We start from the raw sequence: 143,246 nt of genomic DNA on the forward strand, positions 1-143,246 counted from the left end.
GGGGCGGATACTGCCAGTTCTGTTCTACCGAGAGTCTTGCCCTGGTGACCTTGAGTAAGTAGTTATTCAACTGGTTGCTTTAAATACCATTTTCCTTCAATTTATTTTTATGTGGAAATGTGCGACTCTATTACAGAAATGTTCTTTGTTTCATGCAACATCCATAAAAAAAGTTTCTTTTAGATCAAAACAGGGCCTCACTTATTAGAAATGGGAGGATGTCAGAGAGGTTATTTGCAGTAATATTAACGAGCTGCTGCTGGGTTACAATATTGGAAATGCATGCCACTATCCCTGAATCCCTCTGGCCAAAGAGGACATGAAAGAAGTGAAACTGGATCATTAATTCATAGCTGTTCCAGGCAGGACCCTCCAAAATGTTTGGGCCAGGGCCCCCCAAATCCTTAAGATGTCCCTGAGTGATTTTGGTCATAAACATCAAAACTGAAATTGGGTGGTAACTGGCTTCTCGTGTCCAATAGAGATGTAATTGTTTTTTTTTTTAAGCAAAGGTTTGACCACTTTTTTTCTTCTTTTTGTCCTCCAGTCACGCGAAAAGGTATCAGTCTCAAAAAAATAGTTTAAACTAAAAGTTCTGCCGGGCACCAATCTGTTCTCAATAGCATGCATCACCCTCAAGGGACAAATATCTGGAGATTCAGATTTAGTCGACATCAATATCTTGTGAATTTTTGAAGATTAGGGATAGTGTCAACAATAGGGCCTGTGTAATCACAGGCAGAGGTAACAATCCTTTTCTAGAGGCCTACTTCCATACAGTGTTTGAACTTTGTTAGTAAAATACAGCAGCTGACTTGAAGAGTTTTGGAGACTGGATGGATTCTTTGGTTAAACAGGCAGGATAGGCAATTAGTCTAACCATCTTGACTTGTGCACGAAGACAGTTAGGAAATACCTAAATTATTCCTCCATAATAAGTGCATTTTTTCAGATGAATGTGACTTTTATCCACTTTGAGCAAAGCTCTAAAGGCTGCCAACCTTCTGTGGTTTAATTAAGTGCTGCTTCCTTTCAGCCTGCTGCAAAGCAAGACTTTCACCTCTAAGGTCTGCTGAAAACCAGGCATGGGAAAGCTTCCTTGCGGGCTTTTGATTAGATGGTTTAGGTCCTATGCCTGGGAGGGCACCAGAAAAACATTTATTAACAAGCATTTGCAATGTAATAGATCCCGCATTTATGAGACTTTGAGTTATTGGCGATGTACATGTCAATAGCTTAAATTCTCCCAAATGCAAGACCTATTGAATTGCGAATACTGTTTAGTGCAAGCACGCCATTGGGCACTTGGAAACAAACAGAGGCCACACACCTTTTTTTAGACTAGCCTCATCTAAAGAAAGGGGCGAGGCCTCTATTAAGTGCAAGTGTGGCATGGGGCTCTTGGAAACAACCCACCCAAAAAATATTTGTAAAGCAATAGGTGTCGCATTTGCGAAAGTTTAAGCTATTGTCGTTTACAATGCCAATAGCTCAAACTCTCCTAAATGCGAGACCTATGGCATTCCAAAGAGCCAGCCGCCATTGTCCCAGCTCCTTGGAAAGCAAAAGCAGGCTGAATGTTGCTACAAAGCACGTCGTGCCTGCAGTAATACAAAACTCACTAAAGAAATCGTGCTTACAGGTTAAATAACACAGATAGTGCAACAGAAGTAAAAGGGACAGTCCTTGTGGGAGGTTACAAATGAAGAAAAGGCGGTACTAAGGAGGAACTAACAAGCCGATTACCGAATCAGAAGCCAGCATTTACAAAGGACAAAGACACAAGCCAATGAAAAATATGGGCGGAGTTTCAAGTGCATACTCTAATACAGCATGCTTCGCAGAGCAGCACATGCGCTGCCCAGACTCGACCTAAAATGTGAGGATAAGAATTTTGTACCTGAAAGGTCAAATGACCCATTCCAGCACTCCTTAAATTGCACTGTGGCTTCATCTTTCCTAAGCCTATGGAACGGTCAAAAAGGAAGTTAAATGCAGTGAGCTAATTGGTTTCATTATGCCCAATATCTGACTTGTAAAAGATCTTTTTTAGAATGGTCAGTCCAACTGATGTGGCTTATGATGTTAAGCTGAAGTGTCGTATAGGAGCTAAGAAATAAGATCTAAAATATCCCTTACTGAATTCCCCATTTTATAAAGGCCTATGTTTCCTGAAGTCTCAAATGTGTTGGTGTATGGTGCGTTATATCACAAGCTAAAATTGTCTAGATCCATCACTTGAGAGTTCCTAATGACTAGTACCTTTGACACGTTTCCCCAAAAAATTAAAAGTGGAGTTAGACAGTCTGTAAACATACAAGTTGCATACCCAATAATAGGGGACGTCCCCACAGGCACAACTGGGCCCCAAAAGGGGTTGTGAGTTTGTAATCTTCGTATAAATGTCAATACTCAAATCTTAGCTCACTTCTTCATATTTATTTTCTTCATATGAATTAGTTCCTTTTGTGATTTCATACACAATATTCTTTTCAAGTAGTTAATACATTCTCCTCTTGCTCCAATGCATTTCGGGTATGAAACCCTTCTTCAGGGAACAACAAGCTGTGAAATAATATGAATATGTCTTACTACATGAGGCGACACTGTGTTAAACTAAATCTAATGGTGAGAAGTGGAAGATAACATATGGTGCTGTATATCGTGATTGCTTAGGGTTTTTTTAAGAAAAAAGGTGAGGTTAATTCGCGGCTATCTAACCGGTGTCGCGATAACATTTAAAATCATGAGCAGCTAATGGCAGTGAGGTTAGTTGGTGGCGATTAGATCATTTAAATTGTCCTACACATGGTAAAAGCCGTATTGCATTGCACTTAGGAAAGTGGAATAACCCCTGTTGATATCGTTTTAAGCGTAGCCGCATTACTACCGCGAGACTATATCGTGGCTGCAAACGCATTATTATTAAATGTGGTAGGACAGTTAGTGTGATGGGTTGGAAAACGACCTCCATTTTAATCATGATGTGCGTTGTCCGGTGAAGCTAAAAACGGCGGCTTCTGTCGGTTTAAACTTCCGTAAATCATTGAACGACCAAACATGCAATAACTCTATCTGGTTAGGATAATTTACTTACGGGAGTGATCGCGCCTCAGCGTGCTCCGTTTAAATGGTACTCCATCGGTTCGTGGTTGTGTGTGTCCCGTTCGGTGAAGGTTAATAAAGTGCCGTGCAGAGTATGAACAGTAACGACAGACTAGGCTGCTGGCTTCACGGCCGCCATATTGAAATGGGGTATTAAAAGGTGCATTGAAATATCTTCTCCTGTATGTGCTCTAAAACGACATGCTCTTATATACATTCAATGTGTTTACACAATATGCCAGCGGTGGGATAACAAAAATAAAAAAGGTTCAACAAAAGGTAAATCCGAACACCAACTAAAAACTGAAAGATCCCGGATACTATCTTCGTTATCTCCATTCATGGTGTGGTACATCTGTAATAGTAACCTAAACATAGATTGCATCTAAAAAAACAGTGTTTAAACCCCTGTCCCACAATAAAGTTAAGATTATCTGATTGCGTGGATCTCCCAAAGGCTGCTATAGAAAACAGATCTATACAATAAGAATACTCTAGATAGGAAGTGTATTCCATCCTATCATTCATCTCAAATGGTTTCATGTCTTTTTATCCAATAATTCTCTCTTTGTAAGAGGTATTTATTATTGTCTCTTCCCTCCTCTTTGTTGATGACTTCCAAAATTAGAAATTTGAGTTGGCTGATGTTATGCTGCATTTCATTAAAATGGCTGGCTACTGTGGATTTCAAATTTTTGTTCCGTATAGTTAGATTTGTCTTCGTTCAGTCTTGTTTTGATCTTGCGTTCTGTCTTGCCAACATATCCTTGGCCACATGGGCATTTTAATAGGTATACCACATTTGTGGTGTCGCATGTCGCAGTTACTCGTAACTTAATGTTGTTGCCTTTACGTGGGCGAGTTATGATATGTCCTTTGATGGCATTATTGTGAGAAAGTGGGTTTCCATTGTTGATGTGCTCTGGGGCCCTGCTAATCAGGAGCCCAGGGCCTGTGTTCCTTGCCCAAAACACAACCTAATTGACAGCTCTGGCCACAGGTGGAGGGGTGCCGCGGTTGGCTGCTGGCGCACACGTCTGGGATTCTCTCACCAGGGCACTGCTGGTGCTGTGATTGCAGCACAAGAGGCCGGTCTCCATGCATGGGCAGCAGTGTCAGCAGGGAGGCACGCTCCTCTCTTGCTGAAGTTTCCCCTTCTCCTGTCGAGATGGATGGCATTGGCGGCTGGTTTGTGTAGCTTATTGGTGCTTCTCAGGTAGAGGCTTAATATAGTGTGGGCCCCATCACCCTCTCATGTGCCAGGGCGCCTTCGACATCAGCAGCCATCCTGTCACATTGAGCACAATGAGGTGTGTCTGCCTCTAGGAGGCTTCGACGTCACGCTCGCTCCTGGCTGGATGGCAAGTACCACATGCGTCTCAGCCAATACAGATGCTGCTCCAGCAGCGCCAGGATTGGCTTGAGCAGTGATACTTGCCGCTCATTAGGAGTCCAGGGGCTGCGGCATAGAACAACCCTTGCTCTTCTAATGAGCAGACTAGAGCGCATGTTCCGGCTGGTCCCAATTTTCTTAGCCCTAAACAGAACATGCACACTCTTGCTGTGTGCTCCTCCGACCACCTGACGAATGACATCACTTGCACTGAACTTCTGCTGCCCTGCCCCCTTCTGAGCCGACTGCCTCGCGCGGGCCTGGCCCAGTGGCCAGCTGGCACGTCTGGCATTGACTAAGTGAATGTCAATGTGATTGTGAGTGACTGTGCGCGCGCAACGCTTGTTTTGAGTAGTGGGGCAATGCCCAAGCGCCCTAATGGATGCACCGCCACTGAGTAGGGGTTGTATCCAGTGGGTCCATGATATAAAGTAAATCATCAGCAACCAGTAATATTTTGTGAGATGCCTATCCAAAATCCATCTGTTTTCTCTCTTTGTGACTATATATGACTTGTACTAAGAATTCTATTGACATGACAAAAAACAAATGTGACATCAGACACCCTTGTCATCAGTAGCGTCTCCTCCGTTAAGACGGAGAAGTGTCACCCCACTGCCTTCAAGCAGTGAAAGAAATAAAAAAAAAAAAATGATAAGTAATTTAATTTTTCCCTCCTGCTGCGGAAGCTTGCGTGAGGGGGTGGGGCTAAAGAGTAGGGGAGGAGTGCTACAACTCTCATAAGTTGCAACAAAAAGAGGTACCTCTCTGACTATGGATCAAAAAAGTCTTTTAACAACAGAGGTTACTTTTATTAACTCTGCATCTATTCAATTGATGCACTTTATTTCCTTGTAGATTTATATATTTTTCCCATTTCTTGAATTAGAACATACACCTCAAGTTGATTGTATCAATTTTTACTCATATGCCATACCCTTTTGGCTCTATCAAACATTTTCTATTTAAAAATATCAGTGAAAAAGCACATTAACACATTTACATGTCAAACAAAACAATGACTGCATTGTTGGGGACATGACTAAGACGTAAACAAGTCAACAGATTTAGCAAAAAACCTAATTAATACGTTCTAAGATGGACACATTAGACATTACATATGTTACAAACACATCAACATGGACATTTATGGACTTTGATAGATCTTATATGTCCTACTATGCTTTTGTATTTCGGGGCCTATTTACTTTGTCTCCACGATACTTCTTTATTGTGTGGTCCTAGTGAGGTCAGATCGTAAATATAGAACTCCTCAGATCGTAAATATAGAACTCCTTGTCTATGCCAATTTAATAGAGCTTAGACTGTCCATTATTTAACGCAATGTTTCAAAATGATTGCTTTTGGCCTCAAGAAAGTGATGCCGGGGAGGAGCCTAGCGCGCAACCAAGATGGCCGCGTAGGTGCGAGGCTCCCGAGGACCTCCGCGACCTCCTACATATATCCTGACAATATCCTGTCCTAGATGAGGGGACTGTGTTGGTGAGCCCGAGCTGAGGTGGCACCCGCTTTCCGCTTCCAAATTGGACCTCGGACTCCGGCGGTAGCACCGATTGAGATTTGCGGCCTTCTCCACGCCGGACCCCGGATTGGAGTTGTGGGGTGATCCGGAGGCAAAGTCAACAACAGCGGCGGGCTGGGCGCGGCGGCTCGCGTACCCCGCACTTTCACTTTCGCTTTTGCACCCTCCTTGCTGTCTCGGCGAGGTTGGGTCGCGGGGCACTGTGAGGTGGTGTGGCCCCGTCGGGGTGCCTTGCCGGCCTGCCGGCTGTGACTTGCCCCGCGGCCCTGTGGTGAGCCCCCCCCGGATCCCGTGAATCGGCCTGCCCGCCCTTTACGACGTGCCTGGCACGGCCGTGGGACTGGAACCATGTCCACCAAGCAAGATGGAGATCGGGCAAAGGTGAAATCGACCCGACGTGGCGCAGTCCACCAGTCTAACAGCATGGACCGCTATACCCTCCAGAAGGGATCTCCCGAGGTGCCGCGTAGGTCCCCTGAGGGCCCGACTGATACTCCTGCTCTGCCCGCGGATCTGACCCTGCGGGACGTGATGGGCGCTATCGCTGAGATGAAGCCCTCGGTGGACCAGCGTTTTGATACACTGGCGCAGAAAATTTACTCGGTCCTCGTGGATGTTGGCCTGGTAAGGGCCGATCTATCCAAGACTAATGACCGGGTCGATTCTTTGGCCCACACCACATCGGGCCTCTCGACGGATGTGGCAGCCCTCCAAAAGGAGGTGCGCCGGCTTGGCCATGCGAGCGCGCTGATGGATCGTCGCCTGGAGGATTCTGAGGGTCGGGCCCGGAGGAACAATGTCCGTATTCTCGGGGTGCCTGAGGGACGTGAGGAGGCGGCGGCGGATCTATTCGTGGAGGACTTAATTCTCACCCACCTCCAGCCCCGGGGACTGAGTAAATTCTTCGCGGTGGAGCGGGCCCACAGGGTTCCCGGGGGAAGGCCCAAGGCCGGAGCCCCCCCGAGGCCTCTCATCGCCCGGATTTTCAACTTTCGGGACAGAGACGCTATCCTGCAATCCTCCAGACTACAGGGGCCGGTCAGACTCGACAATATGGATATAAATTTTTATCCTGACTTCACCCCAGCGGTCCAAAAGCAGAGACTAAGCTTTCTCGGAGTCAAACGTCGTCTACGGGACCTAAATCTCAAGTACGCTATGCTTTTCCCGGCTGAGCTGCGGGTGGAGTTGGATGGCCGCACGCACTTTTTTGATCGTCCCGAAGCAGCCGGGGACTGGCTCGATACCTTGCCTGGGGATCGGGGGGGTGGGGGGGGAGCGGTGGGGGGAGAGGGCCCGCGGGATCAGGACTGAGGGACTAATATTATGCCTCGCTCTGGACAAAATTGATGTCACTTTTGACTGTTCGCCTGTTCGAGTAAGTCTCCTCCTGTGGAGGTCGTGTGGGGTCTCTTGGGGGTTCTCCCTCCTCCTCTGGGGGTCTAGTTAGTTTCACCATCTATGGGGCGACAGGCACACTGCACTTTGGGGGGGCTGTTTGGGCTCATGCAGGGGTGCAGGGAGGGGGGAGTTCTGTTGGGGTGGGGGAGTTGGGGTGGGGTGTTGTTCGTTTTTACCACAAGGCAAACCCTTTTCTGTATTGTTTTTACGGTGCTCTCCGGGGGACGACTGATGGCTTCTGTGTGTGATGGGGGGTAGGGATTTGACTTTGTTGTCTTGGAACGTTAATGGACTGGGGGATAGGATCAAACGAGGTGTGGTCCTGCAGTATTTGAAACGAATCTCACCCGATGTAGTCTTCCTGCAGGAGACACACCTTATTGGAAACTCTTTTTGTGCCATGAATCGGCGTGGCTATCGTTTGGTGGCCCACTCGGGCTTCACGTCGGGCTCACGGGGTGTGGGCATTATGGTGAAGAACTCGCTCCCGTTGGAAATTGATGAGGTGCGCCATGATGATAGGGGACGCTATGCTGTTTTAGTGGGGAGAATGGAAGGCAAAGTAGTGGTCTTTGTATCGGTATACGTCCCACCGGGGCTACAGGCGACCACTTTTGCAGACCTGGGGCGCCTCCTCCTGGGCCTTCCGGGGGGACTCCTAGTGGTTGGGGGGGACTTCAATGCGGTGGTTTCTGGGACTCTGGATCGTAACCCCCCTAGGGACCTCCCCCGGGCCCAGGCGTGGCTATCTGGCCTCTTGGATACACTGGGATTGGTGGACTGCTGGCGCTTAAAAATCCCACGCAGCAGCAGTACACTTTCCACTCGGGGGCCCATGGTAGCCTCTCACGGCTTGATCATGTCCTTGTCCCGGCGGCCTATGCTGGGAGTGTGGGGGAGGTGCGCCATCTGGCGCGGGGTATCTCAGATCATTCCCCGCTCCTGTTCCATTTTGATGTCCTTCCGAGGGGTGAGGGCAGGGTGGTTCCCATCAATGCCTGGTACCTGCGCGACCCCACCATTCGCGCTGCGGTGATTAAATCCTTGCAGCGATACTTTGATGAGAATGTGGGGTCCGTCCCTTCGGCTATCTCCTTGTGGGAAGCCTTCAAGACAGTTCTCAGAGGAGAGGCCCTGTCCCTTATTTCCCATGCCCGGAGGCGCGAGCGGGAGGAGGTTACCCGGGTGGAGGCCGAAATTGCTGAATTGGAGGGGGATTTAGAGGGCGGAGTGACGGATGCTGCACTGCATGTCCTACAACTTAAGCAGGCGGCCTACAGGGCCCTCGTTACGGAGGCGGCCAGGGGCCTCAGTAGGGAGCAACAGGGGCGACTGTATGATAACTGATAGCGTGGTTGGATAAAAAGGAGAGAGTGAATCGTGTGGTCCCTCTGATTGAGAGAACGGATGGTGTGAGTGTCACCGAGCCAGAAGAAATTGTCTCCTGTTTCGCGGATTATTTCCGCGAGGTGTATTCTCCGGTCTCTCCTTGCGCGGAGGAGGACTCCCATTCCCTGCTTAGGGATATCGCGCTGCCCTCCCTCCCGGAGGAGGACAGGGTGTCGCTGGATGCCGCTCCTACATCCGACGAAATTGCCCTCGCCATACGTTCGGTTGCCTCTGGCAAGGCCATGGGCCCGAATGGGATCCCTATCGAGTTATATAAGTTGCGACCAGATGTACTGGCACCCCACCTCCGCGCGATGTTCCTGGCGGCCCACTCGCTGGGCTCCCTCCCACCGGACCAGCGTCTGGCTACTATCGTGGTGATCCACAAGGAGGGGAGGCCTGGGGACCGGGTCACATCCTATCGGCCTATCTCGCTCTTGAATGCGGAGCCCAAAATTCTCGCCAAGGTGCTGGCCAATCGGCTGGTCGGCGTGGTGGGCGACTTGGTCCACCAAGACCAGTCCGGCTTTATCCCCCATCGCAACACGGCCCTTAATCTGCGGCGCTTGCACGGGGTGCTCGCACGTGTTCCATTCGTGCGGGAGCCGGCCATTTTGGCGTCCTTAGACGCCACTATGGCGTTTGACACGCTTGAGTGGCCATACATTTGGGCGATGCTGGCGAAGTTTGGATTCGGCCCGGGCTTCATCAGTTGGGTCAAATTGTTGTATTCGGGCCCATTGGCGCAGGTGGTGGTGAATGGAAGAGTTTCGGCCCCATTCGAGCTGGGCCGGGGCACGCGACAGGGCTGCCCCTTGTCGCCGCTCCTGTTTGCGCTGGCCTTGGAGCCCCTGGCGGAGTGGCTGCGGTGGCACCCCTCCATCCGTGGTCTCCGTTGGACCCCCGAGTATGAGGACCATGTGTCCCTATACGCTGACGACATCCTTTTGTACCTAGCCTCCCCACGTAAGTCACTCATAGTCCTGGTTGATGTTTTACGTTCATTCGGCCGGAACTCAGGCCTTGTCATCAACTGGGCTAAATCATGCGTGTATGTGCTCTCTGGGGAGGCTCCTGTCCTTCCGCGGGGTTGTCCGATTCAGATTGCCTCTCAGGGGTTTCGATACCTGGGTGTCTACATTACTCTGGACCCAGAGGCCCGCTACGAGCGGAACTTGCTTCCCCCTCTCCAGCGCTTGAAGGAGGACGTCGTGCGCTGGCGGCGCCTGCCGCTTTCGCCGCTCGGCCGGGCGGCGTTGTTTAAGATGATGTCGTTGCCACGTTTCTTATACGCTCTCCAGAACACTATGGACCCAGTCCCGGCGCGCTACTTCCGTGAGGTGGAGAGTTTACAGCGCCGCCTGTTCTGGGACGGGAGGCCGCGCATTGCCCTGGCGAAGTTGACGCTCCCATGGTATGACGGGGGGATTGCCCTCCCGGATATTAAACGGTATTACTGGGCCTCCCAGCTGGCTGCAATTAACCATGGCCTCTATGGGCCAGCCTTGAACCCGGCATTTGAGATGGACAAGATGCTACTGCCCGGTGGCGACTACAATCGAGCGCTCTACTCTGGCGCGCCCGACGCTCGCTTGACGGGACCTACGCGTGTCATGGTCAGAGTATGGCATGCGGCTAATGCAGCTATGGGGTGGAAGGACCGTTTGACCCGGGCGTCACCGCTGTATGCGTCTGAGAAGTTGGGCTCTCTCTGGACCTCGAAGGGCTTCGAGAAATGGGACATGATAGGCATCAGTAAAGTGGGGGATCTCTGGTCGAGGGGAGGATTTAACACATTCGAGATGCTGCAGACGGAGTTTCAGTTGCAGGGCAGTGAATACTTTCGATACCTGCAGATCCGTCATGCACTGGGCTCCGTCTTCCCAGACGTCGCCTCCATCCCGGAGTCTTCCCCCCTGGAGGATAGAGTGCTAGATGGCCACGTCCCAGACAGTACGATCTCCCTTATTTATAAAAAACTGATTAATGATCGATCGGGCTTGCTGACTGGCCTTCGCGAGGCTTGGGTTGCCGACGGTTTGGAATTGGACGATGAGGACTGGATCTCCGCGGTGGCCTCTCCGAAGGAGGTGGCTATACCGGCTCGCCTTCGCTTCGTCCAGCTCAAGATACTCCACCGGGTCTACATGACGGGGCCAAGGCTTCAGCGTATGGGCTATACTGAGGATGGATTGTGTAAGCGTGGTTGTGGTGCCGTGGCGACCTTCCTGCATATTTTATGGGAATGCCCGAAGGTGGAGCGATTCTGGCGCGGTGCGCACGAGGTCCTGCGAGTGGTTACGCGTGTTGCGCTGCTGCCGGAAGCGAGGAGATGCCTGTTGAATGTGTGGGAACCAACTGACTACTCGGCTCCGCAAACGTGGTGGGTGACTCTGGGATATATGATTGCTAAGCGTGATATTGCGCAACTGTGGGGATCCCAAAACCCCCCGGCGGTGTCGGCCTGGAAAGAGCACATGGACTGGTGCATGTTTCGAGAAAAGGTGGTGTATGTGGCGAGGGGTAAGCCTGGGACATGGGTGAAAGTGTGGGGCCCCTGGAACGCCTACCGTGGGAGTATTTGCGCGCCACCGTTGCTGCCTGCTGCCTCACCAGCCCCGTCCCCTTAGCTGACTCCTTCCCCTAGCCCCGGGCACAGGGTTCCCCCAGTCCTCGCTTTGTTTCCCTTCCCCTCCTTGGACTCCTCTGATAGTTGGGGTTCCCCATTGGGGAGCACGTGCTGCTACGTTCGACTGTGGGTAGCCTTGTGGGTGTTGTTTTCTTGTTGTTTGTATAAAATGAAACCGTACTGTGGGGTATTATGGCTGTGGCCCATGATGTTGATAACTCCTGCTTATGCTCCTTTGTAACGCCAAGTGTTCTATGAACGTATGCCATATGTTTCTGCCATTCCTAGCGGCCGGCCGGAAGGTTGTGGGCCCATATTTGTATATTCTTGAGATTTGTAATAAACGGTTTAAAAAAAAAACAAAAAAAAAAAAAAAAAAAAAAAGTGATGCCGACTCGTTTCAACCTTCGTGGTGGGACCATGGGGTATTTTGATGGAAGGTCTTCATCAGGGTGAGGAAAACTTTTGTAGGACACTGCAATTACATAATGCAGGACATGGGGAGGTTATTAGCCATCAACTAATGGGAAAAATATATAAAATTACAAGGAAATAAAGTACATCAATTGAATAGATTTGGAGTTAATACAAGTAACCTCTGTTGTTAAAAGACTTTTTTGATCCATGGTCAGAGAGGTGCCTCTTTATGTTGCAATTTATTGTAGATTCCAGCCTGTCCAGTCCTGAATTGAATCACTCCCCTATATGAAACTTACAACTCTCATAAGTGCCCAATGACTGTTTGGTCGGCCCTCTCGGGCCGCCCAAGCAGTCATGCGCACTTTCCCTGTTCTCCATATAGGCTGCATTACAGCCTGCATGGAAACATGCCCACCACTCCAGCCCGTAGCTGAGCGCCTTATCACAGCGTTCAGACCAATCACAACGCTGGATTGCAGCATTGTGATTGGCTGCAGGGAGAGTGGGAGCCCTGGTGTTTCCTGCTTCTCGCAAGAAGCCAGGAAGAGGACGCAGGAGAGGCAGTGGCTGCCATCCAGCCGGCCGGGAGGTACGCGATTTTTTATTTAAATGATCGCCCTGCCCCACTGCTGCTTCTAGATAGCAGCAGCGACTGCTTTTCGTGTGCCTGGCTTAAACTCTACCTCTTCCAAAAGGATGTTGTTTATACCTATTCTGGATATTGGCTTAATATTTGGACTCATGGCCATAAATATCCAATCTTCTCCCAACTGACCCTGTCAAAAGCCTTTCATGCATCAAGAGCCAACAGGGTTCAAATGGGCCTTTTTTTTTTGCTTTTTCAATTAGAAGAGTAGTTCTACGTATATTATCAAAGGTTTGGCACTCCCTTAGAAAGCCTGATTGGTCTCCTTGTATTACGTGGGGGAGACCTACTGTAAGTCTATGTTAATATCCACATATATAGCTTATGAGTTCCATTCAATAAGGGAATAGGCCTATTTGAGTATGATGTGAATCTTTTCCCAGGCTTCAGTAGTTCTATTACTTCAGCCTCATAAATAGTTTTGGGGACATGTCACTAATATTCCTGGTATACTGTTAATGGTAGGGAGGGCAGAGACATCTTGAAAACCTTCGCAGTAAATCTACCAAGTGTCAGGGCCTTCCTAGACTTTAATTTTTTTATGGCTTCCTTTACTTCTTTCTGTGATGTAGTCTGGAGAACACCTACGTTAACCATCATCAAAGAAGCATACAAATGTAAAATCAAAGTAATAAGACAATAAGAGATGTGAAAAATTGATTGTCAGGTCCTATTGATTTCCAACTACAATACAAAGCCTATTCCTATGTTATTTTCACACAGGTTGTGTTCCAATCTTCATCCATGAGCGCGAGTAGTATTGTGTTTACAATGTAAAGTATACATGTTTCAGTCCATGTGGTCCTAGACTAGTAGTATCACTTTACAGCAAAGTATTGATTTGGAAAATGTCAAATGCAGCTGTAGTAATCATAAATACAGATGAATTCACCAGATTGATACAACAGAAAGGTGTTTCTTCGACTTTGACTTTTCCAGGCTAATTTACGCCGGTAGGAGTATATGATGAGTAACCATAGGTTCCCGTCCTTGCAATGTAAAATGGTGTATACTAGAAAGTAGGGTGTGGATAGTAAGGTGATAATGTTTCAGATGGGTATAGCGAAATGTCATAATTGTCATGGAGAGACTTTTATTCCCTAGTCAAATGATACGAATAAGTGATTGTTTACTGACCGTAGCAGGGGGAGCAAATGCAATTTCTCTTCTATCAGGGCTACTTCAGCTGTCATTGTGAGGAGGTCTAAATGTGACAAAGTGTCTAGGGGTTTTTGCAATTCTGGGTCTTGAGTGTATAGTGACACAAAGAAGGCCATAAAGACTTCCCTTTTTTCCACTCACCAAAGATAAGCTGCATGGAGTCTCTTAATGACAAGATATTATTTCTGTTTTGCTTCCAGAGCCTGTGCTTTATTTCTATATTCATAAGATCTATGATGTAGAGCCAGTAGGGCCTTTTCTGATTTATTAATTAGTAGTGTATAGTTGACCTCTTATTTCTATTTCCTAGCACAGATCAGTTAATCACCTGTTAGTGGCTGGTCTCTGCGTTTTTAAAGTCAGAATCCTGAACCAAATTAAGTCACAATGTATGTATTTTATCGGCTGATGCCAAGGCGACTAGCTTCCCCCTGCCCACCACTTTCAAGTGTTCCCCTCGTTATGTTTGGGGTGTCCTTTGTACTCAAATAGTCCTTAATTGTTGGAATGTTTCTTTCCTGTTGGCAGTATCTTAGTGTGAGCCTACCTAGTCTCCATTCGCTGTCTCTTGGTGCACAGGTCAGGGGTGCATGGTCTGATATGGATAAAACCCCCATGTTGCATCCCCCAGTTGTCAGTAGCCCTCCTGAGATCAATAGAAGCTCTATTTGATTGCCTGATGAGCGTGAGAAAAGTAGGTGTAATCTTTCCCTCCTGGGTGTATTCCCTGCCACCCGACACAACGTATTAGTCAGTCCTAAGTCTTGGATGGGTTCCACTATGTCTAGGGACATACCGAGGCTTGTCAATATCTCACTCGTGGTCACGTTTTATTAGCCCTTGTTACCTGATTAAAGTTGCCCCCTGGTATTTCGCCCCTTTAGAGAAACCTTAAAGTTTTCTTACAACCGCCCCTGTGAACACATCTTGGCCTTGATTTACACTACTGTCCCTACTTGCCTGTAAGGGTCTCTAGAATATTGCACCTAGTAAGTAAGATCACCGCTCATTTAGCTTTCTTTGAGGCTGGTGGATGTTGTATCTGCGTTCTGCAATGCACAAGTTACTACTTGTGTAACGATATATATGTAAGAGACATTAGCTAGTGATAGATTCCTTATCTTAGAATATCCCCAGGCATCAGACTGGATCTGGAAAGTTTTTGTAGCAGTACCCCTGCGGGTCAGTGGGTGGCATTGTGCGGCTCCGTAAGCGCCGAGATGACGTCACGGAGACTACTTAGGCGCCACCCATGCGCGCTGACGTCAGTTCTGTACACAACTTTCCACGCCAGGAACGCAGAGCCATGCAAGAAACTGACCACTGGTGCCATGAAACTAGGGCCCTAAAAAGGGGGATAACCTTAACCCTAGAAATCAGTTTGCAGAACGGGGAGGATGGGTGGGGTGGTATGGAGTCTATCACTAACTAATGTCTCTTACAGATATATCGTTACACAAGTAGTAACTTGTGCATCTGAAAGAGACACGTCAGTGATAGATTCCTTACCTTAGAATAGATACTCCAGCAAAACCAACCCTGGTGGTGGGTCTGCGAATAGATTAAACCAGAAAGTCACGGAGAACAGAATGGCCAAAGAAGCCGTCTCTCCGGACCGGACTGTCAAGGCAGTAATGCTTGTGCAGTGAGGCCCACATAGCTACCTGACAAATGTCCTGCAAGGGGACGCCGCGTCCCAAGGCAGTAGTGGCTGCAGTTGCCCTGGTAGAATGGGCACGCAGCCCCACAGGAGGCTCCTTCTTAGCAAAGGAATAAACATGCTTTGATACACAGAACGACCCACCGAGAGATGGTCCGTTTGTGCACAGTCTGACCTTTTTTGGCACCCATGTAGCCAACAAAGAGCTGGTTATCCACCCGGAACTGCTGTGTACGCTTCAGATAGAATGCGAGTGCACATTTTGGGTCCAGACGGTGGAGCCTCTCTTCCTCCCTCGAAGGATACGGAGGCGGAAAGAAGGTAGGCAAAGTGATGGTCTGCCCGATGTGGAAGGGCGTAACCACCTTTGACAAAAAAGAAGGACGGGTCCTTAACACCACCTTGTCCGGATGAACAGAAAGGAAAGGAGGATCTGAAAGAAACACGTTAATTAGATTCCTCACCTTAGAATATCCCCAGGCGTCAGACTGGATCCGGAAGATTTTTCGTCAGCAATACCCCTTGCGCGTCGCTAGGCGTCGTCTGCGGCTCCGCGTCCGTCGTCGGCGTCGTTCGCCGGAATGACGTCGTCGGAGTACTTAGACGCCGCCCTCGCGCGCTGACGTCAGTTCTTCTTTTTTCCACGCCAGTAAGCGCAGATCCGGGAGAGCTACCCCTTTAGTCATGTTTTGACTAACTTTTTTCGATCCTTTTTGATCTTGTCTCGACTCCGGTGCCGGTAGGATGCCTGGTTTTAAAGCCTGTGCTGACTGCAACCGCTTGATGTCGGTTACGGACCATCACCACCGGTGCCTTTACTGCTTGGGCCTCGACCACGACGCGGAGTCGTGTTCGGACTGCAAGGCCCTGACCTCGAAGGCTAGACGGGAGCGGTCCCGTAAGCTTCTCGAGCTTCGCCACTCGGCTCCGCGCCCCTCTCGATCCCGGTCCAGGAGGAGGTCCAAGGATCGGTCTCGGAGCCGCAGCAGACGTCATCATCGATCGTCTGGCTCCAAGTCTTCGGGTAAGTCGAAGCACTCCAAGAAGTCCAAGAGGCGACACCGCTCTTCGGACGCCGGTCGCGCGACTCGGCCGAGGGTCAGGGTGGTTCCACCCCCGCGGCTCCAGCGGAGCCGCAGGCGCCGCGCAAGTCCCCATACCCGCCGGTCCCTGTGACTGACGCGACACCGGCAGAAGTCAGTGCCTTCCTCTCGGCCATGAGGAAACTGGCTCCGCCGTCGACGCCCGCTGGCGCGCCTTCGGGCCAGCGGGCCTCGACGCTGCAAGTGCCCGAGGGACCCGTTCCCGAGTACCCGCCGACGCCGGTCGACCTCGTCACGCCTCCTCCGCCGGCGTCGACACCGGTACCACCTCCGACGCCGGCTCCGCTCGGTGTCGAGCCCCAGTTCAGCCCCGCTCCGGGCCCGGCGCCGTTACGGCGTCGATGGACGCCGCGTTCGGCGCCGCTGGAGACACATTATGTCTATCGCCCGGCTCCGATCCTTCCTCCTGCATACCAGGAATCGGATGATGGGGGCGAATGGGAGGGATCCGAGGATCCTATGGCCGTTCAGGCTCAACTGTCACAGGACTGGGCAGATGAACTGGGGGAGGCCAGAGGTCTGGATACCTCTCCAGACACTGGATTCATCTCTCCTCCGACTGTGGCTTCAGAGGAGGGTGCTGCTTTCTCTGTGGTGCTGCGCAAGGCGGCCGCAGCCCTTGGGCTCGAGCTACCTGCCGTGGCTGTGAGGACTAACCTCCTCACTGAGGTGCTTCAGTCTGCAGCAAGCTCTACTGAGCCTCTGCTGCCATTCAATGAGGCCCTCACTGACGTTCTGCAGGGCACCTGGTCCAAGCCCTCCACAGTTCCTCCTGTGGACAGGAACGTAGCCAGGCACCACCGCCCTGCTCCGGGCGACCCCAGTTTTCTGTCCCAACACCCTACCCCCGAGAGCCTGGTTATCCAGGCCTCTACCTCCCAATCCTCCTTATCGACCGCTCCACCGGACCGGGATTCCAAGAGACTGGAACAGTTCGGCAAAAAGCTGTTCTCCTCCCTTAGTTTGGGCCTACGGTCTTTGAACACCGCCTGTCTCTTGGACCGTTATTCCCACTCTCTGTGGGATACGGTGGAGGACGTGCTGCCCCTGTGTCCGGAGGAGGTCCAGACACAACTTACCCAGGCTCTGACCGATGGGAGGGATGCAGCGTGACATGCTATCCGATGTGGGCTTGACACTACGGACTCGCTGGGTAGGGCGATTTCTACCTCAGTGGCGCTTAGACGTCACGCCTGGCTGCGGTCCACGTCCTTTTCGGGCGATGTCCAGAGCACCCTCATGGACATGCCCTTTGATGGCACTCGCCTTTTCGGCTAGAAAGCGGACAGTGCGCTGAATCGCTTTAAGGACTCCCGGGCTACGGCCAAGTCCTTGGGCCTCTCGGCCCCGCAGTCGCAAACTTCCGCCTTTCGCCCCTTTCGTGGCCAAGGAAGGGGTGCCTCCTCACATACGCCTAGCCGCCAGCCGCAGAACCAACCTGCGCGCGGTCGCGGACGTGGTTTCCGCCGAGGCGGTTCTGGAGGACGACGCGGTCAGCCCACATCCACCCCGGCAGCATCCGCCTCAGAGCCTTCCTAGTCCGAGCTTTCAGGCCCATTCCACGCCAGTGGGCGGCAGAGTTCGCCATCACCTGCTCCACTGGCGGTCCATCACATCGGACAGGTGGGTGCTGCAAATCGTCCGAAGGGGCTACTCCCTCCCCTTCGAGACGACCCCTCCAGCCATGCCACCGCAGCACCACCGCATCTCGGGGGATCATTTGAATCTTCTCCACGAGGGAGTTTCGGCCCTCTTGGCCAAGGGGGCCGTCGAGCGCGTTCCGAGCCCAGAAGTAGGTTGTGGTTGTTATTCCCACTACTTTCTGGTTCCCAAGAAGGGCAAAGGGGGCCTACGCCCTATCTTGGACCTCCGGAACGTCAATGCCTTCCTCCGGAAGGAAAGGTTCAAGATGTTAACTTTGGCTCAGGTTCTAGCTGCCCTAGACCCTGGAGACTGGATGGTAGCGTTGGACTTGCAGGACGCATATTTCCACATCCCCGTCCTGCCGGCCCACCGGCGTTACCTGCGGTTCACGGTGGGTCAAGAGCACTTTGTTTACCGTGCTCCCCTTCGGCCTCACTAGTGCCCCTCGGGTGTTCACGAAAGTGATGGCGGTGGTCGCAGCTCATCTGCGCAGATCAGGGGTTCCAGTCTTCCCCTATCTCGACGACTGGTTGTTGAAGGCGGGCTCGCCCCAGGCAGTCGTCCCCCACCACCAGACTATGGCGGATCTCCTGCGTTTGCTGGGATTTTCCATAAACGTGCCGAAGTCACACCTGAGTCCCTCTCAGAAGCTCCTCTTCATCGGAGCGGTTCTCGATTCGGCGCAGTTCCGGGTCTATCCGCCGGAACAGCGGGTCCGGGATATTCAGGCCCTGATTCCCATCTTTCGGCCTCTATCCTGGGTTTCGGTCAGACTAGTGTTGCGGCTTCTGGGGCTGATGGCCTCCTGCATCCTACTAGTGCATCACGCCAGGTGGCGCATGCGGGCTCTGCAGTGGGACCTGAAGTTTCAGTGGGCCCAGCATCACGGCAACCTGTCCGACCATGTCTTGATCTCGGAGGGCACTGCACAGCAGTTGCAGTGGTGGCTCACGGACCGCGATTGGGTCAAGGGCAAGAGCCTCTCCCTTCCCCAACCGGAGCATGTCGTAGTGACGGATGCGTCCCTCCTGGGATGGGGTGGCCATATGGGAGAGGCGGAGATCAGAGGCCTCTGGTCTCCGGCGGAGTCTCGTCTCCACATCAACCTGTTGGAGCTGAGAGCGATCCGACTTGCACTGAAAGCCTTCCTTCCCTCTGTCAGGGGAAGTGTCGTGCAGGTGTTCACGGACAACACCACCGCCATGTGGTATTGCAACAAACAGGGCGGGGTGGGGTCGTGGACCCTTTGTCAGGAGGCTCTGCGCCTCTGGACGTGGCTGGAACACCAGGGCGTCACCCTAGTGGTTCAACATCTGGCGGGCTCTCTGAACGCCAGAGCAGACAAACTCAGCCGCCGGTGCATGATGGATCACGAATGGCGTCTGAACTCCGAAGTGGCGCAAGGTCTCTTTCAGCAGTGGGGAGAGCCTTGGTTAGATCTATTCGCCACCGAAGAGAACGCGCAATGTCAGCAGTTCTGCGCGTTGGAATTTCCAAGGCGGCACTCGCTCGGCGACGCTTTTCGTCACGAGTGGAGTTGCGGTCTGTTGTACGCCTTTCCGCCTATACCACTTCTGCCCAGAGTGCTGAAGTAGATCAGGCACGACCGGGCCCGAGTCATCTTGGTGGCTCCGGATTGGGCACGAAGGTACTGGTATCCCGAGCTACTCAGTATGTTGACCGATCCTCCGATACGTCTGCCCCTTCGGGAGGATCTTCTGTCGCAGCAGCAGGGGACGGTCCTCCACCCGAACCTGTCCAGCCTCCACCTCCATGCGTGGAGATTGAGCGGCGGCAGTTGTTGCCATTTGACTTGCCTCCTGAAGTCTGTGATATCATTCTGGCAGCCAGGCGTCCCTCCACAAAGACGGTATACGCCTGCCGGTGGAACAAATTTGTGGCATGGTGCACAGCAAAGGCTGTGGATCCCCTTTCCGCCCCTCTTTCTGAGGTTCTACTGTTTCTTCTTTCTTTGGCCCGGCAGGGCTCTGCCCTGGGCACCTTGAAAGGTTATCTTGCTGCCCTCTCTGCCTTCTTGCGGCTTCCTGATCAGCCTTCTCTTTTCAAGTCCCCTGTAGTTACACGCTTTCTAAAAGGCATTACTCACACGTTCCCTCCTGTCCCTTTTGTAATGCCTCAGTGGGACTTGAATCTTGTTCTCACATTTCTAATGTGCGCTCCCTTTGAGCCTCTTCATAATTGTCCTCTTCGTCTGCTGACGCTTAAGACTGCTTTTCTGGTAGCCATCACCTCGGCTAGACGGGTGAATGAGCTCCAGGCTTTATCTTCAAAGCCTCCTTTTCTCTCTGTTCATCCGGACAAGGTTGTCCTTCGGCCTCGTCCCTCCTTTCTTCCGAAAGTGGTGACTCCATTTCATCTTGGGCAGTCTGTCACCTTGCCCACCTTCTTTCCGCCTCCACATCCTTCCAAAGAGGAAGAGAGGCTCCACCGTCTGGACCCAAAACGTGCGCTCTCCTTTTATCTGGACCGCACAAAGCAGTTCCGGGTGGACGACCAACTTTTCGTTGGATACGTGGGTGCTAAGAAGGGGAAAGATGTGCACAAACGGACCATCTCTCGGTGGGTCGTTTTGTGCATCAAAATTTGTTACTCCTTGGCAAAAAAGGACCCTCCTGTTGGGCTGCGCGCCCATTCTACTCGGGCCACGGCGGCTACCACTGCTTTGGGACGGGGTGTCCCTTTGCAGGACATCTGTCAGGCGGCAACGTGGGCTTCGCTACACACGTTTGCCAGGCATTATTGCCTTGACAGCCAAGTCCGGAGGGATGGCTTCTTTGGCCGTTCTGTCCTCCAGGACTTTCTGGTGTGATCTTGGTTCGCAGACCCACCACCGGGGATGGTATTGCTTGGGTATTTATTCTAAGGTGAGGAATCTAACTAACGTGTTCCTTTCAGATGAACAAGTTACTTACCTTCGGTAACGATGTATCTGTAAGAAACATTAGTTAGTTAGATTCCTCACCGACCCACCCATCCTCCCCGTTCTGCGAACTGACATCTAGGGTTAAGGTTATCCTTTTCAGGCCCCTAGATTTTATTTTTGGCACCAGTGTCGGTCTTTGCATGGCTCTGCGTTCCTGGCACGGAAAGCTATGTACAAGAACTGACGTCAGCGCGCGAGGGCGGCGTCTAAGTACTCCGACGACGTCATTCCGGCGCACGACGCCGACGACGGACGCGGAGCCGCAGACTATGCCTAGCGACGCGCAAGGGGTATTGCTGACGAAAAATCTTCCGGATCCAGTCTGACGCCTGGGGATATTCTAAGGTGAGGAATCTAACTAACTAATGTTTCTTACAGATACATCGTTACCGAAGGTAAGTAACTTGTTCTTTGGAAGAAAGAGCCTGGAGCTCACCACTCTTCTGGCAGAGGTGATAGCGACCAGGAAAGCCATCTTAAGAGTAAGAAGACGCAGATGACAGGTATGAAGGGGCTCAAAAGGAGCTCACATCAGAGAGGTCAAAACGAGATTCAACTCCCATTGAGGCATGATGAACGGCACGGGAGGAAACGTGTGCGTAATGCCTCTCAGGAAATGGTTAACAACCGGGGACTTAAAGAGAGAAGGCTGATCTGGAAGCCTCAAAACGGCAGAGATGGCCGAAAGATAACTTTTGATAGTGCCCAAAACGGAGCCCTGCTGGGCCAAAGAAAGAAAGAACAGAAGAACTTCAGAAAGAGGGGCAGAAAGGGGATCCACAGCCTTTGCTGTGTACAAAGCCACAAACTCGTTCCACCTGCAGGCGTATACCGTTTTAGTGGAGGGATGCTGCCAGAATGACATCAAAGACTTCTGGAGGAAGATCGAAAGCTGTCAACTGTCGCTGCTCAATCTCCACCCATGGAGGTGGAGACTGGACAGGTTCGGGTGGAGGACCGTCCCCTGCTGCTGCGACAGAAGATCCTCCCGAAGAGGCAGACGGATCGGGGGATCGATCGCCATGCTGAGTAGCTCGGGATACCAGTATCTTTTTGCCCAATCCGGAGCCACAAGGATGACTTGGGCTCGGTCGCGCCGAATCTTCTTCAGCACTCGCGGCAGAAGTGGTATAGGCAGAAAGGCGTACAATAGACCGTAGCTCCACTCGCGACGAAAAGCGTCGCCGAGCGAGTGCCACCTTGGAAATTCCAACGGGCAGAACTGATGACACTGGGCGTTCTCTTCGGTGGTGAATAGATCTAACCAAGGCCCTCCCCACTGCAGAAAGAGACCTTGCACCACGTTCTAGTTCAGACGCCATTCGTGATCTATCAAGCACCAGCGGCTGAGTTCGTCCGCCCTGGCGTTCAGGGAACCTGTCAGGTGTTGAACCACCAAGGTAATGCCTTGATGTTCCAGCCATGTCCATAGGCACAGAGCCTCCTGACATAGGGCCCAGGACCCCACCCCGCCCTGTTGGTTGCAATACCACATGGCGGCGGTGGTGTCCGTGAACACCGGCACCACACTTCCCCTGACAGAGGGAAGGAGTGCCTTCGGTGCAAGTCGGATCGCATGCAGCTCCAAAAAGTTGATATTGAGCCGGGACTCAGCCGGAGATCAGAGGCCTCTGATCTCCGCCTCTCCCAAGTGGCCTCCCCATCCCAGGAGGGACGCATCCGTCACCACTGTGTGCTCCGGTTGGGGAAGGGAGAGGGATCTGCCATTGACCCAACCGCGATTCGTGAGCCACCACACAATTGTCGTGCAGTGCCCTTCGAGATCTGGACTTGATCGGACAGGTTGCCCCGATGTTGCGCCCACTGGAACTTAAGGTCCCACTGCAGAGCCTGCATATGCCATCTGGCATGTGTCACCAGCAGGATGCAGGAGGCCATCATGCCCAGAAGCTGGAGGGTCATCCTGACTGAACCCCGGGACAGAGGCTGAAAGATCGGAATCATAGCCTGAATATCCCGGACTCGCTGCCCAGGAGGATAAACCCGAAACAGAGTCGAATCCAGAACTGCTCCGATGAAGGGGAGCTTCTGAGAGGGACTCAGGTGCGACTTCGGCACGTTGATGGAGAACCCCAGCAAATGCAGGAGGTCGGCCATAGTCTGAAGGTGGCTGACGACTGCCTGGGGTGAGCCCGCCTTTAACAACCAGTCGTCTAGGTAAGGTAAGACTGACACCCCTGACCTGTGCAGATGCGCTGCGACCACCGCCATCACTTTCGTAAACACCCAAGGGGCGCGCGCTGCTAAGGCCGAAGGAGAGCACGGCAAACTGAAAATGCTCCTGACCTACTGGAACCGCAGGTAACACAGTTGCCGGCAGGACGGGGATGTGAAAATATGCGTCCTGCAAGTCCAACGCTACCATCCAGTCTCCAGGGCCGAGGGCAGCCAAGACCTGAGCCAGAGTCAGCATTTTGAACTTCTCCTTCCGGCGGTTGACATTCCGGAGGTCCAAGATGGGACGCAGACCCCCTTTTCCTTCTTGGGGATCAGAAAGTAGTGGGAATAACAACCACTCCCTACTTCTGGCCCCGGAACGCCGCACTCAATGGCCCCCTTGGCCAAGAGGACCGCAACTTCCTGCTGGAGAGTCGCCAAGTGTTCCCCCGACATGCGGTGTTTCCGAGGTGGCATGGCTGGAGGGGTGGACTGAAAGGGAAGGGAGTAACCCTTGCGGATGATCTGCAACACCCACTTGTCCGATGAGATAGCAAGCCAGTGGGGGAGGTGATGGTGAATCCTGCCACCCACTGGCGTGGGGTGCTCCACAAAGCTCGGATTAGGAAGGTTTGGAGGTAGAAGCAGCCGGGACAGATGTGGACTCCCCCATGCTGATTCCCAGGGCCGCCCCTGTGGAAGCCGCTTCTGCGGCCGCGCTGAGGCTGGTTCTGCACAGGCTTGCTGAAGGAACGCGTCTGGGCTCCCCTGCCTTGGTCACGAAAGGAACGAAAACCAGGAGTGGCTGGGCTCTTCGTGGAAAGACCCAAGGACTTGGCCGTGGCCCGCGAGTCCTTAAAACGCTCCAGTGCACTGTCGGCCTTATCACCAGACAGGCAGATGCCATCAAAGGGCATGTCCATGAGCGAGCTCTGGACGTCGGGCGAGAACCCAGTAGATCGCAACCAGGCATGGCGACGCAGCGCCACAGTCATAGAAATCACCCTGCCAAACCCCGGGTCAAAAGAGACATCGAAGTCGCCGGCGTCCTCCAGATCGTCCACCCAGTCCTGCTCGGAGTCACACTGACGGGCAAGAGGGTCCTCGGACCCCTCCTAGTCATCCTCCACCTCCATTGCAGGAGGAACCAGCCGCGGCGGTATAGCCGGGACAAACCGTGTCGGAAACAGCGCCGTTCCGGGGTCGGGTCGGTGCCGTCTCCCAATGCGGATCCCAGGCAGGAACAAAATGGTCCTGGAACCGGGGCAAGGGCGGAACGAACGGCACCCACTGCGGCGCCGAAGGGGCCAGAGCCAGCAGTGCCGGACCTCGTGGTGCCGGGGCTGGAGCCAATGGCATAGGGTCCTGTGGCACCGAAGCTGGATCCGCCGGCAGTGCCGACGGCCCAACAGGTTCTGGACACGGGACCGACGGCAGGAGCCCAAGGCCTAAAAAGGCAGTCGATAGTGGCAAGAAATTCTTGCACCTGTTCGGGAGTCGCCGACAGACCCGGGTAGGCCGCGGGACTCCCAGGCTCGAAAGGAGCCGCAGGGGCAGAACCCCTGTCCCCCTCGTCCGCATCCGAGGACCGACGGGGGGACGTCGGAGAGCGAACACGCTTCTTTGACTTCTTTTTATGTCGTCGCTTACCGGAATTCAAGGGCAAAGACTTGGAGCCCGAGGAGCGACGACCGCAGCCCCGCAAGCTTTGCCGGGAACGGTTCCTGGACCTGGAGCGGCGTTGGGACGAGTGCCGGACCTCCAGCAGTTTCCGGCACTGCTCCCTCAAGGCCTTCGGGGCCATGGCCCGACAGTCCCGGGAGTCATGGTCGGTCTCCAAGCCCCACAAGACTTAAATCCAGGCATCCCTATGTGCACCAGGAGAAAAAAGGGGAGACAAAAGTCTCAGCAGAGTATTCAAAAAGTGACTAAGGTACGTGCTTTATCCGGATCTGCGCTTGCTGGCGCGGGAAAAGAAAGAACTGACATCAGCGCGCATGGGTGGCGCCTAAGTAGTCTCCGTGACGTCATCTCGGTGCTTACGACACCAGCGATGGACGCGGAGCCGCACAACGCCACCTACTGACGCACAGGGGTACTGCTACAAAAACTTTCCGGGGATATTCTAAGGTAAGGAATCTATCACTAACGTGTCTCTTTCAGCTATTCGGATTTAAATGTGCTTGTGTCATCGTGTTTAAGATGGATTTCCTGTAGGATAACTACTTCCGCCTTTCTCTTACTGCTTATTGTAAAAACGTTCACACTTTATAGGTGAATTTAGGCCTCTGACAATATATGTTAACTCCTTAATCCCCATCTGTTGTGTTGCCCTTCAATCCCCACCTGTTGTGTTACCCTTCAACTCTCTCCTCCTGTGACATGACAAGGTACATATGTGCTTCCCCCATAGGTTTCCAAAATGCCCCCACTCCTCTACTCCAATATCCCAACCCTCAACTGGACCTATAAGGGTAACTACAATTAGCAGTAATTGAATGACCTTAAGTCTTCCTGCGTCACTGAGTTCACCGGTTTTGTGTACTGTCCAATATCTTAATTTCGCCATGCCTGTAAATGCGGATCTTTGCAGCTTTATGTTTTATCATTTTCTTTTTTTGTTTTTAGTTTGCCGGTTCCCGACGTCCCAGACCTTATTTTCCCGTCCCTTGAGAGTTCAGTCTTACCTGCCTTGTGTGTAAGGTCTGGCTTTAGTGTGTGCTGGAGTTTACCGTTAAAATTGTATTTCAGTCATTTGGGCGGCGCCCCTGTGATGTTCCTTGGTGTTTGCCGCCTTTGAGGCTATTTTGCCGGGGTTGGATCCACTTCTGCGTCATGTGCGTTTTCACAAGGTGTCTCTGTTATCAGTCAGGGCTTATAATTGTACCTTCTGGGCTATTAAAATTGTGTTTTCCAGGATTTGTGGATCACACATTCTTTTGACCTGAAAGAGGAACACTTGGCTGCTACATCTCACTACCTCTGGTGTATTTAGACTGGGTTTGGGCCCACCATGTGACTCGTTCTATGACTTTGGTTTCGCCCTCTTTAAGGAGCAGTATTTTTGTAAAGATTGTGTCCAAGTAGTCAATACTATCCTGTTGGATAGGGCCCTTCTGAGGGGATTTCCCTAAAACACTTTGGGGCATATTTATATCAAAATGTCGAAGTGCGCAGCTGCATCAACTTTGGCAGCGCTGTGCTCAGACATTACCAAAATGCAGGGATGCACCGTATTTACAACAATACGGCGCACTACTGTCCTTTCCCTAGCGCTTAAATTAGCTGCCTAGTGCCAATGCACGCTGCCTTGCACCATAGTGCAAGGGTGCCTATTTTGCAGGGAATGATTGATTATGTGCAGGAAGGTGTCCCTTCCTCCACATAAACAACCCATAATGGAGATTTGTTACTTCTATGTGGTCTTAGAAGTGGCAAATCATCATTATTGAATGATTGTTGATGTGCAAGCAGGGACACCTTACTGCAAATGGACAATCATAAATGGTGTTTCGTCTCTTTCTATGTGTGCAGCACACCTACAAAAAGCAAAAACGAGAAGAAATAAAAGTATTTCTTCTCATTTCGCTATTAGTTTTTGGCACAACCTCAGATTTACACATCCTTCTAAATATGGAGCAATGCCAAAAAACAATGGGTGTTGCAGTGGAATGCCCACAGCAAGACCTATTGCACGCCCCTTTCACACTAAGTGATGCATGTAAAGGGCTGTATTTACAAGGCGGTTAAGCCACAAACAGTGGCTTAATGCCGCTTTGTAAATATGGAGAAGTGCATAGCGACAGCAGAACGTTGCTAAAAGTGACATTCTGGTGGCGCTATACCCTTGTAGATATACCCCGTTTTTTTTCTCCCCCTAGTTTTTGCTGATTCTCTTTTCGTGGCCTTAGAGCTCTGGGTGCAATGTGAAAGCGGCACGCCCATCCTACCCATGCTAGGAAGGGGTGCTTACTTGGCTGGTTTAGGTGTTGTTCCTGTGAGTGCCCTGTACACATTCCCAGGGCAGGTACTGCACTGGCTGATGGTGGGACGCAGTACTGATTGTGCCACACACCAGAACAGCCTTTCAAACATGTATCGACCCTTCCATTGCAGGCTGGTGAGTGCGCATTTGCACTTATGCTCAGGTTGGCATTTCTAAACCAGTAACCAATGCTGAGTAGGCCGTTCACTACCCCTAGGGTAAGACCTGAGGGGTGGAGTAAGTGGTAGTGAAAGGCAGGACAGGTACACATGGGTGTTCCCTGCCCAGGCAGTGAAGAACCCCCATGTGGGTTTTCCCTACCTAGGAGGTCGGCTCTTCCCAGGGGACAACACTGGGGTTTTGCTGATTGTCTTTTAGCGGCCTTAGGACTCTGGGCACTATCCCACTGTAAATGCAGTGTGAAAGTGCGCGCAACCTTCCTACACACATTAGGAAGTGGTGCTTACCTGATGTTTTGAAACATGCATCAAGCTTGCCATTGCAGGCCTGTCTGTGTACTTAGGACTGGCCTGTGTTTTAGAAAGGCCAACCGGAGTTTCAGGAGACTAACATGGGGGAATGGTTGAAATTACTTCAAGCTGCAATAGTGGTTTACAGTGGAGCAGCCTTATAATGTTTTCCATCAATCGATTCACAATGACAAACCCTCTCCTGTGGTAAAGAGGGATTTGTCATTAATAGCTTAGAAATGTCACTTCTAGAAAGTGGCCATTTCTCTGCTCTCAAACTCTTTGCATGCGTTTTAGTTTGACACCAGTCCACTCTGGAGGCTGGGGGATAACATCTGTGCATTCTCCAGAAACAGCTATAAATATACGAATGCAACTGGAATGACAGACCTCTGCCATTTGAGGGCCTTGCTGGATAGATTGGAGGAAGAGGTTTTGACACTTGGCCTTTGGGAGCCAGATCTTGGCCCCACTAAAGAATAAGATCTGCATTCCACGGCCTCATGGCAGACAGGACTGAAATTTAGGGGAGACATCTGTGGTTCAAAGAGAAACCATCTGAACAACCCCCAACTTCAAAGGAACACTACAGTATAATTACTGGTGCCATACTTCCGCAGGGTAGAGATGCACTTGTGGGGACGTGGGACCACAGATCCTGAAACTGCATGGTGGACACTGCCAGAGGAATCTGTTGTGCACAAGGAGGATTACTGCCATCCTTTCTGAATAGTGGCTGGCCTGGGCTGAATACCCTGGTCCCAGGAATATCAAAGACTCCCGCGAGGGACCCACACCATCTACCTGTGACACATTGAGAGCGGCACTCTCTTAAGTGCCCACAGCATCTGCTGGTTCCCAACTGGTGGTGCGGTAAACTAAGTATTGTGCTTGGAGACCGGATTAAGGTAGCGGCCGGTATCAGGGCAAAGTTGCTTGGAGGGGGAGAACCGTGGATGTACAACAAAATAAAAAAAATAAAAAATAGCTTACCTACATTCTGTAGTGCTAGAGGCACTCTTGTGGCCTGGCACCCTGTGATGACCTCTGACTACCATTATTTTAACTGACTTTGGTACCCTAGCCCTAATGTACGATGTCCTGCATATGCCTGTTTCTCTTAAAAGTTTATTTCTTGTAATCTTGCAATCTTTCAGTAGGAGCTGCCGCGGAGTAAGACTGCCTTGCCAAGAACAGAACGTGTGGGATGTGCATTTGATAGCACGATAGGGAGAGAGAGGTGTGGGATGTACTTTTTGGTCTTGAAGTGCAGTGTTGTGAGCGGTGGTGCACACATGTGCTCGGTGTTGTACATTAAGATATGAAATATGTGATTCTATAGGACATTGAGAGATGAAGTATGTGATGCTATAGGCAGTGGTGCAGAAATGTGCATTGTGTTGTGCGTTGGTAGAATTATGAAGTTCTTACTATTGGCTTTGACATGGCCTCAAGTCATCTTGCTTTCTGACTCTGCTTTGCTTGAGCTCTATCTGCGTGCGCAGCAGCGCTGGCAAGTTGTTTGGGTTAATCACATTCAAGGTCTTTCTGTTTTTGTGAGAGACTGTTTATGTACCCTGGAATGCTTTGTGAGCTGGAAGATGCGAGAATGTAAAGGTAACGGGAGAACTCCTTCCTGCCATGGGAGTGCTTGCTTGGAACCTGGCCAGTTCTGGTAAGATTCCTTTGGCGCGGGGGAGGTCTCTCCCAAACCTTCTTGTGGGTTTTGTGATTATAAAGCAGAGGGTTGTTGACTTGGAAACCGGGAGTTTGGAATCCGAACGGGGACAGACGCATCTACTTCGGAGTGTGGACCCTGGTTGCTGAGGCTCTTAACCACAGCTGTTTAACTTCCCCAGTCAGGAGTAGGCTGAGATGCTGTGTTTGCACCAGGTGAAGTATTGAGTTTTGGTTAGTGCCATTGTGATGTTCGGCCAGTGGCTTTGATCATTTGAGGTGTTTTCTTTGTGATGTGTGAGTGAGTTGAGGTGCACATCCAAAGTAATAATTTGATGTATATATAGCTTTCTGATCTCTTGCAGGACGTCCCAGTATATTTGCTTGCGTCTTATCTCATATTATTTGCTGCTTGTTTATTAATCAGTATTATTCATGGATTTAGATTATTGCTTGCATATAAACATATATATCTCTACACATATTTTAAAGTTGTGCATTTGGCATCTGGGAACACCTTTGTTAGAATAAGGCTTGGGATTTTATTTTACACAATGCTCTCTAAGCGCGAGAGTCCTTGCATTTTGTAAAATAAAACCCTTTCTAAAGGTGCTGTGTTGTCTCCTGCTTCGCCTTGTGGGTTTGAGCTACCACGTGGAAGATTCTGTATTATCTGAGGGGCGCAAGCAAGACACATCCACGCTCCAATCTGGATCTGTGCACTGCAGGCATTAGCTCCGAGAATCCCCTGCGGCCAATCCTTACACTGCATGAAAGCAGCATCAGGATTGGCCTGAGCGCCGCCAATTTGCGCTCCCAGATGGACTGGAAGCCTCTGTCTGCTCTCTCCAACTCAGCAATGCAGCTGGGGTTGGAAAGAGTTTCAGTGTACATGCCGGTTTGGCCACCGGGACTGCCGGCCAAACCATCATGCACACTGATTACAGTGCAAAACACTACTTCACTAGCCTGTCATCTCTGTCCCTGCCCCCAAGCATCAGCTCTGAAAGGCAAAATAAAACACTAATAAACAAGTGTATATTAACCTTTTTAATTTTTGATTTTTTTGGGCTGCTTGCAGGGGGGGGGGCAACTCTCCTCCATCATAGCGGAGGAGCTGCCACTGCCAGATTACCTTGTGCGGAGCTCTGAAAGTACTGCCCGCATCTAAGGAGTGTGGCCCCTTTCATCATGGGGCCTCAACTCACACAAATCGTTTTGTTGGTGGGGAGTGTATTCACCGGTTGCAGGACCCTTCCTGGCCTGCTTCGTCGATCGTGCTGCATCTCTCTCGTGTGATACATTGATTGCATGCTTGTTGCGTGCAGTGTCCGATTCACAGGTTGCGACCCTTGGAGGTGAGGGTGTATCCATAGTAGTGCCTCATTCTACGCCATGCAGCACTGCTGAACATGTACCTGTGTGGAACTGGAATTGTCTGGTGTGACCAGTATCAATGCGCACTAGACGTACCTCATTTCCAACGAGGTAAGGTTTTAGCAACTCTTCATTGTGTGTGACCGGAACTGTCTGGTGTGACTCTTATCAATGTGCACCAGACATGGTGTCTTATTTTCAGGAATGTGCAGAGGATTGGACTCGTGTTCCATGATGCCTGGATTGTCTCTGTGCTACTTTGATCGATGTGTGCCTGACAGGGTGCCTCCGTCTTCCAAAATGCTCACCTGCATCATCCTCCATTCATCGATTGTTCGTTTTGTGCCCTCAGTGCTGTGGACCAACTGCCCTCTCCTCAACCTGCCCAACAAATTTGTGTTGCCAGGTAGCATTGCCCGGACCGGGCCTGGGTGGTGAGAATAATTGACTGGGCTAAGGAACGCTTCCAAGAGCAATCGGAAGCGGGTCAAGAGAGTGCGTGCCCCCCGTGCTTCGCAGAACCGAGCTGCTGCTGGAAGGCACAGTCTGAAATGCTTTGATTGAATGACGTTCACCCTCAGCCCACTGCTGGTCCACAAACTGTGGGTGAACTTCCAGAGTAGTGGCCAAACCTCCATTTGTCAACTGTCACCTAATTGTACAAGTTACTTACCTTCGGTAACGATGTATCTGATAGAGACGATTCTAGCCGCAGATTCCTTAACGTAGAATTATCCCCAGGCGTGAGACTGGATCCGGATTTTTTTTTGCCACAGCACCTCTGCGCGCTGGGGGTCTGCACCACTTGACTCTGCCCTGACGTTGTCCGCGGACGTGACGTCAGCGAGGTCACATAAGTCACACCCCGGCACGCTGACGTCTGTTTTCTTCTGAGAACTTTTCCGCGCCACAACGCGGAGCCATCACAAACAAAACTGTGAGAGTATGGGAACAGTGTGCGAAAAAAGCAGTGAAGCGAATGGCGAAGAACAGCACCATGAGGGACAGTGTCAAGCATTGTGGTACTGAAAGTCATGGAAGGGAAAGAGCAGAGCACCGCTCTGAGAAGCAACCCTGCAAAGCGGAGGCTATATCCTCCCTGGAGACAGAAAGACATTTGAAAAAAGTCAGGGCAGATGACAGAAAGTCTGCAACCACAATCTATAACAGTGAAGGGCAACAAGTCCGGAACAGATGAGTAACGACAAATCACCCCATGACAACACCATCAAGGAGTGTCGTATCCCCTGTAAAGAGCTAAGGGCTAAGGCACAGTCAAGAGATCCCAACCCAGAGGACTGCAAAGGAGTCAGAAACCCCAAACAATGAAAAAAGGGAGAAGATTATGAGTAGGCCCCACACTGGAATAACCAGGGTGTAGGGATGCAGACGTACACATGAACCTACCGTCCAATTACCAGGAAAGAAGGAATGGGACGAATAAACAGAACAAAGCATCCTGCCAGGGAGGAAGTGAAAGAGGGCACCCGCAGAAGACAAAGCCACCCGGAGGGAGGCGAGTGCAGAAGACCAAGCTGTAGGGTCCTCGCAGAACGGGGAGGAAGGGCGGGCCATGAAGGAATCTGCGGCTAGAATCGTTTCTACCAGATACTTCATTACCGAAGGTAAGTAACTTGTACATCTGATAAAGACTAGTAGCCGCAGATTCCTTAACGTAGAATAGAAACCCTAGCCGTACCCAGAGGGGAGAAGGGTCTGCGAGAGAACCTCACCAGCTTGGAAGAACACAGGGCCCCAACAGGGGATGTGTCATGGGGACAGAAAGGACGGCCCAGCCCCCACCAAGCAAAAGTAAGCAAGAACAAGGAGAAGGGAAGGCCAGTATACCACAAGCCTTCCTGAGGGGCAAAGGGCGTCCGCCAGAAAACCCGGAGGGACGGATGGCACCAAGCGAGTACCAAGGGAAGAAAAGAACCACCCGCAAAATCCAAGGAGAAGAGGTGGAACGGAGGCAGAGCCTGCCTCAGGAGAACACACACAGCGAAGGGGACAGCTGAACGGGTATCAGCCCCGAGGCAGGGGACAAGGCAGGAACAGGCTCACAGCCGATAGGCGCATATGGAGAAGGAAGACACAGTCGCGCAAAGCTCCAGCAAAGCTAGGGACAGGGGCACACGCCGAGGCCCACGGAGGTGGACCATATCTACCAGTCGTGCGCAGCAGGCAGCTGGCAAATACTATAAAGTAGTGTGCCCAGAACAAGCTGAGTGTAGGAGAGTAGGGTCTGTTTTCTATGTTCACCCCCACTTTTTGCTTTTGCTCCACTGGTTTTCAACTTAGATGTGGCTGTGGGCCTGCTAACCAGACCCACAGCCCGGCTGTTTTCTCTCTAAATTCACACTATGTACTTTAGGTACATAGCCCAATTGATAAGGATCACCTTATTGGCCCCTGTACAGTGTACCCTAGGTACCCAGGGCATAGGTGTACCCTAGGCCTCCCAGGGGCTGCAGCATGAATTATGCCACCCCTGGCCTCACAATTAGACACAACTGGCTGATCACTCAGCTGGGGCAGGGTCGTGTAATCACCCCTTGCTTAGATATAGTATACCTATATCTACCCTCACAATAGACACATGTGTACCTATCAGTCACTCATATGGCAGGCCTTAACAATCCTGGAGGCAGAGTGCTTGGTAACATGTGAGATGGTGCTCTAGCATGAGCTGAGCCTGTCTGCAGCTTTCGGAACCATGTCCTTATAGCTGTTCTAGGATATAGCCTACCATATACTCTTAAGTGCCTTATAATCTTAAACGGTTATGGTAACTATGGTTTGGCTTTATCGAAACATGTCGTGTAAGGTGTCTAACACTTTGGAATAATACCCCCATACCTTTTCTGGGGATGAGGATATTATTCCTCCCTTCTAGAGGGAGAAGACATGTTAAACCCTACTTAGTTAACCAGAGCCCCAGCATCACAAAATGGATGCTGCTGCCACAGACACAAGTCTGACCTCCTGCTGCTGGGAGTCCTTCTAGCGAGGGAGGCTTGGACAATAGGTTTCCTGCCTTGGGAGGTGCTAGCACCACCCCAGACAGGCCTTAGTGTATTGGGGCAGGGAGGGTTGAATGAAACGAGACACTGCCTGGGGCACACAAGGTGTCCTATGCATAGTCCAGTTCAAACCGGTGCTGGGGCACTCCAGCCCCAGTCCTGGCGTGAAACTGGACAAAGGGAAGAGGGTGTAACCACCCCTCTTCCTGGTCCCACCCATAGGAGGGACCTAGCAGGTAAACCAGCCCCCCAGATTAGTACAAGAGTGGGAGCTGGGTCCTTAGGACTTTAGATTATCCTGAAACCTGCAACTTGAACAGACACTCTGGACCTTCGACATTCGACGACAAGAAGACTGAAGAATCTCCCTTGTGGCCAAGGAGTGGCCACCCTGTGCAAACAGGCACCATCAAGCGACCGGCCGTTTGCTTTGCCCACGTTCTACGTGGAACCGACTGGAGAGCCTGACCAGCGCCGAGACTTCCAGACTTCTCCGACCCTGATCCACATCCACAGCCCAGCTGAGATCCGTGGAGGCGACGAGAGACGTGGGACCGGCTACCTGGGAAAATTGGCTACTAGCTTCCAGCGCAGCTTCTGAGGCACCCCCGAAGTTGTGCTCTGGCGATTGAGAAGCCCCGACCCCGAGCACCATCTGCACCGAAGATCAGGCCCCCACACTCCACGAGTTCTGCGTGGGGCCCTTCTGCATTTTCCCGCTCGATGCGTCTGTCCGGTTGCTGGCCCGTTGGCTAGTGACCTCTGCGACGACGAACCTGTAACTTTTCACCGCTGGTTTGGCTCCTCCAGACTGGCCCTTGCTTCCCTGCAAAAGAGAAGCACCCCAGACCTTCCTGGTCTGCAACAGAAGCAAGTCCTCAATCCTGCGTGGGTTACGCTTGCCAAGGCTTGTTGAGTCCTAACTCGATATCGACGCCGCCGACAGCAAGAGCCTTCGTGGGACAGCTCGCCTCCTGGTCCTGGTCGTCCTCGACGTCTCCTGGTACCCGTGGCTGCTGTGACAAGCTTCACCTCTTCACCTGCATCTTCACGACATCGCCTGGTTCCTTCCCGGCTCCTGGCTGGTGACCTAGACTCTGTCCCCTCTGCTTGCAGGTCTCCTTCTTCCTGATTCCAAGCTTGGGATCCACCGGACACTCTTCACTGACTGCCTGTCAGCATCTTTCTTCAGGCATCCATAGGAGTCGACTACGAAACCCGACACAAATTCACACCTGTGCACGCGCAGCCCGTGGGCTAGGTAAACTGAGTACTCCGGTGCTCACATGGGTATTGACTATCCTAGGGTCTAGTTTCCAAGTCTCTAACTCCTAGCTACTTCCGAAGTGTCCTAAAACTCTTTAATTCTAAATACTTCATTTCTATCGACTTTTACGCATTACGCGTGAGTGGTTCCACTCTGCACGTGAATCCCGTGGACCTCCTACTTCCTAACTCCTGGTAGTATAGTGTAGCCCCAGCGATTCCCTAGGCCTAGGCCTATCCTGTGTCCGTGACAGTGGTTCTTATACCACTTACTTAGTATACGGTTTGCGTGGCCCCTAGGGCCTAACTGTATTACTTACCTGTGTAACTTATGTATGTTTGAATAAGATTGTGTTGTACTTGCCTCGAATCTCATAAAGAGTGCTGAGGGTGTTTTGACTTAGAATAAATACATTCTATTTTTATATATCTGTTGTGGTGTCCTTTCATTTGATATTCAAGGCATTACAAATGGTATAACAGCTGGCTTCACATGCCATTCAGAGTTTAGCCTAAGACTGCTCTTGTCCATGCTACCACTAGGATAGCTGGTCTATAAGGTTGACTTTACAACCAATCACCATAAGGGTTGTTTGGACTGATACAAGGTGTACACTAGAATTAGTGACATCATATATCAGGCCAACTTCTCACACTGAGCGCAAGACGAAAACATAGGCAAGGGAACCCCAGAACAAGCCCCAGAGAAGGACCGTCCCAGTGGTACAACCCGGCCCACGAAGTGAAGTGGAACCAGCCAGAAGATAAAGAGAAGAACCCCCGAAGAAAAAAACGGGGGGGGGGGGGGGGGGGGGTGGGAACGACCCCCGGGCAGCAAGAAATATGGTGTACAGACCTAAAGCCGTCATCCAGAACACAGGAGAACACCAGGAATATCCTAGCCCCGCTGGAGCACAAGGCAGAGGGCCAGGCTGAGACGTCGGATAATAAGGTTGAAACACCAAGACGGCATGACAAAAGTCGGTCTGACGATCCAGAGGCTGAAGAGGGAAGGCAAAACGCACAGAAGCAGATATCCTGCAGGAACAAAGGGCAAATGTACGACAGACAAGCCCTGTAGAAGACGGATAGAAACACCATCGGATACTGAGCAGGACAGATCCTGGAGCAACGCAAGCTGCACTAAGGCAGAAGAAGAAAAGAGACCGCACCAAGTGGTATACAGTGATGCCAGGAAACGTGAGAAACCCGAGAAGGTATCCACACCCGCCCACCTTAGGACAGAGCAATACTATAACCCACAAGTACCCCAACTAGGGTATGACACAACCCAAAACAAAGCAGGGCAACACCTCTTAGAGAAACCCGCAGCAGAGGTCAAGAACATAAAAGACCTGTAGGTATCACCATAAGCGACTTACCAATCAGTCAAAAAATACACAGATGGTCCAACCTGAGGGTTCACTAACAGCCAAAAATCACACACCACAAAAGTTGAAGAGCTGTACCAGCAGCCAAAAGTACAGAGGGGCCAACGTAAGGACAGACATTCCAAGCCACACACAGCACACAGACGGGCCAACCGAAACACTAGGCCCAAAGAGAAAGGTGGGATAAACGCCTCCCATAAGACACCCGAGGACCGACAAGCCGAAGCTTATGGAGGGGGAGGAGGACGGAGCCCTGCAAGGAGTCGTTGAATAGCGGGGTCCGCGTGGGTGTTAAATAAAAGAATCCCATCAAAAGGCAGGTCAACAAGACGCCCTCGAATATTCTCCGGAAATACGCTATCCCGCAACCAAGCATGGCGGCGGAGGGCCACAGAACTCGCCATAGCGAGGGCGAGAGAATCAGAGATATCCAAGGCCGAACGGAGAATAAACGCAGCTAACTCCCGAGCATCCAGCACATGGCGCCGCAGATCAGCGCGGGCACCGTCGTGGGAGGTGCGAGACAGGAGGGACTCCGCGGAATTCCATAGGTCGGAGGTAGGCCTGGCCAACACACAAAGTGTTTTGAGCGCACGCAGAGCAGCACTAGTGGAAGCGAAAATGTTACGCCACCAGGAGTCCAACCACCGGGCCTCCCGTGTCGGAGGGAGTAACACTGACGGCAAGGAAGAAAAAGCGGTCTGCAGGACACGGCCCTGGGCAGATGGGTGGGAAAAAAGGCAGACTGGATTGAGCTGGGCAGGACGGTTGTCGAGCGGCTGAGGAACCGGATCCCCCGTAGCAGGACGCCCCCAGAAGAGAGTTGTGGAGCGAAGCTTTAAATGGAAGCAGCGGCTCCCATCCACCAGAGCCCTGGTGGGGAACCTCCAACAAGTGGTCCATTGGGAGTGGAGAGACCGGGTTGCCCATTTGCAAAATGCCGGTGGCCGTGGAGATGGCCTGGACAAAGGCTACACTCTCCTCCGTAGGGCATCGTGGGGGAGAGAGCTACTCTTCCGTGGGCGAAGGCTGCAAACTAAGCCGCCCGTCCCTGTGCCCTGCTGGAGGAAGAAATGGCCAGCCCCTGTAGGATGGAAGACCCATGGACGAGTGAGGGGCCTGAGGGGTCTCCGGAGAAGGCAGAGAAACCGGCGGGGCAATCAACTGTAAGGTGCGGAAGAGCAGGTCCGGGGGCCAAGGACACCGAGACGGCGTAGAACCCGCCCTGGAAGACGCCGGGGAAAAGGCAACGATGTGGCATCCAGTCTCCGGTGAAGAGGAGATAAAGAGATGACAATCCTCCAGGAAGGAAGGGACATCCGGAGAAGAGTCGACGATCTGACGTCGGGGCGGCGCCGGGGAGTCCACCATGGGCACCAACATGTCCTCGATCGGCGCCGAAGTGTCCACCAGGGGTGCCGAGTCGACCACCACCACATGCCTCATAGGAGAAAGGGGCGGGGTCGGAGCCGAAGCAGCCAATGACCGGCACTGAAATGGTGCCGGCTCGACCTCCAATGAGGCAGCCGCCTGTGCAGAGGACCAAGAGGGACTCGGGGAGGCGCCACGGCCTCCACCTGCGGCACCGCCAAGGACGGGGGGGAAAGCTGTTGGCGCTGGAAAGGCGTCGGCTCGGCCTCCGGTAAGACAGCCACCTGCCCAGAGGAACGAGGGGGACTCGGGGACAAACCGTGAGTCCCGGCGACCTCCTGTGACACCACAGGGAACCCTGCAGGGTTTTGCGGTGAGGTAGGGACGCCATGGGTCGAAGAGGGGAAACCCGTAGGGCCGCACCTCGATGACACCACACCTCCAAAACCTGAAGCCTAACTTGTCGGCGCCAGGGGTGAAGCCACCGGAGAGTCTGCAGAAGGCCCTGCGCATAGCGAGGGATCCCCGGCGGACTCAGGGAGAGGAGGGGCACCCAAAGGAGCCTGCAGAGCTGTAGCGTAGGCCTTCATTTGGGCCCTTGTTGCCCCAATGCCAGGAAACGGAGCACGTCCCGAGAGGAACCCGCGCCCCCTGCAGAATGAGTACAGGGCTTTGCTGGCATGCTGCAGGACTTACCGGCAAGCCAGCGACACCCATGGGGCCTTGGTGAAGGATGATGCCGCAGCCGGAAACGGCGGCTTCTGGACCCTTCCGAGGTAGGGGACGGATGCTGTGACGAGACCGATCTGGACAAGCAGGCCGAAAGCAATTTCATCCGGCTCTCCCGCCGGGACTTCGGCATGAGATGCTGACAAGGGGAACTCACTCCGGATCCGCGTTGCACGCAGAAAAGAAAGAAACTGACATCAGCGCGCTGGGGTGGGATTTATGTTACCTCGATGATGTCACGTCCGCGGACGTCAGGGCCGAGTCACGTGGTGCCGCCCCCTGGCACGCAGAGATGCTGTGGCAAAAACAAATCCGGATCCAGTCTCACACCTGGGGATAGTTCTACATTAAGGAATCTGCGGCTAGTAGTCCATCAGATAGCCCTGCTATCTACCCCACCTTCTTCCCGGGTCCCCTGACTAAGTGTGGCCACAATTTGCCTAGAATCAGAGAGGGAAGGTTTTCTTTATATCCTGCCCATTGGTGTAGAGTAGTCAGGGTTAGCTGAATGGTGGAGGAGGGCTTGGGCCATGGGTCTGCATGTGTATTATCAACTGACCTGATGGATATCAGAGCACCGCATTATGGTGCTCTGGGGATGTGAGAGCGCGCTCCATAAGGACCGGCCTGATATCTGTGGCACCACACATCTGTGCAGAGTGAGTCTGAGGGAGTGACTGCCTGTTATTAATTACATCGCAATGCATTGTTGATATAACTTGTTGATTACATGCCAAAAGCATACTACGTTTGACATTGGTGTTTACCCGTGCAGCCTTGGCCCTCGGTGCAGCTTAAAAGCATCATTATTATCTGTGTGCACACATTTCTGAAGTCTTTGAGATCTGGGGTGCACTCTATAGCTGTGTGGTATTGAATTATAATTGCCAGGTAGACCCTGTTCTGGCAACGTTTTGTACTGCATCAGGGTGATGGGTGGTTCAGTAGTATCTTTCCCAGGTGTGCCTAGTATGGCTAGTGATATTGCCAAATGTGATTTATGCCCAGAATGTTCCTGATGTGTTAGTTAATGCGCGTGTTGATTTTTTTTTTTTTTTTTTACAGTGTCTTATATAGCGCGAACCTGACCCAAAGGTATTGAGTATCAGAGCGCTTTACATAGCACCAGCTGCATTACACGAGAACACATTCATTTTTGTTAGGCACGGGGAGATTAAGTGATTTGCCCAGAATCACAGGCTGTGCCGCGTCATTGCCGAGACTTGAACCCGGTTCCCCAGATTCGAGGTCGACCGCCCTAGCCGTTAGGCCAACTCCTCTTCCCTTTTTGTTACATACACCACTTGTGAAGTCTCTTTTGTAATGGTCAGTGTATTTATAGTGTGAGTGATGTGCCCATACTTTACACATTGTCTCTGTGACAAGCCTGACTGCTCAGTGTCAAGCTACACAAAGGTGACAACACGTTATACAGTGAGTGTAATCACTCACCCCTGACAGAACTGGTAGGTTCTGCCTGGCTGGGGCCTCGCCTCAGTTAACCAGAATGTGCTAGTTCCAACATATCAGTTCTCCCCCTTTCCTCTGCAACATTTCATATCCTTATGTTGTCCTGTCTATCCTGGTGCTCTAAATTCTTGCATTTCTCTTGAAGAGACAGTGTGGCTGCATTGTACAGCTCCACTCCTTACATAATTCCCACTCTACCTTGAAGGTCCTGTATGTAATCTTTGACCCATAGTCTCCAAGTCTATGTACAGGTATTGATCATCTCCATGACAGACCTGACAACAGTGCCCAACTCGTTTTAGGTCTTCCTCCAGTGTGTGCGTATATTTTGTAGCCTAATTCTTAAGTCTTCTTTCGTCAAGGTGGAGTCTTCTTTCGTGCTTCCACAGGTGCCACTTGCTTGTGGTGTTTCAAAGTGCAATGCTGGATCTGATCTTGCCCATGTCTAATACTTGCTAACCCTTTTGTGATCTTTAGGCCTCTGTGATCCTACCATTAACTAGATTCACTTGTTGCCTTTGGTGTCCATGGAACCTCATGCTGTATTCATCTTGTCTTTTGAATTTCCCTTTGTCATAGGAACATTGATGTTCTTCAGTTACAGGGCCTCTTATGCTTTGATGTGCAACTGCACCATTTCCCTTTTTCAGGCTACATCCAAAATTGCCAATTTCACCATGAAAATAGCATTCGATCTCACTCCTTTCTCTTCAGGGTGATACCATAGATCTCTGCTACGAGGAGCCCCAGGATATGAAAAATCAGCAGATATCTGCAGGCCAGTCATGGCCCCTCACCCCATATTTCTCATCAGCCCTCTTCTTCAGGCCCAATCGTGCGATTACCTTGGGGTTCAGTACTGTGCTCCATCAGATTACAACTGCTTTCTGTGACGCACGCCTCCTCTTCTGGCCACCCTCACCTCTTTCCTTTTCTGCTTTTTGTTGCCTTGGGGGTGTGGGAGGAGCGAACATCCACTGTATCTTTATTGGGATGGACCACTCATCTGCATTGGTGAAGACATGGAACCCAAATCTAAGTGCCCAAATGTACTGTTGTTTGGATCTCTAATGATTTTATTTTCCTTTCATAGGCCGGTCTCACAGATTGTGGTCTTGTTGAACCAGGAGGGGAGCCCAAAGTGCTATGCTGATAGTGGTGGAAGACTATTGCCTTCACCAGGAGTCAAGCAGCACGAGGAAAGTGGTGGCAGCATACCTTGCAGTGAACAGTAGTAGTGAACAGGTCATTTTTACCCTATGTCACTGGAGTGAGGCCTACAGTCGCTTGGCAATGACCTATTGTACCAAAGAAAGAAAAAACACCCCTATTTAAAATTTTTAAAAAAATCTTTAAAAAATAAATTAAATAAAAAGGGGCGTTAAGCCCAACCATTAGTTACCACTCACTGGCATCCTCATCACTCTTTGCTGCCTTCTAATTTGATAGCACTTGCAAGGCATCACTTGCTGTGTGACTGCCTTGTGTGCTCACGGACAAAGTACAAATTCATTTAACTTAATTAGTCGCCGTCCACTGTTCCTGTTGTAAATTGAGGTACTATATAGATTTGTTTTGCCCTTTTATATAGAGCGAACTCTACCTGACCAGAAAGTATTGGGTGCTTTACATAGCACCAGTTACATTACACAAGTTGACAATAATTTTTTATGCAGGGAGATTGTGATTTATCCAAAATCACAAGAAGTTGAGGTGATGCTGCTTATTTGTTTTCTTCTACAACCAAAGCCATACATAGTTGCACTTGTTGAGCCATTAACGCACCACTGTGGGTGAGCTTCAGGCAGTGCTATTTTCAGTCAGCAGCAGTAAACACGTTACCCGTGAACCTTCACTGTTCCCATTACAAATACCAACATGGAGACTGCGTTGCACTGGTTGATAAACAAAATCACTGGAAGACATTGTTGGTCGTACCAGCTGCATCTGTATGACCTGGTCATTTCATGCAGTCACAACTGTTAACATGAATGCCACTCTTTGCATGTTACACAGGGACCGCTGCTGCTTTGTAATCTATCCCACTACTATAATTTACCCCAATCTACCCCACTCCACTACAACTCCACTGCGATCGACCCCACTCCAATCGACCCAGCTCACTGTACACCTACTCTAACACACACTAACCCCATTCCAGCCCACCAGTCTACCCCTCTTTACTCCACCCCACTCAACCCCAATATGCCCCCCTACAGTCTGTCCCAATCCACCCATCTATCCCACTCTACTCTACCCTAAACCACTTACCCCAATCTGTCCCACTTTACTCCACTCCATTCTACCCTGCCTACCTTAATCTACCCCACACCTACCCAGTCTGCACCACCCTACTTCTACTCCACTCCAATCTATCCCACTCCACTGCACTCAAATGTACCCCACCCTAATCTACCTCATCCTACTCTACCCCAATCTATCCCACTCCTCTACAATCTATCCCTACCCCCACTCCAATGTACCACAATCTACTCCACCCCCTTTTAGCTATGCTGAACAGCAGCCACACTGGTGTGCAACATGGCTAAAACACCTTGCCAAAGCCAATAGCTCAAGTTCCGCTGCTGTGTTCTTAACTCAACCCTTGGCCATCAGGTAGACGTGAAGTGCTGCACAGCGTGGGAGTAGTGACTCTGCACTTGGTTATTTGTGTTTCTGGGAAGTTTACAGTACAGGATGGAGCACTACTGTGCAGTATATGTTTGGTTAGTGCATGTAATGGGTGCACGTATGCCTATAAGAAATAAATGGCACAAGAGATGTAGTGCTGTACAGAGCGTGCACAATGAAAGCATGTGCTGGGTGAATGTGTGCGTGCATGAAGTACAATAACTGTGAAGTGTTATGCAGCACATATGTTGTGTGCTGGCACTGTGTTGGTAAATAGCACACCCTGGTTAAATATAGAAAAGCTTCAGTTCTAAGGGGGGGGGGGGGGATGGTGTAGAAGAGAGTGTGTTTTTTTTTATTTTTGAATGAACAAGTAGCTTACCAAAGGGGTAACACCTTATCTGGTAGAGACTATCTACCTGCAGATTCCTTACCTTAGAATTATCCCCAGGCATCAGACTGGATCCGGAAATTTTTCATGAGCAGTATCCCTGTGTGCTGGTAGGTGGAGTTGTTCGGCTCCGCATGTCTTCGTCCGCACCAGAAATTATGTTCATGGCACCTATATCTGCCCGACCCAGACATGCTGACGTCAGTTACTTTTGGCGACTTTCCACGCCAGAAGCGCAGAGCCACGAAGTGCACTGACGAATGGTGTGGAAAACTAGGGCCCTGAAAGAGAAAAACCCTGTCCCTAGAAATCCGTGCAGTGAGAATGGGTGAGTCGGTAAGGAATCTGCAGCTAGATAGAGTCTCTACCAGATCAGGTATTACCAAAAGGTATGAAACTTGTTCAACTGATAGAAACTTCTAGCCAAATATTACTTACCTTAGAATAGATACCCAAGCAATACCTACCTGGATGTAGGTCTGTGGACCAATTTTATACTCGCATGTCCTGCAGGACCGAATGGGCAAAATCCCTATCCCTGCGGCCTGGAGTGTCCGGACAGTAATGTTTGGTGAACATGTGCAGCAAGGCCCATGTTGCTGACTGGCAGAAATCCTCGACCAAAACTCCACGAGCTAACGTGGCAGTTGCAGCTTTAGAATGAGGACGCAAACCCTCAGGGGGTTGCTTCTTGCACATTGCATAGCAGATTTTGATGCAGAGCATGATCCATTGGAAATGGCCCACTTCTGCACAGCCCGTCCTTTCTTTGATCCGATATACCCCACAAAGAGTTGGTCATCCACCCGGACCGCTTTCATGTGGTCAAGGTACAACAATAACGCCCTTCTTTGGTCCAAACTGTGAAGTCACTCCTCTTCCTTAGAGGGGGTGAGGCAGAGTGTAAAACGTAGGCCGAGTGATGGTTTGGCCTATGAGAAATGGAGGGACCAGTTTCGGAGGAAATGAGGCTCTCGTACGAAGCACCAGTTTGTCTGGGTAGATGTAGAGATAAGGTTTGGCTGACTGGCCTAAAGCTTAATGATCCGCCAGACAAATGTTATTGCCACCAGGAAGGTCTTCTTGATGGTAAGGAGAGTGAGTAGACAATTGTGCAGAGGCTCAAAGTAAGCGCACATAATGATGGTGAGGACAAGATTGAGATCCCACTGGGGCATAATATAAGAGAGTAGGAAGGAACATATGATCCACACCTTTCAAAAACGTATGTACAATAGGGGATTGGAAATGGAAAGGCTGGTCAGACAAACGAAGGAAAGCAGAAATTGCAGAGAGATATATCTTAATGCCCAGGGCAGAGCCCTGCTGGGCAAAGGAAAGATCAAACAGGAGAATGTGAGAAAGGGGGACAGAAAAAGCATCAGTGTCTTTCTGAACACCAGCCCATAAATTTAGACCAATGGCAGGCGTAACCCTTCTTAGTAAAGGGAAGCCTGGCTGCCAAGATAACAAATTTCAGGCAGAAGGTTGAAGGCTATCAACTGTCACCACTCAAACTCCATGCAAGAAGGCAGAGAATTGACCAGTTCGGGTGCAGAACCCTCCCCTGCTGCTGCAATAGAAGATACTCCTGAAGGGGAAGCCTGATCAGAGGACCGATGGCCATGCTCAACAGCTCGGGATACCAGATTCTCCGTTCCCAGTCTGGAGCCACAAGGATGATTTGGGCCCAGTCGTTCCTGATCTTCTTGAGAACTCTGGGCATGAGTGGTATGGTGGGGAGGTGAACAGGAGGCCTGCGCTCCACTCAAGATGAAAAACGTCTCCGAGCGAGAGCCGCCTTGAAACTCCAGCACGCACAACTGCTGACATTACGCATTCTCTGCAGTGGCAAACAAATCTAACAAAGGCCCTCCCCACTGTATGAAGAAACCTTGTACCACTTACTTATGGCTGAGTTCATCTGTCTCATGTACAGAGAAGCTGCCAGATGTTGAACCACCAGGGATATGCCCTGCTGTTCACGCAATGTCCAGAAATGCAGGGCCTCTTGACAAAGGGTCTGTGACCCCATCACACCCTGCTCGGGGCGGTGGTGTTGTCAGTGAACATTTGCTCTAGCCTTCCATGGATGGAGGGTAGAAAGGTTTTCAGTGCCAATCGGATCACTTTGAGCTACACAGATTGGTCTCCAGTGGAATCTGGACTCCACATCAGTCCTCTGATCTCCACCTCTCCCAGATGGCCGCCCCATCCCAGGAGTGATGCATCTGTCAGGGCTGTCTGATCTGGTCGGGGAAGGCACAGTTGCTGTTCGTAAGCCACCACTACAGATCCTTTACATTTCCCTCTGAGATCTGGACCATGTCGAAGAGATTCCCCTAATGCTGTGCCCACTGGATCTTCCGAGCCCACATATGCCAATGGGTATGCTTGTTAAGCAGGATGCAGGAAGCCATGAGGCCCATTAGCCTCAGAGTCAGTCTCACTGAAATCAAGGATAAAGGGTGAAACATCAAAATCATAGCCCTTATAACCTGGACTCGCAGTTCGGGAGAACAGGACCAAAACTGCAACGTGTCCATAACAACTCCAATGAAAGGGAGCGCCTGAGAAGGGAGTCAGTGTGACCTCTGCATGTTGATAGTAAACCCTAGCAAATGCAGAAGGTACATCGTAGTTTGGAGGTGGGAGACGACAGCCTGCGGTGAGCCCGCCTTCAACACCCATTCGAGATAGTAAAAGACTAGCACCCCTCATCTCTGAAGATGAGATTCAACCCTCGCCATCACCTTGGTGAACATCAGAGGGGTGCTGGTGCACAAAAGGGAGCAAAGTGAACTGAAAATGCTCATGGCTCACCGTGAACTGCAGGTAGCGCCTGTGAGCAGGCAGGATGGGAATGTGAAAGTAGGCGTCCTGCAAGTCCATAGCTACCGTCCAGGGTAGACAGGACCTGAGGCAGAGTGAGCATCTTGAATTTCTCCTTCTTGAGGAAGAAATTGAGAAAACATAGTTAGAGGATAGGACGAAGGCCTCTGTCCTTCTTGGGAACCAGAAAGTAGCAGAAATAACAACCACAACCTACTTCTGGCACAGGCACTCTCTATGTCTCCTTAGGCCAAAAGAGCTGCCAATTCCTGTCTGAGAAGAGATAGGTGATCCTCTATCAACCCGTCTTAAGTGGGTGGCATGGAGATATGGGTAGTCTCGCATGGGAGGGAGTAGCCCCTACGGACAAACTGCAAAATCCACCCAGCTGATGATATGGACTGCCACTGGGGCAGGTGATGGCGAATCCTGCCACTCTGTACCTATGATGTTCTGTGGGCACACTAGGAGAGTTTGGAGGCTACAGCTGCATGGGCGTTGGAGGACTGACTACCACTGGCCACTCTACTGACGGGGCCAGTAGGAACCTTGGCCACGCAGAGGCTGGAGAGCTTGCGTGCCGTGGTGGCTGGGCAAGTAAAGGCACGGTTGCACGCCCCTTCCGTGGCCACGAGAGGAGCAAAAACCAGAATGGGGGTGACGAAGGGCCATAGAAAGGCCCAAGGAACTGGCCATAGCCCTGCTGCCCTTAAAGTGCTTCAGCAATGAATCCGTCTGGTCTCCAAAGAGACAGAAGCCATAAATGGGTGTGTCCATGAGTGAGGACTGGACATCCCCAGAAAAGCCAGTCATCCCCAAACAGCCATGGCATCACAGGGCCACTGTCAAAGAAACCACTCTGTTAAGTTAGTCAGTGGTGGCAAGTTCACAATGGAAGGTAAACTTCGCCGCATCCCTCCCATCTGCAATAGCCTCGGCGAGCACAGCCTGGAACTCATCCAGGTCCATTGGCAGCACCTGCACAACCGTTATCCACAACACCTGGGAATAGCGGCCCAAAAGGCATGCAGTGCTCACAGACAGAGGTGCCAGGCTGGCAAACGAAAGCATCTTTTTTCGAAGATTGGCCAGCATATTGGATTCCCTGTCTGGGGGTGCGGTAGGGAATGTGCCAGGATTTAAGTGGACCACCATGCTCTCCAGGGTAGGGTGTTGTGTGAGGAAATTTGTGTCCCCTTGGGTGGGGCAGTGGCCGCAGGCAATCATCCCGTTAACTGCCCATGTGTTGGGCTTGGACTTAGTCCCTGGCAGGATGTCAGTAAGTGCCTTATTTGAAAGGGAAAAGCATCTGAAACACATTTATTTATTTACTAACTTATATAGCACCTGAATCACCCCCGAAGGGGTATCTGCGCTTGCGGACGAGTGAGAAAATGCTAATACTGTGTGAAACATCTAGAATAGGAATGTTTTCAAGGACTTTCTGAAGTGGAAATGGTCTGTGCACTGCCTCAATGTAAGCGGGAGTGAATTCCAGTTCCGTGGGGCATGGTAGGAAAAAGCCTTCCCTCCGGTCCTGACCTTATTAATGCGCGGGACTTTAAGAAGGGATTTAGAGCTGTATTGCAGGTCTCTAAGGGGAGTGTATTGACTAAGCTTCTCCATCAAATTTGATGGCCCGTTGCCATGCACTGCCTTATGGGTGATGCAGCAGATCTTATATTTTATTCGCTTGCGCACCGGGAACCAGTGCAGCTGCCGCAATAGCGGATTCGACTAAGATCTATAGGGGGCGTTCAGTACCAAACGTGCTGCTGCATTTTGCACCACCTGCAAGCGATCCAACAAGGCCTCATTGGCCGATATCAGTAGAGCATTGCAGTAGTCAAAGCGGCTTAGGACTAGTGACTGGATAAAAGTCTTCAGTGTATGGTCTGGAAGAAACGGAAATACTAGCCTCAGCAGACTTAATACATGAAAGCATGAGCGGATCGTTTGAGACACTTGCTCCTTCATGTTTACACTCTGCTCAATGGGCACCCCTAGATTCTTTACTGATGCCTTCGAAGCGGGGGGGGGGGGCACCCAACTCCCTTGGCCACCACTCTGGTGTGCACAGCAGGGTGGCTTCTCCAAAGAGCATAATCTCTCTTTTCCCGGCATTTAGTTGGAGATTGTTAGTACACATCCACTGAGATATTGCTAGCATGCCGGTTGAGAAGTTGGTCTGGACTGTTGTGGAGTATTTATCAAAGGAGAAGGTAAGCTGGGTGTCATCCGCATAGGATATTGGTACAAGTCCATATAGCCTCATAAGGTTGGCCAAGGGAGCTATATAGATGTTGAATAAGGTAGGTCTTAGACAATATCCCTGCGGGACTCCCTTGGACAACTGCCTGGACTTAGACATATAAGGACCCAAGCTAACTGTCTGGGAGCTGTCCGAGAGGAAGCTGGTCATCCACTGCAAGGCCTTTCCTTTTATCCCAGATTCCTCTAATCTTCTGAGCAGAATTTGATGGTTGACAGTGTCGAATGCCGCCGAGAGATCTAATAGCACCAGTAGAGTAGATTGTCCTCTATCTAGTGCTAGCCTAATATTGTCCGTAACTGCCACTAGGGCTGTTTCCGTACCATATTTCGGCCTGAAGCCGGATTGTGACACATCCAGGCAATCTGACGCTTCGACAGAAGCTGATAAATGCTTGTTGATGTGTTTTTCCAGCATTTTGCTCAGAAGCGGTAGGAGGGATATAGGTCGCAAGTTAGATAGCTTTCCCTTGGCGGCAGTCAAGACTACGTTAAAACACCAAGCCCTCTATGAAAGATCTAAGATCCAGGACCTCAGCTGCCCTCTGCACCACCATTGCGGAAGAAGCTCCCTCCTCCATAGCCACTGTAGGGGGAGAGAGCATGCCAGTATCTGGAGAAGTATTCAGTCCACTGGCTTCACCCAGATCCTCAACCCAGTCCAGTTCTTCATAAGGTTGGTATTCTTCAGGGGTCCAGAGAGCCCTCCCAATCCTCCTCGAGACCTAGTCTGTAAGAATAGGGCTCAGACTAAAGTGTGAAAGGCATGGCTCCAGTCAGCACCGATCCAGCATTGGACGATGCCCCTCTGGCTGTGTGTTAGAGTCAGGAATGAGAATGGGGGCGGCCATCGGGATCAGCATTGGGGAATGTTGAGCTGGCATGACTGGCACCAATCCTGATCCATCTGTGGATCCTTGGGGCCCGACTGGTGCAGGGACCGGAGCCACCAGCATGGATCTTGTAGGGGCCTCTTCCAAACCTGCAGGGCGCAAAGGTGTGCCAGAGGAAAAAGACCGCCCAAAGAGGAGGTGATGTGGTGCATGCCCTCATAAAATTCCCGCAATCAGGTGGGGGTTGCTCCAGCTCCTAAACACTCAGGGAGGCACGGAGCCTACCCAACTGCACAGCCAGGCCTCAAGTGGTGATGCTCCCTCATCTAGTAGGCTGACTAACGAGATGAAGGCGAATCACGATTCGATGACAACTTCGTTTTGTGGGACTTGGACTTACCGGAATGGCTCTACGACTTCGAATGAGATGACAATCTTGAGCTCCACGACCACTCCCGAGGACTTCCTCTCGACCAGCACAGTGAATGTCACACGTTGAGCCACAATAAGCTTGAGGAATTCTTCCCTAAAGGCCTTTGAGTGCATGACGCAACAGTCGAGGCAGGCCTTCGGGTCGTGGTCCCGCTCAAGACACCAAAGGAATACAAGATGTGGGTGAGTCATCGACATCTGTCGGTGACAGCCGCTGCATGGCTTGAAGCCGGCCTTCTTTGATGACCTCCCTGCCACACCAGGAGGTAAACCTCAAAAAAGACTTTGACAAAACATTGAAAAAATCCTAGACAAAAAGTGACTAATGGGTAGCTCTTCCTGGATCTGCGCTGGCAGGTGCAGAAAGAAAAGAACTGACAAACAAGTTACTTACCTTCGGCAACGATGTATCTGTAAGAAATATTAGTTAGTTAGATTCCTCACCTTAGAATATCCCCAAACGTCAGGCTGGATCCGGAAAGATTTTTCGTCAGCAATACCCCTTGCGTGTCGCTAGCCGTCGTCTGCGGCTCCACGTCCGTCGTCGGTGTCGTGCGCCGGAATGACGTCGGAGTACTTCGACGCCGCCCTCGCGCGCTGACGTCAGTTCTTGTAAATAGCTTTCCGTGCCAGGAACGCAGAGCCATGCAAGAGACCGACACTGGTTCCAAAAAATCTAGGGCCCTAGAAAGGACAGCCTTAACCCTAGATGTCGGTTCGCAGAACGGGGAGGATGGGTGGGTCAGTGAGGAATCTAACTAACTAATGTTTCTTACAGATACCTTCGGTAACGATGTAAGTAACTTGTTCATCTGAAAGAAACACGTTAGTTAGATTCCTCACCTTAGAATAGGTACCCCAGCAATACCAACCCCGGTGGTGGGTCTGCGAACCAAGATCACACCAGAAAGTCCTGGAGAACAGAACGGCCAAAGAAGCCATCTCTCCGGACTTGGCTGTCCAGGCAATAATGCTTGGCAAACGTGTGCAGCGAGGCCCACGTTGCTGCCTGACAGATGTCCTGCAAAGGGACTCACCGTCCCAGGGCAGTAGTAGCCGCTGTGGGTGGAATGGGCTCAGTCCTACAGGAGGGTCCTTTTTAGCGAAGGAGTAACAAGCCTTTATACACAATACGACCCACCGTGAGATGGTTCGCTTGTGTACTGCCCTTCCCAGCACCCACATATCCAACAAAAAGCTGGTCGTTCACCCGGAACGGTTTGGTGCCGTCCAAATAAAAGGACAGCGCCCGTTTTGGGTGCAGACGGTGGAGCCTCTCTTCCTCTTTCGAAGGATGCGGAGGAGGAAAGGTGGCAAAGGTGACAGATTGCCCGATGTGAAAGGGAGTTACCACTTTAGGAAGAAAGGAAGGACGAGTCCGGAGGAAAACCTTGTCCGGATGAACAGAAAGAAAAGGAGGCTTAGACGATAACGCCTGGAGCTCACTCACCCGTCTAGCCGAGGAGATAGCTACCAGGAAAGCAGTCTTAATAGTAAGAAGACGAATGGGACAATTGTGAAGAGGCTCAAAGGGAGCGCACATCAGAAAGGTGAAGACTAAATTCAAATCCCACTGAGGCATTACGAAGGGGACAGGAGGAAACATGTGAGTAATGCCCTTAAGGAAACGAGAAACAACAGGGGATTTGAAAAGAGAAGGCTGATCAAGAAGTCATAAGAAAGCAGAGATAGCTGATAGATAACCTTTCAAGGTGCCCAGAGCAGAGCCCTGCTGGGCTAGAGAGAGAAGAAAGAGGAGAACCTCAGAAAGATGGGCGGAAAGGGGATCCTCAGCCTTTGCTGTGCACCATGCCACAAATTTGTTCAACCTGCAGGCGTATACTGTTTTAGTGGAGGGACGCCTGGCTGCCAGAATAATGTTGCAGACTTCAGGAGGCAAGTCAAATGGCATCAACTGCCACCGCTCAATCTCCACGCATGGAGGTGGAGACTGGACAGGTTCAGGTGGAGAACCGTCCCCTGCTGCTGCGACAGAAGGTCCTCCCGAAGAGGCAGTCGTGTCGGAGGATCGATTGATATACTGAGTAGCTCGGGATACCAGTACCTTCGTGCCCAATCCAGAGCCACTAAGATGACTTGGGCCCGGTCGCGCCTGATCTTCTGCAGCACTGTGGGCAGAAGTGGTATAGGCGGAAAGGCGTACAACAGACCGCAACTTCACTCGTGACGAAAGGCGTCCCCGAGCGAGTGCCGCCTTGGAAACTCCACCGCGCAGAACTGCGGACATTGCACGTTCTCTTCGGTGGCGAATAGATCTAACCAAGGCTCTCCCCGCTGCAGAAAGAGACCTTGCGCCACGTCCGAGTTTAGACGCCATTTGTGATCCATCATGCACCGGCGGCTGAGTTAGTTTGCTTTGGCGTTCAGAGAGCCCGCTAGATGTTGAACCACCAGGGTGATGCCCTGGTGTTCCAGCCATGTGCAGAGGCGCAGAGCCTCCTGACAAAGGGTCCACGACTCCACCCCGCCTGTTTGTTGCAATACCACATGGCGGTGGTGTGGTCCGTGAACACCTGCACCACACTTCCCCGAACAACGGGAAGGAATGCATTCAGTGCAAGTCGGATCGCTCTCAGCTCCAAAAGGTTGATATGGAGCAGAGTCTCCGCCAGAGACCAGAGTCCTCTGATGTTTGCCTCCCACCTTGTGGCCCCCCCATCCCAGGAGGGACGCATCCGTCACTATTACGTGCTCCGGTTGGGGTAGGGAGAGGGATCTGCCGCTGACCCAATCGCGGTTCGTGAGCCACCACTGCAACTGCTTCGCAGTGCCCTCCGAGATCAGGACATGGTCGGACAGATTGCCACGATGCTGGGCCCACTGAAACTTCAGGTCCCACTGCAGAGCCCGCATTCGCCTCCTGGCGTAATGCACCAACAGGATGCAGGAGGACATCAGCCCCAGAAGCCGCAGCACCAACCTGACCGAAACCCAGGATAGAGGCCGAAAGATGGTAATCAGAGCCTGAATATCCCGGATCCGCTGCTCCGGAGGAAAGGCCCGGAACTGCGCCGAATCTAGAACCGCTCCGATAAAGAGGAGCTTCTGGGAGGGTCTCAGGTGTGACTTCGGCACATTGATGGAGAACCCCAGCAAATGCAGGAGGTCGACCGTAGTCTGGAGGTGGGAGACGACTGCATGCGGCGAGCCCGCCTTCAACAGCCAGTCATCGAGATAGGGGAAGACTGGAACCACCGATCTGCGCAGATGAGCTGCGACCACCGCCATCACTTTCGTGAACACCCGAGGGGCACTGGTGAGGCCGAAGGGGAGCACGGTGAATTGAAAATGCTCCTGACCCACCATGAACTGCAGGTAACACCGGTGGGCCGGGGATGTGAAAATAAGCGTCCTGCAAGTCCAACGCTACCATCCATTCTCCTGGGTCTAGGGCAGCCAGAACCTGAGCATCTTGAACCGCTCCTTCCGGAGGAAGGCATTGACGCTCCTGAGGTCCAAGATAGGGCGTAGGCCCCCTTTGCCCTTCTTGGGAACCAGAAAGTAGTGGAAATCGCAACCACGACCTACTTCTGGACCAGGAACGCGCTCGATGGCCTCTGTGGCCAAGAGGGCCGTAACTTCCTCCCAGAGAAGATTCAAGTGATCCCCGACATGCGGTGGTACTGTGGTGGCATGGCTGGAAGGGTCATCTCGAAGGGGAGGGAGTAGCCCCTTCGGACGATTTGCAGCTCCCACCTGTCTGACGTGACAGAACGCCAGTGGAGCAGGTGATGGCGAACTCTGCCGCCCACTGGCGTGGAATGGGCGTGAAAGCTCGGACTAGGAGGGCTTTGAGGCGGATGCTGCCGGGGTGGATGTGGACTGACCGGCACGTTGTCCTCCAGTACCGCCTCGGCGGAATCCACGTCCGCGACCAGGTTGGTTCTGCGGCCAGTGGCTAGGCGGACGTGAGGAGACCCAAGGACTTGGCCGTAGCCTGGGAGTCCTTGAAACGAGCTAGTGCACTATCCGCCTTCCCGCCAAAAAGGCGAGTGCCATCAAAGGGCATATCCATGAGGGTACTCTGGACATCCCCCGAGAAAGACGTGGACCGTAGGCATGGCGACGAAGCGCCACTGTGATCGGAATTGCCCGCCCCAGCGAGTCCGTGGTGACTAGTCCACACCGTATGGCATGCCGTGCTGCATCTCGCCTGTGAGAAGTTGGCCTGATATATGATGTCACTAATTCTAGTGTACACCTTGTATCAGTCCAAATCCCCTTATGGTGATTGGTTGTAAAGTCATCCTTATAGACCAGCTATCCTAGTGGTAGCATGGACAAGAGCAGTCTTAGGCTAAACTCTGAATGGCATGTGAAGCCAGCTGTGATAACATATATAATCCCTTGAATACCAAATGAAAGGACACCACAACAGATATATATATATAAAATAAAGTGTATTTATTCTAGTCAAACCCTCAGCACTCTTTATGAGATTCGAGGTAAGTACAACACAGTCTTATTCAAGCATACATTAAGTCACACAGGTAAGTAATACAGTTAGGCCCTAGGGGCCACGCAAACCATATACTAAAGAAGTGGTATAAGGACCACTGTCACGGAAATAGGATAGGCCTAGGGAATCGCTGGGGCTACACTACACTACCAACTATTAGGAAGTGGGAGGCCCACGGGATTCAGGTGCAGAGTGGAAACACTCATGCGTAATATCGATAGAAATAGTACAGTTTAGAATAGTTAAGATTTAGGACACTTCTGGAGTAACTAGGAAGTCGAGACTTGAAACTTAGACACTAGGATAGTCAATACCCTGATGAGCACCGGAATACCCAAGTTACCTAGCCCATGGGCTGCGGGTGCATAGGTGTGAACTTGCGTCGGGTTTCGTCGTGGACTCCTATGGATGCCTGAAGGAAAGATGCTGATAGGCAGTCAGTGAAGAGTGTCCGGTGGATCTCAAGGCCGGGATCAAGAAGGAAGGATACCTGCAAGCAGAAGGGACAGAGTCTGAGTCACTAGCCAGTGACCTCGTGGAACCAGGAAGGAACCAGGCGATGTCGTGAAGATTGCAGGTGGAGGGTGAAGCTTGTCGCAGCAGCCACGGGTACCAGGAGACGTCGAGGATGACCAGGACCAGGAGGCGAGCTGTCCCACGAAGGCTCTTGCTGTCGGCGGCGTCGAAGTCGAACTAGGACTCACCAAGCCTTGGCAATCGGAACCCACGAAGAAAGGAGGACTTGCTTCTGTTGCAGACCAGGAAGGTCTGGGGTGCTTTTCTTTTGCAGAGGAGCAAGAGCCAGTCTGGAGGAGCCAAACCAGCAGTGGAAATTCAAAGGTGTGTCGTCACAAAGGCCGCTAGCCAATGGGCAAGCAACCGGACAGACGCGGCAAGCAGGAAAATGCAGAAGGGCCCCACGCAGGACTCGTGGAGTGTGGGGAGCTGATCTTCGGTGCAGATGGTGCTTGGGGTTGGGGCTTCTCAATCCCCGGTGCACAACTTCGAGGGTGCCTCAGAAGCTGCGCTGGAAGATACTCGCCACTTTTCCCAGGTAGCCGGTCCCACGTCTCTCGTCGCTTCCACGGATCTCAGCTCGGCTGTGGATGTGGATCAGGGTCGGAGAAGTCTGGAAGTCAAGGCTTTGGTCGGGCTCTGCAGTCGGTCCCTCGTAGAACTTCAGCAAAGCAAAGGGTAAGTCTCTTGATGGTGCTTGTTTGCACAGGGTAGCCACTCCTTGGCTACAAGGGAGATTCTTCAGTCTTCTTCTTTTGTAGAATGTCTAAGGTCCAGAGTTTCTGTTCAAGATGCAGGTTCAGGATAATCTAATCTCCTGGGGCCCAGCTACCACTCTTATACTAATCTGGGGGGCTGGGTTACCTGCTAGGTCACGCCTTATGGGTGGGACCTGGGAGGGGGGGTGGTTACACCCTCTTCCCTTTGTCCAGTTTTGCGCCAGGACTGGGGCTGGAGTGCCCCAGCACCGGTTTGAACTGGACACCTTGTGTGCCCCAGGCAGTGTCTCGTTTCTTTCATCCCTCCCTGCCCCAATACACTAAGGCCTGTCTGGGGTGGTGCTCGCACCTCCCAAGGCAGGAAACCTATTGTCCAAGCCTCCCGTGCCGGGATCACTCCCAGCAGCAGGAGGTCAGACTTGTGTTGTGGCAGCAGCATCCATTTTGTGATGCTGGGGCTCTGGTTAACTTTAACCGGGTAAGTAGTTTACAACATGTCTTCTCCCACTAGAAGGAAGGGATAATATCCTCATCACCAGAAATGGGATGGGGGTATTATTCCAAAGTGTTAGACACCTTACACAACATGTTTTGATAAAGCCAAACCATAGTTACCATAACCGTTTAAGATTATAAGGCACTTTAAGAGTATATGGTAGGCTATATCATAGAACAGCTATAAGGACATGGTTCCGAAAGCTGCAGACAGGCTCAGCTCATGCTAGAGCACCATCTCACATGTTACCAAGCACTCTGCCTCCAGGATTGTTAAGGCCTGCCATAGGAGTTGCTGATAGGTACACATGTGTCTATAAATAAGGTAGGTATAGGAATACTACACCTAAGCAAGGGGTGATTACACAACCTTGCCCCAGCTGAGTGATCAACCAGTTGTGTCATAATGGAAGGCCAGGCCAGGGGTGGCATAATACATGCTGCAGCCCCTGGTAGGCCTAGGGTACACCTATGCCCTGGGTACCTAAGGTACACTGTACAGGGGCCAATAAGGTGATCCTATCCAATTGGGTTATGCACCTAAAGTACATAGTATCAATTTAGAGAGAGAACAGCAGGGCTGTGGGCCTGCTAATCAGACCCACAGCCCTGCTGTTCTCTCTCTAAATTGATACTAAGTCGAAAACCAGTAAAGCAAAAGCTAAAAGTGGGGGTGAACATAGAAAGCAGACCCTACTCTCCTACATCGCCCATCAGAAAGCACCTGGGTGAGCTGTGACTGGGCCTCCTCCGGACACAGGGGCAGCACGTCCTCCACCGTATCCCACAGCGAGTGGCAATAACGGTCCAAGAGGCAAGCGGTATTCAAGGACCGCAGACCCAAACTCAGGGAAGAGAAAAGCTTCTTTCCGAACTGTTCCAGCCTCTTGGATTCCCGATCCAGAGGAGCGGACGGGAAGGAGGATTGGGAAGTCTAGGCCTGGATAACCAGACTCTCTGGAGTGGGGTGTTGGGACAGAAAACTGGGGTCGCCCGGAGCAGGGCGGTGGCGCCGGGCCATGTTCCGATCCACAGGAGGTACTGTGGAGGGCTTGGACCAGGTGCCCTGCAGAATGTCTATGAGTGCCTCATTGAACTGCAGCAGAGGCTCTGTGGAGCTTGCTGACGGTTGAAGCACTTCTGTGAGGATGTTAGTCCTCATGGCCACAGCAGGCAACTCCAGCCCAAGGGCATCGGCCGCCTTGCGCAGCACCACTGAAAAAGCTGCACCTTCCTCCGAGGCCGCCATCGGAGGAGAGATGAAACCAGCGTCCGGGGAGGTGTCCAGACCACTGGCATCCCCCAGTTCGTCTGCCCAGTCCTGTGAAAGGTCGGCCTGTCTGGCCATAGGGTCCTCAGACCCCTCCCAGTCGCCCCGTCATCCGATTTCTGATTAACAGGAGGAAAAACCGGAGCCGGGCGGTAGATGAAATGCTCATGCATCGGCGTCGGATGTGGCATCGAGCGGCGCCGCACCGGCGCCGGGCCCGGACCGGGGGCAAAACCAGTGTCGGCGCAGTGAGGTCAACCCGGGCCGGCAGAGATCCAGGCCTGGATCCCTCTGGGACCTGCGGCGTCGGGACCAAAGTCGTCGACGGCGCCGGGGCTGGAGCCACCGGCTCGCGAGGTCGCCCAGTCGAGCGCGCGGGGCCCGAAGGCGCACCGGCAGGCGTCGACGGTGGAGCCAGGCCCCTCATGGCCAAGAGGAAGGCACTGATCTCCGCCGGAGTCGAGTCAGTCCCAGGGACCGGCGGGGGTATGGACACGGACGCGGCTCCGATGGAGCCGCGGGGGTGGGAAAACCCCGACCCTCGACCGAGTCGCGCAACCGGCAAGGGGAGTCCGAAGAGCGGTGTCGCCTCTTGGACTTCTTAGAGCGCTTCGACTTACCCGAAGACTTCGAGCCCGACGAGCGATGAAGGTGACTGCGGCTCTGCGACCGGTCCTTGGACCTCCTCCTGGACCGGGACCATGAACGGCGCAGAGCCGAGTGCCGAAGCTCGAGAAGCTTACGGGACAACTCCCACCTAGCCTTCGAGGTCAAGGCCTGACAGTCGAGGCACGACTCCGCATCATGGTCGGGCCCCAGGCAATAAAGGCACCAGCGGTCCGTCACCGACATCCGTCGATGACAGGAGTCACAGGCCTTAAAACCAGGCATGCTACCGGCACCAGTCGAGTCGGCAGAAGACCAAAAAGAGTCAAAAAGGTTTAGTCAAAAGTGACTAAGGGGTAAGCTCTTCCCGGATCGGCGCTGTCTGGCGTGGAAAAAAGAAGAACTGACGTTAGCGTGCGAGGGCGGCGTCTGAGTACTCCGACGACGTCATTCCGGCACACGACGCCAACGACGGACACGGAGCCGCAGATGACGCCTAGCTACGCGCAAGGGGTATTGCTGACGAAAAATCTTTCCAGATCCAGCCTGACACCTGGGGATATTCTAAGGTGAGGAATGTAACTAACGTGTTTCTTTCAGATATCAGTGTTCCTGAGCAGCGCCTATATAGGCACCGCAAACGTCACTTACGGTTTTGACAACATCATCACCAGGAGCCAAACAACATCATCTACCAGCTTGCAGGGGTACTGCTCACAAACATTTTCCGGATCCAGTCTGACATCTGGGAATAATTCGAAGGTAAGGAATCTGCGGCTAGAACACTATCAGATAGATGTGTATATGTAAGGGTATAATGCATTGAGGTACTAGTGTTGAACAGTAAGTAATCTGTGAATGTATACTGAGTAAGTATGCCTCTAATGGTACATTACATGGAGGGCTCTGAGTTCCATTTTGAGAAGAAAAGGCGTGCCTGGTGAAGACATGTGGAGAGGCATCCCCCGACTTGTGCATTGCTGCATTCCTGTGAGCTGGGTGGAACACACACTAGGGGGAAAAAAGGAAGAGATGCCTTTTACACTTAAAAAGACTGCTCTTTGATTCAGTGATAGATCACAAGGAAGGGGCCTGGACACATCTCAGGAAAGGAGAGGGGGCAGATAATAGAATCCTAATGAGTGGGGCTGGGATTAACCTTTTGATGTACATATCACTGTAGCTGACATCCAGGTGGTCACTCCCATGAATTGTGTTGTGGGCCAATCGGCTTCTGAGTCTTGCCTGCTGTGACAACCTTTTGTGAGGAAAGGAGAAGTGTCAACTTCAAAAGACGCAGAACCTCAAAATAAAACTTCAAAGACTCAACCCCTAAATTACAGCCTGGAAAGTGACTATAAGAAGGGGAGGTTGAGACCCCAAAATGTTTAATCTGCTAAGCAGCCAGACATGCTTTCTGAGAAGGGGGAAGCTCTGTAAGACTTTTACCTGTGACCAGGACTGGGTGAAAATGCCTGCAAGTCTCCCGGATGGATGAGGGGACATGACCCAAGACACCAAGATTACTTACCTTAGAGACTGAAGCACCAGCGCCTGCCTGATTGCCACGACCAGCGAGCCCTGTCCTACCCTCCCCGAAGGAGGTTGGGACAGGGATTTGCATGACCACTACTAGAGCCCTGACCTCAAGAGGAATTATGTTGTTGCTTTTGAATGTCATACACCTTTGCAGGTCTTGAGTTAATAAAATACTTCTTTTGTTTGCATAAAAGCAAGTACTTGACTGGACATTGATTTATTGTTTGTAGTGTGGACCTTTGAATTAAGAGTATTGTTCACTCACATCTACACTCCCCCTGAGGGAGTCTTGAATGCTCAACTACAGCTACCATTGAGAGTCATGTGCAGAAGGGGGTAATTGGCCCAGTTGCTCGGGGTCCATAGTAGGTCAGGCCCTGGAACATCAGGCTTAAAATGCCTCAATCACCACAGTTGGACCCAGTACCCCTGCATGCCCCTATGACCCTCTGAAAGGGGTTTGTACAGTCTCCCACTCCATTACTGGACCCCCGGAAGATGCATACTCTAGGGCTAACAGATGGCAGGCTCTCTTGTGCCTGCAATCTGTCTCTGGGTGTCTCCTAACATCCAGGGGAAATTCTTGTACGTCTATCTCAGGACATTTACAGCTAGTTTTGTCTCCTGTAAGCTCACAATAAGTGTTGTAAAAATGCATTATTTGTACAGTAAACACCAACCCCAGTTCTATGTGTTTTAAGAGATTCAATCAATCAATCAATCGCATTTATAAAGCGCGCTACTCACCCATCAAGAGTCTCAAGGCGCTGGGAGAGGGGGGGGGGGGGGGTCAGTGCTCGAAGAGCCAGGTCTTGAGCTGCCCTCTGAAGGAGAGGTGGTCAGGTATGGCGCGAAGGTGGCTGGGCAGAGAGCTCCAGGTCTTCGCTGCTAGAAAAGAGAAGGATCTTCCTCCGGCGGTGGCTTTGCCGATGCGGGGTACGGCTGCCAGGGCCTGTCCGGTGGAGCGCAGAGTGCGCGGGGGAGTGTAGAAGGAGACGCGGTTGTTGATGAGTTTGGGTCCGAGGTTGTGAAGGGTTTTGTGTGCGTGGGTGAGTAGTCGGAAGGTGATCCGCTTGTTGACGGGTAGCCAATGGAGTTTTTTCAGGTGTCCGGAGATGTGGTGGTGGCGAGGGATGTCCAGGATGAGTCTTGCGGCAGCGTTCTGGATCCGTTGGAGTTTCCTCTGCAGTTTGGTGGTGATGCCGGCGTACAGGGTGTTCCCGTAGTCCAAGCGGCTGGTGACTAGGGCGTGGGTGACGGTCTTCCTGGTGTCGGTGGGGATCCAGCGGAAGATCTTGCGGAGCATGCGGAGGGTGTTGAAACATGCCGAGGTCACCGAGTTCACCTGTCTGGTCATGGTGAGGGAAGAGTCCAGGATGAAGCCGAGGTTGCGCGCGTGGTCGGTGGGTTGGGGAGTGCTGCCTAGGGCGGGGGGCCACCAGGAGTCATCCCATGCAGTGGGAGTGGGGCAGAGGATGAGGACCTCCGTTTTGTCTGTGTTCAGTTTCAGACGGCTGTCTGTCATCCAGTTCGCCACTTCCTTCATTCCTTCATGTAGTCTGGTCCTAGCTGATGTGGGGTTGTTAGTGAGGGATAAGATGAGCTGGGTGTCGTCAGCGTATGATATAAGGTCGAGTCCGTGTTTGCGTGCGATGTTCGCCAGGGGGGTCATGTAGACGTTGAAGAGAGTGGGGCTGAGGGAGGATCCTTGAGGTACGCCGCAGATGATCTCCGTGGCTGTGGATCTGAAGGGGGGAAGGCGGACTCTCTGAGTCCTTCCGGAGAGGAAGGAGACGATCCATTCCAGGGCCTTGCTTCTGATGCCGGCGTTGCTGAGGCGGCGTATCAGGGTGCGGTGGCAGACCATGTCGAAGGCTGCAGAGAGGTCCAGGAGTATGAGGGCCACGGTCTCTCCCTTGTCGGTCAGGGCTCTGATGTCGTCGGTTGCTGCGATCAGGGCGGTTTCGGTGCTGTGGTTGGCCCTGAAACCGAACTGTGTGGGGTCGAGGGAGTCATTGGTTTCCAGGGCGTTGGTGAGTTGAGCGTTGACGATTTTCTCAATCACTTTGGCGGGGAACGGCAGGAGAGAGATGGGCCGGAAGTTTTTGAGTTTGGTGGGGTCTGCTGTAGGTTTCTTTAAGAGGGCGTTGAGCTCTGCGTGTTTCCAGCTCTCCGGGAAGGTGGCGGCGGTGAGGGAGGCGTTGATGACGTCTCGGAGGTGCGGTGCGATGATGTCGTCTGCCTTGTTGTAGATGTGGTGCGGGCAGGGGTCCGATGGGGATCCAGAGTGGATTGAGTTCATTATGCGGGTGGTCTCCTCGGTGGTGGTAGGGTTCCAGGTGAGGATGGTGGTGGTGTCGGTGGCGGGTTCCGGAGGGGGGCTCGTGTCGGCGGTCGGTCAATAAGGGGTTGTTTGGACTGGTGCAAGGTGCCCACTATAATTAGTAGACAGCATATACCAGACCAACTTCTCACATTGGTGGCAGCGGTGGGATTCCAGCTTGCTATTGATTAAAAAAACGTTTTAGCTGACATGTCAAGAATTTTCAATTCTATTCTGGACCCAGGCGAGGATTATGCTTCTCAATGAATAGCAGCCAATGAAAACATTTGAAAAAACGACATGTCCCATAACGGGATTGTCATATATCACATCCACCAATTGCATAACTTCAAGTCCCATAAATGTCTGAAACACGATTTTGGCTCCTCTTTCTCTTTGTTTTAACAATAAATAAACACTGCCTGGAAAACAATTAACATTGAATATCTTTTGCACTCAAATTGTGCCTTCAATCTGAACAGTCCCATAAAAACTCGCCAACGGAGCTGCATGACTTATGACCATGGTGATCCATCCCACGACTTTCATACCCTTGATAAGAAACCAGAGTTGAATATCCATCAGGCTGCCAACAGAAGTTGGTGTCTCTTACACTTGTTTGCATCACTGCGTAGAATAGAAAGAAAATGTATTGGCTCTTAAACTGCAACAACACCATCAAATTCTATGCATTTGAACAAACAGGTGGGACAAGCATCAAATAACATTTTGAGATTACATCAAAATTATGTAAATTGAGCATGTAAGACTTGTAGTCAGCCAAAAATGACATTGGGTGGGATCATCCTCACCTCCATGTCCTTAATAGGATTGCCATTTCTTAACATGTCAGATTTTTTCCTTTTCTAGGTCCAGACCTTAGGCTCAGGTTATGCTTGTTCAAATTGTTCAACCTCAAGAGAGTTCATGTGCTGCTCCACCCACTCTGCCTACCCCTTCAGACCCTATAGGTCTTCTGAGATCATCCAGCCCGAGTACCTCTATGAGATGCTGGGTGGTTGGGCTTTTGCCTGTCTTCAGCTTCCTAGTACTGCATAATGCTCTCAATTCCATGAATAGGAGGTGATCATACTTGGAGGGAAGAAGCCCATTGGCTTCTGGCAGGGACCCACTGGTTCCTGGCCTTGAAGACATCCCTAGTGAGGTGTGGTGTATTGCACTACCTACTCTAGTGTGGCCTACTAAACCCTCTTGAGTTGTAGAAAGGGTGTGCTAAGCCCTTAACACACAACTCTAAGTTCCAGTAGAACTAACTGTATTCTAAAGCTTGTATTATATGTACCCAGGGTACCTTTAGTGGTTTTCAGTTAATCAATTGAGATTATCTGGTAAAACAATAGCAAGCTGGAATCCCACCGCTGCCACCAATGTGAGAAGTTGGTCTGGTATATGCTGTCTACTAATTATAGTGGGCACCTTGCACCAGTCCAAACAACCCCTATTGATGTTAGGTTAAAGACAACCTTTACTGAAGGCTGCTCTCCATAGCTACCACTAGGATAGCTTTCAATAAAGGTTGCTGCGGGACACCTGATGATTTTAAGGCACTCAGAGGGCCTGGACAAAACGTTGCAGCCCCCGTATGGCCAGGAATGCTGGGGAGTGTACTCTCCCTTCCTCAGCTTAACAGCAGCAGCAAACTCCCGGCATAAAGAACAGCGAGGGTCCCATGCAGCAGGACACCTCTGACAATTTTGAGGTGCTCTGTGGCCTGGAAGAAACGTTGCAGCCCCCTCACGGCCAGAAATGCTGGGGAGTGTAGTCTCCCTTCTCCAGCGTAGCAGCAGAAAACTCCCGGGCAGAAAAAAAGAGTGAGGGTCCCACGCTGCGGAATACCTTTTGCGATTTTAAGACACGCTGGGGCCTGGGCAAAACGCTGCAGCCCCCACTAGGCAAGGAATGCAGGGGAGTGTAATCTCCCTTCTCCAACAGCAACAGCAGTAGCAAACTCCCAGCAGAAAGAACAGCGAGGGTCCCACGCAGTGGGACACCTCTGACGATTTTGAGGTGCTCCGGTGCCTGAACAAAACGTTGCAGCCTCCTCCCAGCCAGGAAAGCTGGTGAGTGTAGTCTCCCTTCTCCAGCGCAGCAGCAGCAAATTCCCAGGCAGAATGAACAGCGAGGGTGTCACGCTGCGGGACACCTGACGATTTTAAGGCGCTCCAGGGCCTGGAAAAAAGTGCGGCCCCCTCCGGGCCAGAAAAGCTGGGGACTGTAGTCTCCCTTCTCCAGCACAGCATCAGCAGAAAACTCCCAGGCAGAAAGAACAGAAAGGGTCCGACGCTGGCGAACACCTCTTATGATTTTAAAGCGCTCCGGGGCCTGGACAAAAAATTGCGGCCCCCTCCGGGCCAGAAATGCCAGGGAGTGCAGTCTCCCTTCTCCAGCACACTATCAGCAGAAAACTCCCAGGCAGAAAGAACAGCGAGGGTCCCACGCTGCGGGACACCTGACAATTTTAAGGCGCTAAAGGGCCTGGACAAAATGTGCAGCCCTCTCCGGGCCAGAAATGCTGGGGAGTGTAGTAACCCTTCTCCAGTGCAGCAGCAGCGCACTCCCGGACAGAAAGAACAGCCAGGGTTCGACGTTGTCGGGCACCGCTGACGATTTTAAGGCGCTCCGGGGCCTGGACAAAACGTGCGGCTCCCTCCGGGCCAGGGATGCTGGGGAGTGTCGTCTCCGTTCTCCAACGCAGCAAACTCCCGGATAGAAAGAACAGGGAGGGTCCCATGCTGCAGGACACCTGACGATTCAAGGCACTCAGGGGCCTGGACAAAATGTTGCAGCCCTCTCAAGGCCAGGAATGCTGGGAAGTGTAGTCACCCTTCTCCAGTGCAGCAGCAAACTCCCAGGCAGAAAGAACAGCGAGGGTCCCATGCTTTGGGACACCTGACGATTTTAAGGCGCTCCAGGGCCTGGACAAAACGTGCGGCCCCACTCCGGGCCAGAAATTGTGGGGAAGGCAGTCTCTCTTCTCCAGCATAGCAGTAGCACACTTCTGGGCAGAAAAAACAGAGTGTTCTATGCTGGGGGACTCCTCTGATGATTTTAAAGTGCTCCGGGGCCTGGATAAAATGTTACTGCCCAATCCTGGCCAGGAATGCTGGGGAGTGCAGTCTCTCTTCTCCAGCGCAGCAGCAGAAAACTCCGGGGCAGAAAAAAGAGCAAGGGTCCCACGCTGCGGAACACCTCTTACGATTTTGAGGCACTCTGGGGCCTGAACAAAACACTGCAGCCCCCTCCGGGTCAGGAATGCTGGGGAGTGTTGTCTCCCTTCTCCAGCGCAGCAGCAGCAGACTGCCGGGCAGAAAGATCAGCAAGGGTCCGACGCTGGCGAACACCTCTGACGATTTTAAAGCGCTACGGGGCCTGGACCAAAAATTGCACCCCCTCCAGGCCAGGAATGCTGGAGAGTGTAGTCTCCCTTCTCCAGCGCAGCAGTAGCACACTCCCAGGCAGAAAGAACAGCCAGGGTCCGACACTGCCGGACACCTGATGATTTTAAGGCGCTCCAGAGCCTGGACAAAATTGCGGCCCCCCCCCCCCCGGGCCAGAAATGCTAGGGAGTGTTGTCTCCCTTCTCCAGCGCAGCAGCAAACTCCCAGGCAGAAAGAACAGCGAGGGCCCCATGCTGCGGGACACCTCTGACAATTTTCAGGTGCTCCGGGCCTGGACAAAACGTTGCAGCCTCCTCCCGGCCAGGAATGCTGGAGAGTGTCTTCTCCCTTCTCCAGCGCAGCAGCAGCAAACTCCTGGATAGAAAGAACAGCGAGGGTCCCACGCTGCCGGACAAAAAATCTGATGATTTTAAAGAGCTCCGGGGCCTGGACAAAACGTTGCGGCCCCCTCCAGGCCTGGAATGCTGGGGAGTATAGGCTCCCTTTCCCAGGGTAGCAGCAGCAGCAAACTCCTGGGCAGAAAGAACAGCGAGGGTCGAGGGTCCCACGCTGCGGGACACGTGACTATTAGATGGCGCTCCAGGGCCTGGAAAAAAGGGCAGCCCCTACAGGCCAGAAAAGCTAGAGTGTTGTAATGACAAACTTTAGATCTCCCCTGGACCAAGGAATGTACAGTCACATTCCCAGGGAGAGAATATCAGTTCCAAACTTATGGAATATAACATATACACAGAAGTTCCTAAGGTGGGCAAACTTTCAACACTCCCCCAAAGGCAAGGCAAGGAAACAATATATACACAGACTTTGCACATCACTTGCCAGGAGTATAACAACTTCCTATAACACAATTACCTGCTAGAAGGGAATACACCCATCCTTCTACAACAGAATTCTTGGCCAAGAAGAGTCCACACCTCCTGCTACAAGGAAAAGACGAATTGGTATATCTGGGATGTATTTATTAGTAAATAGCACCACACAGTAAGCCAAATGCACCAATCATAGCAGACTCTAACATATCAATAGTATGATTGAAACACAATCAAGGCAAATATATATGTAGAAATATATATGTATGGATATAAGAATCGGAGCATTAGGTGAGGTGTCTCTGCTACTGTCTCTTGATTCTTTACTGATTCTCTCCTTTCCTTATTTTCTATCATTTCACCCCACTTTGCTAAAGGGGAGTCCATTGATTGAACCGGGCGAAGCTCAGAGGTGACACCAGCCTCTACTCTTCCGTGACAGTACGTCTGCTCCACGGCTGGATTTCCACCAGGCCAGTGTAGGCTCCCCTTTTTAATACACATTCAAACACAGCGAAGCTTCTAGCAAGCCCCGCCCCTAGTTCTCATGAGAGCCCGTACCAACTTGCTCCAAGGTCACAGCAACGGTTGATCAGGCCCTTGCTATGGCTACGAGTCAAACCATGTACATTCCTCTGATAAGAACCAGTTCTCTCTAGTCAGAAAGCAAAACATGCCCTCCACTTCGTGCAGGCACAGAAAATGGCTTCAGCATGAAAATGGAGTTAGTTAAGCCATGCACACAGAAAGGCCCAAAGCAAAGCAAGATGACATGAGAACATATCAAAGGCAGTAGTTAGCACCTATAATTCTCATCCACACCACTGTGCACACAGAAAAGTTTGAAGCAAGGTAAAGTCAGAAGGCAAAATGACATTAGACCACGTCAAAGCCAATAGGTCAAAGTCATAATTCACCTAACCCAAATAACATTATACACTTAATCCCTCAGTATACATCATTGAACACGTGTGCACCACCACCCACAAGACTGCACCTAAACATCCCATACCTTCTATTCTTGGAAAGACTATTCCACTAAAAGACAGAAAAAAAGCAGGCGTATTCAAGCCCATCCTACATTAAGGCTAGGGCAACATAACACACTTAAATCAGGACAAAATGGTGGTGGTTGAGGGTCATCATAGGGTGTCCGACCACAAAAGTGGCTCATTCACTACAAGTGTGTAGTCTCCCTTCTCCAGTGCAGCAGCAGAAAACTCCTGGGGAGAAAGAACGAGGGTCCCACGCTGCGGGACACCTGCCGAATTTAAGGCGCTCCACGGCCTGGAGAAAATTGCGGACCCCTCCGGCCCAGAAATACTAGGGAGTGTAGTCTCCCTTCTCCAGCGCAGCCGCAAACTCCCAGGCAGAAAGAACAGCAAGGGTCCAACGCTGTGCAACACCTCCTACGATTTAAACGAGCTCCGGGGCATAGACAAAACGATGCAGCTCCCTCCCGGCCAGGAATGCTGGGGAGTGTAGTCTTCCTTCTCCAGCACAGCAGAAGCAGCAACAGCAGTAGCAATCTCCATGGCAGAAAGAACAGCGAGGGTCCCACGCTGCATTACACCTCTGACAATTTTAAGGCACTCCTGGACCTGGAAAAAATGTTGTGGCCCCCTCCGGGCCAGAAATGTTGGGGAGTGTAGTCTCCCTTCTCAAGCACAGCAGCAAACTCCCAGGCAGAAAGAACAGCAAGGTTCCCACTCTGTGGAACACCTCTTACGATTAGAAAGTACTCCGGGGCCTGGATAAAATGTTACAGCCCAATCCTGGCCAGGAATGCTGGGGAGTGCGGTCTCCCTTCTCCAGCGCAGCAGCAGAAAACTCATGGGCAGAAAGAAGAGAGAGGGTCCCATGTTGCTGAACACCGTACGATTTTGAGGCTCTCCGTGGCCTGGAGAAAACGTTGGAGCCCCATCACAGCCAGGAATGCTGGGGAATGTACTCTCCCTTCTCCAGAGCAGCAGCAGCAAACTCCTGGGGAGAAAGAACAGCGAGGGTCCCACGCTGCGAGACACCTGCCGATTTTAAGGCGCTCCAGGGCCTGGAGAAAATTGCAGACCCCTCCGGGCCAGAAATGCTAGCGAGTGTAGTCTCCCTTCTCCAGTGCAGCAACAGCAGCACACTCCCGGGCAGAAATAACAGCAAGGGTCCCATTCTGCTGAGCACCTCTTACGATTTTGAGGCGCTCTGTGGCCTGGAGAAAACGCTGCAGCCCCCTCACGGCCAGCAATGCTGGGGAATGTAGTTTCCCTTCTCCAGAGCAGCAGCAGCAAACTCCTGGGGAGAAAGAACAGCGAGGGTCCCACGCTGCGGGACACCTCCCGATTTTAAGGCGCTCCAGGGCCTGGAGAAAATTGCGGACCCCTACAGGTCAGAAATTCTGGGGAGTGTAGTGTCCCTTCCCCAGCGTAGCAGCAGCAAACTCCCGGGCAGAAAGAACAGCGAGGGTCCCATGCTGTGGGACACCTCTGACAATTTTATGGCGCTCCGGGGCCTGGACAAAACGTTGCAGCCCCCTCCCGGCCAGAAATGCTGGTGAGGGAAGTCTCCCTTCTCCAGCGCGGCAGCAGCAAACTCCCGGGCAGAAAGAACAGCGAGGGTCCCATGTTGCAGGACACCTCTGACAATTTTGAGGTGCTCCGTGGCCTGGAGAAAAGGTTGCAGCCATCTCCCGGCCAGGAATGTTGGGGAGTGTATTCTCCCTTCTACAGAGCAGCAGCAGCAGCAAACTCCTGGGCAGAAAGAACAGCGTGGGTCCCACGCTGCGGGACACGCAACTATTTTAAGGCACTGCAGGGCCTAGAAAAAAGGGCAGCCCCCTACAGGCCAGAAATGCTGGAGAGTGTTGTCTCCCTTCTCCAGCGCAGCAGCAAACTCCCAGGCAGAAAGAACAGCAAGGTTCCCACTAGGTGGAACACCTCTTACGATTTTAAAGAGCTCCAGGGCCAGGACAAAACGTTGCATCCCCCTCCAGGCCAGGAATGCTGGGGAGTGTAGTCACCCTTCTCCAGCGCAGCAGCAAACTACTGGGCAGAAAGAACAGGGAGGGCCCCTCGCTGCGAGACACGTGCCGATTTTAAGGCGCTCCAGGGCTTGGAAAAAAAGTGCAGCCCCCTCCGGGCCTGGAATGCTGTTGAGTGTAGTCTCCCTTCTCCAGTGCAGCAGCAGCAAACTCCCAGGCAGAACGAACAGCGAGGGTGTCACTCTGCGGGACACCTGACTATTTTAAGGCGCTCCGGGGCCTGGACAAAACTTAGTGGCCCCCTCCGGGCCTGGAATGCTGGGGAGTGTAGTCTCCCTTCCCCAGCGTCAGTTTGCTTAAGGGAAATTTTCAGCGCCACAACACGGAGCCATCATAACAAAATTGAGGACAGCATGGGAAGAGTGTGCGAAAAAACAGAGAAACAAAAGGTGAGGAACAGCACCAGTTGGCACCAAGGTGCCAGGAGGCTATAACAGCAAAGCCAGAGCAGGGAAATAGCAGAGCACCACTCTGAGGAACAACTGTGCAAGCCAAGGCGATAGCACCAGTTGGCACCAGGGTACCAGAAAGCCATAGCAGCGAAGCCATAGCAGGGAAAGCACAAAGCACCACTCCGTGGAACCACCATGCTAGGCGATAGCCATCCTGGGGGCACAAGCATGTGAAAGCGCCGTAACAGAAGAGAGAGAGACTGCAACCACAAAGTGAAGGGCCACAAACCTGGAACGGAGGAGCAACAGCAATCCACCCCCAGACTACACGGTCAAGGAGGCCCGCATCCCCTGAAAGGAGCAGGAGGCTAAGGACAGGCAAAAGAATCCCCAACGTAGAAGACCGCAAGGGGATCAGAAACTAACCACAGAGGGAAAAGAGCAAAAGCAGGCCCCTACACTGGAGAGAAACCAGCTGGAGGGATGCTTGACCGGAAGTAAACGAAGAGGACACCCACAGAAGACAAGCCAGCCAGGGGGAGGCGAGCGCAGAAACCTAATCTGAGGGTCTTTGCAGAACGGGGAGGAAGGGCGGGTCATGAAGGAATTTGCATCTAAAATCGTCTCTACCAGATACTTCGTTACCGAAGGTAAGTAACTTGTACATCTAATAGAGACTACTAGCCGCAGATTCCTTAACGTAGAATAGATACCCTAGCCATACCCAGAAGGGAGGAGGGCCTGCGAGAAAGTCTCCCCACCAGGAGAGACACAGGGCCCCAGCAAGGGACATGTCACAGGGACAAGAAGGAAAAGGCCAGGATATCCTACGCCCAACCAAGGGAGAACCGCCCAACACCCCGCAGGGGCAGATAGCACCCAAAAATGCTCAAGGAACACAAGGACCACCTCAAACCCCAGGGAGAAGAGGTAGAACCGGAGGCAGGGCCCACCGTAAGAAACACATACACAGTGATAGAAAATAGCTGAACACACCTCGGCTGCAAGCAGCGGACAAGGCAGGATCGGCTCCACTGCCAATAGCGCAGGCGGAAGAAGGAAGGCACAGTTGCGCAAAGCCCCAGTGGAACCAGAGGCAGGGGCATAAGGGAACACATCAAAGGCCACAACTGTGGATTAGAACAAGCAGGCCTGCACGGGTATGCGAAGCCAGCAGCAGGCAACACCACGGAACAGCGCACCCAAGACAAGCCAGACGCCAGCCGAAGGTAGAGGCCAGGGAGGGCCAGGACACACCCCAAAGGAGGGGCCGGTCCAGAAACACACACGCACACTGACCCACGAAAGAAGTGGAACCAGGCGGAAAAGAAAGGGAGAAGCAGCTCCCGTCCACCAGAGCCCTGATGGAGAACCTCAAGCAAATAGACCGCGGGAAAATGGGCAGCCGGGTCGCCCATGCGCAAAATCCCAGCGACCGTGGAGACAGACCGAGCGAGGGCAGCACTCGCCTCCGTAGGGCAACGCGGTGGGGAGAGAAATTCCTACGTGGGAGATGGCTGTAAGCTAAGCCGGCCATCCCCCAGCCCAACCAGAGGAAGAAACGGCCAAGCACGGACAGGAGAAGGCTGGACAGACGAGTGGGGAGCTTGAGGCGCCTGTGGGGAAGACTGTGGGCGCGGGGACGGCGAAGAGCCCTCCTTGGAAGACGCCGGGGAAAAAGCCACGACGCCGTCTCCGGGGAAGAAGACACAAAAAGTTACCGAACCTCTGAAGAAGAGGGGGTCTCCGAAGACGAAGAGACGACCCGACGCCGGCATGGCGCCGTGGAGTCCGCCACAGGCACCAGCTCAATGTCGACCGGCGCCGAAGGGGACGCCGAGGCAACCTCCACCACCTAAGCGGCATCAGCTCAGCCTCGGAGAAGGCTGCAGCCTGCTCAGAGGACCGAGGAGGACGAGCCACGAGTCCCAGCAACCTCCCACGACACCACAGGGACCCCCATGGGGGTTTACGGCGAGGCAGAGGCGCCGAAGGAGGGAACCCCGTGGGGAAGCACCCCGATGACACCACACCCCCACAACCCGGAGCCGAACAAGTCAGCGCCGGGCCGGAGCTGTCGGCGACTCCACAGAAGGCCCTGCATATGGCAAGGGATCCATGGACGTCCCAATAAGGGGAGGAGGAGCCAAGGAGGCCTGCAGAGCTGCAGCATAGGCCACCATTTGGACTCTGGACGCCCCCATGTTGGGAAACGGCAGGTTGGGGGGAAACGGCAGGTTGGGTGGCGACGCTGGAGGCCGCACGACCCGCGAAGCACCTGCGCCCCCCATAGGACAGGGACCGGGCCTCGGGGACAAGCTGCGAAACTTCCCAACGGGCGAGCGACGCCCCTGTGGCTTCGGAGGAGGACGATGTTGGAGACGGAAGCGGCGGTTCCTGGACCGTCCCACGGGGGACAGACGCGGAGAATACGCCGACCTGGACATGCGGGCTGAAAGAAGTTTCATCCGGCACTCCAGCTGGGACTTCGGCTTCATCTGGTGACATGCCTCATAGTCCGTGGAGTCATGGTGCTTCCCCAAACACAACATACAAATGGGGTGAGGGTCCGTCGCCGACATCTGGCGCATGCAAGACATGCACGTCTTAAAACCCAAAGAGATTTGCACACTGCTCTCTAAAAAGGAATGCAAAGCGTGAAAAGAAGGCCTGAAAACAGGCCAGGGACACGATCCGGATCCGCGTGGCACGCGAAAAGTAGGAAACTGACGTCACTGCGCCGGGGTGGGGTTTATGTGACCTCGCTGACGTCACGCCCGCGGAAACGTCAGGGCGGAGTTGCGAGGTACCGCCCCCTGGCGCGCAGAGATGCTGGGCAAGAAAGTTTTCCTGGTCCAGTCTCAAGCCTGGGGAAAATTCTACGTTAAGGAATCTGCGACTAGTCGTTTCTATCAGATGGAAAGAACAGCGAGGGTCCCAAGCAGTGGGACACCTCTGACAATTCTAAAGAGCTCTGGGGCCTGGACAAAACTTTGCAGCCCCTACCGGCCAAGAATGCTGGGGAGTGTAGTCTCCCTTCTCCAGCGAAGCAGCAGCAGCAAACTCCCAGGCAGAAAGAAAAGCGAGTGTCCGATGCTGCGGAACACCTATGATTTTAATGCGCTCCGGGGCCTGGACAGAATGTTGCGGCCCCCTCCGGGCCAGAAATGCTGGTGAGTGTGGTCTCCCTTCTCCAGTGCAGCAGCAGTCAACTCCCGGGCAGAAAACACAGTGGGTGTCCCATGCTGCGGGACACCTGACGATTTTAAGGCACTCCGGGGCCCGGACAAAATGTTGCAGCCCTCGACCGGCCAGGAATGCTTGGGTGTGTAGCCTCCCTTCTACAGCACAGCAGCAGCACACTCCTGGGCAGAAAGAACAGCAAGGTTCCCACGCTATGGGACACTGACGATTCTAAAGAGCTCCAGGGCCTGGACAAAGCGTTGCAGCACCTACCGGCCAAGAATGCTGGGGAGTGTAGTCTCCCTTCTGCAGCGAAGCAGCAGCAGCAAACTCCCAGGCAGAAAGAACAGTGAGGGCCCCATACTGTGGGACACCTGACGATTTTAAGGTGCTAAAGGGCCTAGATAAAACATGCGGCCCCCTCCGGGCCAGAAATACTGGGGAGTATAGTCTCCAATCGCCAGCACCGCAGCAGCAAATTCCCGGACGGAAAGAACAGCGAGGGTCCCACGCTGTGGGACACCTCTGACAATTTTAAGGTGCTCCAGGGCCTAGACAAAACGTTATGGCCCCCTCCGGGCCAGTAATGCTAGGGAGTGAAGTATCCCTTTCCCAGCGTAGCAGCAGTAGCAAAGTCCTGGGCAGAAAGAAAAGCGAGTGTCCGATGCTGCGGAACACCTATGATTTTAACGCGCTCCGGGGCCTGGACAGAACGTTGCGGCCCCCTCCGGGCCAGAAATGCTGGTGAGTGTGGTCTCCCTTCTCCAGTGCAGCAGCAGCCAACTCCCGGGCAGAAAACACAGTGGGTGTCCCATGCTGCGGGACACCCGACGAATTTAAGGCACTCCGGGGCCCGGACAAAATGTTGCAGCCCTCGACTGGGCAGGAATGCTTGGGTGTGTAGCCTCCCTTCTCCAGCACAGCAGCAGCACACTCCTAGGCAGAAAGAACAGCAAGACTATTTTAAGGCGCTCCAGGGCCTGGACAAAACGTTATTGCCCCCTCTGTGAGAAGGTGGCCTGATATATGCTGTCCACTAGTTCTAGTGGGCACCTTGTATCAGTCCAAACAACCCCTTATTGTGAATTGGTTAAAGACAACCTTTATTGAAAACTATCTTAGTGGTAGCTATGGAGAGCAGCCTTCAGGCTAAGTCTTGAAGGAATGTAAAGCAGCTTGTTTTACCAGTCTACAATCTCCTGAATGATCAAACGAAAGGACAACCACACCAGGTATATATTCAAAATATATGTATGTAGGCTAAAACACACCCCTCTAATCTCTTTATGAGACTGGAGTTTGAAGTACTTAATTTACAAGTTAGCAATCAACAGTAATAGCACAAATACACGTTTGGGCCCTAGGGGCGTACCAAACCATATACCAAAAAAGTGGTATAAGAACCACGACTGAACTAGACACAAGGCCTAGAGCCTGTAGAATCGCTGGGACCCCAAGGAACCACCCAAGGTAGTGACACAGGGGACCCACGGGGACTGTGTGCAGTGTGTAAACACAACCGCAGGTTCCCGTTAGCTTCTATGGGCAAGGTCGCGGTTGGAAATTTAAAGATTAGGGACACTTAGAATCGAGTCAGGACCAAACCCTTTTGGACTTGAGAAGTTCTAGGGCTAGCACCCACAAGAGCACAGGAGTACTCTAGTTACCTCACCCAGGGAAGCAGGGTGCATAGGTGTCGGGTCGCGTTGTCGATTACAATGGAAGCTGGCGAAGTACTGCTGCTGCTGTGAAGAGGAGAAGTGTCCTAAGAGATCCAAGCCTGGATCTAGGATGGAAGGAACCTGAAAGCAGAGGGGACAGAGTCTGGGTCACTTGCCAGTGACCTAGGGCAGGATGGACCAATGCCCACAGATGTCGGGTGCTTCAGGTGAGTTGACGGGTGTCTTGACTCTTCAGCTACGAGGTCCAGGAGGTGCCGACGAAGTCCACAAGCCGGATTCGAGCTGTCCCACGAAGTCTGTCGAGTGCTGCGGTGTCGGCGCCCAGATTGGACCCAACAAGCCTTGGCAACAGCAAGTCTCGTGGAAAGAGAAGAACGACGTTGGTGCAGACCAGCAAGGTCTGAGGGACTCACCCAGCAAGGGTAAGTCAGGGCACATCTGGATCAACCAGGAAAGCCCAAGCAGAAGAGGAGTTGCCTTCGTGGGGACCCACTAGCCAACGGGCTAGCGATCTCGAAGGAGCCTAGAGCGGCCGCACTGGAACCCGGCCCACGGGTCACTCGGAGTGGCGGCCGGAGATCTTCGGTGCAGTCTGTGCTCAAGGCTGGGGCTACTCGGAGTCCAAAGTAGAACTTCAAGAATGAACAGAAAGTCGCTGTACCAGCAATATTATGCAGTGCCCAGGGGTCACGGTTCCTAGTCACCCACGATAGCCACGGGCCTCAGCTTTGCTGTGGACTCAGGGTAGCCTCGGGGAAGTCAGGAAATCCACCTCTGGTGATGCAGAGACTTTGGCGTCCAACGGGAGCTTCGGAATTGCAGACCGGACAGTTGCTTCTTTGGTGCCTGCCAAGCAGGTGAGTCACTCCTTGACCCCAAGGGAGATTTCTTCCGTCTTCTAGTCGAAATAGAAAGTCGAAGGTCCAGGATATATATATTGCAGAGTTTCGTCCAGGGTAATCTAAAGTCACGAGGACTGGGATCCCATACTTATACTAAGTTTGGAGGTTGGACATACTCCTGGGACCCACCTATGGGAGGGTTTGGAAAGAGGGGTGGTTACACCCATTTCCTTTGTCCAGTTTCGCGCCAGAGCAGGGGCAGGTAGCCCCTGCAACCAGTTTGAACTGAACTATGCACAGGGACACCAAATGTGCCCCCAGTGCAGGACTTCAAAGCATCAGAGTGCTCCCGCCCAGCCCCAATTCACATCAGCCTGTCTGGGTAGGTGGGGACATCTCCCCTTGACAGGAAACCTATTGTCCAGGCCTCCACTGCTGGAGTTTCGGTCAGCAGCAGGAGGCCAGACCCGTGTCTGTGGCAGAGGCATCCATTTTGTGAAGCCAGGGCTCAAGAAAGTCCTACCGGGTTAGACCAGTGTGAACATGTCTCTCCCTCTAGAAGGGTGGAATGCTCACCCCGCCACCAGGACTGGCAGGGGGGGGGGGGGGGGGGGGGGGGGGGGTTGGTTTGAGTAGTATTCCAAAGCGTTTGACACCAAACACGACATGTTTACGTGCAGCCATCCCAAAGTTAGCATTTAACTCGAGGTTATAATGCACTTAAGAGTATATGTGCAGGCTGCACCACAAACAGCATCAGAGGAGGTACTCCGAACGCTGCAGAGGGGCTCTGCTCATGCAGGGGCACTCTCACATAAAAACCAAGCACTCTGCCTTCAGGATTGTTAAGGCCTGCCATATGAGTGACTTATAGGTTTTATATGTGTGTGCAAAGGTAGAGCTATAGTAGCCTATACCACTGTAAGGGGTGCAAGCACACCCTTACCGAGGCTGCAGTAGCAGACCTGTGGTGCCATTTTGGAGTGCTTCCCAGGGGTGGCATAATACATGCTTCAGCCCCTGGTAGGCCTCTGAGGTACCTATGCCCTAGGTACATAGTATACCATATACTAGGGGCTTATAAGGCACTCCAGAATCCAATTAGATATGTACCTAATCTACATGCAAACTAGTTCAGAAAGGAAGCAGCTAGGCTGGGGACCTGATTAGCAGAAATACAGACAGACTAAGGTCGAAAACTTTGAAATACCAGCAAAAAGTGGGGGTACGATTCTAAAGAGCACCGGGCCTGGACAAAACTTTCCAGCCCCCTCCTGGCCAGGAATGCTGGGGAGTTTAATCACCCTTCTCCAGCGCAGCAGCAGCAAACTCCGGGGCAGAAAGAACAGCGAGGGTCCCATACTGTGGGACACCTGATATTAATGCGCTAAAGGGGCCAAGAAAAAACATGCGGGCCCTCTGGGCCAGAAATGCTGGGGAGTGTAGTCTCCCTTCTCCAGCGCAGCAGTAGCTCACTCCTGGGCAGAAAGAACAGCCAGGGTCAGACACTGCGCGACACCTCTGATGATTTTAAGGCACTCCAGGACCTGGACAAAATGTTGCGGCATCCTCCGGGCCAGGAATGCTGGGGAGTGTAGTCTCCCTTCCCCAGGGTAGCAGCAGCAGCAAAGTCCTGGGCAGAAAGACCAGCGAGGGTCCTACGCTGCGGGACACCAGACTATTTTAAGGCGCTCCAGGGCCTGGACAAAATGTTAAGGCCCCCCTCCGGGCCAGGAATGCTTGGGTGGAACTTTGGGAAAGTTTATTATTTCCGCTGCCCCCCCCCACCGAGTGTCTTTCCTTGTGGTCGTTGCCCACCCCCTGAGTGACTATCTTCGTGGCTGGGCTTCACAGCATGACCAGGACTTCATCCCCCAGCAGCCCCGCTGACAACGAGCACGCCGCCGACGCTGCAAACGGGCGCCAGGAGGCGTATAAAGGCCTGGGCGGGGCCGAGGCCCCTGTGGAACTTTGGCAAACTTTATTATTTTCGGTCTGGCTTTGCTACGCGTCTCCCCCCCCCCCCCACCCCCGAGTGTCTTTCCTTGTGGTCGTTGACCCCCGCCCCCCGAGTGACTATCTTCGTGGCTGGGCTTCACAGCGTGACCAGGACTTCATCCCCCAGCAGCCCCCGCTGACAACGAGAACGCCGCCGACACTGCAAACGGGCGCCAGGAGGCGTATAAAGGCCTGGGTGGAACCTCGTCCCGGGACGCGCCGGTAGAAGCCCAGGACAAGGGCGGGACTGTCTGTGGCCGTCAGGGGCCGAGGAGGCCGGGCTGGGCCATCCCATTGACATTTGGAGAACTAAGTAAGGTTGTACTACTATTTGTGCGCTAGGAAACTGCCATTCACGATATAAGTTTACAAATTCCTGCTGTCTAAAGCGGTTGATCGCCTACACTGCTATTGTGTATATATTGAGCGAGTATGTCGAGACGTTGAGTAAAACCAGTAACAGATACTAAATGGAACACCATAGATTTATATTTAACAAAAGCAGTGAGTGCATTGGCAGAGGAAATAGATCGCACTGAAAGACGGATCTCAATGGGAACAGGTACAAGGGGTGGGGACCAGGTTAATATGACTGCAGAGGTTCATATAACTAGGGAGGAAGGTTTGATCACTGCAGATGGGTCACAGAGCATAACCTCTGTTATAGCTGTGGTTGATACAGAGAAATCACATAGCAACCAGATCCCAATCATACCTGATTCACCACCCAATTCCTCCCCCCCCCTACAGCCTATGAATGTAGCGAAAGGGGGCAAAAGGAAAAACACAGGTCAGGGAATTAGTAAGACAGTCAAAGGAAAGCATATAGCTACAAGAGGGACGTCGCTAGAACAGAAAGTAGCACCGTTAACGGGCAACCTATGTGCTCTATTAGTATTAGTATGGAGGTTCTTACCGAGAAAATTACAGAAATAATTCGACCACTATATGAGAAAATAGATATTTTGACCAGAGAGGTTTATAGACTTGGTGGGCATATGGACAACCACAGATCGCAAGTTCAATTAGCAACTTCAAGGAACCAGTTTAATATGACAACAAATAATGCCCCTACGAATTTAGTAATTAATAATTCGTTAAAATCGGCACTGGTCGATTCTACTATAGGTCTAACTATTGCTAGTAATTTAGATAATAGGAAAAACCCAGGGGAAATAAATCAATCGAAGTTGAAAGTATTATGCCAATAAATGGTAAAGGAATTTAAAGGATTGAAACCTTAGAACAAGTAGGAAAGCCACGAAATATAGGAAATTTTTATAATATTCATATACCAGCGGCCATTAACCTACCACCAGAATGTGGGCCACATGTCGCTGTTCTCTCCAACGTACCCAAACTGCGGGAAGGGCAAGTAGAAAATAACCAAACTCTAAAAAACAAAACTCTGCACTGGTTATCTAAATATTGTGGTTTCCCACAATGAGGGCCGACCAGATAATATTGACCCAAAGGGTTGGATGGATAGGCCCATTACCAACATTTTTTGATGGGGACTGCATAATAATTAATTTTAGGACACCAGGTTGGGCTTATAAATCAATAATTAACGCCCCTCCACCATCTAGCTGGGATTTTAATATGACTATTGCCATTGGGATATTTTATAGACATCTGCTTGCAAGTGACCATGTTGCAAATCAAAAGACTTACCATCCAACTGTTAATTCAACTTTAACAGCAAACCGTGCTACATGTTCTACTATCCCGCTGTTTAACAGATTTCAACCCCTGGGCACACTGGAGGACAACGATTGACGAGAGAGCCCAAGGTTGTATCCTTAACCGAAGGTAAAGACAGTGGGGTAGATCACAGACCAGTTGTCAGCAGAAATGGAATTAGTAAATATACAAAACCCAAGAAGGTGGCCTTAGATAATCACATTATTGGGAATTATGTTTCTGTTGTCATACATGATATTAACAAGCGAGAAGTTGGGTCACTGAATACCGAAACTGTAGCAAATACAATTATAACAAGTCCAAGAATGCAAACAAAAATACATGGGGGTTATACATTTATACCTTGGAACATTGCAGGTCTTGGTAAAAAATTTAGATACACTTTTTTGGCAGGAGTTTATTTCCTGTAGCAATGATTTTATCTGTTTACAAGAAACTTGGAGTACAGGTCCGGTTGTGGTTGAAGGTTATTCCTCATTGTTTAAATGCAATACCGTCCACAATAGGAAGACCAAGGGAGGACTGCTGTTACTTATATCAAATAAAATACTTGGGTGTAAAGTTATAAGTTATTCGTCTATATGTAATCACAGCCAAATATTGAGATTCGATTTCCGAAAGGGTAAGGATCTTATATTAATTAATTATTATAACTCTAATTTTTCAAGTGACAGGGGAGATTTACTGGAGGAACTGGAAAAGGAAATTGACAGGGTTCTGGCACTTTCTGGTAAACTTGCCATCATCCTTTGGGTTGGTGATTTTAATATATGAACGAACAAGTTACTTACCTTCGGTAACGATGTATCTGTAAGAAACATTAGTTAGTTAGATTTCTCACCTTAGAATATCCCCAGGCGTCAGACTGGATCCGGAAAGATTTTTGTAGCAATACCCCTTGCGCGTTGCTAGGCGTCGTCTGCGGCTCCGCGTCCGTCGTTGGCGTCGTGCGCCGGAATGACGGAGTACTTGGACGCCGCCCTCGCGCGCTGACGTCAGTTCTTGTACACAGCTTTCCGCGCGAGGAACGCAGAGCCATGCAAGAGACCGACACTGGTGCCAAAAAAGTCTAGTGGCCTGAAAAGGACAACCTTAACCCTAGATGTCAGTTCGCAGAACAGGGAGGCTGGGTGGGTCGGTGAGGAATCTAACTAACTAATGTTTCTTACAAAGGGACTCCCCGTCCCAAAGCAGTAGTAGCCGCTGTGGCCCGAGTAGAATGGGCTCGCAGCCCAACAGGAGGGTCCTTTTTTGCCAAGGAGTAACAGATTTTTATGCACAAAACGACCTACCGGGAGATGGTCCGTTTGTGCACAGCTTTCCCCTTCTTAGCACCCACGTATCCAATGAAAAGTTGGTCGTCCACCCGGAACTGTCTGGTGCGGTCCAAATAAAAGGAGAGCGCATGTTTTGGGTCCAGACGGTGGAGCCTCTCTTCCTCTTTGGAAGGATGCGGAGGCGGAAAGAAGGTGGGCAAGGTGACAGATTGCCCGAGATGAAAGGGGGTCACCACTTTTGGTAGAAAGGAAGGACGAGGCCGAAGGACAACCTTGTCCGGATGAACAGATAGAAAAGGAGGCTTGGACGAAAGAGCCTGGAGCTCACTCACCCGTCTAGCCGAGGTGATAGCTACCAGGAAAGCAGTCTTAAGAGTCAGAAGACGAAGAGGACAATTGCGAAGAGGCTCAAAGGGAGCGCACATCAGAAATGTGAGAACAAGATTCAGGTCCCACTGAGGCATTACGAAAGGGACAGGCGGGAACGTGTGAGTAATGCCTTTAAGAAAGCGTGAAACTATAGGGGACTTGAAAAGAGAAGGCTGATCAGGAAGCCGTAAGAAGGCAGAGATGGCAGCAAGATAACCTTTCAAGGTGCCCAAGGCAGAGCCCTGCTGGGCCAAAGAAAGAAGAAAGAGGAGAACCTCAGAAAGAGGGGCGGAAAGGGGATCCACAGCCTTTGCTGTGCACCATGCCACAAATTTGTTCCACCGGCAGGCATATACCATCTTTGTGGAGGGACGCCTGGCTGCCAGAATTATATCACAGACTTCAGGAGGCAAGTCAAATGGCATCAACTGCCGACGCTCAATCTCCACGCATGGAGGTGGAGGCTGGACAGGTTCGGGTGGAGGACCGTCCCCTGCTGCTGCGACAGAAGATCCTCCCGAAGGGGCAGGCGTATCGGAGGATCGGTCAGCATACCGAGTAGCTCGGGATACCAGTACCTTCGTGCCCAATCCGGAGCCACGAAGATGACTTGGGCCTGGTCGTGCCTGCACTCTGGGCAGAAGTGCTATAGGCGGAAAGGCGTACAACAGACCGCAACTCCACTCGCGACGAAAAGCGTCGCCGAGCGAGTGCCGCCTTGGAAATTCCAACGCGCAGAACTGCTGACATTGCGCGTTCTCGTCGGTGGCGAATAGATCTAACCAAGGCTCTCCCCACTGCTGAAAGAGACCTTGCGCCACTTTTGAGTTCAGACGCCATTCGTGATCCATCATGCACTGGCGGCTGAGTTAGTCTGCTCTGGCGTTCAGAGAGCCCGCCAGATGTTGAACTACAAGGGTGACGCCCTGGGGTTCCAGCCATGTCCAGAGGCGCAGAGCCTCCTGACAAAGGGTCCACGACCCCACCCCGCCCTGTTTGTTGCAATACCACATGGCGGTGGTGTTGTCCGTGAACACCTGCATGACACTTCCCCTGACAGAGGGAAGGAAGGCTTTCAGTGCAAGTCGGATCGCTCTCAGCTTCAACAAGTTGATGTGGAGTTAAGACTCCGCCAGAGACCAGAGGCCTCTGATCTCCGCCTCTCCCATATGGCCACCCCATCCCAGGAGGGACGCATCCGTCACTACGACATGCTCCGGTTGGGGCAGGGAGAGGCTCTTGCCCGTGACCCAATCGCGGTCCGTGAGCCACCACTGCAACTGCTGCGCAGTGCCCTCCGAGATCAAGACATGGTCGGACAGGTTGCCGTGATGCTGGGCCCACTGAAACTTCAGGTCCCACTGCAGAGCCCGCATGCGCCGCCTGGCGTGATGCACTAATAGGATGCAGGAGGCAATCAGCCCCAGAAGCCGCAACACTAACCTGACTGAAACCCAGGATAGAGGCCGAAAGATAGGAATCAGGGCCTGAATATCCCGGACCCGCTGTTCCGGCGGATAGACCCGGAACTGCGCCGAATCGAGAAGCGCTCCGATGAAGAGGAGCTTCTGAGAGGGGCTCAGGTGTGACTTCGGCACGTTGATGGAAAACCCCAGCAAATGCAGGAGATCCGCCGTAGTCTGGAGGTGGGAGACGACTGCCTGGGGCGAGCCCGCCTTCAACAACCAGTCGTCGAGGTAGGGGAAGACTGGAAACCCTGATCTGCGCAGATGAGCTGCGATCACCGCCATCACTTTCGTGAACACCCGAGGGGCACTGGTGAGGCCGAAGGGGAGCACGGTGAACTGAAAGGGATCCTGACCCACCGTGAACCGCAGGTAACGCCGGTAGGCCGGCAAGACGGGGATGTGGAAATATGCGTCCTGCAAGTCCAATGCTACAATCCAGTCTCCAGGGTCTAGGGCAGCTAGAACCTGAGCCAAAGTCAACATTTTGAACCGTTCCTTCCGGAGGAAGGCATTGACGTTCCTGAGGTCCAAGATAGGGCGTAGGCCCCCTTTGCCCTTCTTGGGAACCAGAAAGTAGTGGGAATAGCAACCACGACCTACTTCCGGCCCAGGAACGCGTTCGACGGCCTCTTTGGCCAAGAGGGCCGTAACTTCCTCCCGCAGCAGATGCAAATGATCCTCCGACATACGGTGGTACTGCGGTGGCATGGTTGGAGGGGTCGTCTCGAAGGGGAGGGAGTAGCCCCTTCGGACGATTTGCAGCACCCACCTGTCCGAAGTGATGGTACGCCAGTGGAGCAGGTGATGGCGAACTCTGCCGCCCACTGGGGTGGGATGGGCCCGAAAGCTCGGACTAGGAGGGCTTTGAGGCGGATGCTGCCGGGGTGGATGTGGACGTGGACTGACCGGCACGTTGTCCTCCAGCACCGCCTCGGCGGAATCCACGTCCGCGACCGCCTGCAGGCTGGTTCTGCGGCCGGTGGCTAGGCGGACGTGAGGAGGTGCCCCTTCCTTGGCCACGAAAGGAGCGAAAAGCGGAAGTTTGTGGCCGCGGGCCGAGAGGCCCAAGGACTTGGCCGTAGCCCGGGAGTCCTTGAAGGGAGCCAGTGCACTGTCCGCTTTCTCACCAAAAAGGCGAGTGCCATCAAAAGGCATGTCCATGAGAGTGCTCTGGACATCCCTGAAAAGGACGTGGACCGCAGCCAGGCGTGACGTCGAAGCGCCACCGTGGTAGAAATCGCACTACCTAGCGAGGCCGTAGTGTCAAGTCCACACCTGATAGCATGGCGTGCTGCATCTCTCCCATTTGCCAGAGCTTGTGAAAGCAGTGCCCGGGCCTCCTCCGGGCACAGGGGCAGCACGTCCTCCACCGCATCCCACAGAGTGTGGAAATAACGGTCCAAGAGACATGCGGTGTTCAAAGACCGCAAGCCCAAACTGAGCGAAGAGAACAGCTTCTTACCAAACGGTTCCAGTCTCTTGGAATCCCGGTCCGGAGGAGCGGACGGGAAGGAGGATTGGGACGTTGAGGCCTGGATAACCAGACTCTCGGGGGTGGGGTGTTGGGACAGAAAACTGGGGTCGCCCGGAGCAGGGCAGTGGCGCCTGGCAACGTTCCTATCCACAGGAGGAACTGTGGATGGCTTGGACCAAGTGCCCTGCAGAACGTCGATGAGTGCCTCATTGAACTGCAGCAGAGGCTCAGTGGAGCTTGCTGCAGACTGAAGCACCTCAGTGAGGATGTTGGTCCTCACAGCCACGGCAGGCAACTCAAGCCTAAGGGCTTCCGCTGCCTTGCGACGCACCACAGAAAAAGCTGCACCCTCCTCCGAAGCCACAGTCGGAGGAGAGATGAATCCAGTGTCTGGGGAGGTATCTAGACCACTGGCCTCCCCCAGTTCATCTGCCCAGTCCTGAGAAAGTTTGCCCTGAATGGCCATAGGGTCCTCGGACCCCTCCCAGTCGCCCCGTAATCAGATTCCTGGTATACAGGAGGAATGATCGGAGCCAGACGATAGACAAAATGTGTCTCCAGCTGCGTCTGATGCGGCGCCGCACCGGTGAAGGGTCCGGACAGGGGCTAAACTGAGGAACGACGTCGACCGGAGTCGGCGTCGGAGGTGGCACCGGTGTCGACGCCGGCGGAGGAGGCGTGACGAGGTCGACCAGCGTCGACTGGGATCCAGGCCTGGATCCCTCGGGGACCTGCGGCGCCGGCACACAAGGTCGCCCAGTCGAGTCCGCGGGGCCCGAAGGCGCGCCGGCAGCCGAGCCAGGCTCCTCATGGCCGAGAGGAATGCACTGACCTTCGCCGGCGTTGCGTCAGTCCAAGGGACCGGCGGGTATGGAGACGTGCGCGGCACCTGCGGCTCCGACGGAGCTGCGGGGGCGGGACCACCCTGACCCTCGGCCGAGTCACGCGACCGGCGAGGGGAGTCCGAAGAGCGGTGTCGCCTCTTGGAGTTCGCGGATCGCTTAGAGTTACCCGAGGACTTCGAGCCAGACGAGCGATGGTGGCTGCGGCTCCGCGACCGCTCCTTCGACCTCCTCCTAGACGCCAACAACGGACGTGGAGCCGCAGACGACGCCTAGCGACACGCAAGGGGTATTGCTACAAAAATCTTCCAGATCCAGTCTGACGCCTGGGGATATTCTAAGGTGAGGAATCTAACTAACGTGTTTCTTTCAGATTCATAATTCACCTAACCCAAATAACATTATACACTTAATCCCTCAGTATACAACATTGAGCACATGTGTGCACCACCACCCACAAGACTGCACCTCAACATCCCATACCTTCTATTCTTGGAAAGACTATTCCACTAAAAGACCGATAAAAAAGCAGGCATATGCAAGCCCATTCTACATTAAGGCTAGGGCAACATAACACACGTTCTCCTTCTCTGACTGCACCCCTCACAGGTGCTGCCCCCCTTCACAAATCTCTGCGGACACCAAATGGCCCCTTGCCAAACATAACAAGCAGAGACTTCTCTGCTGCCTCTAGCTCCCACCTTATCTCCTCCAAGGTCTTGCCAACTTTCGTCTGCTCCTATCTGCTCTGCGACTCTGCTCACTGGGCGGGGGGGGGGGGGGGGGGGGAGAAGAGAGAACCTGCACCTTTGCAAGCCTCCCAGACATCTATCTCCAAGAAGCTGTCTCTGTCTACTGGGGAGAGGAGCTGGGATGACCCCTCCCGTAGGAATTCCTCCTCAGACTCCAGAGCCGCAGCAGCAAACTCCTGGGCAGAAAGAACAGCGAGGGTCCCATGTTGCAGAACGACTGACAATTTTAAGGTGCTCCGTGGCCTGGAGAAAACGTTGCAGCCCCCTCCCGGTCAGAAATGCTGGGGAGGATAGTCTCTCTTCTCAAGAGCAGCAGCAGCAAACTCACGGGCAGAAAGAAAAGCGAGGGTCCCACGCTGTGGGACACGTGACTATTAGAAGGCGCTCCAGGGCCTGGAAAAAATGGCAGCCCCTACATTCCACAAATGCTGGAGTGTTGTAATGACAAACTTTAGATCTCCCCTGGACCAAGGAATACACCGTCACATTCCCAGGGAGAGAATATCAGTTCCAAACTTATGGAATATAACATATACACAGAAGTTCCTAAGGTGGGCAAACTTTCAACACTCCCCCAAAGGCAAGGCAAGAAAACAATATATACACAGACTTTGCACATCACTTGCCAGGAGTATAACAACTTCCTATAACACAATTACCTGCTAGAAGGGAATACACCCATCCTTCTACAACAGAATTCTTGACCAAGAAGAGTCCACACCTCCTGCTACAAGGAAAAGACGAATTGGTACATCTGGGATGTATTTATTAGTAAATAGCACCACACAGTAAGCCAAATGCACCAATCATAGCAGACTCTAACATATCAATAGTATGATTGAAACACAATCAAGGCAAATATATATGTAGAAATATATATGTATGGATATAAGAATCAGAAAATAAGAAGGAAAGGAGAGAATCAGTAAAGAATCAAGAGACAGTTAGTAGCAGAGACACCTCACCTAATGCTCCATCATTTCACCCCACTTTGCTTAAGGGGAGTCCATTGCTTGAACCGGGCGAAAGCTCAGAGGTGAGACCAGCCTTCACTCTTCCGTGACAGCACGTCTGCTCCACGGATGAACTTCCACCAGGCCAGTGTAGGCTTCCCTTTTTAATACACATTCAAACACAGCGAAGCTTCTAGCAAGCCCCGCCCCCTAGTTCTCATGAGAGCCCGTACCAGCTTGCTCAAAGGTCACAGCAACGGTTGATCAGGCCCTTGCTATGGCTACGAGTCAAACCATGTACATGCCTCTGATAAGAACCAGTTCTCTCTAGTCAGAAAGCAAAACATTTCCTCTTCTTCGTGCAGGCACAGAAAATGGCTTCAGCATGAAAATGGAGTTAGTTAAGCCATGCACACAGAAAGGCCCAAAGCAAGATGACATGAGAACACCTCAAAGGCAGTAGTTAGCACCTATAATTCTCATCCACACAACTTACAAGCACCACTGTGCACACAGAAAAGTTTGAAGCAAGGTAAAGTCAGAAGGCAAAATTACATTAGACCACGTCAAAGCCAATAGGTCAAAGTCATAATTCACCTAACCCAAATAACATTATACACTTAATCCCTCAGTATACAACATTGAGCACATGTGTGCACCACCACCCACAAGACTGCACCTCAACATCCCATACCTTCTATTCTTGGAAAGACTATTCCACTAAAAGACCAATAAAAAAGCAGGCATATGCAAGCCCATCCTACATTAAGGCTAGGGCAACGTAACACACTTAAATCAGTACAAAATGGTGGTGGTTGAGGGTCATCATAGGGTGTCAGACCACAAAAGTGGCTCATTCACTACACTGCACCCCATGACCATTGATCATCACCATTCACATATGTCAAAAACAAAATCTCTTAACTAAAGGCACAACTATGAATGAAGCACTGCATCTCTTAACTGCAAAAATGGAATCATTGCAAAGCAAATAGTTTTGTTTTTCAGTTATGATAAACAGTTGCTATCATCGAAGCACTGCATATCTCAACTGAAAGCAAAACCATATAAAACCACATTTCTAAATTAAAAGTCACAACTACTAAAAAGTACATGTTGAAACAGCAACTCATGTGTTGAAGTGGCTACACAAAAATAAATAATTCAAAACAAATCATGACTAAAAAGCAACTATGATCGAAATACTACATTGCAAACCTGAAAAACTCATCAAAAGTATATGATAATCCCTTTAACTCAGGTGCATCTAGAAATAGCTCATAGATATCTGGATACATGTTTAAATGAATACACAAAATAAATGAATCAAGCTCTTGAATGCTCCTTATGCCTCTAATGGTTAAACTGGAAACTCTACTGCCAAACTCATATAGTGTAGCAACAGCAACAGGTTTTTTCTCTTCAGTCTCTAACTCAAAAAATATCTACTCTAATTGCAGCAAAGCGTCTCTATTGGTCTCCATCCCTAAAAACAAAAACAGTCCCTGTGTGAAAAAACACACAACCGTCTCCCATCGCATCTGAACTTCACGTTGATAAAACAGTTCTGGCAAAGCACATCCTGTAGTTCCCTCTTCTTCACTTTTACTTGTACATAAGGAGTTCCCTGTGTGAAAGACACACAGCCTTCATGCATGTAAAGTCGGCCTCAAGTGAAGGAAACAGTTCCACATTCTGCTGATCCCTCTTTGCTTGGAAAGAAGCAGTCCATCTGTGTAGGCCGGCATCTGTATCTCCTTGACAAGGGAGGACCCCATCCAGTCTGGTCAGCCACGGGCATCAGCTGCCACCGTCTGGTCTGGCGATCACTCCAGGCTTGGGGGGGGGGGGGGGGGGGGGGGGAGGGGGAGGGGCCCCACTCACACGGGAGAAGGGAGTCCCACACACACGGGGGAACTGGGCGAATCTGAAAAATAAACAAGCATCACTCTTCTTGCAAAAAACATTTTTCAAAAGCACACTTTCTCCGTCTTGCATTTCTACATAGCTCTCCTCTAGCTCTGGGGAATTATCAAAGAATTCTATCAACGTTTTAGCCTCTGAATTCTTGGTAAAATCTCTTCTTCTTTACACAGCAAGAAGGGCTGGGGCAGTCTCCTTCTCTCACTGCACCCCTCAAAGGTGCTGCCCCCCCTTCACAAATCTCTGCGGACACCAAATGGCCCCTCGCCAAACATAACAAGCAGAGACTTCTCTGCTGCCTCTAGCTCCCACCTTATCTCCTCCAAGGTCTAAGTGCTCTGCACTCTTGCCAACTTTCGTCTGCTCCCATCTGCTCTGCGACTCTCCTCATGGGGGTGGGGGGTGGGGGGGGGGGGGAGGGGGGAACCTGCGCCTTTGCAAGCCTCCCAGACATCTATCTCCAAGAAGCTGTCTCTGTCTACTGGGGAGGGGAGCTGGGATGACCCCTCCCGTAGGAATTCCTCCTCAGACTTCACAGAAAGCCTGAGCTCTTCTCAGCGTTGCTGGATGATCTCACTGCAAGCCTCCCAAACATCAATCTCAAAGACGCTTTCAAATGAAGCACCAACAGTGTATTTAATTTCTTCCTGTGTGCCAGATTTCTACGTGCACCCACTCCCAGAACAACTTTTTACATTTCTGAGAGGAAAAACAGACTTCACATTCTTAAATCTGAAAATGATCCCCCATTCTGTCTAACTAATTCAAGCAAATTCTTACCTGTCATTAGTCTATCACCTCATGAAAGAAAACTAAACTGCTCTTGACATATCACAAAGAAAAAAGCATTGGCAATATCAGAAGTCACATACCAAGTCCCAAGCTACTTCTGTACCAATATCTGGGACAGCATCAATCCTAGAAGGCGTATGTTTGTCCATTTTGCAATAATCAACTGTCATGCGCCAATAATTATCACATTTGCACACAGGCTACACAATTAGGGTCACCACCGCTGCATCAGTCAAGACCTGCATGATCTCACTGATCCCTTCACGCCCATCTCGCATTCTGTACCTTTTCAAATTAATTTCCTTTGTTACATGGAGCACCTTCACCTGGAAATCTTGTGTTTCAAACTCCACCTCTTGACCTTCTATTAAATCCTGTGCAAACTGTTTTTCTGTCTGTGATTTGCCTATGGGAGGAAGCAATGGTTATTAAGTGGCATGTACAGTTTCTCCAATTCTGTTCTGTCCAGTATCTTTTAGTGCGCCAAAGCACAGCAGCATCTGCATTTGTCCAGCATCTGAATTTAACAGTGACCTCTTCTTTCCCTGCACTGCTCTATAACTAAAAAGGGCACATTGCTCTTGAATTAACACACCGTTGGTCTGTTTACCTTCCTGCACATTCCTTTCTGGCTGAAAAACCTCAGAATTGATTTAAACAGTCTGTGTAGCTTGTAGTCTGACTACATTCTCGGTTACATTTATCACATCTGAATCATTCTGGCTGGTCAAAGTAAACTGCTTCAGAGCCTGGTACACGTTTAATTCTGTCTTCAAAGATATATTTTCAAACTGGGCATCAACTAGCTCTGTTCTCAACTCACTACGTTCTTTTTGCAAATGCCCACATGTTTGATGCATATTAACCAACACATTTAAAATAACACCGCTGTCTCTGTCTAAAATGTCATTAATCTCCTGCTGATTAACACCCTTCATCGCAACTCCGGAGTCTGTAATCTCGAAGGAGTCCCAGGTATCAGGGGTATGCTCTGACATCTTACATTCACTTTGCAACGGAAAACATTTGATATGCATTCCTTAAACACTTGAAAGGGATCCAGCCCTTTCTGCCTAACGTAGCAAGCTACTAATAGGCACTTTACAAAACACACTTAAACACACACACACCAATTCTAACTCAGCACAATTAGCTCACTTCATGAGCCAGCACACCATATGGGCTACCACCATGCAAAGAAATCAATTGACATCTAAGAGTCTGCTTTCAATTTCTAAAAAACATATTTCTTCCCCTTTTAAATCAATGTTCACATCCTGCAACCGACTACGCCAAAAATGTAATGACAAACTTTAGATCTCCCCTGGACCAAGGAATGTACCGTCACTTTCCCAGGGAGAGAACATCAGTTCCAAACTTATGGAAAATAACATATACACAGCACTTCCTAAGGTGGGCAAACTTTCAACACTCCCCCAAAGGCAAGGCAAGAAAACAATATATACACAGACTTTGCACATCACTTGCCAGGAGTATAACAACTTCCTATAACACAATTGTCCGCTAGAAGGGAATTCACCCATCCTTCTACAACAGAATTCTTGGCCAAGAAGAGTCCACACCTCCTGCTACAAGGAAAAGACGAATTGGTATATCTGGGATGTATTTATTAGTAAATAGCACCACACAGTTAGCCAAATGCACAAATCATAGCAGACTAACATATCAATAGTATGATTGAAACACAATCATGGATATAAGAATCAGAAAATAAGGAAAGGAGAGAATCAGTAAAGAATCAAGAGACAGTTAGTAGCAGAGGCACCTCACCTAATGCTCCATCATTTCACCCCACTTTGCTCAAGGGGAGTCCATTATTTGGACCGGGTGAAGCTCAGAGGTGACACCAGCCTCTACTCTTCCGTGACATCACGTCTGCTCCACGGATGAACTTCCACCAGGCCAGTGTAGGCTCCCCCTTTTAATACACATTCAAAGACAGCGAAGCTTCTAGCAAGCCCCGCCCCCTAGTTCTCATGAGAGCCCGTACCAGCTTGCTCAAAGGTCACAGCAACGGTTGATCAGGCCCTTGCTATGGCTACGAGTCAAACCATGTACATTCCTCTGATAAGAACCAGTTCTCTCTAGTCAGAAAGCAAAACATGCCCTCTTCTTCGTGCAGGCACAGAGAATGGCTTCAGCATGAAAATGGAGTTAGTTAAGCCATGCACACAGAAAGGCCCAAAGCAAGATGACATGAGAACATGTCAAAGGCAGTAGTTAGCACCTATAATTCTCATCCACACAACTTATAAGCACCACTGTGCACACAGAAAAGTTTGAAGCAAGGTAAAGTCAGAAGGCAAAATGACATTAGACCATGTCAAAGCCAATAGGTCAAAGTCATAATTCACCTAGCCCAAATAACATTATACACTTAATCCCTCAGTATACAACATTGAGCACATGTGTGCACCACCACCCACAAGACTGCACCTCAACATCCCATAACTTCTATTCTTGGAAAGACTATTCTACTAAAAGACAGAAAAAAAGAAGGCATATGCAAGCCCATCCTACATTAAGGCTAGGGCAACATAACACACTTAAATCAGTACCAAATGGTGGTGGTTGAGGGTCATCATAGGATGTCAGACCACAAAAGTAGCTCATTCACTACAAGTGTGTAGTCTCCCTTCTCCAGTGCAGCAGCAGAAAACTCCCGGACAGAAAGAAGAGCGAGGGTCCCATGCTGCTGAACACCTCTTACAATTTTGAGGCGCTCCGTGGCCTGGAGAAAACGTTGCAGCCGCCTCACAGCCAGCAATGCTGGGGAACGTAGTCTCCCTTCTCCAGAGCAGCAGCAGCAAGCTCCTGGGGAGAAAACAACGAGGGTCCCACACTGCGGGACACCTGCCGAATTTAAGGCGCTCCACGGCCTGGAGAAAATTGCGGACCCCTCCGGCCCAGAAATACTAGGGAGTGTAGTCTCCCTTCTCCAGCACAGCCGCAAACTCCCAGGCAGAAAGAACAGCAAGTGTCCCATGTTGTGGAACACCTCCTACGATTTTAAAGAGCTCGGGGGCCTGGACAAAACGTTGCGGCCCCCTCCGGGCCAGGAATACTGGGGAGAGTAGTCTCTTTCCCACCATAGCCGCACAATCCCGGGAAGAAAGAAATGCGAGGGTCCCACGCTGCATTACACCTCTGACGATTTTATGGCACTCCGGGACCTGGACAAAATGTTGCAGCTCCTTAAGGGCCAGGAATGCTGGGGAGTGTAGTCTCCCTTCTCCAGAGCAGCAGCAGCAAACTCCTGGGCAGAAAGAACAGCGTGGGTCCCACACTGTGGGACACGTGATGATTTTAAGGCGCTACAGGGCCTGGACAAAATTGCGGCCCCCTCCGGACCAGAAATGCTGGGGAGTGTAGTCTCCCTTCTCCAGCACAGCAAGAAAAGCGAGGGCCCCTTGCTGAAGAACACCTGACAATTTTTAGGTGCTTTGGGCCTGGACAAAACGTTGCAGCCCCCTCCCTGCCGGGAATGCTGGGGTGTGTAGTCTCCCTTCTCCAGAGCAGCAGCAGCAGCAGCAAACTCCTGGGCAGAAAGAACAGCGTGGGTCCCACGCTGTGGGACACGTGATGATTTTAAGGCACTCCAGGGCCTGGAAAAAAGCGTAGTCCCCTCCGGGCCAGAAAAGCTGGAGTGTAATCTCCCTTCTCCAGCGCAGCAGCAGCAACAGTAGCAATCTCCAGGGCAGAAAGAACAGCGAGGCTCCGACGCTGCAGGACACCTGATTTTAATGCACTCCACGGCCGGGAAAAAAGTGCGGCCCCTCCCGGACCAGAAATGCTGGAGAGTGTAGTCTCCCTTCTCCAGCGCAGCAGTAGCACACTCCCGGGTAGAAAAAACATCCAGGGTCCGATGCTGCCGGACACCTCCGACTATTTTAAGGCACTATGGTGCCAGAACAAAACGTTGTCGCCCCCTCCAGGCCTGGAATGCTGGGGAGTGTAGTCTCCCTTCTCCAGAGCAGCAGCAAACTCCTGTGCAGAAAGAACAGCTACAGTCCCACGCTGTAGGACACGTGACGATTTTAAGGCGCTCCAGGGCCTGGAAAAAAGTGCAGTCCCCTCCGGGCCAGAAAAGCTGGAGTGTAATCTCCCTTCTCCAGCGCAGCAGCAAACTGCCAGGCAGAAAGAACAGCGAGGGTCCCACGCTGCAGGACACTTGACGATTTTAAAGCACTTCGGGGACTGGACAAAACGTTGTGGCTCCTTACTGGCTAGGAATGCTGCGGAGTGTAGTCTCCCTTCTCCAGCACAGCAGCAGCAAACTCCCGGGCAGAAAGAACAGCGAGGGTCCCATGCTGCAGGACACCTCTGACAATTTCGAGGTGCTCCGGGAGCCTGGACAAAACATTGCAGCCCCCTCCCGGCCAGGAATGCTGGAGAGTAGTCTTCCTTCTCAAGCGCAGCAGCAACAACAGTAGCAATCTCCAGGGCAGAAAGAACAGCGAGGCTCCCACGCTGCGGGACACCTGATTTTAATGCGCTCCACGGCCGGGAAAAAAGTGCGGCCCCCTCCGGGCCAGAAATGCTGGGGAGAGTAGTCTCCCTTCTCCAGCGCAGCAGGAGCAGCAAACTCCCGGGCATTAAGAACGGCAAGGGTCCCATGCTGTGGAACACCCCTTACGATTTTAAATGGCTCCGGGCCTGGACAAAAGCGTTGCAGGCCCCTCCTGGCACGAATGCTGGGGAGTGTAGTCTCCCTTCTCCAGTGCAGTAGCAGCAAACTCCCGGGCAAAAAGAACAGCGAGGGTCCCATGCTGCGTGACACCTGACAATGAGGTGCTCCGGGCCTGGACAAAACGCTGCAGGCCCCTCCAGGTCAGGAATGCTGGGGAGTGTAATCTCCCTTCTCCAGCGCAGCAGTAGCACACTCCCGGGCAGAAAGAACAGCCAGGGTCCGACGCTGCCAGACACCTGACGATTTTAAGGTGCTCCAGAGCCTGGACAAATTTGCGGCCCCCTCCGGGCCAGAAATGCTAGGGAGTGTAGTCTCCCTTCTCCAGTGCAGTAGCAGTAATCTCCCAGGCAGAAAGAACAGCGAGAGCCCCATGCTGCCGGACACCTCTGACGATTTTGAGGCGTTCCGGGGCCAGGACAAAACGTTGTAGCCCCCTTCTGGCCAGGAATGCTGGGGAGTGTAGTCTCCCTTCTCCAGCGCAGCAGCAGCAAACTCCCGGCCAGAAAGAACAGCAAGGGTACCAAGATGCGAGACACCTCTTACGATTTTGAGGCGCTCCGTGGCCAGGACAAAATGTTGCTGCCCCCTCAGGGCCAGGAATGCTGGGGAGTGTAGTCACTCTTCCCCAGCGTAGGAGAAACAGCCGCATCCATCTCCTGGGTAGAAAGAACAGCGAGGGTCCCACGCTGCGGGACACGTGACTATTAGAAGGCGCTCCAGTGCCTGGAAAAAAGGGCAGCCCCTACAGGCCAGAAATGCTGGAGTGTGTAGTCTCCCTTCTCCAGTGCAGCAGCAGCAGCAGACTCCCGGGCAGAAATAACAGCAAGGGTCCCATTCTGCTTAACACCTCTTACGATTTTGAGGCGCTCTGTGGCCTAGAGAAAACGTTGCAGCCCCATCATGGCCAGCAATGCTGGGGAATGTAGTCTCCCTGCTCCAGAGCAGCAGCAGAAAACTCCTGGGGAGAAAGAACAGCGAGGGTCCCACGCTGCGGGACACCTCCCGATTTTAAGGCGCTCCAGGGCCTGGAGAAAATTGCAGGCCCCTACAGGCCAGAAATGCTGGGGAGTGTAGTGTCCCTTCCCCAGCGTAGCAGCAAAAGCAGGAACCATCTCCTGGGCAGAATACAGCAAGGTTCCCACGCTGTGGGACACCTCTGACAATTTTAAGGCGCTCCGGGGCCTGGACAAAACGCTGCGGCCTCCTCCCGGCCAGAAATGCTAAGGAGTGTAGTCTCCCTTCTCCAGCGCAGCAGCAAACTCCCGGGCAGAAAGAACAGCAAGGGTCCCATGCTGTGCAACACCTCCTACGATTTAAAAGAGCTCCGGGGCCTGGACAAAACGTTGCAGCCCCCTCCCGGCCACGAATGCTGGGAAGTGTAGTCTCCCTTCTCCAGCACAGCAGCAACAGCAGTAGCAATCTCCATGGCAGAAAGAACAGCGAGGGTCCCATGCTGCATTACACCTCTGACAATTTTAAGGCACTCCGGGACCTGGAAAAAATGTAGTGGCCCCCTCCGGGCCAGAAATGTTGGGGAGTGTAGTCTCCCTTCTCCAGCATAGCAGCAGCACACTCCCGCGCTGAATAAAAAGCGAGGGTCCCACGCTGCCGGACACCTATGACAATTTTAAGGCACTTCGGGACCTGGACAAAATGTTGAGGCCCCTTAGGGGCCAGGAATGCTGGGGAGTGTAGTCTCCCTTCGCCAGAGCAGCAGCAGCAAATTGCTGGGGAGAAAGAACAGCGAGGGTCCCATGCTGCGGGACACCTGTCTATTTTAAGGCGCTCCAGGGCCCGGAGAAAATCGCGGACCCCTCCGGGCCAGAAATACTAGGGAGTGTAGTCTCCCTTCTCCAGCGCAGCCGCAAACTCCTAGGCAGAAAGAACAGCAAGGGTCCCTCGCTGTGGAACACCTCTTATGATTTTAAAGAGCTCGGGGGGCCTGGTCAAAACGTTGCAGCCCCCTCCCGGACAGGAATGCTGGGGAGTGTGGTCTTCCTTCTCCAGCACAGCAGCAACAGCAGTAGCAATATCCAGAGTAGAAACAACAGCGAGGGTCCCACGCTGCAGGACACCTGACGATTTTAAAGCACTCCGGGGACGGGACAAAACATTGTGGCCCCCTCCGGGCCAGGAATACTGGGGAGAGTAGTCTCTCATTCCCAGCATAGCTGCACACTCCCGGGAAGAAAGAAAAGCGAGGGTCCCATGCTGCATTACACCTCTGACGATTTTAAGGCACTCTGGGGCCTGGAAAAAACGTTGTGAAATGTTGGGGAGTGTAGTCTCCCTTCTCCAGCGCAGCAGCAAACTCCCAGGCAGAAAGAACAGCAAGGTTCCCACTCGGTGGAACACCTCTCACGATTTTAAAGCGCTCCAGGGCCTGGAAAAAAGTACGGCCCCCTCCGGGCCAGGAATGCTGGGGAGTGTAGTCTCCCTTCCCCAGGGTGGTAGCAGCAGCAAACTCCTGGGCAGAAAGAACACTGCGGGACCCCTGACAATTTTAAGGCGCTAAAGGGCCTGGACCAAATGTGCGGTCCCCTCCGGGCCAGAAATGCTGGGGAGTGTAGAAACCCTTCTCCAGCGCAGCAGCAGCGCACTCCCGGACAGAAAGAACAGCCAGGGTCCGACGCTGCCGGACACCGCCGACGATTTTAAGGCGCTACGGGGCCTGGACAAAACGTTACTGACCCCTCAGTCACCCTTCTCCAGCACAGCAGCAGCAAACTACCGGGCAGAAATAACAGAGAGGGTCCCATGTTGCAGGACACCTCTGACAATTTTGAGGTGCTCTGTGGCCTGGAGAAAACGTTGCAGCCCCCTCCCGGCCAGGAACGCTGGGGAGTGTAGTCTCCCTTCTCCAGAGCAGCACCAGCAAACTCCTGGGCAGAAAGAACAGCGAGGGTCCCACGCTGCGGGACACTTCATGCGATTTTAAAGAGCTCCGGGGCCTGGACAAAAAGTTGCAGCCCCCTCCGGGCCAGAAATGCTGGCGAGTGTAGTCTCCCTTGTCCAGCGCAGCAGCAGACTCCCGGGCAGAAAGATAAGCGAGGGTCGCACGCTGCGGGACACCCGCCGATTTTAAGGCGCTCCAGGGCCTGGACAAAATTGAGGACCCCTCCGGGCCAGAAATGCTAGGGAGTGTAGTCTCCCTTCTCCGGCGCAGCAGCAGAAAACTCCTGGGCACAAAAAAAGAGCGAGGGTCCTACGCTGCAGAACACCTCATGCGATTTTGAGGCGCTCGGGGGCCTTAACAAAACGTTGTGGCCCCATACAGGCCAGAAATGCTGGGGAGTGTAGTGTCTCTTCCCCAGCGTAGCAGCAACAGCAGGAACCATCTCCTGGGCAGAAAACAGCAAGGTTCCCATGCTGTGGGACACCTCAGATGATTCTAAAGAGCCCTGGGGCCTGGAGAAAACGCTACGGCCTCCTACTAGCCAGAAATGCTGGGGAACGTAGTCTCCCTTCTCCAGAGCAGCAGCAGCAAACTCCTGGGGAGAAAGAACAGCGAGGGTCCCACGCTGCAGGACACCTGACGATTTTAAGGCGCTCAAGGGCCTGGAAAAAAGTGCGGTCCCCTCCTGGCCAGAAAAGCTGGGGAGTGTAATCTCCCTTCTACAGAGCAGCAGCAGCAGAAAACTCCTGGGCAGAAAGAACAGCGTGGGTCCCACGCTGCGGGACACGTGACGATTTTAAGGCACTGCAGGGCCTAGAAATAAGGGCAGCCCCTACAGGCCAGAAATGCTGGAGTGTAGTCTGCCTTCTTCAGCGCAGCAGCAAACTCCCAGGCAGAAAGAACAGCAAGGTTCCCACTCGGTGGAACACCTCTTACGATTTTAAAGCACTCCGGAGACTGGGGAAAACATTGTGACCCCCTCCGGGCCTGGAATGCTGGGGAGTGTAGTCTCCCTTCCCCAGCGAGGCAGCAGCCATCTCCTTGGTAGAAAACAGCGAGGTTCCCAAGCTGTGGGACACCTCTGATGATTCTAAAGAGAAGTGGGAGCTGCACAAGGGTTCCCTCAGTTCGTGGGGTGGCTGTGAAGCACTTGATTTTACTATCCGTTGCTCTGCCCACTTCTTTCTGGGCGGCTCTCTGATCTATCGCCCTCCAGGGGCGGCACACACATTTCTTCACGCATGTGCGGAGGCGATTTCTTCGAGAGCCTTGCAGTTTTCTCACTATCTGCTTTTAGGTGATTTTAACATTCATTTCGACCTGAAAAATGCAAGGGATACATGTGAGATTATGGATATTTGCCAGTCGGCTCTCCTCTCACAATGGGTGGATCAGCCGACCCACCTGGGAGGTCATACTCTTGATCCTATCTTTTCTAATTTCCCCCTTTCCATCAAAACCCCGCTCCCGGTTTCCTGGTCTGACCATCACCTAATTGGCTTCTCGTGGGTCGTTTCTTCTCCTAGTACTAGATCTGCCGTTGGCCACAAACCAGCGTGTAAAAAGGTTGATCCTATTCTCTATGCTAAGACGCTGGAGGCCCATAGGCCATCAATGCCTCATGAACTGGATAAGTCTTTAGCTGCCTTCTCCAACTGGCTCCAAGACTCCCTGGCGTTAATCGCCACGCCAACCTCGGCCAGACAAACTAGGGTTTCACCTTCTAAACCTTGGTTTACGGAGGACCTCTACCTGCTGAAGCAGGGATGTAAGAAATTGGAACGGTCTTGGCGTGTCGGGAACTACTGTCCAGTCGCTAAGGCTAATCTCAGACAGGGTCAGAAAATTTACTACAAAGCCATCGTCTTGGCAAAAAAGGCCTTCTTCTCCAGCCGGATTGTTCAGGCTCAGAATAATGCCAAGGAGATTTTTTCTATCGTCCAGAGTTTTATGTCCCCTGTGGCGCAGAGTAGTGTTCTTCCGGTGACAGTTGACTGGTGTGAATTACTCTCCACTTTTTTCCGGGATAAGATTTTAAAGATACAGAGTAGCTTCTCTATCCCTGTTGTGTTAGATGGACCCATGGCCCCTCTGGATTCACCGCCCACTGCTCCCGGCGCCCTGCCTCTTGAGCATTCCCTTTCGAATTTTACACCGGTGGACTTGTCCTGTACCTTAAGAATTTTGCAGGGCCTTAAGTCCGGCTCGCCGGATGACCCGTGCCCAGCAAGACTCCTGGCATCTGTTGCTGAGACGGTGAATGGGGAGGTTAATCACATCATTAACCTATCCCTTCAGCTGGCCAGGGTCCCGTCCGGTTGGAAGCAGGCTAAAGTTCTCCCCTTGCTAAAGAAGCCTAGTCTTGACCCCTCGACGCCCGGGAACTACAGGCCTATCTCTCTTCTCCCTAGCCTTTCAAAGGTATGTGAGAAGATTGTGAGCAGACAGTTATCGGATTTTGTTGAGGGAGCGGGTCTTTTTCACCCAGCCCAATCTGGCTTCCGTTCCTCGTTTAGCACGGAAGGTGCTCTGGTAGAAGTCTCAGAGGCCATTCGGGAGTGTCTGGACGCCGGTGGGAAGGCAGCCCTTGTGCTGCTTGACCTGTCGGCGGCCTTTGACACTGTCCCCCACATATTGCTCCTACAAAGACTGTCTGAGATCGGGGTGTCCAACCTTGCTTGGGACTGGATTCAGTCTTTCTTGGAGGGCCGGCTCCAACAAGTCTGGTTACCTCCTTGTGTTTCGTCACCTCTACAAGTGAGCACGGGGGTCCCTCAGGGCTCCTCCCTTAGCCCCCTTTTGTTCAACATCTACCTCACTCCCTTGGTGGCTCTAGCAGAGAGGTTGGGGGCTAAGGTTATTGCTTACGCTGACGACACCCAACTTCTGTTCACGTGGGAGAAGCAGGGGGTCTCGGTAGACTTTGTACAGAGGTGCCTTTCCTCGGTTTTCAAGTGGCTGGCAGTTGCCCAGTTAAAGTGTAATGAGGACAAATCCGAGGTTTTATTGTTCGGCGACTTCCCCCTCGGATTCAGAGAGTCGCTCTGGCCTCCAGGGTTCCCTCTGCCCGCCTCTACGAGTCAGACGGTTAAGAACTTAGGGGTTTATTTTGATTGTATCCTCTCCTTCGCTAGTCAGGTTAAACGTCTGACCGGCTGTTGTTTCGGCCTCCTCAGAATCCTGAGAAGATTTCTTCCGCTGCTTCCGCAGGCTGCCAAGGAAGCGGTGGTTCGGGCTCTGATTTTATCCAGACTTGATTATGCCAACGCTCTTTATGCTGGGATCCCTGCCTACTCTCTTAACAAGCTTCAGGTGACCCAGAATGCGGCGGTCCGCCTGTTGGGGGGTTTGGCGCCCAGGCAGAGCGTGAAGGAGTACCGCCGTTCCCTTCATTGGCTACCGGTCGGGGCTCGTGTAGTATTCAAAGCCCTCACTATGGCCCATCGTGCTCTACATGGTCAAGGCCCCGGTTACCTGCAGAGACGTTTTTCATTTTATGTGCCAGGGAGAGCCTTACGCTCCGCTTCATTAAGGCTGATGAAGATACCTAGATTTCAGCGTCATAGGCATGGCGGCTCCTCCTTGGTGGTGTTCGCTGGGCGCGCCTGGAATGCGCTTCCTCTTTCGCTTCGCTGTTCTGATGACCTTGGAGTTTTTAAGAAACTTTTGAAAACACATCTCTTTGCGTAAGGTCTGGTTATGATGTTGTCTCCTCTTGGGCCGCGCCGGGACACTCTTCGGAGTAGCCGCTCGCGTTATAAATGCAGATGACATAACATAACATAAAGAGCTCCGGGGCCTGGACCAAATGTTGCAGCCCCATCCAGCCCAGAAATGCTGGGGATTGTAGTCTCCCTTCCCCAGGGTAGCAGCAGCAGCAAACTCCTGGGCAGAAGAACAGCAGGAGTTCCACGCTGTGGAACATCTCTTACAATTTTAAAGCGCTCCAGGGTCTGGACCAAATGTGCGGCCCCCTCCGGGCCAGAAATGCTGGGGAGTGTAGTAACCCTTCTCCAGCGCAGCAGCTGCGCACTCCTGGACAGAAAGAACAGCCAGGGTCCGACGCTGCCAGACACCGCTGACTACTTTAAGGCGCTCCGGGGCCTGGACAAAACGTTACGGCCCCCTCAGGGACAGGAATGTTGGAGAGAGTATTCTCCCTTACCCAGCGTAGCAGCAACAGCAGCAGCCATCTCCTGGGCAGAAAACAGCGAGGTTCCCACACTGTGGGACACCTGACAATTTCAAGGTGCTCCGTGGCCTGGACAAAACATTGCAGCCCCCTCCCGGCCAGGAATGCTGGGGAGTGTGGTCTTCCTTCTCCAGAGCAGCACCAACAGCAGTAGCAATCTGCAGGTCAGAAAGAACAGCGAGGTTCCCACGCTACAGGACACCTGCCGATTTTAAGGCGCTCCAGAGCCTGGACAAAATTGCAGACCCCTCCGGGCCAGAAATGCTAGGGAGTGTAGTCTCCCTTCTCCAGTGCAGCAACAGCAGCACACTCCCGGGCAGAAATAACAGCAAGGGTCCCATTCTGCTGAGCACCTCTTACGATTTTGAGGCGCTCTGTGGCCTGGAGAAAACGCTGCAGCCCCCTCACGGCCAGCAATGCTGGGGAATGTAGTCTCCCTTCTCCAGAGCAGCAGCAGCAAACTCCTGGGGAGAAAGAACAGCGAGGGTCCCACGCTGCGGGACACCTCCCGATTTTAAGGCGCTCCAGGGCCTGGAGAAAATTGCGGACCCCTACAGGTCAGAAATTCTGGGGAGTGTAGTGTCCCTTCCCCAGCATAGCAGCAGCACACTCCTGGGCTGAAAAAAAAGCGAGGGTCCCACGCTGCCGGACACCTATGACAATTTTAAGGCACTCCGGGACCTGGACAAAATGTTGAGGCCCCTTAGGGGCCAGGAATGCTGGGGAGTGTAGTCTCCCTTCTCCAGCGCAGCAAGAAAAGCGAGGGCCCCTCCCCCACGTGTCTCCGTTGCGGCGATGGGGACGGTACATTCTTGCACACGGTGTGGGACTGTGGGCGGCTGCGCCCGTTCTGGACGGCGGTTCTGTCCTGCCTGGGGGGGGTGCTGGGTTGGGAGCTTCCCCCCGATCCCCGCTTAACACTGTTGCATTGTACCGAGGAGATAGGGGGCAACATCTATAAGCGACACCTCCTGTTTTTGGGATTGACGCTGGCCAAGCGAGATATTGCCCAGCATTGGAAGTCTTCTGCCCCGCCCCCGGTTCAGGCCTGGAAGAAAGCACTAGATCGCTGCATGTCTGCGGAAGAGGCGGTATTCTTGGCAAGGGGTTGTCCGAGTAAGCATGGTAAAGTCTGGAAGAGATGGGCGCGATATCGGGGTATTGTCTGTGCAGGGGGATGCAGTGCCATTGGACCCAATAGAGAGGCTAATCAGAGCCCCGGTGAGTCCCCCTTCGGGGCCCCAGGCCCCATGCATTGTAGATGGGTAATTGGAATATGGAGCTCATGCGGATAGGAAATATTGCATATCTGTGTTGGACCGTGGGCGGGTGTGATGTGCGGGTGAGGGGGGAGGGTTTGGGGGTCTGATGTTCTGCAGACCAGGGGGGGGGCTGAACGAGGATGCCACTTCTCACTGTTCTTTTCTTCATCTTGGTACCGTGTATGGGGACGAATTCCCTGGTGTCCTTACAAATGCCAATAAAGTTTGTTGTCAAAAAAATAAAAGCGAGGGCCCCTTGCTGAAGAACACCTGACAATTTTTAGGTGCTTTGGGCCTGGACAAAACGTTGCAGCTCCCTCCCTGCCGGGAATGCTGGGGAGTGTAGTCTCCCTTCTCCAGCGCAGCAGCAAACTCCCAGGCAGAAAGAACAGCAAGGTTCCCACTCGGTGGAACACCTCTTACGATTTTAAAGCGCTCCAAGGCCTGGAAAAAAGTACGGCCCCCTCCGGGCCAGGAATGCTGGGGAGTGTAGTCTCCCTTCCCCAGGGTGGTAGCAGCAGCAAACTCCTGGGCAGAAAGAACAGCCAGGGTCCGACGCTGCCGGACACCGCTGACGATTTTAAGGCGCTCCGGGGCCTGGACAAAACGTTACTGCCCCATCAGTCACCCTTCTCCAGCACAGCAGCAGCAAACTACCGGGCAGAAATAACAGAGAGGGTCCCATGTTGCAGGACACCTCTGACAATTTTGAGGTGCTCTGTGGCCTGGAGAAAACGTTGCAGCCCCCTTCCAACGCAGCAGCAAACTTCCAGGCAGAAAGAACAGCAAGGTTCCCACTCTGTGGAACACCTCTTACGATTTTAAAGAGCTCAGGGCCTGGACAAAAAGTTGCAGCCCCCTCCGGGCCAGAAATGCTGAGGAGTGTAGTCTCCCTTCACCAGCACAGCAGCAAACTCCCGGGCAGAAAAAACAGCGAGGGCCCCATGCTGAAGAAAACCAATGGCAATTTTAAGACGCTCCGGGCCTGGACAAAAAGTTGCAGCCCCCTCCGGGCCAGAAATGCTGGGGATTGTAGTCTCCCTTCCCCAGGGTAGCAGCAGCAGCAAACTCCCGGGCAGAAAGAACAGCAGGAGTTCCACGCTGTGGAACATCTTACAATTTTAAAGCGCTCCAGGGTCTGGACCAAATGTGTGGCCCCCTCCGGGCCAGAAATGCTGGGGAGTGTAGTAACCCTTCTCCAGAGCAGCAGCTGCGCACTCCTGGACAGAAAGAACAGCCAGGGTCCGACGCTGACGGACACCGCTGACGATTTTAAGGCGCTCCGGGGCCTGGACAAAATTGCAGACCCCTCCGGGCCAGAAATGCTAGCGAGTGTAGTCTTCCTTCTCCAGTGCAGCAACAGCAGCACACTCCCGGGCAGAAATAACAGCAAGGGTCCCATTCTGCTGAGCACCTCTTACGATTTTGAGGCGCTCTGTGGCCTGGAGAAAACGTTGCAGCCCCCTCCCGGCCAGGAACGCTGGGGAGTGTAGTCTCCCTTCTCCAGAGCAGCACCAGCAAACTCCTGGGCAGAAAGAACAGCGAGGGTCCCATGCTGCGGGACACGTGACTATTAGAAGGCGCTCCAGGGCCTGGAAAAAAGGGCAGCCCCTACAGGCCAGAAATGCTTGAGTGTAGTCTCCCTTCTCCAGTGCAGCAACAAACTTCCAGGCAGAAAGAACAGCAAGGTTCCCACTCTGTGGGACACCTCTTACGATTTTAAAGAGCTCCGGGGACTGGACAAAACGTTGCAGCCCCCTCCCGGCCAGGAATGCTGGTGAGTGTAGTCTTCCATGCATTTGCAGCAGCAACCACAACCTCCAGGGCAGAAAGAACAGCGAGGGACTCACGCTGCAGAACACCTCATATTATTTTGAGGCGCTCCGGGGCTGGACAAAACGTTGCAGCCCCTCCTGGCCAGGAATGCTGGGGAGTGAAGTCTCCCTTCTCCAGCGCAGCAGTAGAAAACTCCTTGCAGAAAAAACAGCGAGGGCCCCATGCTGCGAGACACCTGACAATTTTCAGGTGCTCCGGGCCTGGACAAAACGTTGCAGCCTCCTCCTGGCCAGGAATGCTGGGGAGTGTAGTCTCCCTTCTACAGAGCAGCAGCAGCAGAAAACTCCTGGGCAGAAAGAACAGCGTGGGTCCCACGCTGCGGGACACGTGACGATTTTAAGGCACTGCAGGGCCTAGAAATAAGGGCAGCCCCTACAGGCCAGAAATGCTGGAGAGTGTAGTCTGCCTTCTTCAGCGCAGCAGCAAACTCCCAGGCAGAAAGAACAGCAAGGTTCCCACTCGGTGGAACACCTCTTACGATTTTAAAGCACTCCGGAGACTGGGGAAAACATTGTGGCCTGGACCAAATGTGCGGCCCCCTCCGGGCCAGAAATGCTGGGGAGTGTAGTCTCCCTTCACCAGCACAGCAGCAAACTCCCGGGCAGAAAAAACAGCGAGGGCCCCATGCTGAAGAAAACCAATGGCAATTTTAAGACGCTCCGGTCCTGGACAAAAAGTTGCAGCCCCCTCCGGGCCAGAAATGCTGAGGAGTGTAGTCTCCCTTCACCAGCACAGCAGCAAACTCCCGGGCAGAAAAAACAGCGAGGGCCCCATGCTGAAGAAAACCAATGCCAATTTTAAGACGCTCCGGGCCTGGACAAAAAGTTGCAGCCCCCTCCGGGCCAGAAATGCTGAGGAGTGTAGTCTCCCTTCACCAGCACAGCAGCAAACTCCCGGGCAGAAAAAACAGCGAGGGCCCCATGCTGAAGAAAACCAATGGCAATTTTAAGACGCTCCGGGCCTGGACAAAAAGTTGCAGCCCCCTCCGGGCCAGAAATGCTGAGGAGTGTAGTCTCCCTTCTCCAGCGCAGCAGCAAACTGCCAGGCAGCAAGAACAGCAAGGTTCCCACTCTGTGGAACACCTCTTACGATTTTAAAGAGCTCCGGGGACTGGACAAAACGTTGCAGCCCCCTCCCGGCCAGGAATGCTGGGGAGTGTAGTCTTCCATGCATTTGCAGCAGCAACCGCAACCTCCAGGGCAGAAAGAACAGCGAGGGTCTCACGCTGCAGAACACCTCATACTATTTTGAGGCACTCCGGGGCCGGACAAAACGTTGCAGCCCCTCCCGGCCAGGAATGCTGGGGAGTGAAGTCTCCCTTCTCCAGCGCAGCAGTAGAAAACTCCCGGGCAGAAAAAAAGAGCGAGGGTCCCATGCTGCAGAACACTTCATGCGATTTTAAAGAGCTCCTGGCCTGGACAAAATTGAGGACCCCTCCGGGCCAGAAATGCTAGGGAGTGTAGTCTCCCTTCACCAGCACAGCAGCAAACTCCCGGGCAGAAAAAACAGCGAGGGCCCCATGCTGAAGAAAAACAATGGCAATTTTAAGACGCTCCGGGCCTTAACAAAACATTGCAGCCCCCTCCGGGCCAGAAATGCTGCCGAGTGTAGTCTCCCTTCTCCAGCGCAGCAGCAGACTCCCGGGCAGAAAGATAAGCGAGGGTCGCACGCTGCAGGACACCTGCCGATTTTAAGGCGCTCCAGGGCCTGGACAAAATTGAGGACCCCTCCGGGCCAGAAATGCTAGGGAGTGTAGTCTCCCTTCTCCGGCGCAGCAGCAGAAAACTCCTGGGCAGAAAAAAAGAGCGAGGGTCCTACGCTGCAGAACACCTCATGCGATTTTGAGGCGCTCCGGGGCCTTAACAAAACGTTGTGGCCCCATACAGGCCAGAAATGCTGGGGAGTGTAGTGTCTCTTCCCCAGCGTAGCAGCAACAGCAGGAACCATCTCCTGGGCAGAAAACAGCAAGGTTCCCATGCTGTGGGACACCTCAGATGATTCTAAAGAGCTCCGGGGCCTGGAGAAAACGCTATGGCCTCCTACTAGCCAGAAATGCTGGGGAACGTAGTCTCCCTTCTCCAGAGCAGCAGCAGCAGCAGCAAACTCCTGGGGAGAAAGAACAGCGAGGGTCCCACGCTGCAGGACACCTGCCGAATTTTAAGGCGCTCATGGGCCTGCAAAAAAGTGCGGTCCCCACCAGGCCAGAAAAGCTGGGGAGTGTAATCTCCCTTCTACAGTGCAGCAGCAGCAAACTCCTGGGCAGAAAGATCAGCAAGGGTCCGACGCTGGCGAACACCTCTTACGATTTTAAAGCGCTCCGGGGCCTGGACAAAAAATTGCGGCCCCCTCCCGGCCAGGAATGCTGGGGAGTGTAGTCTTCCATGCATTTGCAGCAGCAACCGCAACCTCCAGGGCAGAAAGAACAGCGAGGGTCTCACGCTGCAGAACACCTCATACTATTTTGAGGCGCTCCGGGGCCGGACAAAACGTTGCAGCCCCTCCCGGCCAGGAATGCTGGGGAGTGAAGTCTCCCTTCTCCAGCGCAGCAGTAGAAAACTCCCGGGCAGAAAAAAAGAGCGAGGGTCCCATGCTGCAGAACACTTCATGCGATTTTAAAGAGCTCCGGGCCTGGACAAAAAGTTGCAGCCCCCTCCGGGCCAGGAATGCTGGCGAGTGTAGTCTCCCTTGTCCAGCGCAGCAGCAGACTCCCGGGCAGAAAGATAAGCGAGGGTCGCACGCTGCGGGACACCTGCCGATTTTAAGGCGCTCCAGGGCCTGGACAAAATTGAGGACCCCTCCGGGCCAGAAATGCTAGGGAGTGTAGTCTCCCTTCTCCGGCGCAGCAGCAGAAAACTCCTGGGCACAAAAAAAGAGCGAGGGTCCTACGCTGCAGAACACCTCATGCGATTTTGAGGCGCTCCGGGGCCTTAACAAAACATTGTGGCCCCATACAGGCCAGAAATGCTGGGGAGTGTAGTGTCTCTTCCCCAGCGTAGCAGCAACAGCAGGAACCATCTCCTGGGCAGAAAACAGCAAGGTTCCCATGCTGTGGGACACCTCAGATGATTCTAAAGAGCTCCGGGGCCTGGAGAAAACGCTATGGCCTCCTACTAGCCAGAAAGGCTGGGGAACGTAGTCTCCCTTCTCCAGAGCAGCAGCAGCAAACTCCTGGGGAGAAAGAACAGCGAGGGTCCCACGCTGCAGGACACCTGCCGAATTTTAAGGCGCTCAAGGGCCTGCAAAAAAGTGCGGTCCCCACCAGGCCAGAAAAGCTGGGGAGTGTAATCTCCCTTCTACAGTGCAGCAGCAGCAAACTCCTGGGCAGAAAGATCAGCAAGGGTCCGACGCTGGCGAACACCTCTTACGATTTTAAAGCGCTCCGGGGCCTGGACAAAAAATTGCGGCCCCCTCCCGGCCAGGAATGCTGGGGAGTGTAGTCTTCCATGCATTTGCAGCAGCAACCGCAACCTCCAGGGCAGAAAGAACAGCGAGAGTCTCACGCTGCAGAACACCTCATACTATTTTGAGGCGCTCCGGGGCCGGACAAAACGTTGCAGCCCCCTCCGGGCCAGAAATGCTGAGGAGTGTAATCTCCCTTCACCAGCACAGCAGCAAACTCCCGGGCAGAAAAAACAGCGAGGGCCCCATGCTGAAGAAAACCAATGGCAATTTTAAGACGTTCCGGACCTTAACAAAACATTGCAGCCCTTTCCGGGCCAGAAATGCTGGCGAGTGTAGTCTCCCTTCTCCAGCGCAGCAGCAGACTCTCGGGCAGAAAGATAAGCGAGGGTCGCACGCTGCGGGACACCTGCCGATTTTAAGGCGCTCCAGGGCCTGGACAAAATTGAGGACCCCTCCGGGCCAGAAATGCTAGGGAGTGTAGTCTCCCTTCTCCGGCGCAGCAGCAGAAAACTCCTGGGCAGAAAAAAAGAGCGAGGGTCCTACGCTGCAGAACACCTCATGCGATTTTGAGGCGCTCCGGGGCCTTAACAAAACGTTGTGGCCCCATACAGGCCAGAAATGCTGGGGAGTGTAATGTCTCTTCCCCAGCGTAGCAGCAACAGCAGGAACCATCTCCTGGGCAGAAAACAGCAAGGTTCCCATGCTGTGGGACACCTCAGATGATTCTAAAGAGCTCCGGGGCCTGGAGAAAACGCTATGGCCTCCTACTAGCCAGAAATGCTGGGGAACGTAGTCTCCCTTCTCCAGAGCAGCAGCAGCAGCAAACTCCTGGGGAGAAAGAACAGCGAGGGTCCCACGCTGCAGGACACCTGCCGAATTTTAAGGCGCTCAAGGGCCTGCAAAAAAGTGCGGTCCCCACCAGGCCAGAAAAGCTGGGGAGTGTAATCTCCCTTCTACAGTGCAGCAGCAGCAAACTCCTGGGCAGAAAGATCAGCAAGGGTCCGACGCTGGCGAACACCTCTTACGATTTTAAAGCGCTCCGGGGCCTGGACAAAAAATTGCGGCCCCCTCCCGGCCAGGAATGCTGGGGAGTGTAGTCTTCCATGCATTTGCAGCAGCAACCGCAACCTCCAGGGCAGAAAGAACAGCGAGGGTCTCACGCTGCAGAACACCTCATACTATTTTGAGGCGCTCCGGGGCCGGACAAAACGTTGCAGCCCCTCCCGGCCAGGAATGCTGGGGAGTGAAGTCTCCCTTCTCCAGCGCAGCAGTAGAAAACTCCCGGGCAGAAAAAAAGAGCGAGGGTCCCATGCTGCAGAACACTTCATGCGATTTTAAAGAGCTCCGGGCCTGGACAAAAAGTTGCAGCCTCCTCCGGGCCAGAAATGCTGGCGAGTGTAGTCTCCCTTGTCCAGCGCAGCAGCAGACTCCCGGGCAGAAAGATAAGCAAGGGTCGCACGCTGCGGGACACCTGCCGATTTTAAGGCGCTCCAGGGCCTGGACAAAATTGAGGACCCCTCCGGGCCAGAAATGCTAGGGAGTGTAGTCTCCCTTCTCCGGCGCAGCAGCAGAAAACTCCTGGGCAGAAAGAAAGAGCGAGGGTCCTACGCTGCAGAACACCTCATGCGATTTTGAGGCGCTCCGGGGCCTTAACAAAACATTGTGGCCCCATACAGGCCAGAAATGCTGGGGAGTGTAGTGTCTCTTCCCCAGCGTAGCAGCAACAGCAGGAACCATCTCCTGGGCAGAAGACAGCAAGGTTCCCATGCTGTGGGACACCTCAGATGATTCTAAAGAGCTCCGGGGCCTGGAGAAACCGCTACGGCCTCCTGCTAGCCAGAAATGCTGGGGAACGTAGTCTCCCTTCTCCAGAGCAGCAGCAGCAAACTCCTGGGGAGAAAGAACAGCGAGGGTCCCACGCTGCAGGACACCTGCCGATTTTAAGGCGCTCAAGGGCCTGGAAAAAAGTGCGGTCCCCTCCGGGCCAGAAATGCAGAGGAGTGTAGTCTCCCTTCACCAGCACAGCAGCAAACTCCCGGGCAGAAAAAACAGCGAGGGCCCCATGCTGAAGAAAACCAATGGCAATTTTAAGACGCTCCGGGCCAGGACAAAAAGTTGCAGCCCCCTCCGGGCCAGAAATGCTGAGGAGTGTAGTCTCCCTTCACCAGCACAGCAGCAAACTCACGGGCAGAAAAAACAGCGAGGGCCCCATGCTGAAGAAAACGAATGGCAATTTTAAGACGCTCCGGGCCAGGACAAAAAGTTGCAGCCCCCTCCGGGCCAGAAATGCTGAGGAGTGTAGTCTCCCTTCACCAGCACAGCAGCAAACTCCCGGGCAGAAAAAACAGCGAGGGCCCCATGCTGAAGAAAACCATTGGCAATTTTAAGACGCTCCGGGCCTGGACAAAAAGTTGCAGCCCCCTCCGGGCCAGAAATGCTGAGGAGTGTAGTCTCCCTTCACCAGCACAGCAGCAAACTCCCGGGCAGAAAAAACAGCGAGGGCCCCATGCTGAAGAAAACCAATGGCAATTTTAAGACGCTCCGGGCCTGGACAAAAAGTTGCAGCCCCCTCCGGGCCAGAAATGCTGAGGAGTGTAGTCTCCCTTCTCCAGCGCAGCAGCAAACTGCCAGGCAGAAAGAACAGCAAGGTTCCCACTCTGTGGAACACCTCTTACGATTTTAAAGAGCTCCGGGGACTGGAGAAAACGTTGCAGCCCCCTCCCGGCCAGGAATGCTGGGGAGTGTAGTCTTCCATGCATTTGCAGCAGCAACCGCAACCTCCAGGGCAGAAAGAACAGCGAGAGTCTCACGCTGCAGAACACCTCATACTATTTTGAGGCGCTCCGGGGCCGGACAAAACGTTGCAGCCCCCTCCGGGCCAGAAATGCTGAGGAGTGTAATCTCCCTTCACCAGCACAGCAGCAAACTCCCGGGCAGAAAAAACAGCGAGGGCCCCATGCTGAAGAAAACCAATGGCAATTTTAAGACGCTCTGGACCTTAACAAAACATTGCAGCCCTTTCCGGGCCAGAAATGCTGGCGAGTGTAGTCTCCCTTCTCCAGCGCAGCAGCAGACTCTCGGGCAGAAAGATAAGCGAGGGTCGCACGCTGCGGGACACCTGCCGATTTTAAGGCGCACCAGGGCCTGGACAAAATTGAGGACCCCTCCGGGCCAGAAATGCTGGGGAGTGTAGTCTCCCTTCTCCGGCGCAGCAGCAGAAAACTCCTGGGCAGAAAAAAAAGCGACGGTCCTACGCTGCAGAACACCTCATACGATTGAGGCGCTCCGGGGCCTTAACAAAACGTTGTGGCCCCATACAGGCCAGAAATGCTGGGGAGTGTAGTGTCTCTTCCCCAGCGTAGCAGCAACAGCAGGAACCATCTCCTGGGCAGAAAACAGCAAGGTTCCCATGCTGTGGGACACCTCAGATGATTCTAAAGAGCTCCGGGGCCTGGAGAAAACGCTATGGCCTCCTACTAGCCAGAAATGCTGGGGAACGTAGTCTCCCTTCTCCAGAGCAGCAGCAGCAAACTCCTGGGGAGAAAGAACAGCGAGGGTCCCACGCTGCAGGACACCTGCCGATTTTAAGGCGCTCAAGGGCCTGGAAAAAAGTGCGGTCCCCTCCGGGCCAGAAATGCTGAGGAGTGTAGTCTCCCTTCACCAGCACAGCAGCAAACTCCCGGGCAGAAAAAACAGCGAGGGCCCCATGCTGAAGAAAACCAATGGCAATTTTAAGACGCTCCGGGCCTGGACAAAAAGTTGCAGCCCCCTCCGGGCCAGAAATGCTGAGGAGTGTAGTCTCCCTTCACCAGCACAGCAGCAAACTCCCGGGCAGAAAAAACAGCGACGCTCCGGGCCTTAACAAAACATTGCAGCCCCCTCCGGGCCAGAAATGCTGGCGAGTGTAGTCTCCCTTGTCCAGCGCAGCAGCAAACTCCTGGGGAGAAAGAACAGCGAGGGTCCCACGCTGCAGGACACCTGCCGAATTTTAAGGCGCTCAAGGGCCTGGAAAAAGTGCGGTCCCCTCCAGGCCAGAAAAGCTGGGGAGTGTAATCTCCCTTCTACAGTGCAGCAGCAGCAAACTCCTGGGCAGAAAGATCAGCAAGGGTCCGACGCTGGCGAACACCTCCGCTCCGGGGCCTGGACAAAGAATTGCGGCCCCCTCCGGGCCAGAAATGCTAGGGAGTGTTGTCTCCCATCTCCAGCGCAGCAGCAAACTCCTCGCAGAAAAAACAGCGAGGGCCCCATGCTGCGGGACACCTGACAATTTTCAGGTGCTCCGGGCCTGGACAAAACGTTGCAGCCTCCTCCTGGCCAGGAATGCTGGGGAGTGTAGTCTCCCTTCTACAGGGCAGCAGAAAACTCCTGGGCAGAAAGAACAGCGTGGGTCCCACGCTGCGGGACACGTGACGATTTTAAGGCACTGCAGGGCCTAGAAATAAGGGCAGCCCCTACAGGCCAGAAATGCTGGAGTGTAGTCTGCCTTCTTCAGCGCAGTAGCAAACTCCCAGGCAGAAAGAACAGCAAGGTTCCCACTCGGTGGAACACCTCTTACGATTTTAAAGCACTCCGGAGACTGGGGAAAACATTGTGGCCTGGACCAAATGTGCGGCCCCCTCCGGGCCAGAAATGCTGGGGAGTGTAGAAACCCTTCTCCAGCGCAGCAGCAGCGCACTCCCGGACAGAAAGAACAGCCAGGGTCCGACGCTGCCGGACACCGCTGACGATTTTAAGGCGCTCCGGGGCCTGGACAAAACGTTACTGCCCCCTCAGTCACCCTTCTCCAGCACAGCAGCAGCAAACTACCGGGCAGAAATAACAGAGGGTCCCATGTTGCAGGACACCTCTGACAATTTTGAGGTGCTCTGTGGCCTGGAGAAAAACGTTGCAGCCCCCTCCCGGCCAGGAACGCTGGGGAGTGTAGTCTCCCTTCTCCAGCGCACAGCAAACTTCCAGGCAGAAAGAACAGCAAGGTTCCCACTCTGTGGAACACCTCTTACGATTTTAAAGAGCTCCGGGGACTGGAGAAAACGTTGCAGCCCCCTCCCGGCCAGGAATGCTGGGGAGTGTAGTCTTCCATGCATTTGCAGCAGCAACCGCAACCTCCAGGGCAGAAAGAACAGCGAGGGTCTCACGCTGCAGAACACCTCATACTATTTTGAGGCGCTCCGGGGCCGGACAAAACGTTGCAGCCCCTCCCGGCCAGGAATGCTGGGGAGTGAAGTCTCCCTTCTCCAGCGCAGCAGTAGAAAACTCCCGGGCAGAAAAAAAGAGCGAGGGTCCCATGCTGCAGAACACTTCATGCGATTTTAAAGAGCTCCGGGCCTGGACAAAAAGTTGCAGCCCCCTCCGGGCCAGAAATGCTGGCGAGTGTAGTCTCCCTTCTCCAGCGCAGCAGCAGACTCCCGGGCAGAAAGATAAGCGAGGGTCGCACGCTGGCGAACACCTCTTACGATTTTAAAGCGCTCCGGGGCCTGGACAAAAAATTGCGGCCCCCTCCCGGCCAGGAATGCTGGGGAGTGTAGTCTTCCATGCATTTGCAGCAGCAACCGCAACCTCCAGGGCAGAAAGAACAGCGAGGGTCTCATGCTGCAGAACACCTCATACTATTTTGAGGCGCTCCAGGGCCGGACAAAACGTTGCAGCCCCTCCTGGCCAGGAATGCTGAGGAGTGTAGTCTCCCTTCACCAGCACAGCAGCAAACTCCCGGGCAGAAAAAACAGCGAGGGCCCCATGCTGAAGAAAACCAATGGCAATTTTAAGACGCTCCGGGCCTTAACAAAACATTGCAGCCCCCTCCGGGCCAGAAATGCTGGCGAGTGTAGTCTCCCTTCTCCAGCGCAGCAGCAGACTCCCGGGCAGAAAGATAAGCGAGGGTCGCACGCTGCGGGACACCTGCCGATTTTAAGGCGCACCAGGGCCTGGACAAAATTGAGGACCCCTCCGGGCCAGAAATGCTGGGGAGTGTAGTCTCCCTTCTCCGGCGCAGCAGCAGAAAACTCCTGGGCAGAAAAAAAAGCGACGGTCCTACGCTGCAGAACACCTCATACGATTGAGGCGCTCCGGGGCCTTAACAAAACGTTGTGGCCCCATACAGGCCAGAAATGCTGGGGAGTGTAGTGTCTCTTCCCCAGCGTAGCAGCAACAGCAGGAACCATCTCCTGGGCAGAAAACAGCAAGGTTCCCATGCTGTGGGACACCTCAGATGATTCTAAAGAGCTCCGGGGCCTGGAGAAAACGCTATGGCCTCCTACTAGCCAGAAATGCTGGGGAACGTAGTCTCCCTTCTCCAGAGCAGCAGCAGCAAACTCCTGGGGAGAAAGAACAGCGAGGGTCCCACGCTGCAGGACACCTGCCGATTTTAAGGCGCTCAAGGGCCTGGAAAAAAGTGCGGTCCCCTCCGGGCCAGAAATGCTGAGGAGTGTAGTCTCCCTTCACCAGCACAGCAAAGAAAAATCCCGGGCACAAAAAAACAGCGAGGGCCCCATGCTGAAGAAAACCAATGGCAATTTTAAGACGCTCCGGGCCTGGACAAAAAGTTGCAGCCCCCTCCGGGCCAGAAATGCTGAGGAGTGTAGTCTCCCTTCACCAGCACAGCAGTAAACTCCCGGGCAGAAAAAACAGCGAGGGCCCCATGCTGAAGAAAACCATTGGCAATTTTAAGACGCTCCGGGCCTGGACAAAAAGTTGCAGCCCCCTCCGGGCCAGAAATGCTGAGGAGTGTAGTCTCCCTTCACCAGCACAGCAGCAAACTCCCGGGCAGAAAAAACAGCAAGGGCCCCATGCTGAAGAAAACCAATGGCAATTTTAAGACGCTCCGGGCCTGGACAAAAAGTTGCAGCCCCCTCCGGGCCAGAAATGCTGAGGAGTGTAGTCTCCCTTCTCCAGCGCAGCAGCAAACTGCCAGGCAGAAAGAACAGCAAGGTTCCCACTCTGTGGAACACCTCTTACGATTTTAAAGAGCTTCGGGGACTGGAGAAAACGTTGCAGCCCCCTCCCGGCCAGGAATGCTGGGGAGTGTAGTCTTCCATGCATTTGCAGCAGCAACCGCAACCTCCAGGGCAGAAAGAACAGCGAGGGTCTCACGCTGCAGAACACCTCATACTATTTTGAGGCGCTCCAGGGCCGGACAAAACGTTGCAGCCCCTCCTGGCCAGGAATGCTGAGGAGTGTAGTCTCCCTTCACCAGCAAAGCAGCAAACTCCCGGGCAGAAAAAACAGCGAGGGCCCCATGCTGAAGAAAACCAATGGCAATTTTAAGACGCTCCGGGCCTTAACAAAACATTGCAGCCCCCTCCGGGCCAGAAATGCTGAGGAGTGTAGTGTCTCTTCCCCAGCGTAGCAGCAGAAAACTCCTGGGCAGAAAAAAAGAGCGAGGGTCCTACGCTGCAGAACACCTCATGCGATTTTCAGGCGCTCCGGGGCCTTAACAAAACGTTGTGGCCCCATACAGGCCAGAAATGCTGGGGAGTGTAGTGTCTCTTCCCCAGCGTAGCAGCAACAGCAGGAACCATCTCCTGGGCAGAAAACAGCAAGGTTCCCATGCTGTGGGACACCTCAGATGATTCTAAAGAGCTCCGGGGCCTGGAGAAAACGCTATGGCCTCCTACTAGCCAGAAATGCTGGGGAACGTAGTCTCCCTTCTCCAGAGCAGCAGCAGCAAACTCCTGGGGAGAAAGAACAGCGAGGGTCCCACGCTGCAGGACACCTGCCGAATTTTAAGGCGCTCAAGGGCCTGCAAAAAAGTGCGGTCCCCACCAGGCCAGAAAAGCTGGGGAGTGTAATCTCCCTTCTACAGTGCAGCAGCAGCAAACTCCTGGGCAGAAAGATCAGCAAGGGTCCGACGCTGGCGAACACCTCTTACGATTTTAAAGCGCTCCGGGGCCTGGACAAAAAATTGCGTCCCCCTCCCGGCCAGGAATGCTGGGGAGTGTAGTCTTCCATGCATTTGCAGCAGCAACCGCAACCGCCAGGGCAGAAAGAACAGCGAGGGTCTCACGCTGCAGAACACCTCATACTATTTTGAGGCGCTCCGGGGCCGGACAAAACGTTGCAGCCCCTCCCGGCCAGGAATGCTGGGGAGTGTAGTCTCCCTTCACCAGCACAGCAGCAAACTCCCGGGCAGAAAAAACAGCGAGGGCCCCATGCTGAAGAAAACCAATGGCAATTTTAAGACGCTCCGGGCCTTAACAAAACATTGCAGCCCCCTCCGGGCCAGAAATGCTGGCGAGTGTAGTCTCCCTTCTCCAGCGCAGCAGCAGACTCCCGGGCAGAAAGATAAGCGAGGGTCGCACGCTGCAGGACACCTGCCGATTTTAAGGCGCTCCAGGGCCTGGACAAAATTGAGGACCCCTCCGGGCCAGAAATGCTAGTGAGTGTAGTCTCCCTTCTCCGGCGCAGCAGCAGAAAACTCCTGGGCAGAAAAAAAGAGCGAGGGTCCTACGCTGCAGAACACCTCATGCGATTTTGAGGCGCTCCGGGGCCTTAACAAAACATTGTGGCCCCATACAGGCCAGAAATGCTGGGGAGTGTAGTGTCTCTTCCCCAGCGTAGCAGCAACAGCAGGAACCATCTCCTGGGCAGAAAACAGCAAGGTTCCCATGCTGTGGGACACCTCAGATGATTCTAAAGAGCTCCGGGGCCTGGAATAAACGCTACGGCCTCCTGCTAGCCAGAAATGCTGGGGAACGTAGTCTCCCTTCTCCAGAGCAGCAGCAGCAAACTCCTGGGGAGAAAGAACAGCGAGGGTCCCACGCTGCAGGACACCTGCCGAATTTTAAGGCGCTCAAGGGCCTGGAAAAAGTGCGGTCCCCTCCAGGCCAGAAAAGCTGGGGAGTGTAATCTCCCTTCTACAGTGCAGCAGCAGCAAACTCCTGGGCAGAAAGATCAGCAAGGGTCCGACGCTGGCGAACACCTCTTACGATTTTAAAGCGCGCCGGGGCCTGGACAAAAAATTGCGGCCCCCTCCCGGCCAGGAATGCTGGGGAGTGTAGTCTTCCATGCATTTGCAGCAGCAACCGCAACCTCCAGGGCAGAAAGAACAGCGAGGGTCTCACGCTGCAGAACACCTCATACTATTTTGAGGCGCTCCGGGGCCGGACAAAACGTTGCAGCCCCTCCCGGCCAGGAATGCTGGGGAGTGAAGTCTCCCTTCTCCAGCGCAGCAGTAGAAAACTCCCGGGCAGAAAAAAAGAGCGAGGGTCCCATGCTGCAGAACACTTCATGCGATTTTAAAGAGCTCCGGGCCTGGACAAAAAGTTGCAGCCCCCTCCGGGCCAGAAATGCTGGCGAGTGTAGTCTCCCTTGTCAAGCGCAGCAGCAGACTCCCGGGCAGAAAGATAAGCGAGGGTCGCACGCTGCGGGACACCTGCCGATTTTAAGGCGCTCCAGGGCCTGGACAAAATTGAGGACCCCTCCGGGCCAGAAATGCTAGGGAGTGTAGTCTCCCTTCTCCGGCGCAGCAGCAGAAAACTCCTGGGCAGAAAAAAAGAGCGAGGGTCCTACGCTGCAGAACACCTCATGCGATTTTGAGGCGCTCCGGGGCCTTAACAAAACGTTGTGGCCCCATACAGGCCAGAAATGCTGGGGAGTGTAATGTCTCTTCCCCAGCGTAGCAGCAACAGCAGGAACCATCTCCTGGGCAGAAAACAGCAAGGTTCCCATGCTGTGGGACACCTCAGATGATTCTAAAGAGCTCCGGGGCCTGGAGAAAACGCTATGGCCTCCTACTAGCCAGAAATGCTGGGGAACGTAGTCTCCCTTCTCCAGAGCAGCAGCAGCAGCAAACTCCTGGGGAGAAAGAACAGTGAGGGTCCCACGCTGCAGGACACCTGCCGAATTTTAAGGCGCTCAAGGGCCTGCAAAAAAGTGCGGTCCCCACCAGGCCAGAAAAGCTGGGGAGTGTAATCTCCCTTCTACAGTGCAGCAGCAGCAAACTCCTGGGCAGAAAGATCAGCAAGGGTCCGACGCTGGCGAACACCTCTTACGATTTTAAAGCGCTCCGGGGCCTGGACAAAAAATTGCGGCCCCCTCCCGGCCAGGAATGCTGGGGAGTGTAGTCTTCCATGCATTTGCAGCAGCAACCGCAACCTCCAGGGCAGAAAGAACAGCGAGGGTCTCACGCTGCAGAACACCTCATACTATTTTGAGGCGCTCCGGGGCCGGACAAAACGTTGCAGCCCCTCCCGGCCAGGAATGCTGGGGAGTGAAGTCTCCCTTCTCCAGCGCAGCAGTAGAAAACTCCCGGGCAGAAAAAAAGAGCGAGGGTCCCATGCTGCAGAACACTTCATGCGATTTTAAAGAGCTCCGGGCCTGGACAAAAAGTTGCAGCCTCCTCCGGGCCAGAAATGCTGGCGAGTGTAGTCTCCCTTGTCCAGCGCAGCAGCAGACTCCCGGGCAGAAAGATAAGCAAGGGTCGCACGCTGCGGGACACCTGCCGATTTTAAGGCGCTCCAGGGCCTGGACAAAATTGAGGACCCCTCCGGGCCAGAAATGCTAGGGAGTGTAGTCTCCCTTCTCCGGCGCAGCAGCAGAAAACTCCTGGGCAGAAAAAAAGAGCGAGGGTCCTACGCTGCAGAACACCTCATGCGATTTTGAGGCGCTCCGGGGCCTTAACAAAACATTGTGGCCCCATACAGGCCAGAAATGCTGGGGAGTGTAGTGTCTCTTCCCCAGCGTAGCAGCAACAGCAGGAACCATCTCCTGGGCAGAAGACAGCAAGGTTCCCATGCTGTGGGACACCTCAGATGATTCTAAAGAGCTCCGGGGCCTGGAGAAAACGCTACGGCCTCCTGCTAGCCAGAAATGCTGGGGAACGTAGTCTCCCTTCTCCAGAGCAGCAGCAGCAAACTCCTGGGGAGAAAGAACAGCGAGGGTCCCACGCTGCAGGACACCTGCCGATTTTAAGGCGCTCAAGGGCCTGGAAAAAAGTGCGGTCCCCTCCGGGCCAGAAATGCAGAGGAGTGTAGTCTCCCTTCACCAGCACAGCAGCAAACTCCCGGGCAGAAAAAACAGCGAGGGCCCCATGCTGAAGAAAACCAATGGCAATTTTAAGACGCTCCGGGCCAGGACAAAAAGTTGCAGCCCCCTCCGGGCCAGAAATGCTGAGGAGTGTAGTCTCCCTTCACCAGCACAGCAGCAAACTCCCGGGCAGAAAAAACAGCGAGGGCCCCATGCTGAAGAAAACCATTGGCAATTTTAAGACGCTCCGGGCCTGGACAAAAAGTTGCAGCCCCCTCCGGGCCAGAAATGCTGAGGAGTGTAGTCTCCCTTCACCAGCACAGCAGCAAACTCCCGGGCAGAAAAAACAGCGAGGGCCCCATGCTGAAGAAAACCAATGGCAATTTTAAGACGCTCCGGGCCTGGACAAAAAGTTGCAGCCCCCTCCGGGCCAGAAATGCTGAGGAGTGTAGTCTCCCTTCTCCAGCGCAGCAGCAAACTGCCAGGCAGAAAGAACAGCAAGGTTCCCACTCTGTGGAACACCTCTTACGATTTTAAAGAGCTCCGGGGACTGGAGAAAACGTTGCAGCCCCCTCCCGGCCAGGAATGCTGGGGAGTGTAGTCTTCCATGCATTTGCAGCAGCAACCGCAACCTCCAGGGCAGAAAGAACAGCGAGAGTCTCACGCTGCAGAACACCTCATACTATTTTGAGGCGCTCCGGGGCCGGACAAAACGTTGCAGCCCCCTCCGGGCCAGAAATGCTGAGGAGTGTAATCTCCCTTCACCAGCACAGCAGCAAACTCCCGGGCAGAAAAAACAGCGAGGGCCCCATGCTGAAGAAAACCAATGGCAATTTTAAGACGCTCTGGACCTTAACAAAACATTGCAGCCCTTTCCGGGCCAGAAATGCTGGCGAGTGTAGTCTCCCTTCTCCAGCGCAGCAGCAGACTCTCGGGCAGAAAGATAAGCGAGGGTCGCACGCTGCGGGACACCTGCCGATTTTAAGGCGCACCAGGGCCTGGACAAAATTGAGGACCCCTCCGGGCCAGAAATGCTGGGGAGTGTAGTCTCCCTTCTCCGGCGCAGCAGCAGAAAACTCCTGGGCAGAAAAAAAAAGAGCGACGGTCCTACGCTGCAGAACACCTCATACGATTGAGGCGCTCCGGGGCCTTAACAAAACGTTGTGGCCCCATACAGGCCAGAAATGCTGGGGAGTGTAGTGTCTCTTCCCCAGCGTAGCAGCAACAGCAGGAACCATCTCCTGGGCAGAAAACAGCAAGGTTCCCATGCTGTGGGACACCTCAGATGATTCTAAAGAGCTCCGGGGCCTGGAGAAAACGCTATGGCCTCCTACTAGCCAGAAATGCTGGGGAACGTAGTCTCCCTTCTCCAGAGCAGCAGCAGCAAACTCCTGGGGAGAAAGAACAGCGAGGGTCCCACGCTGCAGGACACCTGCCGATTTTAAGGCACTCAAGGGCCTGGAAAAAAGTGCGGTCCCCTCCGGGCCAGAAATGCTGAGGAGTGTAGTCTCCCTTCACCAGCACAGCAGCAAACTCCCGGGCAGAAAAAACAGCGAGGGCCCCATGCTGAAGAAAACCAATGGCAATTTTAAGACGCTCCGGGCCTGGACAAAAAGTTGCAGCCCCCTCCGGGCCAGAAATGCTGAGGAGTGTAGTCTCCCTTCACCAGCACAGCAGCAAACTCCCGGGCAGAAAAAACAGCGACGCTCCGGGCCTTAACAAAACATTGCAGCCCCCTCCGGGCCAGAAATGCTGGCGAGTGTAGTCTCCCTTGTCCAGCGCAGCAGCAAACTCCTGGGGAGAAAGAACAGCGAGGGTCCCACGCTGCAGGACACCTGCCGAATTTTAAGGCGCTCAAGGGCCTGGAAAAAGTGCGGTCCCCTCCAGGCCAGAAAAGCTGGGGAGTGTAATCTCCCTTCTACAGTGCAGCAGCAGCAAACTCCTGGGCAGAAAGATCAGCAAGGGTCCGACGCTGGCGAACACCTCCGCTCCGGGGCCTGGACAAAGAATTGCGGCCCCCTCCGGGCCAGAAATGCTAGGGAGTGTTGTCTCCCATCTCCAGCGCAGCAGCAAACTCCTCGCAGAAAAAACAGCGAGGGCCCCATGCTGCGGGACACCTGACAATTTTCAGGTGCTCCGGGCCTGGACAAAACGTTGCAGCCTCCTCCTGGCCAGGAATGCTGGGGAGTGTAGTCTCCCTTCTACAGGGCAGCAGAAAACTCCTGGGCAGAAAGAACAGCGTGGGTCCCACGCTGCGGGACACGTGACGATTTTAAGGCACTGCAGGGCCTAGAAATAAGGGCAGCCCCTACAGGCCAGAAATGCTGGAGTGTAGTCTGCCTTCTTCAGCGCAGTAGCAAACTCCCAGGCAGAAAGAACAGCAAGGTTCCCACTCGGTGGAACACCTCTTACGATTTTAAAGCACTCCGGAGACTGGGGAAAACATTGTGGCCTGGACCAAATGTGCGGCCCCCTCCGAGCCAGAAATGCTGGGGAGTGTAGAAACCCTTCTCCAGCGCAGCAGCAGCGCACTCCCGGACAGAAAGAACAGCCAGGGTCCGACGCTGCCGGACACCGCTGACGATTTTAAGGCGCTCCGGGGCCTGGACAAAACGTTACTGCCCCCTCAGTCACCCTTCTCCAGCACAGCAGCAGCAAACTACCGGGCAGAAATAACAGAGGGTCCCATGTTGCAGGACACCTCTGACAATTTTGAGGTGCTCTGTGGCCTGGAGAAAAACGTTGCAGCCCCCTCCCGGCCAAGAACGCTGGGGAGTGTAGTCTCCCTTCTCCAGCGCACAGCAAACTTCCAGGCAGAAAGAACAGCAAGGTTCCCACTCTGTGGAACACCTCTTACGATTTTAAAGAGCTCCGGGGACTGGAGAAAACGTTGCAGCCCCCTCCGGGCCAGAAATGCTGAGGAGTGTAATCTCCCTTCACCAGCACAGCAGCAAACTCCCGGGCAGAAAAAACAGCGAGGGCCCCATGCTGAAGAAAACCAATGGCAATTTTAAGACGCTCTGGACCTTAACAAAACATTGCAGCCCTTTCCGGGCCAGAAATGCTGGCGAGTGTAGTCTCCCTTCTCCAGCGCAGCAGCAGACTCTCGGGCAGAAAGATAAGCGAGGGTCGCACGCTGCGGGACACCTGCCGATTTTAAGGCGCTCCAGGGCCTGGACAAAATTGAGGACCCCTCCGGGCCAGAAATGCTGGGGAGTGTAGTCTCCCTTCTCCGGCGCAGCAGCAGAAAACTCCTGGGCAGAAAAAAAAGAGCGACGGTCCTACGCTGCAGAACACCTCATACGATTGAGGCGCTCCGGGGCCTTCACAAAACGTTGTGGCCCCATACAGGCCAGAAATGCTGGGGAGTGTAGTGTCTCTTCCCCAGCGTAGCAGCAACAGCAGGAACCATCTCCTGGGCAGAAAACAGCAAGGTTCCCATGCTGTGGGACACCTCAGATGATTCTAAAGAGCTCCGGGGCCTGGAGAAAACGCTATGGCCTCCTACTAGCCAGAAATGCTGGGGAACGTAGTCTCCCTTCTCCAGAGCAGCAGCAGCAAACTCCTGGGGAGAAAGAACAGCGAGGGTCCCACGCTGCAGGACACCTGCCGATTTTAAGGCGCTCAAGGGCCTGGAAAAAAGTGCGGTCCCCTCTAGGCCAGAAAAGCTGGGGAGTGTAATCTCCCTTCTACAGTGCAGCAGCAGCAAACTCCTGGGCAGAAAGATCAGCAAGGGTCCGACGCTGGCGAACACCTCTTACGATTTTAAAGCGCTCCGGGGCCTGGACAAAAAATTGCGGCCCCCTCCTGGCCAGGAATGCTGGGGAGTGTAGTCTTCCATGCATTTGCAGCAGCAACCGCAACCTCCAGGGCAGAAAGAACAGCGAGGGTCTCACGCTGCAGAACACCTCATACTATTTTGAGGCGCTCCGGGGCCGGACAAAACGTTGCAGCCCCTCCCGGCCAGGAATGCTGGGGAGTGAAGTCTCCCTTCTCCAGCGCAGCAGTAGAAAACTCCAGGGCAGAAAAAAAGAGCGAGGGTCCCATGCTGCAGAACACTTCATGCGATTTTAAAGAGCTCCGGGCCTGGACAAAAAGTTGCAGCCCCCTCCGGGCCAGAAATGCTGGCGAGTGTAGTCTCCCTTGTCCAGCGCAGCAGCAGACTCCCGGGCAGAAAGATAAGAGAGGGTCGCACGCTGCGGGACACCTGCCGATTTTAAGGCGCTCCAGGGCCTGGACAAAATTGAGGACCCCTCCGGGCCAGAAATGCTAGGGAGTGTAGTCTCCCTTCTCCGGCACAGCAGCAGAAAACTCCTGGGCAGAAAAAAAGAGCGAGGGTCCTACGCTGCAGAACACCTCATGCGATTTTGAGGCGCTCCGGGGCCTTAACAAAACGTTGTGGCCCCATACAGGCCAGAAATGCTGGGGAGTGTAATGTCTCTTCCCCAGCGTAGCAGCAACAGCAGGAACCATCTCCTGGGCAGAAAACAGCAAGGTTCCCATGCTGTGGGACACCTCAGATGATTCTAAAGAGCTCCGGGGCCTGGAGAAAACGCTATGGCCTCCTACTAGCCAGAAATGCTGGGGAACGTAGTCTCCCTTCTCCAGAGCAGCAGCAGCAAACTCCTGGGAAGAAAGAACAGCGAGGGTCCCACGCTGCAGGACACCTGCCGATTTTAAGGCGCTCAAGGGCCTGGAAAAAAGTGCGGTCCCCTCTAGGCCAGAAAAGCTGGGGAGTGTAATCTCCCTTTTACAGTGCAGCAGCAGCAAACTCCTGGGCAGAAAGATCAGCAAGGGTCCGACGCTGGCGAACACCTCTTACGATTTTAAAGCGCTCCGGGGCCTGGACAAAAAATTGCGGCCCCCTCCCGGCCAGGAATGCTGGGGAGTGTAGTCTTCCATGCATTTGCAGCAGCAAACGCAACCTCCAGGGCAGAAAGAACAGCGAGGGTCTCACGCTGCAGAACACCTCATACTATTTTGAGGCGCTCCGGGGCCGGACAAAACGTTGAAGCGCCTCCCGGCCAGGAATGCTGGGGAGTGAAGTCTACCTTCTCCAGCGCAGCAGTAGAAAACTCCCGGGCAGAAAAAAAGAGCGAGGGTCCCATGCTGCAGAACACTTCATGCGATTTTAAAGAGCTCCTGGCCTGGACAAAATTGAGGACCCCTCCGGGCCAGAAATGCTAGGGAGTGTAGTCTCCCTTCACCAGCACAGCAGCAAACTCCCGGGCAGAAAAAACAGCGAGGGCCCCATGCTGAAGAAAAACAATGGCAATTTTAAGACGCTCCGGGCCTTAACAAAACATTGCAGCCCCCTCCGGGCCAGAAATGCTAGGGAGTGTAGTCTCCCTTCTCCAGCGCAGCAGCAGACTCCCGGGCAGAAAGATAAGCGAGGGTCGCACGCTGCGGGACACCTGCCGATTTTAAGGCGCTCCAGGGCCTGGACAAAATTGAGGACCCCTCCGGGCCAGAAATGCTAGGGAGTGTAGTCTCCCTTCTCCGGCGCAGCAGCAGAAAACTCCTGGGCAGAAAAAAAGAGCAAGGGTCCTACGCTGCAGAACACCTCATGCGATTTTGAGGCGCTCCGGGGCCTTAACAAAACGTTGTGGCCCCATACAGGCCAGAAATGCTGGGGAGTGTAGTGTCTCTTCCCCAGCGTAGCAGCAACAGCAGGAACCATCTCCTGGGCAGAAAACAGCAAGGTTCCCATGCTGTGGGACACCTCAGATGATTCTAAAGAGCTCCGGGGCCTGGAGAAAACGCTATGGCCTCCTACTAGCCAGAAATGCTGGGGAACGTAGTCTCCCTTCTCCAGAGCAGCAGCAGCAGCAGCAAACTCCTGGGGAGAAAGAACAGCGAGGGTCCCACGCTGCAGGACACCTGCCGAATTTTAAGGCGCTCATGGGCCTGCAAAAAAGTGCGGTCCCCACCAGGCCAGAAAAGCTGGGGAGTGTAATCTCCCTTCTACAGTGCAGCAGCAAACTCCTGGGCAGAAAGATCAGCAAGGGTCCGACGCTGGCGAACACCTCTTACGATTTTAAAGCGCTCCGGGGCCTGGACAAAAAATTGCGGCCCCCTCCCGGCCAGGAATGCTGGGGAGTGTAGTCTTCCATGCATTTGCAGCAGCAACCGCAACCTCCAGGGCAGAAAGAACAGCGAGGGTCTCACGCTGCAGAACACCTCATACTATTTTGAGGCGCTCCGGGGCCGGACAAAACGTTGCAGCCCCTCCCGGCCAGGAATGCTGGGGAGTGAAGTCTCCCTTCTCCAGCGCAGCAGTAGAAAACTCCCGGGCAGAAAAAAAGAGCGAGGGTCCCATGCTGCAGAACACTTCATGCGATTTTAAAGAGCTCCGGGCCTGGACAAAAAGTTGCAGCCCCCTCCGGGCCAGAAATGCTGGCGAGTGTAGTCTCCCTTGTCCAGCGCAGCAGCAGACTCCCGGGCAGAAAGATAAGAGAGGGTCGCACGCTGCGGGACACCTGCCGATTTTAAGGCGCTCCAGGGCCTGGACAAAATTGAGGACCCCTCCGGGCCAGAAATGCTAGGGAGTGTAGTCTCCCTTCTCCGGCGCAGCAGCAGAAAACTCCTGGGCAGAAAAAAAGAGCGAGGGTCCTACGCTGCAGAACACCTCATGCGATTTTGAGGCGCTCCGGGGCCTTAACAAAACGTTGTGGCCCCATACAGGCCAGAAATGCTGGGGAGTGTAATGTCTCTTCCCCAGCGTAGCAGCAACAGCAGGAACCATCTCCTGGGCAGAAAACAGCAAGGTTCCCATGCTGTGGGACACCTCAGATGATTCTAAAGAGCTCCGGGGCCTGGAGAAAACGCTATGGCCTCCTACTAGCCAGAAATGCTGGGGAACGTAGTCTCCCTTCTCCAGAGCAGCAGCAGCAAACTCCTGGGGAGAAAGAACAGCGAGGGTCCCACGCTGCAGGACACCTGCCGATTTTAAGGCGCTCAAGGGCCTGGAAAAAAGTGTGGTCCCCTCTAGGCCAGAAAAGCTGGGGAGTGTAATCTCCCTTTTACAGTGCAGCAGCAGCAAACTCCTGGGCAGAAAGATCAGCAAGGGTCCGACGCTGGCGAACACCTCTTACGATTTTAAAGCGCTCCGGGGCCTGGACAAAAAATTGCGGCCCCCTCCCGGCCAGGAATGCTGGGGAGTGTAGTCTTCCATGCATTTGCAGCAGCAACCGCAACCTCCAGGGCAGAAAGAACAGCGAGGGTCTCACGCTGCAGAACACCTCATACTATTTTGAGGCGCTCCGGGGCCGGACAAAACGTTGCAGCCCCTCCCGGCCAGGAATGCTGGGGAGTGAAGTCTCCCTTCTCCAGCGCAGCAGTAGAAAACTCCCGGGCAGAAAAAAAGAGCGAGGGTCCCATGCTGCAGAACACTTCATGCGATTTTAAAGAGCTCCTGGCCTGGACAAAATTGAGGACCCCTCCGGGCCAGAAATGCTAGGGAGTGTAGTCTCCCTTCACCAGCACAGCAGCAAACTCCCGGGCAGAAAAAACAGCGAGGGCCCCATGCTGAAGAAAAACAATGGCAATTTTAAGACGCTCCGGGCCTTAACAAAACATTGCAGCCCCCTCCGGGCCAGAAATGCTGGCGAGTGTAGTCTCCCTTGTCCAGCGCAGCAGCAGACTCCCGGGCAGAAAGATAAGCGAGGGTCGCACGCTGCAGGACACCTGCCGATTTTAAGGCGCTCCAGGGCCTGGACAAAATTGAGGACCCCTCCGGGCCAGAAATGCTAGGGAGTGTAGTCTCCCTTCTCCGGCGCAGCAGCAGAAAACTCCTGGGCACAAAAAAAGAGCGAGGGTCCTACGCTGCAGAACACCTCATGCGATTTTGAGGCGCTCCGGGGCCTTAACAAAACATTGTGGCCCCATACAGGCCAGAAATGCTGGGGAGTGTAGTGTCTCTTCCCCAGCACAGCAGCAACAGCAGGAACCATCTCCTGGGCAGAAAACAGCAAGGTTCCCATGCTGTGGGACACCTCAGATGATTCTAAAGAGCTCCGGGGCCTGGAGAAAACGCTATGGCCTCCTACTAGCCAGAAAGGCTGGGGAACGTAGTCTCCCTTCTCCAGAGCAGCAGCAGCAAACTCCTGGGGAGAAAGAACAGCGAGGGTCCCACGCTGCAGGACACCTGCCGAATTTTAAGGCGCTCAAGGGCCTGCAAAAAAGTGCGGTCCCCACCAGGCCAGAAAAGCTGGGGAGTGTAATCTCCCTTCTACAGTGCAGCAGCAGCAAACTCCTGGGCAGAAAGATCAGCAAGGGTCCGACGCTGGCGAACACCTCTTACGATTTTAAAGCGCTCCGGGGCCTGGACAAAAAATTGCGGCCCCCTCCCGGCCAGGAATGCTGGGGAGTGTAGTCTTCCATGCATTTGCAGCAGCAACCGCAACCTCCAGGGCAGAAAGAACAGCGAGAGTCTCACGCTGCAGAACACCTCATACTATTTTGAGGCGCTCCGGGGCCGGACAAAACGTTGCAGCCCCCTCCGGGCCAGAAATGCTGAGGAGTGTAATCTCCCTTCACCAGCACAGCAGCAAACTCCCGGGCAGAAAAAACAGCGAGGGCCCCATGCTGAAGAAAACCAATGGCAATTTTAAGACGCTCTGGACCTTAACAAAACATTGCAGCCCTTTCCGGGCCAGAAATGCTGGCGAGTGTAGTCTCCCTTCTCCAGCGCAGCAGCAGACTCTCGGGCAGAAAGATAAGCGAGGGTCGCACGCTGCGGGACACCTGCCGATTTTAAGGCGCTCCAGGGCCTGGACAAAATTGAGGACCCCTCCGGGCCAGAAATGCTGGGGAGTGTAGTCTCCCTTCTCCGGCGCAGCAGCAGAAAACTCCTGGGCAGAAAAAAAAGAGCGACGGTCCTACGCTGCAGAACACCTCATACGATTGAGGCGCTCCGGGGCCCTAACAAAACGTTGTGGCCCCATACAGGCCAGAAATGCTGGGGAGTGTAGTGTCTCTTCCCCAGCGTAGCAGCAACAGCAGGAACCATCTCCTGGGCAGAAAACAGCAAGGTTCCCATGCTGTGGGACACCTCAGATGATTCTAAAGAGCTCCGGGGCCTGGAGAAAACGCTATGGCCTCCTACTAGCCAGAAATGCTGGGGAACGTAGTCTCCCTTCTCCAGAGCAGCAGCAGCAAACTCCTGGGGAGAAAGAACAGCGAGGGTCCCACGCTGCAGGACACCTGCCGATTTTAAGGCGCTCAAGGGCCTGGAAAAAAGTGCGGTCCCCTCTAGGCCAGAAAAGCTGGGGAGTGTAATCTCCCTTCTACAGTGCAGCAGCAGCAAACTCCTGGGCAGAAAGATCAGCAAGGGTCCGACGCTGGCGAACACCTCTTACGATTTTAAAGCGCTCCGGGGCCTGGACAAAAAATTGCGGCCCCCTCCTGGCCAGGAATGCTGGGGAGTGTAGTCTTCCATGCATTTGCAGCAGCAACCGCAACCTCCAGGGCAGAAAGAACAGCGAGGGTCTCACGCTGCAGAACACCTCATACTATTTTGAGGCGCTCCGGGGCCGGACAAAACGTTGCAGCCCCTCCCGGCCAGGAATGCTGGGGAGTGAAGTCTCCCTTCTCCAGCGCAGCAGTAGAAAACTCCCGGGCAGAAAAAAAGAGCGAGGGTCCCATGCTGCAAAACACTTCATGCGATTTTAAAGAGCTCCGGGCCTGGACAAAAAGTTGCAGCCCCCTCCGGGCCAGAAATGCTGGCGAGTGTAGTCTCCCTTGTCCAGCGCAGCAGCAGACTCCCGGGCAGAAAGATAAGAGAGGGTCGCACGCTGCAGGACACCTGCCAATTTTAAGGCGCTCCAGGGCCTGGACAAAATTGAGGACCCCTCCGGGCCAGAAATGCTAGGGAGTGTAGTCTCCCTTCTCCGGCACAGCAGCAGAAAACTCCTGGGCAGAAAAAAAGAGCGAGGGTCCTACGCTGCAGAACACCTCATGCGATTTTGAGGCGCTCCGGGGCCTTAACAAAACGTTGTGGCCCCATACAGGCCAGAAATGCTGGGGAGTGTAATGTCTCTTCCCCAGCGTAGCAGCAACAGCAGGAACCATCTCCTGGGCAGAAAACAGCAAGGTTCCCATGCTGTGGGACACCTCAGATGATTCTAAAGAGCTCCGGGGCCTGGAGAAAACGCTATGGCCTCCTACTAGCCAGAAATGCTGGGGAACGTAGTCTCCCTTCTCCAGAGCAGCAGCAGCAAACTCCTGGGAAGAAAGAACAGCGAGGGTCCCACGCTGCAGGACACCTGCCGATTTTAAGGCGCTCAAGGGCCTGGAAAAAAGTGCGGTCCCCTCTAGGCCAGAAAAGCTGGGGAGTGTAATCTCCCTTTTACAGTGCAGCAGCAGCAAACTCCTGGGCAGAAAGATCAGCAAGGGTCCGACGCTGGCGAACACCTCTTACGATTTTAAAGCGCTCCGGGGCCTGGACAAAAAATTGCGGCCCCCTCCCGGCCAGGAATGCTGGGGAGTGTAGTCTTCCATGCATTTGCAGCAGCAACCGCAACCTCCAGGGCAGAAAGAACAGCGAGGGTCTCACGCTGCAGAACACCTCATACTATTTTGAGGCGCTCCGGGGCCGGACAAAACGTTGCAGCCCCTCCCGGCCAGGAATGCTGGGGAGTGAAGTCTACCTTCTCCAGCGCAGCAGTAGAAAACTCCCGGGCAGAAAAAAAGAGCGAGGGTCCCATGCTGCAGAACACTTCATGCGATTTTAAAGAGCTCCTGGCCTGGACAAAATTGAGGACCCCTCCGGGCCAGAAATGCTAGGGAGTGTAGTCTCCCTTCACCAGCACAGCAGCAAACTCCCGGGCAGAAAAAACAGCGAGGGCCCCATGCTGAAGAAAAACAATGGCAATTTTAAGACGCTCCGGGCCTTAACAAAACATTGCAGCCCCCTCCGGGCCAGAAATGCTGGCGAGTGTAGTCTCCCTTCTCCAGCGCAGCAGCAGACTCCCGGGCAGAAAGATAAGCGAGGGTCGCACGCTGCGGGACACCTGCCGATTTTAAGGCGCTCCAGGGCCTGGACAAAATTGAGGACCCCTCCGGGCCAGAAATGCTAGGGAGTGTAGTCTCCCTTCTCCGGCGCAGCAGCAGAAAACTCCTGGGCAGAAAAAAAGAGCGAGGGTCCTACGCTGCAGAACACCTCATGCGATTTTGAGGCGCTCCGGGGCCTTAACAAAACGTTGTGGCCCCATACAGGCCAGAAATGCTGGGGAGTGTAGTGTCTCTTCCCCAGCGTAGCAGCAACAGCAGGAACCATCTCCTGGGCAGAAAACAGCAAGGTTCCCATGCTGTGGGACACCTCAGATGATTCTAAAGAGCTCCGGGGCCTGGAGAAAACGCTATGGCCTCCTACTAGCCAGAAATGCTGGGGAACGTAGTCTCCCTTCTCCAGAGCAGCAGCAGCAGCAGCAAACTCCTGGGGAGAAAGAACAGCGAGGGTCCCACGCTGCAGGACACCTGCCGAATTTTAAGGCGCTCAAGGGCCTGCAAAAAAGTGCGGTCCCCACCAGGCCAGAAAAGCTGGGGAGTGTAATCTCCCTTCTACAGTGCAGCAGCAGCAAACTCCTGGGCAGAAAGATCAGCAAGGGTCCGACGCTGGCGAACACCTCTTACGATTTTAAAGCGCTCCGGGGCCTGGACAAAAAATTGCGGCCCCCTCCCGGCCAGGAATGCTGGGGAGTGTAGTCTTCCATGCATTTGCAGCAGCAACCGCAACCTCCAGGGCAGAAAGAACAGCGAGAGTCTCACGCTGCAGAACACCTCATACTATTTTGAGGCGCTCCGGGGCCGGACAAAACGTTGCAGCCCCCTCCGGGCCAGAAATGCTGAGGAGTGTAATCTCCCTTCACCAGCACAGCAGCAAACTCCCGGGCAGAAAAAACAGCGAGGGCCCCATGCTGAAGAAAACCAATGGCAATTTTAAGACGCTCTGGACCTTAACAAAACATTGCAGCCCTTTCCGGGCCAGAAATGCTGGCGAGTGTAGTCTCCCTTCTCCAGCGCAGCAGCAGACTCTCGGGCAGAAAGATAAGCGAGGGTCGCACGCTGCGGGACACCTGCCGATTTTAAGGCGCTCCAGGGCCTGGACAAAATTGAGGACCCCTCCGGGCCAGAAATGCTGGGGAGTGTAGTCTCCCTTCTCCGGCGCAGCAGCAGAAAACTCCTGGGCAGAAAAAAAAGAGCGACGGTCCTACGCTGCAGAACACCTCATACGATTGAGGCGCTCCGGGGCCTTAACAAAACGTTGTGGCCCCATACAGGCCAGAAATGCTGGGGAGTGTAGTGTCTCTTCCCCAGCGTAGCAGCAACAGCAGGAACCATCTCCTGGGCAGAAAACAGCAAGGTTCCCATGCTGTGGGACACCTCAGATGATTCTAAAGAGCTCCGGGGCCTGGAGAAAACGCTATGGCCTCCTACTAGCCAGAAATGCTGGGGAACGTAGTCTCCCTTCTCCAGAGCAGCAGCAGCAAACTCCTGGGGAGAAAGAACAGCGAGGGTCCCACGCTGCAGGACACCTGCCGATTTTAAGGCGCTCAAGGGCCTGGAAAAAAGTGCGGTCCCCTCTAGGCCAGAAAAGCTGGGGAGTGTAATCTCCCTTCTACAGTGCAGCAGCAGCAAACTCCTGGGCAGAAAGATCAGCAAGGGTCCGACGCTGGCGAACACCTCTTACGATTTTAAAGCGCTCCGGGGCCTGGACAAAAAATTGCGGCCCCCTCCTGGCCAGGAATGCTGGGGAGTGTAGTCTTCCATGCATTTGCAGCAGCAACCGCAACCTCCAGGGCAGAAAGAACAGCGAGGGTCTCACGCTGCAGAACACCTCATACTATTTTGAGGCGCTCCGGGGCCGGACAAAACGTTGCAGCCCCTCCCGGCCAGGAATGCTGGGGAGTGAAGTCTCCCTTCTCCAGCGCAGCAGTAGAAAACTCCCGGGCAGAAAAAAAGAGCGAGGGTCCCATGCTGCAGAACACTTCATGCGATTTTAAAGAGCTCCGGGCCTGGACAAAAAGTTGCAGCCCCCTCCGGGCCAGAAATGCTGGCGAGTGTAGTCTCCCTTGTCCAGCGCAGCAGCAGACTCCCGGGCAGAAAGATAAGAGAGGGTCGCACGCTGCGGGACACCTGCCAATTTTAAGGCGCTCCAGGGCCTGGACAAAATTGAGGACCCCTCCGGGCCAGAAATGCTAGGGAGTGTAGTCTCCCTTCTCCGGCACAGCAGCAGAAAACTCCTGGGCAGAAAAAAAGAGCGAGGGTCCTACGCTGCAGAACACCTCATGCGATTTTGAGGCGCTCCGGGGCCTTAACAAAACGTTGTGGCCCCATACAGGCCAGAAATGCTGGGGAGTGTAATGTCTCTTCCCCAGCGTAGCAGCAACAGCAGGAACCATCTCCTGGGCAGAAAACAGCAAGGTTCCCATGCTGTGGGACACCTCAGATGATTCTAAAGAGCTCCGGGGCCTGGAGAAAACGCTATGGCCTCCTACTAGCCAGAAATGCTGGGGAACGTAGTCTCCCTTCTCCAGAGCAGCAGCAGCAAACTCCTGGGAAGAAAGAACAGCGAGGGTCCCACGCTGCAGGACACCTGCCGATTTTAAGGCGCTCAAGGGCCTGGAAAAAAGTGCGGTCCCCTCTAGGCCAGAAAAGCTGGGGAGTGTAATCTCCCTTTTACAGTGCAGCAGCAGCAAACTCCTGGGCAGAAAGATCAGCAAGGGTCCGACGCTGGCGAACACCTCTTACGATTTTAAAGCGCTCCGGGGCCTGGACAAAAAATTGCGGCCCCCTCCCGGCCAGGAATGCTGGGGAGTGTAGTCTTCCATGCATTTGCAGCAGCAACCGCAACCTCCAGGGCAGAAAGAACAGCGAGGGTCTCACGCTGCAGAACACCTCATACTATTTTGAGGCGCTCCGGGGCCGGACAAAACGTTGCAGCCCCTCCCGGCCAGGAATGCTGGGGAGTGAAGTCTACCTTCTCCAGCGCAGCAGTAGAAAACTCCCGGGCAGAAAAAAAGAGCGAGGGTCCCATGCTGCAGAACACTTCATGCGATTTTAAAGAGCTCCTGGCCTGGACAAAATTGAGGACCCCTCCGGGCCAGAAATGCTAGGGAGTGTAGTCTCCCTTCACCAGCACAGCAGCAAACTCCCGGGCAGAAAAAACAGCGAGGGCCCCATGCTGAAGAAAAACAATGGCAATTTTAAGACGCTCCGGGCCTTAACAAAACATTGCAGCCCCCTCCGGGCCAGAAATGCTGGCGAGTGTAGTCTCCCTTCTCCAGCGCAGCAGCAGACTCCCGGGCAGAAAGATAAGCGAGGGTCGCACGCTGCGGGACACCTGCCGATTTTAAGGCGCTCCAGGGCCTGGACAAAATTGAGGACCCCTCCGGGCCAGAAATGCTAGGGAGTGTAGTCTCCCTTCTCCGGCGCAGCAGCAGAAAACTCCTGGGCAGAAAAAAAGAGCGAGGGTCCTACGCTGCAGAACACCTCATGCGATTTTGAGGCGCTCCGGGGCCTTAACAAAACGTTGTGGCCCCATACAGGCCAGAAATGCTGGGGAGTGTAGTGTCTCTTCCCCAGCGTAGCAGCAACAGCAGGAACCATCTCCTGGGCAGAAAACAGCAAGGTTCCCATGCTGTGGGACACCTCAGATGATTCTAAAGAGCTCCGGGGCCTGGAGAAAACGCTATGGCCTCCTACTAGCCAGAAATGCTGGGGAACGTAGTCTCCCTTCTCCAGAGCAGCAGCAGCAAACTCCTGGGGAGAAAGAACAGCGAGGGTCCCACGCTGCAGGACACCTGCCGAATTTTAAGGCGCTCAAGGGCCTGCAAAAAAGTGCGGTCCCCACCAGGCCAGAAAAGCTGGGGAGTGTAATCTCCCTTCTACAGTGCAGCAGCAGCAAACTCCTGGGCAGAAAGATCAGCAAGGGTCCGACGCTGGCGAACACCTCTTACGATTTTAAAGCGCTCCGGGGCCTGGACAAAAAATTGCGGCCCCCTCCCGGCCAGGAATGCTGGGGAGTGTAGTCTTCCATGCATTTGCAGCAGCAACCGCAACCTCCAGGGCAGAAAGAACAGCGAGAGTCTCACGCTGCAGAACACCTCATACTATTTTAAGGCGCTCCGGGGCCGGACAAAACGTTGCAGCCCCCTCCGGGCCAGAAATGCTGAGGAGTGTAATCTCCCTTCACCAGCACAGCAGCAAACTCCCGGGCAGAAAAAACAGCGAGGGCCCCATGCTGAAGAAAACCAATGGCAATTTTAAGACGCTCTGGACCTTAACAAAACATTGCAGCCCTTTCCGGGCCAGAAATGCTGGCGAGTGTAGTCTCCCTTCTCCAGCGCAGCAGCAGACTCTCGGGCAGAAAGATAAGCGAGGGTCGCACGCTGCGGGACACCTGCCGATTTTAAGGCGCTCCAGGGCCTGGACAAAATTGAGGACCCCTCCGGGCCAGAAATGCTGGGGAGTGTAGTCTCCCTTCTCCGGCGCAGCAGCAGAAACCTCCTGGGCAGAAAAAAAAGAGCGACGGTCCTACGCTGCAGAACACCTCATACGATTGAGGCGCTCCGGGGCCTTAACAAAACGTTGTGGCCCCATACAGGCCAGAAATGCTGGGGAGTGTAGTGTCTCTTCCCCAGCGTAGCAGCAACAGCAGGAACCATCTCCTGGGCAGAAAACAGCAAGGTTCCCATGCTGTGGGACACCTCAGATGATTCTAAAGAGCTCCGGGGCCTGGAGAAAACGCTATGGCCTCCTACTAGCCAGAAATGCTGGGGAACGTAGTCTCCCTTCTCCAGAGCAGCAGCAGCAAACTCCTGGGGAGAAAGAACAGCGAGGGTCCCACGCTGCAGGACACCTGCCGATTTTAAGGCGCTCAAGGGCCTGGAAAAAAGTGCGGTCCCCTCTAGGCCAGAAAAGCTGGGGAGTGTAATCTCCCTTCTACAGTGCAGCAGCAGCAAACTCCTGGGCAGAAAGATCAGCAAGGGTCCGACGCTGGCGAACACCTCTTACGATTTTAAAGCGCTCCGGGGCCTGGACAAAAAATTGCGGCCCCCTCCTGGCCAGGAATGCTGGGGAGTGTAGTCTTCCATGCATTTGCAGCAGCAACCGCAACCTCCAGGGCAGAAAGAACAGCGAGGGTCTCACGCTGCAGAACACCTCATACTATTTTGAGGCGCTCCGGGGCCGGACAAAACGTTGCAGCCCCTCCCGGCCAGGAATGCTGGGGAGTGAAGTCTACCTTCTCCAGCGCAGCAGTAGAAAACTCCCGGGCAGAAAAAAAGAGCGAGGGTCCCATGCTGCAGAACACTTCATGCGATTTTAAAGAGCTCCTGGCCTGGACAAAATTGAGGACCCCTCCGGGCCAGAAATGCTAGGGAGTGTAGTCTCCCTTCACCAGCACAGCAGCAAACTCCCGGGCAGAAAAAACAGCGAGGGCCCCATGCTGAAGAAAACCAATGGCAATTTTAAGACGCTCCGGGCCTTAACAAAACATTGCAGCCCCCTCCGGGCCAGAAATGCTGGCGAGTGTAGTCTCCCTTCTCCAGCGCAGCAGCAGACTCCCGGGCAGAAAGATAAGCGAGGGTCGCACGCTGCGGGACACCTGCCGATTTTAAGGCGCTCCAGGGCCTGGACAAAATTGAGGACCCCTCCGGGCCAGAAATGCTAGGGAGTGTAGTCTCCCTTCTCCGGCGCAGCAGCAGAAAACTCCTGGGCAGAAAAAAAGAGCGAGGGTCCTACGCTGCAGAACACCTCATGCGATTTTGAGGCGCTCCGGGGCCTTAACAAAACGTTGTGGCCCCATACAGGCCAGAAATGCTGGGGAGTGTAGTGTCTCTTCCCCAGCGTAGCAGCAACAGCAGGAACCATCTCCTGGGCAGAAAACAGCAAGGTTCCCATGCTGTGGGACACCTCAGATGATTCTAAAGAGCTCCGGGGCCTGGAGAAAACGCTACGGCCTCCTACTAGCCAGAAATGCTGGGGAACGTAGTCTCCCTTCTCCAGAGCAGCAGCAGCAAACTCCTGGGGAGAAAGAACAGCGAGGGTCCCACGCTGCAGGACACCTGCCGAATTTTAAGGCGCTCAAGGGCCTGGAAAAAGTGCGGTCCCCTCCAGGCCAGAAAAGCTGGGGAGTGTAATCTCCCTTCTACAGTGCAGCAGCAGCAAACTCCTGGGCAGAAAGATCAGCAAGGGTCCGACGCTGGCGAACACCTCTTACGATTTTAAAGCGCTCCGGGGCCTGGACAAAAAATTGCGGCCCCCTCCCGGCCAGGAATGCTGGGGAGTGTAGTCTTCCATTCATATGCAGCAGCAACCGCAACCTCCAGGGCAGAAAGAACAGCGAGGGTCCGACGCTGGCGAACACCTCTTACGATTTTAAAGCGCTCCGGGGCCTGGACAAAAAATTGCGGCCCCCTCCCGGCCAGGAATGCTGGGGAGTGTAGTCTTCCATGCATTTGCAGCAGCAACCGCAACCTCCAGGGCAGAAAGAACAGCGAGGGTCTCACGCTGCAGAACACCTCATACTATTTTGAGGCGCTCCGGGGCCGGACAAAACGTTGCAGCCCCTCCCGGCCAGGAATGCTGGGGAGTGAAGTCTCCCTTCTCCAGCGCAGCAGTAGAAAACTCCCGGGCAGAAAAAAAGAGCGAGGGTCCCATGCTGCAGAACACTTCATGCGATTTTAAAGAGCTCCGGGTCTGGACAAAAAGTTGCAGCCCCCTCCGGGCCAGAAATGCTGGCGAGTGTAGTCTCCCTTGTCCAGCGCAGCAGCAGACTCCCGGGCAGAAAGATAAGCGAGGGTCGCACGCTGCGGGACACCTGCCGATTTTAAGGCGCTCCAGGGCCTGGACAAAATTGAGGACCCCTCCGGGCCAGAAATGCTAGGGAGTGTAGTCTCCCTTCTCCGGCGCAGCAGCAGAAAACTCCTGGGCACAAAAAAAGAGCGAGGGTCCTACGCTGCAGAACACCTCATGCGATTTTGAGGCGCTCCGGGGCCTTAACAAAACATTGTGGCCCCATACAGGCCAGAAATGCTGGGGAGTGTAGTGTCTCTTCCCCAGCGTAGCAGCAACAGCAGGAACCATCTCCTGGGCAGAAAACAGCAAGGTTCCCATGCTGTGGGACACCTCAGATGATTCTAAAGAGCTCCGGGGCCTGGAGAAAACGCTATGGCCTCCTACTAGCCAGAAAGGCTGGGGAACGTAGTCTCCCTTCTCCAGAGCAGCAGCAGCAAACTCCTGGGGAGAAAGAACAGCGAGGGTCCCACGCTGCAGGACACCTGCCGAATTTTAAGGCGCTCAAGGGCCTGCAAAAAAGTGCGGTCCCCACCAGGCCAGAAAAGCTGGGGAGTGTAATCTCCCTTCTACAGTGCAGCAGCAGCAAACTCCTGGGCAGAAAGATCAGCAAGGGTCCGACGCTGGCGAACACCTCTTACGATTTTAAAGCGCTCCGGGGCCTGGACAAAAAATTGCGGCCCCCTCCCGGCCAGGAATGCTGGGGAGTGTAGTCTTCCATGCATTTGCAGCAGCAACCGCAACCTCCAGGGCAGAAAGAACAGCGAGAGTCTCACGCTGCAGAACACCTCATACTATTTTGAGGCGCTCCGGGGCCGGACAAAACGTTGCAGCCCCCTCCGGGCCAGAAATGCTGAGGAGTGTAATCTCCCTTCACCAGCACAGCAGCAAACTCCCGGGCAGAAAAAACAGCGAGGGCCCCATGCTGAAGAAAACCAATGGCAATTTTAAGACGCTCTGGACCTTAACAAAACATTGCAGCCCTTTCCGGGCCAGAAATGCTGGCGAGTGTAGTCTCCCTTCTCCAGCGCAGCAGCAGACTCTCGGGCAGAAAGATAAGCGAGGGTCGCACGCTGCGGGACACCTGCCGATTTTAAGGCGCTCCAGGGCCTGGACAAAATTGAGGACCCCTCCGGGCCAGAAATGCTGGGGAGTGTAGTCTCCCTTCTCCGGCGCAGCAGCAGAAAACTCCTGGGCAGAAAAAAAAGAGCGACGGTCCTACGCTGCAGAACACCTCATACGATTGAGGCGCTCCGGGGCCTTAACAAAACGTTGTGGCCCCATACAGGCCAGAAATGCTGGGGAGTGTAGTGTCTCTTCCCCAGCGTAGCAGCAACAGCAGGAACCATCTCCTGGGCAGAAAACAGCAAGGTTCCCATGCTGTGGGACACCTCAGATGATTCTAAAGAGCTCCGGGGCCTGGAGAAAACGCTATGGCCTCCTACTAGCCAGAAATGCTGGGGAACGTAGTCTCCCTTCTCCAGAGCAGCAGCAGCAAACTCCTGGGGAGAAAGAACAGCGAGGGTCCCACGCTGCAGGACACCTGCCGATTTTAAGGCGCTCAAGGGCCTGGAAAAAAGTGCGGTCCCCTCTAGGCCAGAAAAGCTGGGGAGTGTAATCTCCCTTCTACAGTGCAGCAGCAGCAAACTCCTGGGCAGAAAGATCAGCAAGGGTCCGACGCTGGCGAACACCTCTTACGATTTTAAAGCGCTCCGGGGCCTGGACAAAAAATTGCGGCCCCCTCCTGGCCAGGAATGCTGGGGAGTGTAGTCTTCCATGCATTTGCAGCAGCAACCGCAACCTCCAGGGCAGAAAGAACAGCGAGGGTCTCACGCTGCAGAACACCTCATACTATTTTGAGGCGCTCCGGGGCCGGACAAAACGTTGCAGCCCCTCCCGGCCAGGAATGCTGGGGAGTGAAGTCTCCCTTCTCCAGCGCAGCAGTAGAAAACTCCCGGGCAGAAAAAAAGAGCGAGGGTCCCATGCTGCAGAACACTTCATGCGATTTTAAAGAGCTCCGGGCCTGGACAAAAAGTTGCAGCCCCCTCCGGGCCAGAAATGCTGGCGAGTGTAGTCTCCCTTGTCCAGCGCAGCAGCAGACTCCCGGGCAGAAAGATAAGCGAGGGTCGCACGCTGCGGGACACCTGCCGATTTTAAGGCGCTCCAGGGCCTGGACAAAATTGAGGACCCCTCCGGGCCAGAAATGCTGAGGAGTGTAGTCTCCCTTCACCAGCACAGCAAAGAAAAATCCCGGGCAGAAAAAACAGCGAGGGCCCCATGCTGAAGAAAACCAATGGCAATTTTAAGACGCTCCGGGCCTGGACAAAAAGTTGCAGCCCCCTCCGGGCCAGAAATGCTGAGGAGTGTAGTCTCCCTTCACCAGCACAGCAGTAAACTCCCGGGCAGAAAAAACAGCGAGGGCCCCATGCTGAAGAAAACCATTGGCAATTTTAAGACGCTCCGGGCCTGGACAAAAAGTTGCAGCCCCCTCCGGGCCAGAAATGCTGAGGAGTGTAGTCTCCCTTCACCAGCACAGCAGCAAACTCCCGGGCAGAAAAAACAGCAAGGGCCCCATGCTGAAGAAAACCAATGGCAATTTTAAGACGCTCCGGGCCTGGACAAAAAGTTGCAGCCCCCTCCGGGCCAGAAATGCTGAGGAGTGTAGTCTCCCTTCTCCAGCGCAGCAGCAAACTGCCAGGCAGAAAGAACAGCAAGGTTCCCACTCTGTGGAACACCTCTTACGATTTTAAAGAGCTCCGGGGACTGGAGAAAACGTTGCAGCCCCCTCCCGGCCAGGAATGCTGGGGAGTGTAGTCTTCCATGCATTTGCAGCAGCAACCGCAACCTCCAGGGCAGAAAGAACAGCGAGGGTCTCACGCTGCAGAACACCTCATACTATTTTGAGGCGCTCCAGGGCCGGACAAAACGTTGCAGCCCCTCCTGGCCAGGAATGCTGAGGAGTGTAGTCTCCCTTCACCAGCACAGCAGCAAACTCCCGGGCAGAAAAAACAGCGAGGGCCCCATGCTGAAGAAAACCAATGGCAATTTTAAGACGCTCCGGGCCTTAACAAAACATTGCAGCCCCCTCCGGGCCAGAAATGCTGGCGAGTGTAGTCTCCCTTCTCCAGCGCAGCAGCAGACTCTCGGGCAGAAAGATAAGCGAGGGTCGCACGCTGCGGGACACCTGCCGATTTTAAGGCGCACCAGGGCCTGGACAAAATTGAGGACCCCTCCGGGCCAGAAATGCTGGGGAGTGTAGTCTCCCTTCTCCGGCGCAGCAGCAGAAAACTCCTGGGCAGAAAAAAAAGAGCGACGGTCCTACGCTGCAGAACACCTCATACGATTGAGGCGCTCCGGGGCCTTAACAAAACGTTGTGGCCCCATACAGGCCAGAAATGCTGGGGAGTGTAGTGTCTCTTCCCCAGCGTAGCAGCAACAGCAGGAACCATCTCCTGGGCAGAAAACAGCAAGGTTCCCATGCTGTGGGACACCTCAGATGATTCTAAAGAGCTCCGGGGCCTGGAGAAAACGCTATGGCCTCCTACTAGCCAGAAATGCTGGGGAACGTAGTCTCCCTTCTCCAGAGCAGCAGCAGCAAACTCCTGGGGAGAAAGAACAGCGAGGGTCCCACGCTGCAGGACACCTGCCGATTTTAAGGCGCTCAAGGGCCTGGAAAAAAGTGCGGTCCCCTCCGGGCCAGAAATGCTGAGGAGTGTAGTCTCCCTTCACCAGCACAGCAGCAAACTCCCGGGCAGAAAAAACAGCGAGGGCCCCATGCTGAAGAAAACCAATGGCAATTTTAAGACGCTCCGGGCCTGGACAAAAAGTTGCAGCCCCCTCCGGGCCAGAAATGCTGAGGAGTGTAGTCTCCCTTCACCAGCACAGCAGCAAACTCCCGGGCAGAAAAAACAGCGACGCTCCGGGCCTTAACAAAACATTGCAGCCCCCTCCGGGCCAGAAATGCTGGCGAGTGTAGTCTCCCTTGTCCAGCGCAGCAGCAAACTCCTGGGGAGAAAGAACAGCGAGGGTCCCACGCTGCAGGACACCTGCCGAATTTTAAGGCGCTCAAGGGCCTGGAAAAAGTGCGGTCCCCTCCAGGCCAGAAAAGCTGGGGAGTGTAATCTCCCTTCTACAGTGCAGCAGCAGCAAACTCCTGGGCAGAAAGATCAGCAAGGGTCCGACGCTGGCGAACACCTCCGCTCCGGGGCCTGGACAAAGAATTGCGGCCCCCTCCGGGCCAGAAATGCTAGGGAGTGTTGTCTCCCATCTCCAGCGCAGCAGCAAACTCCTCGCAGAAAAAACAGCGAGGGCCCCATGCTGCGGGACACCTGACAATTTTCAGGTGCTCCGGGCCTGGACAAAACGTTGCAGCCTCCTCCTGGCCAGGAATGCTGGGGAGTGTAGTCTCCCTTCTACAGGGCAGCAGAAAACTCCTGGGCAGAAAGAACAGCGTGGGTCCCACGCTGCGGGACACGTGACGATTTTAAGGCACTGCAGGGCCTAGAAATAAGGGCAGCCCCTACAGGCCAGAAATGCTGGAGTGTAGTCTGCCTTCTTCAGCGCAGTAGCAAACTCCCAGGCAGAAAGAACAGCAAGGTTCCCACTCGGTGGAACACCTCTTACGATTTTAAAGCACTCCGGAGACTGGGGAAAACATTGTGGCCTGGACCAAATGTGCGGCCCCCTCCGGGCCAGAAATGCTGGGGAGTGTAGAAACCCTTCTCCAGCGCAGCAGCAGCGCACTCCCGGACAGAAAGAACAGCCAGGGTCCGACGCTGCCGGACACCGCTGACGATTTTAAGGCGCTCCGGGGCCTGGACAAAACGTTACTGCCCCCTCAGTCACCCTTCTCCAGCACAGCAGCAGCAAACTACCGGGCAGAAATAACAGAGGGTCCCATGTTGCAGGACACCTCTGACAATTTTGAGGTGCTCTGTGGCCTGGAGAAAAACGTTGCAGCCCCCTCCCGGCCAGGAACGCTGGGGAGTGTAGTCTCCCTTCTCCAGCGCACAGCAAACTTCCAGGCAGAAAGAACAGCAAGGTTCCCACTCTGTGGAACACCTCTTACGATTTTAAAGAGCTCCGGGGACTGGAGAAAACGTTGCAGCCCCCTCCCGGCCAGGAATGCTGGGGAGTGTAGTCTTCCATGCATTTGCAGCAGCAACCGCAACCTCCAGGGCAGAAAGAACAGCGAGGGTCTCACGCTGCAGAACACCTCATACTATTTTGAGGCGCTCCAGGGCCGGACAAAACGTTGCAGCCCCTCCTGGCCAGGAATGCTGAGGAGTGTAGTCTCCCTTCACCAGCACAGCAGCAAACTCCCGGGCAGAAAAAACAGCGAGGGCCCCATGCTGAAGAAAACCAATGGCAATTTTAAGACGCTCCGGGCCTTAACAAAACATTGCAGCCCCCTCCGGGCCAGAAATGCTGAGGAGTGTAGTGTCTCTTCCCCAGCGTAGCAGCAACAGCAGGAACCATCTCCTGGGCAGAAAACAGCAAGGTTCCCATGCTGTGGGACACCTCAGATGATTCTAAAGAGCTCCGGGGCCTGGAGAAAACGCTATGGCCTCCTACTAGCCAGAAATGCTGGGGAACGTAGTCTCCCTTCTCCAGAGCAGCAGCAGCAAACTCCTGGGGAGAAAGAACAGCGAGGGTCCCACGCTGCAGGACACCTGCCGAATTTTAAGGCGCTCAAGGGCCTGGAAAAAGTGCGGTCCCCTCCAGGCCAGAAAAGCTGGGGAGTGTAATCTCCCTTCTACAGTGCAGCAGCAGCAAACTCCTGGGCAGAAAGATCAGCAAGGGTCCGACGCTGGCGAACACCTCTTACGATTTTAAAGCGCTCCGGGGCCTGGACAAAAAATTGCAGCCCCCTCCCGGCCAGGAATGCTGGGGAGTGTAGTCTTCCATGCATTTGCAGCAGCAACCGCAACCTCCAGGGCAGAAAGAACAGCGAGGGTCTCACGCTGCAGAACACCTCATACTATTTTGAGGCGCTCCGGGGCCGGACAAAACGTTGCAGCCCCTCCCGGCCAGGAATGCTGGGGAGTGAAGTCTACCTTCTCCAGCGCAGCAGTAGAAAACTCCCGGGCAGAAAAAAAGAGCGAGGGTCCCATGCTGCAGAACACTTCATGCGATTTTAAAGAGCTCCGGGCCTGGACAAAAAGTTGCAGCCCCCTCCGGGCCAGAAACGCTGGCGAGTGTAGTCTCCCTTGTCCAGCGCAGCAGCAGACTCCCGGGCAGAAAGATAAGCAAGGGTCGCACGCTGCGGGACACCTGCCGATTTTAAGGCGCTCCAGGGCCTGGACAAAATTGAGGACCCCTCCGGGCCAGAAATGCTAGGGAGTGTAGTCTCCCTTCTCCGGCGCAGCAGCAGAAAACTCCTGGGCAGAAAAAAAGAGCGAGGGTCCTACGCTGCAGAACACCTCATGCGATTTTGAGGCGCTCCGGGGCCTTAACAAAACGTTGTGGGCCCATACAGGCCAGAAATGCTGGGGAGTGTAGTGTCTCTTCCCCAGCGTAGCAGCAACAGCAGGAACCATCTCCTGGGCAGAAAACAGCAAGGTTCCCATGCTGTGGGACACCTCAGATGATTCTAAAGAGCTCCGGGGCCTGGAGAAAACGCTATGGCCTCCTACTAGCCAGAAATGCTGGGGAACGTAGTCTCCCTTCTCCAGAGCAGCAGCAGCAAACTCCTGGGGAGAAAGAACAGCGAGGGTCCCACGCTGCAGGACACCTGCCGAATTTTAAGGCGCTCAAGGGCCTGCAAAAAAGTGCGGTCCCCACCAGGCCAGAAAAGCTGGGGAGTGTAATCTCCCTTCTACAGTGCAGCAGCAGCAAACTCCTGGGCAGAAAGATCAGCAAGGGTCCGACGCTGGCGAACACCTCTTACGATTTTAAAGCGCTCCGGGGCCTGGACAAAAAATTGCGGCCCCCTCCCGGCCAGGAATGCTGGGGAGTGTAGTCTTCCATGCATTTGCAGCAGCAACCGCAACCGCCAGGGCAGAAAGAACAGCGAGGGTCTCACGCTGCAGAACACCTCATACTATTTTGAGGCGCTCCGGGGCCGGACAAAACGTTGCAGCCCCTCCCGGCCAGGAATGCTGGGGAGTGTAGTCTCCCTTCACCAGCACAGCAGCAAACTCCCGGGCAGAAAAAACAGCGAGGGCCCCATGCTGAAGAAAACCAATGGCAATTTTAAGACGCTCCGGGCCTGGACAAAAAGTTGCAGCCCCCTCCGGGCCAGAAATGCTGAGGAGTGTAGTCTCCCTTCACCAGCACAGCAGCAAACTCCCGGGCAGAAAAAACAGCGAGGGCCCCATGCTGAAGAAAACGAATGGCAATTTTAAGACGCTCCGGGCCTGGACAAAAAGTTGCAGCCCCCTCCGGGCCAGAAATGCTGAGGAGTGTAGTCTCCCTTCTCCAGCGCAGCAGCAAACTGCCAGGCAGAAAGAACAGCAAGGTTCCCACTCTGTGGAACACCTCTTACGATTTTAAAGAGCTCCGGGGACTGGAGAAAACGTTGCAGCCCCCTCCCGGCCAGGAATGCTGGGGAGTGTAGTATTCCATGCATTTGCAGCAGCAACCGCAACCTCCAGGGCAGAAAGAACAGCGAGGGTCTCACGCTGCAGAACACCTCATACTATTTTGAGGCGCTCCAGGGCCGGACAAAACGTTGCAGCCCCTCCTGGCCAGGAATGCTGAGGAGTGTAGTCTCCCTTCACCAGCACAGCAGCAAACTCCCGGGCAGAAAAAACAGCGAGGGCCCCATGCTGAAGAAAACCAATGGCAATTTTAAGACGCTCCGGGCCTTAACAAAACATTGCAGCCCCCTCCGGGCCAGAAATGCTGGCGAGTGTAGTCTCCCTTCTCCAGCGCAGCAGCAGACTCCCGGGCAGAAAGATAAGCGAGGGTCGCACGCTGCGGGACACCTGCCGATTTTAAGGCGCTCCAGGGCCTGGACAAAAT

This window comes from Triturus cristatus, chromosome 2_2 (assembly GCF_964204655.1).
Source record: "Triturus cristatus chromosome 2_2, aTriCri1.1, whole genome shotgun sequence".
Lineage (NCBI taxonomy): Eukaryota > Metazoa > Chordata > Amphibia > Caudata > Salamandridae > Triturus > Triturus cristatus.